The sequence below is a fragment of the Folsomia candida genome, unplaced genomic scaffold (assembly GCF_002217175.1).
Source record: "Folsomia candida strain VU population unplaced genomic scaffold, ASM221717v1 Fcan01_Sc004, whole genome shotgun sequence".
In the NCBI taxonomy this organism is placed as follows: Eukaryota; Metazoa; Arthropoda; class Collembola; order Entomobryomorpha; family Isotomidae; genus Folsomia; species Folsomia candida.
The window spans coordinates 5,355,690-5,490,373 of record NW_019091196.1 but is presented as its reverse complement, the minus strand read 5'-3'; the positions used below and the strand labels follow the sequence as shown (position 1 = coordinate 5,490,373).

General features: G+C 36.6%; 18 protein-coding genes and 3 long non-coding RNA genes across 33 annotated transcripts; 13 read left to right on the top strand and 8 right to left on the bottom strand.

Moving 5' to 3' along the window:
* The first annotated feature begins 2,133 nt into the window (after positions 1-2,133).
* On the top strand, positions 2,134-3,863 carry LOC118435287. The gene is made up of 3 exons (XM_035851066.1): positions 2,134-2,385; positions 2,452-2,874; positions 3,314-3,863. Exons 1-3 carry the CDS (start codon positions 2,167-2,169, stop codon positions 3,755-3,757), a joined length of 1,086 nt encoding a protein of 361 aa, XP_035706959.1. The 5' UTR covers positions 2,134-2,166; the 3' UTR covers positions 3,758-3,863.
* Positions 3,864-16,731: 12,868 nt separating this feature from the next.
* LOC110848980 (homeobox protein Hox-A1) lies at positions 16,732-27,866 on the top strand. Its single transcript, XM_022096353.2, has 5 exons — positions 16,732-17,038; positions 18,644-19,781; positions 20,322-20,729; positions 25,934-26,160; positions 26,872-27,866. The coding sequence occupies exons 2-5, from the start codon at positions 19,280-19,282 to the stop codon at positions 27,058-27,060; spliced, it is 1,326 nt and encodes a 441-aa protein (XP_021952045.1). The 5' UTR covers positions 16,732-17,038; positions 18,644-19,279; the 3' UTR covers positions 27,061-27,866.
* On the bottom strand, positions 27,844-30,617 carry LOC110848979 (retinol dehydrogenase 11). Its single transcript, XM_035851067.1, has 8 exons — positions 30,446-30,617; positions 30,353-30,379; positions 29,722-29,860; positions 29,553-29,660; positions 29,324-29,497; positions 29,044-29,248; positions 28,675-28,876; positions 27,844-28,600 (listed from the first exon to the last, which is right to left on the bottom strand). Exons 3-8 carry the CDS (start codon positions 29,855-29,857, stop codon positions 28,367-28,369), a joined length of 1,059 nt encoding a protein of 352 aa, XP_035706960.1. The 5' UTR covers positions 29,858-29,860; positions 30,353-30,379; positions 30,446-30,617; the 3' UTR covers positions 27,844-28,366.
* A 945-nt stretch (positions 30,618-31,562) lies between these two features.
* LOC118435488 (myosin heavy chain, cardiac muscle isoform-like) lies at positions 31,563-33,417 on the top strand. The gene is made up of 4 exons (XM_035851646.1): positions 31,563-32,221; positions 32,297-32,629; positions 32,709-32,905; positions 32,983-33,417. Exons 1-4 carry the CDS (start codon positions 31,849-31,851, stop codon positions 33,193-33,195), a joined length of 1,116 nt encoding a protein of 371 aa, XP_035707539.1. The 5' UTR covers positions 31,563-31,848; the 3' UTR covers positions 33,196-33,417.
* A 48-nt stretch (positions 33,418-33,465) lies between these two features.
* On the bottom strand, positions 33,466-34,511 carry LOC118435489. The gene is made up of 4 exons (XM_035851647.1): positions 34,052-34,511; positions 33,833-33,985; positions 33,665-33,766; positions 33,466-33,600 (listed from the first exon to the last, which is right to left on the bottom strand). Exons 1-4 carry the CDS (start codon positions 34,232-34,234, stop codon positions 33,529-33,531), a joined length of 510 nt encoding a protein of 169 aa, XP_035707540.1. The 5' UTR covers positions 34,235-34,511; the 3' UTR covers positions 33,466-33,528.
* An 833-nt stretch (positions 34,512-35,344) lies between these two features.
* LOC110848707 (fatty acid-binding protein, heart) lies at positions 35,345-36,619 on the top strand. Its single transcript, XM_022095985.2, has 5 exons — positions 35,345-35,505; positions 35,590-35,672; positions 35,749-35,921; positions 36,006-36,152; positions 36,482-36,619. Exons 2-5 carry the CDS (start codon positions 35,606-35,608, stop codon positions 36,488-36,490), a joined length of 396 nt encoding a protein of 131 aa, XP_021951677.1. The 5' UTR covers positions 35,345-35,505; positions 35,590-35,605; the 3' UTR covers positions 36,491-36,619.
* Positions 36,620-41,294: 4,675 nt separating this feature from the next.
* Positions 41,295-44,686, top strand: LOC110848977. 2 transcript variants are annotated; one of them, XR_004834783.1, is made up of 6 exons: positions 41,295-41,865; positions 42,073-42,668; positions 42,739-42,891; positions 42,951-44,052; positions 44,123-44,216; positions 44,292-44,686. It is a non-coding gene; the product is annotated as an uncharacterized LOC110848977 (long non-coding RNA). The 2 variants fall into 2 exon arrangements; XR_004834782.1 differs by having other exon boundaries at positions 41,295-42,668.
* A 1,739-nt stretch (positions 44,687-46,425) lies between these two features.
* LOC110849512 (ribosomal L1 domain-containing protein CG13096) lies at positions 46,426-48,143 on the top strand. The gene is made up of 4 exons (XM_022096924.2): positions 46,426-46,598; positions 46,684-47,253; positions 47,377-47,539; positions 47,623-48,143. Exons 1-4 carry the CDS (start codon positions 46,542-46,544, stop codon positions 48,051-48,053), a joined length of 1,221 nt encoding a protein of 406 aa, XP_021952616.1. The 5' UTR covers positions 46,426-46,541; the 3' UTR covers positions 48,054-48,143.
* Positions 48,144-48,151: 8 nt separating this feature from the next.
* On the bottom strand, positions 48,152-50,763 carry LOC110849511 (cytochrome b-c1 complex subunit 2, mitochondrial). Its single transcript, XM_022096923.2, has 8 exons — positions 50,602-50,763; positions 50,269-50,453; positions 50,005-50,196; positions 49,450-49,666; positions 49,177-49,385; positions 48,789-49,011; positions 48,511-48,732; positions 48,152-48,439 (listed from the first exon to the last, which is right to left on the bottom strand). Exons 1-8 carry the CDS (start codon positions 50,647-50,649, stop codon positions 48,359-48,361), a joined length of 1,377 nt encoding a protein of 458 aa, XP_021952615.1. The 5' UTR covers positions 50,650-50,763; the 3' UTR covers positions 48,152-48,358.
* Positions 50,764-50,824: 61 nt separating this feature from the next.
* Positions 50,825-52,735, top strand: LOC110849513. 3 transcript variants are annotated; one of them, XR_002547832.2, is made up of 5 exons: positions 50,825-51,209; positions 51,279-51,494; positions 51,733-52,070; positions 52,403-52,596; positions 52,667-52,735. XR_002547832.2 is itself a non-coding variant. In XM_022096925.2 (3 exons), the coding sequence occupies exons 1-3, from the start codon at positions 51,021-51,023 to the stop codon at positions 52,051-52,053; spliced, it is 726 nt and encodes a 241-aa protein (XP_021952617.1). In that variant the 5' UTR covers positions 50,825-51,020; the 3' UTR covers positions 52,054-52,239. The 3 variants fall into 3 exon arrangements, 1 of the variants encoding a protein (XP_021952617.1); XR_002547831.2 differs by having other exon boundaries at positions 52,403-52,600; positions 52,667-52,686; XM_022096925.2 differs by lacking the exons at positions 52,403-52,596; positions 52,667-52,735 and having other exon boundaries at positions 51,733-52,239.
* A 12-nt stretch (positions 52,736-52,747) lies between these two features.
* Positions 52,748-54,371, bottom strand: LOC110849514 (cysteine dioxygenase type 1). Its single transcript, XM_022096926.2, has 2 exons — positions 53,784-54,371; positions 52,748-53,511 (listed from the first exon to the last, which is right to left on the bottom strand). Exons 1-2 carry the CDS (start codon positions 54,207-54,209, stop codon positions 53,221-53,223), a joined length of 717 nt encoding a protein of 238 aa, XP_021952618.1. The 5' UTR covers positions 54,210-54,371; the 3' UTR covers positions 52,748-53,220.
* On the top strand, positions 54,133-55,326 carry LOC118435172. 2 transcript variants are annotated; one of them, XR_004834554.1, is made up of 3 exons: positions 54,133-54,269; positions 54,362-54,422; positions 54,593-55,326. It is a non-coding gene; the product is annotated as an uncharacterized LOC118435172 (long non-coding RNA). The 2 variants fall into 2 exon arrangements; XR_004834553.1 differs by lacking the exon at positions 54,133-54,269 and having other exon boundaries at positions 54,284-54,422.
* A 12,471-nt stretch (positions 55,327-67,797) lies between these two features.
* LOC110848251 (uridine phosphorylase 1) lies at positions 67,798-75,551 on the bottom strand. The gene is made up of 9 exons (XM_022095421.2): positions 74,550-75,551; positions 74,423-74,479; positions 74,318-74,343; positions 74,197-74,250; positions 73,944-74,070; positions 73,366-73,438; positions 72,817-73,102; positions 69,116-69,309; positions 67,798-68,277 (listed from the first exon to the last, which is right to left on the bottom strand). Exons 1-9 carry the CDS (start codon positions 74,591-74,593, stop codon positions 68,026-68,028), a joined length of 1,113 nt encoding a protein of 370 aa, XP_021951113.1. The 5' UTR covers positions 74,594-75,551; the 3' UTR covers positions 67,798-68,025.
* A 372-nt stretch (positions 75,552-75,923) lies between these two features.
* On the bottom strand, positions 75,924-78,205 carry LOC110848252. 3 transcript variants are annotated; one of them, XM_035851117.1, is made up of 5 exons: positions 77,960-78,205; positions 77,800-77,887; positions 77,618-77,671; positions 76,698-77,139; positions 75,924-76,092 (listed from the first exon to the last, which is right to left on the bottom strand). In XM_035851117.1, the coding sequence occupies exons 2-5, from the start codon at positions 77,801-77,803 to the stop codon at positions 76,032-76,034; spliced, it is 561 nt and encodes a 186-aa protein (XP_035707010.1). In that variant the 5' UTR covers positions 77,804-77,887; positions 77,960-78,205; the 3' UTR covers positions 75,924-76,031. The 3 variants fall into 3 exon arrangements, with proteins under 3 accessions (XP_035707010.1, XP_021951114.1, XP_021951115.1); XM_022095422.2 differs by having other exon boundaries at positions 77,800-78,205; XM_022095423.2 differs by having other exon boundaries at positions 75,924-76,623; positions 77,800-78,200.
* A 5,723-nt stretch (positions 78,206-83,928) lies between these two features.
* Positions 83,929-100,208, top strand: LOC118435267. The gene is made up of 62 exons (XM_035850994.1): positions 83,929-84,499; positions 84,571-84,723; positions 84,780-84,863; positions 84,934-85,118; positions 85,195-85,231; positions 85,300-85,467; positions 85,543-85,731; positions 85,897-86,183; positions 86,243-86,323; positions 86,395-86,458; positions 86,517-86,692; positions 86,754-86,880; positions 86,939-87,138; positions 88,660-88,687; positions 88,764-88,865; positions 88,946-88,981; positions 89,060-89,095; positions 89,262-89,321; positions 89,407-89,507; positions 89,570-89,639; positions 89,699-89,779; positions 89,838-90,059; positions 90,164-90,172; positions 90,294-90,545; positions 90,615-90,692; positions 90,987-91,150; positions 91,226-91,406; positions 91,481-91,521; positions 91,596-91,650; positions 91,711-91,856; positions 91,911-92,091; positions 92,169-92,237; positions 92,302-92,477; positions 92,552-92,603; positions 92,683-92,905; positions 92,980-93,011; positions 93,073-93,212; positions 93,327-93,581; positions 93,648-93,721; positions 93,796-93,905; positions 93,963-94,021; positions 94,084-94,189; positions 94,264-94,361; positions 94,454-94,507; positions 94,587-94,707; positions 94,802-94,947; positions 95,013-95,132; positions 95,208-95,277; positions 95,370-95,474; positions 95,541-95,648; positions 95,710-95,786; positions 95,851-95,974; positions 96,044-96,214; positions 96,360-96,563; positions 96,620-96,772; positions 96,864-97,214; positions 97,278-97,739; positions 97,797-98,387; positions 98,487-98,657; positions 98,725-99,055; positions 99,122-99,304; positions 99,420-100,208. Exons 1-62 carry the CDS (start codon positions 84,406-84,408, stop codon positions 99,727-99,729), a joined length of 8,934 nt encoding a protein of 2,977 aa, XP_035706887.1. The 5' UTR covers positions 83,929-84,405; the 3' UTR covers positions 99,730-100,208.
* LOC110848444 (ATP synthase subunit d, mitochondrial) lies at positions 99,974-101,073 on the bottom strand. Its single transcript, XM_022095667.2, has 3 exons — positions 100,863-101,073; positions 100,595-100,760; positions 99,974-100,421 (listed from the first exon to the last, which is right to left on the bottom strand). The coding sequence occupies exons 1-3, from the start codon at positions 100,982-100,984 to the stop codon at positions 100,188-100,190; spliced, it is 522 nt and encodes a 173-aa protein (XP_021951359.1). The 5' UTR covers positions 100,985-101,073; the 3' UTR covers positions 99,974-100,187.
* A 340-nt stretch (positions 101,074-101,413) lies between these two features.
* On the top strand, positions 101,414-116,862 carry LOC110848386 (epsin-2). Of its 4 annotated transcripts, XM_022095589.2 has the most exons (10): positions 101,414-101,621; positions 101,839-102,161; positions 111,795-112,316; positions 112,400-112,519; positions 112,599-112,808; positions 113,079-113,260; positions 113,372-113,582; positions 113,831-113,927; positions 114,025-114,375; positions 114,658-116,862. In XM_022095589.2, exons 4-10 carry the CDS (start codon positions 112,451-112,453, stop codon positions 115,281-115,283), a joined length of 1,746 nt encoding a protein of 581 aa, XP_021951281.1. In that variant the 5' UTR covers positions 101,414-101,621; positions 101,839-102,161; positions 111,795-112,316; positions 112,400-112,450; the 3' UTR covers positions 115,284-116,862. The 4 variants fall into 4 exon arrangements, with proteins under 4 accessions (XP_021951281.1, XP_035706580.1, XP_021951283.1 ...); XM_035850687.1 differs by having other exon boundaries at positions 111,795-112,519; XM_022095591.2 differs by lacking the exons at positions 101,414-101,621; positions 101,839-102,161 and adding an exon at positions 109,103-109,119.
* On the bottom strand, positions 101,870-104,420 carry LOC118435180. Its single transcript, XR_004834559.1, has 2 exons — positions 103,926-104,420; positions 101,870-102,542 (listed from the first exon to the last, which is right to left on the bottom strand). It is a non-coding gene; the product is annotated as an uncharacterized LOC118435180 (long non-coding RNA).
* Positions 116,863-121,326: 4,464 nt separating the features above from the next.
* On the top strand, positions 121,327-121,833 carry LOC118435266. Its single transcript, XM_035850993.1, has 3 exons — positions 121,327-121,428; positions 121,489-121,640; positions 121,716-121,833. Exons 1-3 carry the CDS (start codon positions 121,393-121,395, stop codon positions 121,831-121,833), a joined length of 306 nt encoding a protein of 101 aa, XP_035706886.1. The 5' UTR covers positions 121,327-121,392.
* A 473-nt stretch (positions 121,834-122,306) lies between these two features.
* Positions 122,307-127,363, top strand: LOC118435356. Its single transcript, XM_035851338.1, has 9 exons — positions 122,307-122,802; positions 123,172-123,625; positions 123,979-124,176; positions 124,671-124,789; positions 124,857-124,991; positions 125,890-126,142; positions 126,217-126,377; positions 126,454-126,558; positions 126,624-127,363. Exons 1-9 carry the CDS (start codon positions 122,341-122,343, stop codon positions 126,795-126,797), a joined length of 2,061 nt encoding a protein of 686 aa, XP_035707231.1. The 5' UTR covers positions 122,307-122,340; the 3' UTR covers positions 126,798-127,363.
* A 731-nt stretch (positions 127,364-128,094) lies between these two features.
* Positions 128,095-134,059, top strand: LOC110848810 (zinc finger and SCAN domain-containing protein 2). 4 transcript variants are annotated; one of them, XM_035851075.1, is made up of 10 exons: positions 128,095-128,265; positions 128,359-128,428; positions 128,583-129,535; positions 129,660-130,022; positions 130,358-130,396; positions 130,502-130,636; positions 130,698-131,069; positions 131,344-131,480; positions 131,554-131,629; positions 131,944-134,059. In XM_035851075.1, exons 3-10 carry the CDS (start codon positions 129,382-129,384, stop codon positions 132,036-132,038), a joined length of 1,371 nt encoding a protein of 456 aa, XP_035706968.1. In that variant the 5' UTR covers positions 128,095-128,265; positions 128,359-128,428; positions 128,583-129,381; the 3' UTR covers positions 132,039-134,059. The 4 variants fall into 4 exon arrangements, with proteins under 4 accessions (XP_035706968.1, XP_021951824.1, XP_035706966.1 ...); XM_022096132.2 differs by having other exon boundaries at positions 129,657-130,022; XM_035851073.1 differs by having other exon boundaries at positions 128,096-128,265; positions 129,615-130,022.
* The last annotated feature ends 625 nt before the right edge of the window (positions 134,060-134,684 follow it).

Sequence of the window (134,684 nt, the reverse complement as noted above, 5' to 3'; positions counted from 1 at the left end):
ATTTTGAAACATAAATAAATATTACATTACATCTCTCTCAGAAATATAACTTCACCGAACAAGAAGATTGGGACCTAGAATTTACTCGTGATATTACGAATTATCACAAACATTCTCTACCGGCGTCAAACTTGTTCTAAACTAAATCGCGAAAATTTCTGTTACATAAATACTTGACAAACAAGACAACGTATCAAATCGTAATAAAGAATATTGTTTCATACGTACTTTATTCTTATTGAATATATTAAATTCCCCAACTTTTCCATCCACCCCCAAAAAATTCCTGTTCCAAAACTCATCTCAACAATTGCTTCCATATACCTGAATAATACTATTACGAATTCTCGCAAAATTCTCACTGGCGTCACGTCATACATACATAAACTACGATATTCTCAAACTACAAAACTTTCTCGACTACCTATTTCACAAAAAAATAACGTATCAAGCTTGTGTAAAAATATAATAAATATTACAAAATCTTCAGCTTTTCCACTCCAACAAATTCCTACTCCAAAAATCATCTTAAAATGTCATCAACCTTAAGTTTATTCCTAATGCTATTACGAATTTTCTTAAAATTCACAACTAGCGTCACCTCATAAAATAAGTAAATTAAATCGCAAAACTTTCTCTGATACATATTTCACAATAAAAACAACGTATCAAAGCTTCTAATAAAACTTGCGCACAATTCCATACCTTACAAATATGAAAATTATTAAATACACGACTTTTCAACCCTAGAACACATCCTCCTCCAAAATCATGCCTCGTTCCCGTTACAAACTAATAATTTCGCCCCTTCTTCCACACCGCCAAGGTCGCCGTTTACCATCCATTATTACCCAAAAAGTGTCTCCGTCTCCCTTATTTAAAAAAAATTGTCTCCCTCAACCAAACCCAGTCAGGCCATGAAGTGTCACGCATGTACATACACGTGAATCGTGCCGTCGCCAATTTCAAAAACGCAATTAAAATAATAATAATTGATTTATTGCATCATAGCCAACAGCCTTTGCACATCATGAATGGTTACATATTGAATATCAAAACGCAATTAAAATAGTGTGCAATCAAAATATGAAAAGTAAAACCCCCAACTTCTCCACCCCCACAAAATTCCTGCTCCAAAAATCATGCCTCTCTTCCTTTCACAAACTAATAATTTCACCCCCTTCTTCCACACCGCCAAGGTCATCCCTTACACCAAAAAGTCTCCCTTATTTTAAAAAAATCGTCTCTCCATCACCTAACCAAACCCAGTCAGGCCACAAAAGTGTCACGTACATGCACTTTGGTACACGTGAATCGTGCCGTCGTCAACCCCTCGCACACACATTTCCTCTCTACTCTCTAAGCTAATAAAGAATCTCATCTCATCTCATGCCATGTTTTTCCTCGATGAGTTTTTTCCTCCTCTTCTTCTTGGTGCGTTTGTTTTGGCGATGATGGATCGGATGGCGTCCCATTGACAACAATTCGGAACATGACTTGGGGGGATTAAAAAATAAAAGTGTGTGTGTAGCATAGTCGGTCGGACGAGGAGGATAAAAGTCCAGGTCAGCCTGAAACCCAGCCCATCGATCAAACCCCTTTGACAAGCAGGGCTCTCTCTGCCTGCCTTTCGTACCGTTCCCGTTTTGGTTTCCGAAATGCGATGCGATGCACCGCAGAATTATTTTTCCGGAATTTGCATGACCCTGCGAGAATCCTTTGGGGAGTCGCCTTTAATTTCTGTGTCAATCTTTGTCCATTATTATTTGGATTGGACACGGATCCTTTCATACAGCAGAGCAGTGATCCGTCTTGTACTGTCACCCTCGAAAACACATCTGTCCTTAGACTACACACACGTTTCGTCCGCCGCCGTGATCAGCAGTTCAGTCAGATTGTTCACTAGTGGGTGACCCATCAATAGCTCGCCCAAATTACGAAAAGCGATGTCCAAATCCCCACAATCCAATAACATAACATGCGATCAATCACGCGGCCAACAATGTGCAAACACTTGGCACCACTTGGCACTTGGCAACCAAGCAAGGAAACAATGCAACAATAACGAGAGAAGAAATTCTCACCAAGTTCACAATAATTCTTGAGGAGAGGATTTATTTGACGGCAAGTGCGAGTAAGTACGAGACCCCAAATTTCTTCCTGAACATGGCAAATACGTCCTCAGTTTTTGAAACTTTTATCAAGTCGATTGCAAAACTGAGGCGGGAAGAGGACCAGAGAAGCGAGGGGGATGATAAGTATGAGTATGGCGCGGTGGAGACGTACCTCACGCAAGATAAGGTCGGCACGATGGACATGTCGCATTACTTTTTCCCACTGTTTTTCGCCTCGGAAAAAGGACCGTTAGGAATTTGGGAGAAGCAGGTGGGGGGTCAATTTTTTTTGCGGATTTTTTTTGCACAGATTTTTGCATAGATTTTTTTTACGTAGATTGGCCTTGGACATATCAAGCGTCGCATTGAGACGGATATCGGGCAGCGGTTTCATGTTCTCGAGTTGGTCAATACGAAGCAAAGTTTGTCCACGTTTATCGCCGCGCCTAAAAAGGAGTGGATGGCGTTGCACGTGTCGCTCCCACATTTGGTGATCGTGATGAAAAACTTTCGGAGGAATTTTTCTTTCGAAGTGCAAGTCTTGGATAATCGCGGGTTTTTGAGGAGATTCGATATGGCGACGTGGTTCAATCCGTCGAGTTTGAAGAAGTGGCCGTTCCTTTGTCAACTACCGTTGAAGTTGGAAATTGGATGGAATGAGATTCATGTGGATTTCAATGATTTGTTGAAGAGGACGTATAATACGAGATACTTTGAAACTGTGAGGATCGTGATTAATGCGAATTGTCGGTTGAGACAGGTAATTGAAGGGATTTGGGGGATTTTGAACTTGTTTCGGTGTCAGAGGTGACGCCAACGTTAAACCGTGTGGTTTCTGAAAATTTTGGTGTCTTGAGCCGGTATCGGGGTCAACTTTGACGTCAACAAGTGACCACGTGGTTTCGGCACGATTTTCAATTTTATAATGATAGTTGGACCCATTTGACCCTTCTACACAAGTTATCTTCGTACAGATTTGACTGATTTTGACCCCGTTTCGATGTCAATTTTGACGCCAACACCTGGCCATGTGTTTTTACCACGATATTCCATTTTCCAGTGATATTTTGACCCATTTTTGACCTTTGACTTATTTTGACCCCGTTTCGGTGTCAACTTTGACGTCAATACACGCTTAAAACTACAGTTTCCTACCAAATACCCTACTAACCAACCATATTTTCCCCTTTTGACCCCAGGTCTTCTTCTGTGCCGATAAAATCATCTCCGGCGAACTACCGATCCCATCGATGCGAATGTTTGACAATATTCGTATCGTGTCACCCACCTTTGGCTCGATCAATCATCCCAACTATACCGAAAGTGGACCAAACTTTTGCCGCGATGGGGCCCTCCTCGACCCCACAATGATCCCCCCGGCCACACGGATTGAGAAAGACTTGCGCCTCATTCACATCCAGCGGTTCAACCAGCTCAACAAACTCCAACTGCGGGAACCTTACCGATCCTACTTCAAGGATTTGTTGGCCAAGTCGCAGAAAGTTTTGGACGATATGGACGGCGGCGTGAGTGACATTGACGCGGCAAGATCGAGACCATCCACGACTTCTTCGTACCAAGACAGAGAATCGGACATCGAGGAGGGCAAATTGTTCCCATTTCCGGCCGGACCGGACCGGTGAGTTTGGTCGAGTTGTTGACCAGAGGCGAAGAATCGACGCAGTAGGGTTGAATATTTTTGTCGCATTGCATGACCCAAAATTGTAAATGTTTGTAAAATCTGGTGAAAAAATCGTGCTATTTCGTGCTATTTTAATAATAAAAATTCAAAATCGAAATTTTGTGGGGAAGGTGATTTTATAAAATTCATATTTTAAGAGGAGTTTAGTTTAACAAAATGTAAACCATATGAAATTGGACTTCATATCATTGTTTTAAATTTAAAGTTAGTTAATAATTGGGTACAATAAGGTTCAATGCAGTTTAGATATTTGGTTTAAGTATGATTTATGAATTAATCTGTGGCGTTAAGTAAAATTGCGTAAACTTTTGTAGGGTTTAGTGTTTCCCTTCAGTTGTTAAGTTTTGTGCAAATGTTTATATTTATACTGTGTAAGTTTTCTATAAAACAATTTTTCAAAAAAATTAAAAATTAAGAGACGCCCTTGATTTGTGTTATAAATTTAGGATACATTTGCACCTTGATTTTCCAAACTTCTGGACACGTTTACAAGTTTTATGGAATTAACAGGATTGAAAATATTTTAATATCACACTTTTGAAAGTATGGACGCCGAGAAATTAAAAATTGTCAAGTTGATATATCTAAAACAGTTTAAAGATGCATTAGGCCCGTAGGGAATACTGGTAATGGATTAGGCCAATGTTCTTACTTACAAATCAAGTTTCTCTATTTCAAAAGTTTACAGCAAATTTCTGATTTCACTTTCGTTATTTTCCCCAAAAATGTGAATACGTTTGCCTTTATTTTTACGCAATTTATCGACTTACGAGTGAATGACTCACTCAGTCCTTGTAATAATTAATGTAATTTTCGTACACATTGTAATTTGTTTTCATATAAAACTTAATAAGGCAATTCACGAAGTTCCGGGTAAATTTGTAAAATCCGTAAACTTTTACAAAATTTTACAAATATTTCGATGGGAAATTAGCTCCCAAATTTTGTAAACTTACTGCGATCAAGGATGTCTCTTAGATATTTTGCAAAAGTTTGTAAAATTATTTTCCCAAATTTACAGATTTTACAAAGTTACCAAAGAAACCACTGTGTGAATTGTCTCAATTTCACTACATTTTTCAAATTTTTATACAAATAATTACACATTCTTAATCCCCCAACAATTGTCCCCTAGAAAAAACCACCAGCACTCGAAATGATATCATGCCAGGAAATAGTGGAACTTTTAATCTCTCTCTCATGCTCATAATAATCTAATGAAAGGGGAAGGAGAATTGAGCCAGGCTGGAAAAAGAGAGCACATTACATGATAAAAGTGCCAGTCTGCTTTTGTTTTGTTTCACTTTTCCTACATCTTCTTATCCTCAATCGATAATGACACTTAATTTTGATGGATTGCTTTCTCCTTCGCCTCGGCCTGCCTGCCACACACCGAGAGCGAGGACGACTGCCAATATTATTTCATTATTACTTCTTCTTCTCAGCTAACCAAACTCTAACCAACTTCATCATTTCATTCCTTCAATTTTGGCAGGGTTTATAAATAAAGTGCTGTTTTTTTTATGGAAAAAAATTTTACAATTTAAAATATTCAAAAACTTAAACACAATCTAATTCGAAATTCATTAATTGCAGATTTTCAGTCTTAAATTTCCGTACAAAGAGAGAAATGATCATCATCATTGCATTCCTTCAATTTCGGCAGGGTTTATAAATAAAGTGAGGTTTCTTCAATCTTCAATCAGTAAATTTTGGATTTTAATTTTCTTTGATTTTTGAAAATTTTGAAGATATTCAAACAGTAAAGAAAATCAGATTCAAAAGAGTAATTAATTCTTTCAAAATCTTCAAAAAAAACAATTAAAATGTTTTTAACAAATTTTGGATCACATTTCAGTAGCAATTTAATTTTATAAGCTGATATTTTCTGATGCCGATGATAAGATAGTGAAGCAATTCAGTTTCGAGTTTATGATTTACGATTTCAAAGTTGTGATACGAATTGGTACAAAATCTGTTTAAATAAATGATCGAGTTAATATCTATGTAAGTCTGCGATAGATTTGTAACCTGCTTTTTAACTTGTCGAAGAATTGTCAAAGTTAGTTGGATTGTGACGCCAAGCAGTTAAAAATGTGAAAACATATTTATGTAAAAAGGTTTAAAGATTTTCTGGAACACGAAGTCAACAAAATTTCAATCGTGCAAAGTTATACTACATTTTCCCAAATCTGAGTGTTCCAATTTTTGGTTCACGATAAATTAAATTTTTCCATAAATATATCAAAAAACCGACTTTAAACCTTCAGAAATTATTCATACGCTACAAAGAATTTCATGGTTCAGGATGTTTTTACGAACCCTGTCTTTTCTTGATCCACGTTTATTACTAAGGTCTAAAACCCACAATGCTGCCTTACATATTTAGCCCGAGTTAGGTTGTTATTAGCAATTAAGGTGAGTGGGTACAACTTTTCTATTTTTGGACAGATTTTTCTTATCTTTGAACTTGACACCTAATTTTGGATATTCTACGTGTGCGCAAAATTTCGAGTCGATTGGATAAGTTTTAATCCATAGGCAGAAATACAGACCGACAGATAATCATGGCGGGTACATAAGGCCTGACTCGGGCTTAAAAAACTCAACCATCTTCTTCTTCTACATAATATTTTTTCTTCTTTACATTTCTGTCGACCAAGTTTTTTCCTCCCCTGTCTTCCTTTCCTTCTTTCTCTATATCGGCAAACTCTTAAACCTGAGTGAAAGTAAAGAGAAAACCAAAACAATTTCCAAACTTGGAAAATAATCAAGTTTCTTATTCTTCTTTCTTTTTCTGTGAGAAGAAAAGAGTCTGAAAAGTTTCACAACTTTAAAATTGAATCAACTAGTCTAGTCAGTCACTCAATTGAGTTTTACTTTTCAATCTCATGAAAAAAAAGTCGTATGAGAAACAAAATTGAGCAACTTTAAGAAAAAATGTGGTGATAAGATTGTCACCGAATGCAAATACCGAGCTGGTAACAACTTGGTATCGAGAATAATAGCAATAATTAAACACAAAGTTTAAATTTATGAATAATTTTTTTCGACTTCCGAATAACTTTGGCAATTTTGAAAATTTAAAAATTTTGATAAAGTACTTTCTGAAAATTTTTAACATTATGTATTTAATTACCATTTAAAATGTATAACACAATTTTTAAAATTTCGACATTATTTACAACTTTGCAACGCACAACATCTTAATTTATTTTCTCCCTTATTACATAACCAAAATCCACCAAATATTCGTGCCACAATCCCATTTCATTCTCCATTCGACCCCACGTGTTTATAGCGTTCCAAATATTTTACAAGGTTCACTTCTCTCCCAGCTCCGACTTCACCTTGAAATTAAATACTTAAATTGGCGAATGAGCAAAATCCCATCACCGAAATATGTACATATGTAAAATATATGTGTATGTCTTAAATATCTCGCCAAAAAACAAGGGAGATAACACCATAAATTGTTTTACTGCGACTTATTGGCTCCATATTTGCTAAAGTCGACGAGACGAAACCATGCTGAGTTGGTTGAAGTGAAGGTTATTATTAAGTGAAAGCGAATATCACACGCGTAATGGTAGGTTATACTTTATGAATGCGATTTAAAGTGGGTTTACATGCTCACTTAGGTTCCAACGTCACACGAGACGAGGCATGTTCATGCATGTGGGGTATACTTTTTGAAAACATATTTTCACTCGGGTGAACCAAATATGCCGTGTGTGTACATATGTATGGACATAAGTATGAGAGAGAAATGGTGAAAGAATAAGGTATGGATTGGGTGGGATTCTTGGCTGATTTCAGGGTTTCAACAGAGAGGACAGACACAATTTTTTTAAGTGAGACAAATTTTATGTGATGTTTTTGTAAATCGTAAATTAAGGATATGATGATTTTTTTCCTATGCACTTTAAAATTGGAAAAATTTGATTAACAAAAATTATGTCTTGTACATGCTGAATGTCGAATATAGAATTTTAAGATTTTGTAAATAAATAAATATCGGATAGATAAAGAAATTGTAGGTAGATATTTAAGGTACTTTAAAAATTCGTCAAATTTATCAAATAGTGACATAAAAAGTTCGAATTCTACTTCTTGTAGAACGAAAGCCTGTAAATTTGCCCGTTTTTTTTAATGAAATTCAATTCCATTTGGACACCCCCAATCTCATTTCGCCCCTCCTTCCTTATCTTATTTCTTAATGGGAGAAAGCTCCCCAAATCTCACACTTTCTCCCATTTCCATCATCCCCTACTTTACAACCCTGTCCTATTTTCTCTCTCTGCCTCTAAAATATTGCCTCCACCGAGCTCCACTCCACTCCACATAAGTAATATTTACTTATGTATCCTGCCCTGTGGATGTCGTGCCAGAAAGAAAGTCGTGGTCGTGGTTTGGTCGTGTGTCTGCAGGTAAAGGTGGGTAGTTTAGCCACACGACCGTCCTGTCCTACTCTACCCGGTTGTGATTTCTCTTCCTGGGAAACAATTCCGTAGTGGAATTGGCTGGGAAAAAGTGGAGCGAGCCATAAATAAATTGTTTCTCAACGTGAGCTCTAGCAAAACCTGGTCGTGATTATTAAATGGTTTTCGTTTGATGGTAGGAGCACTTAACGCCCTTATCAACCCACCCCATCTCGTGCGCTGGGCTCCCCTTCCAGCAGTTAGTTACCACAAATACATGTGTACCCACGTATGTATGGACGAGACAATTGCTGTGTTGCTTTTTTGACTCCGATTTCTCGTGGGGGTGGACGACGTAAAGGATGTGATGCCACCGACAATGGAGGTCTTCCAGCAAATGCGATCCGATTTTGGGCAAATTAGTGTGAATCGATCAGAAATTTAATTAGGGTGAAATTTGCAAAAGACACGATCTCCCAATTGGCACGTTTGGCGAAAATATTTGCATCTGAAGAGGAGAAAACGCGCAATAAATTTGGAAAGTGTAAGATTTGTCAACTTTTAGACGCATTTTCTTCTCTTCGGACGCAAATTTCTTTTTGCAAAGAGTGTCCATTGGGAGATCGCGTCATTTGCAAATTTCATACTAGTTAAATTTGTGATCGATTGGCACTAGTTTAGTCAAAATCTGAGATCTCAATTGTTATTGATTCCCATGTCACGTTTAATGGAAAACGCATACTTTTTGTATGGTCCCCGTATTATTATTGTCGTCCTACGTCCTACCTGCATTGCGTTGCGTGACTAACTTTTGACTTTACTACTCTCTTTTACCTGCGGGTTTTCTGGTCTGGCCTGGTCCGAAATGGGATTGAAGTGCAGATATTATTGCTCAACATGCAGGAAGTAGACAATTCAAGCTCTCTCTCTCTGCCTGGCAGGAATCGGATGATGATGACGGCAATATCATTAATACGTGTCTACTCTACTAACTTAAGTCAACTTTCTCTTCATAAATAAATTCCCAAAAATTTCTTAACCAAATAAATTCCACGTCTTTATCATCATTACAATAAAATATCCAGTGAGCATATTTCCTTATGTATCTATCTATTCTGATAAAGTTGACAACTGTCACAGCCAAAATTCTCCTTCTGACTGACTTTTGTCGTGTGTCAATGAATTTCAAAACCTGAATTGACATCGACTCCTCCAAAACTCGACAAGAATTTAGAATTCTCCTAAAGAATGTATTGTTACATGAGCAACGCTGCGTACATGAAGGATGGGATATATTTTCTTTGAATTTTTATACCGAGGCAATTTACGCATGGACGTCAGGCATCCGTTAGTAACATTATAAAATCCGTAAATTCTGCAAACTTATAAACTTTTTTAAAAATATTTCGAAGGAAAATTAGCCCCAAATTTTTGTAAACTTGCTCTGATCAAGGGCCCCTCTTTATTTTGTAAAAGTTTGTAAAATTATTTTACAAACCACACAAATTTTACCAAGTTACTAATGACTGCGTGAATGCATACATAATTTTACAGATCTTTTTACACAAAATTGACAAACATCGGAATGAATTTAATTTTAGCGTAGTATTTGAGAAAGTTGGAAGTCTACTTGTGTTTTTATAGGTTATGAAATTAAAACGACAATTATTAGGTTGGCTGCGGTTCGTCCGATTAGTTGTAAAAGTACAAGAAAGTTAGCTCCAAAATTTGCTAACTAATAAACTTGCTCCGATCTTCATTTTGTACAAGTTTGTAAAATCATTTTACAAAGTTGCCAAAGCCTGCGTGAATTCTCTTTCAATGCCACGCTTCATGCAGGGTCCCCCTTTGAATCTCAAGTATACGCACGCACATCCTCGAGAATCTCAATGAGGTTGTAATTGTTATGTATCTCTTCTCTCTCTCTCAAGTTTGCTGTTTGCTTTGAAATGCACAATGAAATCAAAGTGGATGGACAATAATATCCAAAAGAAGAGCCTCCAACTTGTCTGGTGTAAGTTAAATTGTCAGTTTTTGGCCTCTCTTGCTACGTCAAGATTGGCCGTGACAGTTGCTCATTGCTGCCATTCCCCTGTCTGTCAATCATATTTTAGTAGAGAGGAGGAGAAGAAGGAGCATATTATAGATAGAAAAGTGGTCACATTCCTCGTGTGTCCTGAAATTACGACATGACTTTATCCATCCCCCCATATTTCGTAGTACATATTTATCTACCTAAGTATGTAGCAGATGCAGGCAGGCAGGGTTGGTGGGTTGGTTAGCTTTTGACCTAATTATTTTATTTTCACAAAGTCAGAAATATATATCGGAGAGAGAGAGATAATCTTGTTAAGAGGGCGAATGGGTAGATGGATAGATAAAAGTGGGTTAATGTCATGTCGATTTAGATACAGTCTCATCTTCCATTTTATTTACCTAGTAGTGGTTGGTATTTATAACCAGGTGAGGTGCAACGTGCAAAATTGTGTGCGATTTTTTGTGTGCAAAAGTATCATTTCGAATTGAATGCATTGTCATATTTGTACGTTATTTGCTGTATTTTCGTACTTAAACACGGTCTGAATGAATCAACGACGAATTGTAAAAAAATAAAAATTAGTTATTTGAATTAATGGTTTAGATAACTTCTCGAGATCCAGAAGTATATTTGTTGTGTCATTTTTGTATTGTAAAGTTTGACACATGTTTATTTTGAATGCAATACACGTCGAATCGTAAAAAATAAAATAAAAATTATAATATAACTGAATATTTTAGATCTACTAGAGAGGTGCAGCAAGAGTGCATTACTGTAATAACTCTAATATTTTTTTCGGCATAATAAGATCATACGACAAACTGATTTAACTAGAAAAAGATACAAATGTACATATTTATAACTGTATCCTTAATTAACTATCCACCCACCCACCCGATAAAATGCGACACATTTCTACATATTTACTGTCTCTTAATAAAACTGCACTAATTAATTAAGTCAATCACTCTCTGTTGACACGTTTCTTTTCTCTCTCCCCCCGAGAAACTTAACCCCTTTGTTTGATCGTCTCATCCCTTAATTAATGCCTCGCCGCTCAACCAAGTGACAAATAACATTGTTTTCCTTGTCATCCTAATTAAAATCGAGTCCATCAGAGAGAAAAGAGTAATATGCGTCATCTCTAATTGACAAGATATCACCTCGGCTTTGCTTAATCGTGGACAGATTATATTGCTCGAGAAACTTGAGCTAAATAAAAGCTGTCAACCCTTCTTCTAGACTGGACAGATCACCTCCTTTATTTCCCACTTTTAGGAAAAATCACACCCCAAAACGAATGAGTGACTCAGAAAATTGTCACCAAAACCAGAGCTTCATTATTTTTGTGGCTTTCAAGAAAAGCAAATATTTGAGGATTGGAATGTGAGGTGCGAGAGACTGTCCATTCAAATTTTTCGTCTGGATGGATGAAAGGTAAATATATATATATACGAATCGTATCCCAGATTATCGAGATTATCCTAAATTTGACCAGTCCAGTCTGTAACTTATGATGAAATGGAATATTTTTCCTGAGAGATAACAAAACAAGAGTCTGCAGGCAGGAATGTAATCGGGGGTGGGACACTTGTCACACGGACGGACGACACAATATGCATATGACTGATTGTACTGGTGGACTGGTGGTGGTGGTGGTGGTGGTGCCATGTCATTAAGACTCACACCTTCTGACCTCATCATGAAGAATCAATACAATACTTATCAGTCAAGGATGACACAATTATGTATGGACGGACAGTGAGAAATATTTCGGGTGTTTCCCCAGGGAATTAATTCGCTACGCATTGTTTTCTTACTTATAGCTCGTCCAGATCTGGTAGAAATGTAATTGATGAGGAAGAGAAAGTGTCTGGATTTTTTTGGGGGACAAATTTTATGAATTGCGGAAAATCCCCTCCCCCCAATAGCCTCCCCCCAATGGCCTCCCAGTAATAACCTCCGACAAATAGCCTCCTGAGGAAATTGGCCTCCCTTACCAATGGCCTCCCCACCAATATCCTCCCAACCAATCTCCTCCCAGGCCAATCGCCTCCCACCCAATATCCTCCCATGATAAATACACACATTGTTTTTAATACTTAACTTAGGGTCGCATTTAATAAAAAGTGGATGACACAACCAAAAGGTAAAATTTATCTAAACATTGCGCAAAATTTGTCCAAAGTTATGTACGTAAAATTTATCAAACGGGTGGGTAAATTTTGCACAACGTTGGCCAATTTTTTGCCTTTTGGTAGTGCCATACTCTATTTTTACTCAACTTTGAGTAGATTTTACTTATTTTTATTTAGAGTGTATAATTTATTTAAGTAAAATATATTAGGACAAATTGGACATTAGGGTAGAGTTGAAGAAAAATAAGGATGGTTATTGGCAAGTTAGGGAAAGCCATTCAGTCCACCATAGGTTTCAACTTTTAGGGTAACTTATTCAGTCATTTAGGCCAATTTAGGGTCACCATTAATATTTACTCCTTAACTTATCCAAATCTTAATTGTGTCATCATAACTATTTAGTCATCAATATGTATTCATCATTTTACCTTACGCATGCAAACGAGTTTAAAAATCTAAAAAAAAATTAAAAGAAAAGAAAAAAATTAATTTAAAAGAGTAGAAATGGCCAGTTTCTTTACTTTATTCTGATCACTAATATGTAAGGCACACGTGCATATATATATATTAGTATTTACCATCATCCAACATTCATTATTTTTACCTGCACGCATGCAAACGACACTGTACGTTTACTCTCGTTTGCACGCGTAGTGATGAATGCTGGATGATAGTGACTAGAAATATATACTTTTACATATTAGTGATGAGAACAAAGAAACTGGAGATTTTAAAACTCGTTTGCATGCGTAAGGTAAATAATGAATATTGGATGATGGTAACTGCAAATATGTAATTTAAATAAGAATTCTCAGACGAAATGATTGACGAATAAATATGTGCTTTTGCATATTGATGAGTAACGCTCTCTCGTTGATGACTATATAGTGATGATGACACAATTAAGATTAGGATAAGTTAAGTATTAAAAACAATGCGTGTATTTATCATGGGAGGATATTGGGTGGGAGGCGATTGGCATGGGAGGAGATTGGTTGGGAGGATATTGGTGGGGAGGCCATTGGTAAGGGAGGCCAATTTCCTCAGGAGGCTATTGGTCGGAGGTTATTACTGGGAGGCAATTGGGGGGAGGCAATTGGGGGGAGGCCATGATCCGTAAGCCAAATTTTATAACTATTTTTGATATTTTTAAAGTACATGCAATTTTAAGTTTAAGGTAGACATGTCAAAAATTCAAGATCAATACAATATATACTTCTCTTAGGTACGAAAGCTGTGTAAGATTATGACTCCAAGCGAAGAGATTATAAATTTAGGATGCATTTCTAGCCTGATTTTTCTTCTATCGTAATATTTGCAAAGCTTTATCAAAGTTGACTGAATGTGCAAACAGATATTAGATTAGAAAAATTTAGATGCCGATCGGATAAAAATTTGAAAGTTCATTGGCTGATAAGAATGATGGCTGATAAGATTTTTATGTATGCAAGAAATAAAATTCCAAAAGGTTGTACGTACGCTGTAGAATCGTAATTTGATTTTTCCTCGTAATCTTTACAAAAATTTAAGTTCTGTAAGATCGAATTGCAAATATTTTATTTACTACAAAATTTGGACGCCGATCAATTTAAAACCTGTAAGTTTATTATTCGTAAAACAATTAAAGGTGAGAAAGCCGTTAACACGCTAAATAATACTCTATTCACAATATATTTCAAATTATATATTTCATAATTTGATTTTACTTCGCAAATTTTTCAAAAACTTGTAAATTTACAAACATCCTGGCACAAATTACGTCAGTATTATGTATACATTTCGTTACGATAACTAACTTTACCCAAGAATTTAGATCTCCTTCCTTAAATAAACATATACTACATATTTAAACAATTTACAATAAATAAGTCCCCACAATACGCAAGCCTCATTGTCCTCTCTCACTTCAAAATCAGATTATAACACAAAAACCACCCCGTAATGTTTACCCACAACAACAAAGTAGACACATTATTTACAGTTAAGAAGAGGTGAATCCTCCAAATCCATTCAATTTGCTCACTCACCCTTCATTCATTTCAATTCATCCGATTCATTGACAATTGCTGTCTCAGTTTCACTCTACTTAAACACTTGGCATTATTAAATAAGTGTTATTGTCATACATCGCTCGTGCTCAAGTGGGATGCTCCATTTCATTTCATTTCATACGGAAAGTTGACAAAGTGAGAGTGACACTTATCTCAAAAACCACAAGTTTTCCCTGACATTTCAGACCTCACACGAATTTCATTTCAGCCAAGGTCTCTTAAATAAAACAAATGAAATGGAAAGTGCATGCATGCATCCAGCCAGACGAGGAGGAAAAATGTATGAAAAGCTGAGTTAACAAATAACCAAGCTGGAATTTTTACATAAATGCTGCATGGATTTTTTAACCCTAAAAACAATTCGAGATTCTTAACGGTATGAAGTTGAGTGTACGTATATTATTATTATCATCGTTATCAGGAGGACAGTCCCGTGGAGATCTGTCACCAGATACTCTGGTCAAAGTCAAAGTCAACCCGATCATTTTAAACAACTCTTTAAGATCAGATTACACAATGGGAAAAAGGGGGGCGTTGTGCATAAAGGGTGTCATTTTCAGGTGGACAAAATTCAAGTAAACTAATTGGTAAAATATTACCAAAATTGGTAACGTAATTGGTAAAATTGTTACCACAATTGGTAGCGTAATTGGTAACGTAATTGGTAAAATTGTTACCAAAATTGGTAACGTAAATGGTAAAATATTACCAAAATTGGTAACGTAATTGGTAAAATTGTTACCAAAATTGGTAACGTAACTGGTAAAATTGTTACCAAAATTGGTAACGTAACTGGTAAAATTGTTAAAGTTACCAAAACCGAATGGAAACTTTCAAGTTCATCTTGACGTTGATTATGACAAAAATTTCGTCAAAAATCAGTCACACATTTACTGCCCGGCCCTTTCCAAAGTACCCCCGTCATTCTCTTCTCTCTCCCCCAACTAATCCTAAATTTTCTACCTTCAGCTTCTGTTCTGTTACACAAATACAGCTTGACTTTAGTTTATTTGAGCTGACCATGCACCCACCTTGATTATTTGTCATCCTGTAAAGTGAAACGGTGTGGAATTAAAGGATTAAACTCGTCAACCCTATCGCATTTCGATATAGACGGATGAATGGGATGGGTTTTCCCTCGATAATAAATAAAAATATCACATGCATGCATCAGTGCAAATTGTGTGTTTTTTATTTTGCGTGCAAAATCAAGCATCTCATCAGGAAAGGATTTTGTTCGGATTACCCACTTATTATCTGGTTGGTAGTTTGACATCACATCATATCATACAATTTTACACGTTAGTTTAGTTTAGTTGTAGGTGTGTGATTATTGCAAACTCGGATGGATCAGAATGTCAGATGAGAGATAATGATGATGGTGTCATTATATTGTTATCACTGGTGAAATAACCCAAGTCTGGTTATCATGAAGTGATGAACAATATCGTCACTACTCATTACCTAAGCAAACCAGCAGTGAGGAGGTACTCTAAATAATGTGGGAGGTAAAATCGTCACCAGGTTGGTAACGATCTGTTGCAAATATTTAGTCCAATTTTCTTAAACACCCTGAAAATGAAGGTACAAGCTTTGAAAATTTTGAAATTTTTGCGCACAAATTTTTTTACAAATTACTAAACAATCTTGTGAAATCTCCTTCAGTTAGCAAGTTTTGAAAAAACCTAATTTCATCCACATAAATATTTCATGTTATAAATTTTTAACACCGACTCTTTAAATCTACATATTTCATAATTGCGTTTTACAAATTTTGATTTTTTTCTCTATATTAAAAAATCTCGAATCTCTTGCATCTTCATTACTTTTCAATCCCATAAAAAACGATCATTTTACAAGCTCTTACTAAAATTTACATCATCAACAGATGAGGCAAAATGAGACAAAAATCCCAATCCTTGAAATTACCCCAGAAAAAAAATAAATTTCATCCCCACATTATTTACAGTGCCCAGCGAAATTAATAACTAAAATCGGGATGTCTCTCCTCTCAACACAGAAAAATTGTGTACTATCACATGTAAAACATGGCAGGACAATGTGTATAACTACCTACTCGAGATCTGCATGTATGTAATCCTGAGTGGGTGAGAGGAGATTACAAGAAAAACAAACATTTCATATACCCTGCTAACATAACATAGATAATCTGGATAACAGAGACCAAAATCTATCTCCTCCTGATTGCAAACCCTGTATAAATACGTACATATAAAAGCTGGATCAAAATACTGCTTTAAATTCAATTCCATATGCGACCAGTGCAAGTTCACAGTGCAGAATTTGTACGAAAAATAAAAAAATTTGCAATCTAAACAAGTTCACAGTGCAGAATTTGGCGAAAATTTCTACCAGTGCAAATTTTCTTATTCATTTTGTGTTTGTTTTGTCGGGGTGAATCACAGTTTTATATATACACGGAGCTCATTAAAATTATGCCTCGTCAGCCAAGCTGCATGATTTTACACGCCAAATAATAAACTGTAAACGGAACAACACGTCCAACTAATATTTGTCGGACAGAGAAGAAATCAATGCGGATTTCCATTCCAGGTAAGTATACATAAGTCAGAAAGCAATTCTCAGCACCCCGACCGAAATGCATAACACGGACGAAATATGTACATACGTACGTGTAGCACAAATAAATGGCATTGTTTTGGTTATACAATGCGAGGAATGAGGGTATCTACGAATATACGTATGTATGTATGAAACACGTTTGAGACCATATTAAGTGAATGAAATGAAATGAAAGAAAGGGGAGATTAGCTTCGAGATTAGCACAATTTTTATGATTTGACTGACCAAGTCCGAGCACTAAACAATTCTGCAGTAAAGTCTTATCTCGTTCATTTCTCTCAAAGTAAAGCAAGTTTATTTAGCACTGCTTTTAAGTTTATTGAGTAGAAAGAGCATGAGTAAAGTAAGCTGTAAGTAATTTTTCGGGCTGTTAAGACGTGGGAATCGGATCAAGGACCGGGCATAAAGCGTGTGAAACATTTTTTAAGGGGTAAAGTCATCTCATCTTTTTCATGTTGGACATGATTATGGGGTCAGAGGTCAAAATTCCTCGAAAATCGGGTCACGTCCTTCAAAATTTTGGAAATTTTGTGACATTGAGAATTGAATAAAGTTGAAAATTTGTGTGAAGTCGAACTTGTAACTTTTTTGAAAACCTTGCAATTTTGCATATTAGAGTTTAGTTTGTACAGATTGCATGCTTCTCTACGATTGATTTCTTGGTGGTGGAGTTGATGAAATCGTAATTTTTAACCTGTCCCGACCACATTAAGAGAAAAACAAATATGCATGCATGTACAAGTCATTAACAGCAGGACGAGACGTATGTATGTAGAATGTGACAGGTGCAAGGAAAAACATTGCTAATCGTAAGTCGTCCTATTCAACCGGAAAGGTCTCACTTTACACGAAAAGAATGCAGAATTTTACATTTCTTAGGTATCAAACACTCTTAGAAAAGAATTGGTCTCCTCTGGGACCATAGTGTGAGACTACCCATTTCTTGTAAATTTTACCACAAAATGGGATCAACTTCTCACCACAGGGTGACAAATATGCATACATATTTCTTAAACTATTATATATTATCGCTACCAAGTCGATGAAGCTCACTACATATTTTGCCACAATTTCGTCACAATTTGGTTCAGGTTACGAAATACAATTTACATCCTTCAGTCTGTAAAAATCACAAAATTGCAGATATTTCCACAAATTTATAAACAGAATCAGGTTTACAAATCTATCCCAAACTTACACAGATAACTCTGCTATAAGAAATTAGTTTTCATGAAATTGACAGTTTTTATGAAATTTAAATTTTTGCCAGGCTGAAAAGTTTCAATTTCATACAAATTTTTGAATCAATTTCTTGCGTACATATTTATCAGAGTGATCCACATGACTTAAAAATATGTAGATGTGTACCCTAATTTTCCCGAATTCTCACCAATCCTCGTCACAATCAACCGAATTGTGTTCCCACATTATTTACAGTGTATCATACAATAATCCTTCCATAACCTGCATAATCCGTTCCATTTATTATTACCACACACCACACCACACAACCATTCCCATCTAAAATGTACATACATGGATCCCAATCTCACTTTTCTTTTGTTCTCTTTGCAGGAATACATCCACGTACATAAGACGTAACAACATTTTCTTCTCTTCTCGAGAGGAGGGTCTCGTGAAGGGGATGGGTCGTCAATTGTGAGAATCGACCCTCCTCCCTCGTCGCAAACAGCACGAAAGCAGAATTGTACCACTTGCGTTGGCGAGGAGGAGTTTCACCTCGCTCGCTAAAAGTTCTGCTGCTGCTTTCTCCAACAAAGTCAAGTCACTAGTCGGACATCAGATTTCACGAGAAAACCAACCCAGCAAAAAAAACGATCGGTCATCGGATACATAAATTAGTTAAAAGTGAATAATATTTAAATAATAATTATCTATTTAAACACTTGTGAACCAGCTTGTGAACACGAAAATTTCCGGATTTTGTGCCATCATAACGAGTGAATTAAAACGTGCGTTTAAAAAATTGACAAGTTTACCCCATAAAATTAAGTGATATTTAAATATTTTTGAGGAAAAAAATCAAAAATTTTCGAAACATCAAGAATCGAATTCTTAACATGAAGAAAGTGAGACGGATTTTACTCTAACGACGAAACTACTTTCCGTGTCCCGTTCTGTACTTCGTCTCAATTTCCCCCTCGAAAAATGAGACGTCTCTTATCTTGACTTATCCTCATCTTTTAATTAATGAGCAACATGATGTACGGCGTGTGTGCCACGAACGTCTCTGCCGGGGGTGGTTCGACCGGTGGTGGTGGTGGGGTCACATCGGTGGATCACCATCATCACGCCGCTTATCACCACCACGCCCAACAATCCGTCTACGACGCTTCGGTGTATCCCGATTGTGCGTTTTACTATCCGACCCCGGTCGCAAATTATGTGTCGTCGACGTCCTCCTCGATTTCCGCGACCACGGCGCCCGTCATCCCCCCGTCACAACAGCAACAACAACCGGAAACCGACTTTCTCCTAGAGCAACAACAGCAGCATCACCAGCACCAACAGCACCAGCAACAACAGCACCTACAAATTAAGGCTGAGCGGGCTGAGCCTTACTGTCCCCCTCCTCCCCCCCTCGTGTACAATCATCACCACCACAACCAGTATGACCAAATGTCTAGTCAAGATAACGGACTGGGAGGGTATAGTTATAACCCTGGGGTGGGAGGAGCCGCTCCGACGACGGGTAAGGTTCGATATTTGTGTGGGTATGAAATTGGGGAGAAAATTCGTGAAATTTTAAATGTCTCAAAATTTTATTTTAAGATAGAGTTTATCTATTTAAATTCAATTTAGGATTTTTCTGTTCAGAAATATAAAAAAATATTTTATACACAATTTTTCCAGTAAATAATGAGACAATTCAAGTAGCCACTTTTTGTCACCTTGTTGTGCCGAATGTAGATACATACATAAAATAAAAAATAGAAGCCAAATTTCAACAGATCGAAATTTGACTTCGTAATTTGTAACTTTGTAAAATCAGTGCGTTTTGTAGAACAAATTTACAAACTTTTACAAAATAAAGTGATACCCTTGATTTAAGCAAGTTTACACAAATTTGTCAGCTAATTTTGCTCAGAAATAGTTGCAAAATTTTGTGAGAGTTTACGGATTTTACAATGTTACCAAGCTCTGCGTGAATTGCTTTAATACCTACTTTGCAGACGCATTTTTTCGAAATTTCGTCACTAAACCCGATTTTTCTGCATTTTTACATACACAGGGTCCACCTACCATCACCACCACCACCCCGCATCGCCAGACTACACGTGCCCTCCACCTCCCGACATGACCTCTGTGGCGGCGTCCTCCTGTCTCATCGCGTCCTTTCAAACGTCCTCGCACCGAGGACAGAACAACTCTTCGCCCGCCACGTCTTACTTCCCCCCCACGACGTCGTCCCCGTCCCCCGCGACGAACGGTGGATCTCACCCCCACCACCAACAGTTCCTCCCCAACGGCTCCCTTCTCAATGTCAACCTCAACATTAGTGGAGTCACCGGACCAGGAGGACCAGGAGGAGGTCAGCAGGGTCAAGGAAACGGGGGAAATAACAGCAATGTCCCCACCTACAAATGGATGCATGTCAAGAGAAATGTTCCTAAGCCTTCGGTCCATCCACCGGCGCCAGGTTGGTAACAAATTTTTGGCAACATTATGCACTATTTTTAAGTTTGCATCAAAATTTCGATACAAATTCGGCATGATTTTCGTCTCATTGTCATAATTTTTGGGTTGCTTCGTATCAAAACAAAACTCCAAAATTTTGGCCCAGTTTTTGCCGAAATTCTGCACTATTTTCATACCGTCATAGTTTGCATAAAAATTTTTGTAAAAATTCGACATGATTTTCATCTCGTGATTTTTTGGGTTGGAAATTTCACATTAAAACTTCAAAATTGTGTCCCAGGTTTTGTCGAAATTCTGCACTATTTTCACACCGTTAAAGTTTTATATCAAAATTTCTCCGTGTAATTTTCACCTAAAGATATTTCTCGTTGTAAATTTTCGCATCTAAAAACTTCAAAATGCTGGCCCAGTTTTTTTCGTCAAATTTTACACCAAAATTTCAAAATTTGTATCAAAATCCTACATAATTTTCATATCACGTCATTATTTCCTCGCAGACAATGCTAACAAGCTGAAACCTGTCCCACTTCTAGGTTAAACAGATCCACACCTTCCCAAATCAAACAGCAGATTAGTTCATGATTGTAAAAATGTCCAGTTCAGGTACATAGATTTGCATGCAATTTTTTTAACCACTTTTTCCCCTCTGGATTCACCGAATAAACAAAACAATAGTGTGGCAGGATCAGGAGGATTAGGGTGGAAGATTAGTCCTCATTTTTATTGTCTCTGTTATTTTCTGCATGTTCTTCTTATCTATTAATATGTCCAGTCCAGTCCCGTCCCGACCCGTCAGGTCGACACGATGGACAAATATTAAGCATTCGTTGTGTTAACATAACGTTGAGATAACTTGACATTTGACATCAGATTGACAACTCTATCCTAAATTTTGCACGATGCACTCCTCTTTGGTGCCAATCTCGCCAAATAAGCAAATTTGCGATTGTGGTGAAATATTTGTGTTGATTTGGTTGGATGTGCAGCAGCTTGCCTGGGTTTAAATGGAATTAGTGTCGAGTCGCGATAATACAAATGGACTATACATAATCCGTTGGAATTTTCAAGTATTTTTGACCCCATACAAATGTCAATTTGGAAATCGGACTCTTTTCTTGTCACACAATGGTCAATGGTGGAATGGGAATCCCTGGTGATTCATAAATATGTAGGAATAATTTATTGGGGTATGCAATTTTAGTAAATTATGTAAACTGGTGTAAAGTCGGGCGGGGTAGGAAACTATGTAAAAAAAATTTTAACAAACAAAATTTAAACATTTAAAATTTCAGTAAAACTTTCTTGGTTATTGCACATACTCTGACGAATGAATGTTCTGACCTGCTAATAATAATTTCACTTATGAACTTGAAAAATTTTAACTTATCGGCGTCCAAATTTTCAAAAGTTTGACAATCTAGTATTTATTTCGCATTTCGGTCAACTCTGCAAACTAAGTTTATAAATTTCAATAGTTTGTAAAGATTACGTAGGGAAATCTAAATACGCATCTCACAAATCTAGTGTCCTCTTAATTTGGGTACAATAATTCCATGAGGTTTACACAGTTTACCTGCATTACAAACATCCTGAGATTATTGTTTGCAATATTTTCTAATCTAGATTTTCGGTATGAAGTACAAAATGAGACGATATTTATCGATTTTCCTTTACCTCGTTGCATGAGAAAAAAAAACATGTACAAATCAATAATTTGCGTCATAATTGCCTAAATATATTTTCCCAAATGCACTTAATCCTGATTGCAATTGATACACGAGGATGCAAAATTTGAGCAACATTTCTGTCACAAAATTTCTACATATTTTTCTCCAAGAATTTAGGTCAAAACTAGTCAGGAATGTCCAACCAGTAGTGTTCTTAATAAAAAAATATGCGAAGGTTACGCCAAGCCAACCAGCAGATTTTATAGCCTTCCTTCAATCCAAAGTGAAAGGGAGGGACTTAATCTTTGACAAATCCCAAATGTGGATGATGAATGACAATCCAAAACCAAAATGCGTGCATATCATTACATTACATGACACCCCAACCATGTCGAGTAGCACATTTTACATACAAATTGTGGGCTGAAAGGAAGACTCGTCGTCGTCTTAACAAATCTTTCTCTCTTGTGCAAATGCACTTGTTGCTCAATAAGAACATTTTTTAAGGATGGATATGTGACTATAAATGGAAATAAGGTTCTTCTACGGGGTGTGCGTTCATAAGTAAATTTAACATTACGTGTAAAATATGTCGCAATTTGTAAACCTACCCTTTTAAAATTTCCGAAGCTCTATATCTCTTGAGTTGATTCAAAATTTCCGAAGACAATATGAAAAATTTTCAGAGCACACTCAAGAATAAGGGCGAAATTGGTTCCGGAAATTTTGACCCAGCTCAAGAGATTGAGAGAGAGATACAGAAATTTAAAAAAACGTAAATTTGCTAATTACCTGTTAAAACGAGACGCCGTTTGTTGATGAATTTTTTTTGATGGTTAAGAGTTAACATAAGATGCTCAAGACAGCGCATTAATAATAAATGATTAAAATAATACTACGAAAAATGAGATTTTGAGCACTTATTTGGTACCACTTATGGACTGTCTGGATGCGAAAAATGTTACAATGAAAAATGAAAATGTTAAGATGAGACGCCGTTTCGAATGAAATTAATTTTCTTTCAAGTTATTGTTATGTTCAGATGTTTTTTAGCATGGGCAAAATTTCAGTAAAATTAAGGTTTCAATAATTTCTTTTATCAATTGTTTTTCCCCAAATTGATTTGAATTTATCTCAATTTCATTCAAAACCTACTATTTTCTTCTTCATACAAAAATAAGATTTTTTTTACAAAAAAATGCCCAAAATACTTAAAGATTCACCATGAAAACTAGCAACTCAATCATTTTGATCATCATGCCGATTTGAATTTTATAACGCTTAATAGTTTTTTCTGTTCTAAATTTTCAAACCCTATTTTCTTCTCCTTCGCACAAAAACAAAATTTATTTTCACAAAAAAAAATCCAAAATTTTACAAAAATATGAAAACTCGTAATAAGATGAGTTAAAATGAGACGCCGTTTGTGATAAAATTAATTTTATTTGTAATACTTATTACGTTTAGATATGATATTTTGCCTTCTTAATTTCCTTAAAAATTAATTAGGCTTCTTTCATATTATTTTCTCAATCCGAATTAATAATTAACAAACTGCAAATTTCAATCATACAGAATTGAGTTTTATAAATTTTAACTTTACAAAACCTATATAAGTAGTATTCTTCATTACTTTACAAAAAATAAGATCTGTTTCCACCAAAAAAATATTCAAAATACTTCAAAAATACGAAAACTACCAACTCAATCATTTCCCTACAGACTAAAAATTCTCTCTCTCACTCCCTTTCTCCAATTACACATACCACTTTACTTTACGTGACCAAAGGAAAAGATGCCTTTTTTATTTTTATTTTCCTTTAGTTCACTTGATTCCGGATTTTTGGTCGGATAAGTTTTGTCCATCGGACCCAACCAACAGCAGACTTGGTTTCATTTCAGCGTTCAGTTTAGCAAGTTTACTTTGAGAAAATATATATTATGTAGTAAGTAAGGAGTGTGTTTTTGTGAAGAGAAAAAAGTGCAGGCCCAGAGAAGAGGAGATGTCGGAGAGAATGATGGATCGGATGTCGGTGGGACAAAAAACAAACCATTTGAATTAGAGAAACCAAATTGAAAAGTTGCCATCCGACCGAGCAAGCAAACCAACAACGCTGGTCGATCCATGCATCGTGACCCCCCAAAAAAAGTTAGGGGCACCGCACATAAAGTATTTTAGCACAAATTTTAACATGTTTATGTAAAATTTAGTGAGGCAATCCACGCAGGCCTTGGTAACATGGTACAAATCACCCATCCAGAGAAAAGTGGATAAGCCTCCTAAAGGAGACCTGAATGTATTATGTTCAATGTCACCCGTCAAATTACCTAAATATTTTTTTGTATAATTAAATCTGCTAATTTTTAATAAACGGCGTCAGACATTTCCAGAATTGTTACGAAATTACGAAGAAACTAAGTTCAAACTTTATTAGTGAGCCAAAGGACACGAATGTCTTAGTAACTTTGTAAAACCCGTAAATTCTGTAACTTATAATCTTAAAAACATACAAATATTTTTAAATAAAATTAGCTTACGAATTTTTGCAAACTTACTCATCGTCAGATCATAGTCTTTTAATTTTGTAAAAATTAGTAAAATTGTTGTACAAAACTTTTACAAACTTTTACGGATTTTACAACGTTTCCAATGAATTGCGTAAGTATCTTCTTCCCCTTCAAAAAATGAAAAAAATATGCAGCTCATGGGAAAAACACGTGCTTCGACCTTTACGTGACCCATGTGATAAATACTACAGAAGAAATGACAAAATTTCTTGACACCTAAATTCGATCACACCCTTTGTGAACAGTCCTCTTACAAAAAATAGCGTGAAAACAATTCAAAACTTGTGATCTGGTTGGTGGTTCCATTTTCATTTTAAAGTAATGATAAATGACGCATCCACATACGTACGTGCGTTGCTTATCAGATAAAATCCCCATGTTTTTGGAAATCTAATTTTCAGCGAATTTCTCACAGGGGCAATTCTTCTTCGTCACTGGGTTCCAGTTAATTAATTAATGAGACGGTTTTTTCTTCAGCTCGTAATCAAATTGTAAAACATTAGGAACCGAATTCGTGATAAAAATTCGAAATTAGTCAACAAAAAAATCCAAGGATTACAAAATGCAAAATTTATAAAAAATATGTATCAAATTCTAAAATCCAAAACACAATTTTAAATTTTCGAAAAACTCGCGTAAATTCAAACCATAGAATAAACCAAAGAGTTTTCAGAACCAATGAATTTTATTCTTTAAAGAATAAAATTCTTTAATTTAAATTTTCTATCAAAAACTTTGCCTGACGAAGTTCACTGTATGTGAAAGAAAGCTCGCAATAAAAATAATTCAAGAAAATGTCCTCAGATGCCGATGAAATTACTTCAATAAAATTCTTGTTTTTACACAAGATTAAAAAATCATGTAAATCAAAACCACAAAATAAATGAAAGGGTTAAAAATTCATATTCATTTTTTAAACAACAAAATTCTTAAGCAACAAATTTACTAATTTTGATATTTTACTTTGCAGTGATCCGAGACTACGGTCACGGTGGGGTCGGATCCCCAGGTGGGGGTGGCGGGGGCGGTGGTGGGGTTAACTGTGGCGTTGGCAGCGTGGGTCCGGGCGCCACGGGTCGCACGAACTTCACGACGAAGCAGTTGACCGAGTTGGAGAAAGAATTTCATTTCAACAAGTACCTCACAAGGGCGAGACGAATCGAAATCGCGTCCAGCCTCCAACTCAATGAGACTCAGGTTAGAAACTTTTTTCGAATTTTTTATTAAAATTGGTACATGTTATAAATGCACTAACAAAAAACAGCGATCTAAACTTCTTACAAAATCTATCATAAATCGTACAATGTGCTCAATTTTCTAGAAACTTTTTTTCGAATTTTTATTATAACAATTTCGTATAATTGCACAAACAAAAATTGGTGCTGTCAAAATTTGTTCAAATCTATGTTTTTGGAAAATTTTAACCCCTAATTTCCAGAAAATTGATCACTTGTTTTCATAAAATAAATGATTGAAATTGAATAATACGTGATCAAAATTCAGCATATGTAGCAGGAAACAGCTATACCACAGCTTAGGATTAGTTAAGTCAGAATTATATTTCTAAATATAAAACGAACATTGTGCAAAATCAAAGAATTTCAAAAACTGAAATTGAATTTATTTGTCTTATTACTATAATATTAAATACGACCAAAAAGAACAGGCGAGTAGGCGACCTACAACGTGTACACTAACAATATTTAAACTCTTCAAATTTTTTAACGGCGTTAACAAATTTCACATTAAAAACGCAACTTTTTTCAACAAGTCTCCTATTTATTCACTAACAAAATTGTCTAATTTTATGAAACACGCAACTCGGATTAAACATTTCTCAAGAATCAAATTTTGAAAAAAACGATTCCCTAAATATCTCTGAAACAATTGTATAAATTTCTTCTCCAGGTCAAAATTTGGTTTCAAAATCGTCGCATGAAGCAGAAAAAGCGATTGAAGGAAGGTCTCATTCCGCAAGAATCGGCTGCCGGCTCGCCCGCAACGCCAGAAACGGGCACCACGTCGGACAACTCTAATTCCAGCTGTCCCCCCGTCGAAACGACCAAACTGGACAATTCACCTCAGTCCTCGTCATAAGAAAAAGTAAAATAATGCAAATTTTCCCCTTTCTCAACTCTAAAACAGAGGGCCCTGCGTAAATAATGCATGATCGATTTGAGGTCAGAGGTCAAACTTCCCCCCAAAATCGATTCTTTACCCCGAAAACTAGACGTAAAAATACACTCTATAAATTAACAAGTTAAAAAATGGGAATAGAAATTTAGAAAAGATTTAACAACCGAAAATGATAAGTACATAATCCGAATTTGGAACTATAAACACACATATTATCCTATTACCGATAAGACACTTATCATCATTCTACATATTACTAAATACTTATCATCATGTATGCATACATAAATTTAGACACGGAGAGATCTAATTAAATGTTAAAATTATATTTACGACCGAGGGGAAAAAGTTTGTCCATTTTTTTAACTCTTATAATTTTACGTGTACCAATCAATAACGAGTTACCAAAATAACTAGTTCCATCCTACTCGAAAAATACAGAGGACGCCGTCACTCGCTAGAATTAATAACTTATCTCCACCCACAGCTTATCAAGGTACTTATCTGTTATGAAATTCGTATTATTTTAACCTTAAAATTATGTAACTAAATTTACTTACGACAAATTCAATTACTTATAATTTTCTTAAATTATGTAGTTTCCCCTCTTTTTACAAATTATATGTATGCTAACAGTAACAATTAGTGGACGGACACTTAATTGCTAATTTAGCTAATTTAATGTAGATTGAGCAGATATTATGCGACATATTTACATAATCGTTTTGTTTTTCCACTTGAATAAACGTTATATTTTCAATGATGTATTCAATTCGTGGCATTTTGGGTATCCTGATTATTCACAAAATTTACTGAATTCCAATTAATAACAATTTTCTTCTAAAATTAGTTTGAATTTGTGAAAAGCATTTGTTTGTGGTAGATTTTAGACGCTAAAATTCGCAGAAAATTGCAGGTCCTAACCTTTACCAACCTAACCAACGCACTTTACTAAACCATACACGAGGTAACATACATAATTGTTCCTCTGAATTTATCTCTTAATAAATACGTAGGTAATTAAGGCAGGTTGCAAATTACGCTAATTTATGTTCTTCGTCTTTCTAAACACAGGAAATTCCTACTTATCTATGCCCGTCTACGTGGATACACATGTACCTAAGTATTTTACTGGGTTGACATTCACTCGTGAAAACAATTACTAAACAAACTACCAATTTTTATGCAGTTGTGTACATTTTTTTCCTCGAAAAACACTTCCTGTTCTTGCCTTCATTCATAAAAAGGAATTAATGCAGCTGACCCACTACTCAATATCGACCAGAATAAAAGGATCTGGGACAATGGTACTTGCTTGCTTGCTTCCTTCAAGTTTGGTCAGATTGCAGGACATTTCCCAGAGTCGGAGTTGGATCAAGGCGTCATCAGCTTGTGGATTTGGCGTCACGAAGGTACAGTTGGACACCATTTTACCCCCGTGACCCTCCAACTCTTCCGAAAATGCAGTATACACGATGGAGTCGGACCCCTTGGAGGGCGGCTGGAATTTAAAATTTTCAGATACAAACTTTCCGTCAGGAATTTTAAAGCTTGTTTTACATATTTATGAATTACCCATCCGACAATTCGTAGCATCAACATGAGGATTCGATAGAGTTGGAAATGTATGAATAAATTCGTCCGTACGACACCCGGGTGGACGGAGTAGCATTCGATTGGCAGTTTTTCGGCGAGAAATCGGTTATTCAAATAGTTCGAGGAGATAACTTGCATCAATTTTGTGTTGCAATAGGCCACGTTGCGATTGTAATATTTCCTAGCCGAGATAAAAATAAACACGGTTATTACTTAATGAAATAAAAAATCAGATTGATTACTATTTCGCTTATTCATAAACGAAGTTATGTACGCTTTGACGTGCAAATCGATTTCAAATTTACGTAGCTAATGTAATCTGATCCATTTACACTATTTTTTTCTTACTTCATTAAAAAGTCATCAAACTCAATATTTCCCAATTTCGACACCATCGAGGTCACATTAACAACTCGACTGCATTTTCCCACTTTCCCGGCTCGAATCAAGGCTGGAATTAAAAGCACCGTGAGAAGAAAGTGGCCCAAATAATTGATCTGGAGCTGCGCCTCGAATCCGTCAATGGTCATTCTATGTGGGCCAAAGTATGCCGCTATGCAGACATATTTACATAAATAATTAATTAATACCTATGCCCACTAAAAGGTCCCTAAAATTTTACACCCACCATTATTGACCAGCACGCTGAGTGATGTTCCCAACTTCAAAAACGCCTTGGCAAACATTCTCACGGACTGGAGCGACTCCAAGTCCAACTGGATACACTCAGCAGTTCCAGTTTTAATCCCAGAGGCCAGAATTTCTTTTATGACACGATTTCCGATCGCTACATCGCGACATCCTGCGATGAAAACTATAATAAATATGCAAATCCACCATAAATAATTATTTCTTACCGATTATAACCCTCATATCCGCCTGGAGTAACTGTTTTACGACTTCAACCCCAATTCCCCTCGCTCCTCCGGTGACGATGGCAGTTTCTCCGGTTCTCTTGGGCAAATCTATACATATTTAAGTTGGTAATTAGTTACTTACTAAATAATAATTTTGAATTGTTATTACCCTTCAATTTTCTATGCGGATCGACTAACTGCTGCCAGAGCCAGCCCAAGCCAATGATGTACATGCGGAGAAAATTGAACGCAGTCCAGAACAAGTCGGACAAAAAGCTTTTGTCGGTGGGTCGTTTTTCTCCCATTTTCTGAAAAAATTGGAAATTTTTTAATAGTAAAATGTATGCGGAAGTATGTAAACGCGTACTTAAATACTGCTCATTCACAAATGGTCACGTACGTCCACCTATTTACTGCGTGCCTGTCTACGTGTTGATAAATTAAATTACAGACTAAATAATTCCCCACTAATTAAACGTGCAGGAGAAAATAATAAGGGGAAAGATTTTCTGATTGACTCGCTAAGCACAGGTGTCATTACGGTAAAAGTTACTCTCATCAGATATCAGCAACTCCTCAACTCTGTTTTTCTCCTTTTAATTGAATGTTGTTCAGTTTCATTCATTCATATGAATACTACTTTTTGTGCACATAAAGGTTATTCAATTATCGAGTATTTTATCGGAAATCGAGAATACTTATTAACATTGGACTCTAATAATGATGTTGCACATAACTCTATTGAATACTGTCAACACGAATTTAATGCTCCAATGTAAATGAAGCTGGGAATAACTTACGTGTATTTAAACTTTGCGTTTTGTAACCTAAAAAGTAAAAAAAAATGATATTTCTAAAAACATCACTTTTAAGTTTTAATTAGATTGCCTTACCACATAATCTGATGTGACTCCATGCATACTTTTCTTAAAAAATTAAGTGTAAATTATGCAATATGTACATATTAAGCATTATTTATTAAATTTTCCTGAGATTATTTTACGTCGATTAGGTTTTTCGACAATTTCAGTCATTTATTAATATTAGAGATGTGTCCTCGTTCCATTATAAATATTTTATAAGAATATCACTTTTTACCCCGAGTCAGGGCTTATAGAACCGTCATGTCCGTCCGTCTGTCTGTCTGTCTGTCCGGCACGATAGAGCCAAAACGGCTAAACCGATTGACTTGAAATTTTTACCATATGCATATTGGACAAAGTTAGGAAACGAGTTCGAAGATGGGCGAAATCGGTCCAGTGGTTGACCGGTGGGGGTCATCGGAGTGGGTGGGGTCTTATGCACCAAAATTTCAAAATTGTTGTAGAGAGCTGAAATTTGGTACAGAGGTTGCTAATGGCTCCTAATAGAAAAAAATAACTTCAGGTTGGAAAAATTTTCATCATGAGTGACCCTATGGGGTGACCCATACCGATTTTTCAAAACCATCATATCGAACTGAAATTTGGTGGAGAGGTTGCTTATGGGTCTTAATGAAAGAATATGATATGATATTGGTAAAATTTTTATCTGGAACGCCCCTATGGGGTGACCCATACCGATTTTTAGAAATTGCTTTAAAAAGATGAAATCCGGCACAATGATACTTAATGACTGCTAATTAAAGAATATGAAGTTAAAAGTGAACAAAGTGCAACCAGACCAAAGTGACCAGAGTGCAATCAGTATGGGGTGACCCATACTGATTTTTAAAAATCGTTATATCGAGCTGAAATTTGATTTGGAGGCTGAATAGCACATACATACAGCTTAGAACTTCAGGTTGTTAAAGAAGCCACTGGTCATGGTGGTCAAGGCACATGATTTGTAACTAATTCAAAAATTTGGTACCAAATAATAGAAACTATCTAACAAACTTTTAACCATCCACAACACGGAAGTTGGTGATATTATGTCGGTCAGTTCGGAAAAGAATTTAGAAGCGGGCTCTGACTTATTGAGTCAGGGACTATGTCCCTGACTCGGGCTATATGGAGTCTGCACTGTAGGTTTTTTTATAAATTTCCAGAATAAATCAAAATTTTGAAACTTTTTCGTCCTCAGAACAGCACCACTCCCGAGTGCCACCTACTGCTGAATGTGAAGAAACAAAGGGGGTAACGTTCAAAAAAGCTGAGAGGTCATTGAACCCGACGAGAAAATTGTCTCATTTTTCCACAACTCCATTTCTCCACTTTAATTTCTCAGCAGATTTTGTGCCCAATTAAACTTAAATTTCCAACAATAATCTAAATTTGTATACAAAGTTTATTTTGCAAGTTTATTTCACCTAAAAATGGAAACTCAACCTGAAAAAACCTGTCAGGAAACGAATCTTGAAGAAGTATTGCAACAAAAAGTGTTACCATCGTCATTGGGCGATATAGCGACGACGATGACCACCACCGTCGTCACTCCCACAACGGCACGACCACCCCCACCTCGTGTGTCTATGGAGCTGAAACGATACCCACCACCACCACCGGTACAATTTCCACCATCCACTGGGGCTGGTTCCTCCATGGGGCTGAGTGAGCTACGAGCCGCCGTCGAAGGGGGTGTGGCTGCCCATCCCGTCAAACTTATCGCCGGTCGACACGCCCTCGTTCGATCAAAACGAGAAGAGACTGATCGTGAAATTTCCGAGAAGAGGGAACAAGTCAAGTTGTGTGAGTTAAATCAATTTCCTTAATAGATGCATATTTAATTAGTTAACTAATTACTTAACCTTTGCGTGCATCTAGTGGAGCGTAAAGTAGCCTTAGCTGAGGGAAGTTTAGGAATCATAACTGCAAAAGTGAGAGCACTCAAGGAAAAATGTTTCCACGCCAAAAACACCCTCGTCGAGAAGGAAAACTATCACCAAGAGTTGGTCAAGGAGTTGGTCCAAGTTCAGTGCAGGACTAAGTTGGCGGAAGACAAGTATAAAGTCCTGGAATCAAAGTATGTCGATTTTCAGGTCGACAAAGTCGTCAGAATCGACCAGATCAACGAAATGGAGGAAAATTCGGAAGATAAGGAACTTAGGGAAGAGCTCGATCAGCTAAAAGAGACGGTGAAGCAGTACAAGGAGTATAGTGAGTTAATGAATATACATATGTACTTTAATTGTGCACATTATATTTAATTAAATGTTGCAATTTTAAAATGGAACAGGGGATGGTTTGGAGCGAGGGGATCCTGACCTCGTCCGACTCCAATCGGGCGATACCCTGGTGGAAATGGAAACGAGAAAGAATGGGATTAGGGACGCCTTCACAAAACGGGAAGCTCGTACGGAAGGCATTTACATGGAGATTGATGAAAAGAACGAGGCCGTTGACAAGTTAAAGCAGGACATTCTCATCAAAGAGGTAGAGCTGTTTAAAATATTAATGTACGTAAATACAAGTTTAATTCCCAATTAAAAATCTTGATTTTAAATTTTCAGAAACAAATCCAAGCCCGACTTCGCAAATTGCAGAGAGAACTGGAAGATAAGGAGTCGACAGAGAATCACCTCAAACAAACGGTGGAATATTTAAGTCGTCAAATTGACCCTGCTGTGGCCAAGGGGGTTGGAGGAAGCGGTGGACTCGGCTCGACGAACAAGAATACAACTTCAGGACAGGCTGGTGGATTTACTTTTTATGTTAAAAAGTAGTTCACAGATGGATAATGCGTACCAATTTTTTACTTGTTTCATCCTCGAATTCACCTTTTGTTCGGAATAGTTTCAAAGTTCCTTAATTTTTTAGTTCCTTTAGTTTCGTATTATATGTAGGTACCAAACTCGATGTCAGTTAATTTTACTATTTACATACTTTTCATATCCAATATTCTCCAATTTTCTGTTCATTTTTAAAATACATTTTATTTTACGAATAAAACTAACTCATTTCACCCACTAATCTTTCATTGTAATACTAAATGGGATCAAAATAAAATAAAATTCATGTAAATGTCACAATCACAATCACAACCACAACCACCACAATTATAGAAATGTACTCCTAAATTCTTCCACCCCCTTGTAAAGCTGATATTTTGCAATGTTTCGAATCCCAATCTGTAAAATGTTAAAATTGAGTATTTAAAGGTAAGAAATATTTTAGATTTTGATTACATCTTACACTAAGCAGGTCGCAAACTATTGGATGGACAATATGCAGTCCGACAGGATGAAAAACAGTGTCGTTTTGTTCACAGATAAAACTTTGTATTTTCACCAGAGCCTAATTTGACATACGTAACAAAATTTCATTCCCAAAAATCAAAATAATTTTCCAAAATTTCCTCACAATTTCTATCCTTGTCTTTTTACAATACTGGATCCCCGTGCAGGTCACATACCAGAGCAGTGACTCCAGCGTCGTCGCCCAACTAAAGCTCTCCGCCTCCTCAAATAAGGCATTAATCCCCTCAATCGTCTCCACATAAATTTTCCGGGTTACCTTTATTGAAAAATTGGTTAATTTTTACACTAATTTTAACAAAAAACTAATTAATTCCACATTTACCGATCCTTTCAACTCAGGCGGAAAATTAGTCACAAATCTTATCCCATTTGGATCTCTGGCGTAGTCACGTTCCACTTCTATGTAAAAGTTTGGATTAGTCCAATCCCCGGAGGAAGAGGAGGATAGCATTTTGTGACGAGATTCAATGTGACCTTTGACATTGACCAGTACAAATCGATTCATAAAGGTTACACATTTACGTCAGGCTAGAAATTGTACATACTTAGCAACGCATATTTAACATAAGAATTACTTCATGTTTTCCGAAATCTAAAATTTCCAATTTCAAAACCGTCCATAAATTTCTAACTTCACATTTATTCTCTTTCCTCTAAATAAATCAGGCAAGGATTTCCACATCTCAAACCTTCATTCGTATCCCAATCTGAATAAAATATGTAAGTAGGACACGCAGATTTTTATTTTATAAACCGTCTGCCCAAACTACCTACAAAAGTTATGTAAGTAAATCCGACCGCATTTCATTTCATCAACTGGCTCGTCAAATTCTGCCAACTTTCTGATCTGATGGTGATGATGACGATGCAAAATAAATGAAATACAAGAACCCCGTTAAATGCCAGATCTCATCTCATCTTGCATTAGAGTCGTGGTGGAATTGAAATTGCAATTTATAAAATTGCAATTATGCTGATGATCTTCAAATATTTAATGTACAATTTACACATTCGCACTGTTATTGACTGTCTAGTTCAAGTTACAGATATGCCTAATTATTAATTATCATCGTGCACATCATTCCGTCCTATTTGCTCTTGCTAATAACGTGCTAAATGAGATGCAAAATTAATTAAATAACGGAGACTTGTCGAGACGGCGTCACCTTGTAAATTGCAAATGTCCACAGATTCTGAGAAGATAAATATTTTTCTCAGACTTCTACATAAATCCAAACCCACTTTTGTCGAGTTAAAATAACATGAAATTTGAAATTAAGTCGGGGAATATTTCTGCACGAAATACACAAATAGGATTAAATTCAAAGCGAAATTTTATGTTCATAGCGTCGTCGTCATATCCATCCATCCATCCATCCATCCATTCGACAGACATCATATTCATCATAGCTTTTATTGCTGTACTGTACATTGCACTGTGTTAGTTAATAACTTTAGATTTATTAGCAATCATCATCTCTCTCTCTCTTTCTCCCCTGCAAGTAAAATTCTGTTCTGATATACATACCAAACTGTACATTTATGTGCCAGCATCATCATTACTTCCACAAGAATACGAGATACATACATACAAATATATCAATTAAGTCGAGACTCCCAGTTTATTTTTGCATAGATCTCGGTCTCTTCTCCTCGTCTTCTCAAAATCCAAGCCAGAAAGAGACTCCTCTCCATTCCATTTTCGACGCCCTTCTTGACCACACCAAGTTCGGACAAGGCTCCACAACATTTTGTTACTTCTTTAAATAACAAACTGTAAGTTTCTCAAGTTTCAAAAATCTTCAAAAAGTTCGAAAATCTAAATAATTAACTTGAGAAATCCTCACTTTTTCCATGCAGAATCGTCGTAATCATCATGTCCATCACCGGCCGATACGAGTTGGATACCAGCGACAACTTTGACAGCTACTTGAAAGCTGCGGGTGAGTAAAGTCTTGCGTAATTAATTACGATTTAATTATTATGCAAATCATTTAATTAACTCCCTTAATTATTCAGGGCTTAACATTGCTAAACGCGCCGCCGCCGCGGCAGCCCGTCCCACCGTGGAAATTTCGGAGGCGGATGGCGTCTACACGATCAAAACTCTGTCCGTTTTCAAGAATACGACCATTACTTTCAAGTTGGGGGAGGAATTTGATGAGGAGACTGCGGACGGGAGGACGGCCAAGGTCAGTACATATATCCGATAAGCGAGACAAAATGATACGCTACGCACATAAACTAGATGTTAATTTCCTTCTTTTTTTGCTTAGACGACCATCACCCTCGAAGGAAATAAGTTGACCCAAACCCAAAAAATTGACCCGGACGAGTCCACCACCGTGCGAGAATTTACCGACGCTGGGATGACGGCGACATTCACGTGCAAAGATGCCGTCGCGACCCGAACGTATAAACGGGTAAGTTTAAATCAATTTAGCGTAGTTAGGATTTTTCAGAAACTGAATTTTTTTGCGGACAGACATTTTCTACGCATTTGTTCCTATTTTAGTAAACACAGGAAGCCTCATTCTGTTCCTCATTCAATTTAGGCAATATTTTTTGTGGTCAAGTCAATGTTGACGATTCGTTATATTAGCTTCAATTAGATTCAATTAGGTAGTTTTTTGTTTGGTTAGTCAGTGTGAATTGGTCCAACTTTTTTGAAAATTTGACTACAATCACGTCCGCTTTTCTTAAATATTGTACAATTTCTGAAAATTTATGTTTGTTTTTGATTAAATTACAGGCTGCCTAACCAACTCCGCTTGGCGTGGTCTGCTGTCACCATTATCAAAAAACATGCATTTTTATCTTCTTCTTGATTCCAATGACAAAATGTTTTTGGTTTTGATGACGAAATAAAATCCTGTGCCCAGCCAATTAATTGACTAAAGTGTATTTACCAATTTTTATTCCGCGATATTCACCATTTTTTTAAAGCATGATATGACTCATATATACACATACATAAGTAGAGCATCGCATAGTTTAAAGTAGCATTTTGCATGGGATTAGTTTATGGGAAAAAGTGGAGTCATGCAATCATTCATCATGTTATAGTAAGATTTTCATACTGATTGATACCGATTTTCATATCATCACATCAAGGAAATGCGGTGTCCATCTGTACACCACGGATTAGGGCTTATCTACGCCGAAGATCCCGTAGGTAATTGGGTCAAAAAGTATACTTACATCTTACATACACTCCAAATAATTTGGAGACAAATCGTCTCCCGCGGAATACATTATGCTCTATTTTTTGGTAATGATTAAGGGATCGTTTTATTAATAAGACGCCAAATAAGCGTGACGGCATTACACAAAAAGATTAACGTTCCTTACAATAAACTCATGAAATTATCTGAATATAATATTTCTAATATGAAAATATTGAATTTTTAAATAACGACGTCAAGTTCGTCAAAAAACTAAAATATTTATCCCAAAATTTTCATATGATGCGACCGTGACACGATAAATGTGTATAACTTGGTCTTTTCATGGTAAACATTAGTTTCTTAATTTTCCAAGTTCTCATCAAATTTGCATGTATTTTACGAATTTTGTGAGAACAGTTAGGTATGCCACCTTTGTAAACTTTGCAACATAATTTTTTTTCCAGCTTTTACTCACAAACGTGAAACACGTCACTGACGATATTTAAGTGTTTACATTTGTGAAATGGCATGACTGGACTGGACTGGATCAATACTTTTGTAACTTTACAAAGTTACAAAGCTTGGCGTGAATTTCTTCACCATATTTCTTAACTATTTTAAACAAAGTGTAATGTGTACGTGTTACATAATTCAGTTTTATTCAAAAATCTGGAAACCATAATTGTTGAGGAGCACGCCAAGCTTCGTAACTTTGTAAAGTTACAAATTTTTACAGAATCTGGACGGAATGTTTAGCATGAGATTCCCACTCGTAATAAAATTACACGTCCCGAAGACAAATTTTCGTCTGGTTTCGTCCGTTTGTAAAATTTTACACAGTTACAAAGCTGACGTGACCTCAGGCAAAGCTAAATCGTCCATATCATGCCTACAAATAAAACTTGGCCAGTGTTAAGACAACATCACTTTCTTTCCCTGTCTTTAAGAACATGTAATCCGAATGTTTTGCACAATGAAACAAAAGCCAATACAAATTCGCTAACTCACATCGATTCGATATAGCTGGGACTGTGTCACGATTCGTTTTTCATAGAACTTCCTGCTATCTTATTTCTTAAGTAGTAAAATGCAAATCCCTACATCAAATTAAAGTCCCCGTTTCTAAAAATCCAGAAATCCTGGTTATCATATAAAGCCACGTGGTATATTAAAGATTTGCATTTTGACAAATCTTAAGATAAGCTTACCAAACGTGTGACCTGAAGTTTCTCGGAAATAATCTGTTTGAAAAAATTTTTGCATGAAATAACCCGTTTATCATTAGCTTATTTGTTGCATGGCTTTGTGGATATGAGATTTCCACTTCATCTGGCATAAAACTTGGCCACAAAGCATGGAGAGACAGCTTTCTTTTCCAGTAATTAAGAACATACAATCGGATGTTTCACAATGAGACAAAAGCCGATCCAAATTCGCTAACTCGTCCTACTTGACATCGATATGGCTGGAACTGTGTCACGACTCGTTTTTCATAAACTTCGGGCTATCTTATTTCTTAAAATCGTGCTAAAATGCAAATTTCTACTTCAAATTATAGTCCTCATTTCTAAACATCCAAAAATCCCTGTTCTCAAGTCACCTGCCATTTTAAAGATTTTTAACAGTCGATTGTGACAAATTGTTCTAAAAATGAAATATTGCTTTATCCGATAAGTTTGCTAAAATTGAAATTTCACAAAATAATCTGTTTGAAAATTTAAATTAAATTAAATTTAACAATCCGTTTATTAGCTTATGCATTGTATTGATTTGTTGCAAATGAGTCATACTTTGACCAGCTCGTATTCTGGTGTACATATGCAGCACAGCCCCACTTTCTTGTCTTATGCACTAATTAAGAACATGCAATCCAATGTTTTACACAATGAGACAAAAGCCGATCCAAATCCGGTTACTCATCATACAATTAATTGATATTGAAATAGCTTCTTAAAACCGTGTTAAAATTTAAATTTCTACCTCAAATTAAAGTCCTGATTTCCCAAAATCCAGAAATCCCGGTGATCATACATAGTCCCATTACATATTAAAGATTTGTATTTTAACGAGCTTACAAATTGTCCTAAAACAGATTTATTCCTTTCTGAGATAAGTTTCCTAAAAGCATGGCATGCAATTTCTCAGGAAACCCGCTTGAAAAATTTTGAGCAAGAAATAGTCCATTTAACTTTATGTATTGCATTGCTTTGCTGCACTTTCTCCAGCTCATATTCTGGCATAAAAATTGGCCACACAGAATGTAGAAACAGCACAAGTTTCTTTTCCAGTAATTAAGAACATGCAATCCAATTTTTTGTACAATGAGACAAAAGCCGATCCGAATTCGATTAATCATCCTACTTGAAATGGCCGAAACTGTGCCACGACATGTTTTTCATACCACTTTTCTTGAACTACCCATTTCTCAAAACTGTGTCAAATTGAGAATTCCAAAGATGAAAGTAAAATTTCAGTATCTAAAACTCCGGGGAGTCCGGTTTACACGTGCTCGTATGGATCTTGATGAGTTGTACTTATAAGTTTCTTAAAAAGACTTTGAATTTCATACAAAAAATGCACATGAAAGCTTTTTAGCATTATATGATCAATATTCCCTCAGCTTATGTATTTCACATGCTTTGCTGCAAGGTAAGTTCGATTTCACGCGATTTCAGGCCCGAGGAACAAACCTTTGTTCCGCGCAATTAATGTGTCGTCCTAATTTTGTTTACTGGACTGGACAAAACAAAGCGATGGTCCGGTTAGGAGAACAATAAAAAAATGTCTATTTTCACCAGGCCAGGTTTTACTTTCTCTTCATGATTCATCTTACACCTGCTTTGGCGTCCGTCTTGTGATCGGTATGACGCCATTCGGTAAGACACGTCGACTTAACCTTCCCCCAGGTATAAACTCCTGAGCTTCTTGCAATTCTGGTCATTCGCGTCCTACACCTTGCGACAAGCGGTCATTCAAAAATCTGAACGACTTAAATCTCAACTTAAAAAATCTTGAACGAAATTTCAATCATGGGGTCGCCCAGCGCACCAATTTTTGTCACGTTTTTCAGTTTTGCCTACTTTTGTGGCGTCATTCCTTTCCGTTATCTGAGAGTGAAAGTTGACGTTGGTCGGACCTATGTCCTCCACACTCATCCAGTTCAAATGGTAATGCACTAACCAAAGTGGTAGCAAAATTGTCGCCCACTCGAGGCTTTAGTATATAACAATTTATTTATATTTGAATTTCTACGGAATATTAACTGTCCACCAACAACCAAATTCAAATAATTTGCCCTTCACTTTAATTAGTTAGCACGCAGGATAAAACTTTAAAATTAAGGACAACCATTTCCTTTTTCTCGATTTTTTTCTTCAAAAATCGTTACAAATCTTCAGGCTCAATTTTAACGCCACTGTAATCACACAAAGAAATGTATGAACCTAAATCCCTCAATTTATTAAATAATTTATTTGTAGACCATCTGCGCTATCGTCCACATCTTGACAATCGTGTTAACGGCATTGCTCTTCATCTTTCGGTTCTTGACAACGCAATACAACATCAAAATCATCTTCTACTACTTCGATGTGATCCAAGAATTTGCTCGCTTTCCGGTCTTTTTGGCGTTCTACTACTCTGTCTGGAGGTTTCCACTGGTGGAAGAATTTGTAGAAGAATTTATTGGAAAATTGCTAACGTACCATGCAATTCATGAGGAAAGGAAATGGGTAAGCACATATAACTACATAAATTTTAATAAAAATGTAGGATTGCAATCAAGTTATTATTTGCTATTACTGCTCGTTCGAAAAAAGAGAAAGCATCTCAGAAGTTATCTAGCCGAGTTTGATTACGTGGCACAAAACATTAGAAATTTTAGAAAAATATGTCTTATGTAGTCTTTATTTTAAGCTAGTTTGTAAAATTTAGGATGTTACCAAAATCAAGGATTTTACAAAGTTATCAAGGACTGTGTGAATTACGTGATTATTTATTTTCCACGACCTTGTCTATCTTGCTAGATTGACATATAAACGAATATTGCATTTTATTCCGCTGTATGTAACTCACAGTTTAATTGATAATGAATGAATTCTCGCAAAATACATATGTATAGCAATTTATTTCTTGGAATTATCGGTATCAATTATACCATATCATATTTATACTTAAGTTATAAAGCATCTTGGCTGAACTCGATCATTCAATATGATTAAACTGTAGTGAATCTGTAAATATTTCGTCGCAACCGATACACAAAATAAAGTACGCTTTGTAAATACATGGGTTCATTCATAAGTAAAATTTACTTAACATAAAGTAAAATAGAGGATGACATAGGAGTTGGATAAATTTTATCCGATTGTTTTGTTTCATCCTCTACTTTAATTCGTAAATTTTACGTATATAAGTATGTATACATACTTATATATATACTTACATGTAAGGCCAGTATACTGGCCTTACGAGATCTTGTAACAGTATTTGCTAAGAACCACAAATGTTGCACCAGAGACACCTTACATTTTGGGAAAAGTCTGTAAGATTTTGGGTACAATAATGCATGAAATATCTTTACAAATTTGGGTTCACGTATCAAATTTTCATAGCAGTTGCATTTTTCAAAGTAGTAAATGTGAAATATGTGCATAGGTATATTCCAGACCATTTTATCAAGACGATTCACTCATGTTTTTGTAAACTGTGCAAGTTTTGAAAAATACTTTGATGAATTTGTAAAATCATCATTACTAAATAGATAACTTGGATCATATCTAATTAACAAGTTTCGAGTTTTCATGTTTCATACAATTTTTATCTGGCGTTAAAATTGCCCAATTTAATTTTTGTAATAATATTATGCAAATCTTTTAAAACAATTTTAAAATCTTTCGTAAAAAATTTGTATGAATATTTCATGTCCTTTACGTCCTTTGCAGATTTTTTCCGGGAGATATTTTCCGAGGTGATTGTTTCCGGTTACGCCTTTGCGTATATATCAAAATGATATGAATTTTTGTACAAACGTATATAACGTGACTAATCTAAAACAGACATAAGTTATGTCTCTATTTTTTGCTCGAAGTATTTAGTCCAACACTGAAATTTATTGCTTAATGTGCTAAAAATATATTATTTCAATGTATTATTGACATTTTCCTGTTTTTTTCAGGAATTCAAGTTTTTCCGGAAGGTCGTCATCGCCATTTTCTGTCTGCTTGCAATCGCCTTTGGAGCTCACGGGACACTCATACAATTGGGACTCCCATATATTTATAAATATGGACCTTCATGTGGTATACCGCTCTATGCTAACTGGGCCAGACGGTACTGGCAAATTGATACTGATGATGAGGATGAAAAATTATTGGATTGTGAAAGAAATACAACATGCCAGTGTGCCGTATCCATAGGGGATTTAGAATTTTACGGGCTACAGTTTTTCCTGAGCATGTCGTACAACTTGACCCAGGCATTCGCCACCACGCTCATAGTGATTGGGGCATTAACTCTGATTGACGCCACGTATGAATTCACATCCAAACTGAGAAAATTGTTGGCGCAAGAGTTCTACAATGTCTTCCAAGGGAACGAAGTCATCAACAATGTTATCAGCCCGCTCGTTTTCTTCTTTTGGATTCTGTCCATGTCATCTCCCGGGAGCTTGGTGGTCGAGGCACGAAAAGATGGTACGAAAAAGCTGGCTACTGCTACCAGATCTTGATGAATGTCATCTTTTTCGGGGTATCAGCCCAAATCTGTGAAAAGGTAATACAAAAAAATCAAAGAAATTTTTGCACCTCGGTCCACGTAAATTTCGAAATTTTATATACGTCAGATGGGGGAATTTAAGGACTTCTTAAACAATGAGAGCGTGGTTGCGGGCCATTCTCGAAAGGTGCGTATGGACCTTATCCAAGAGTTGAATGAGCAACCAGTTGGCGTCCGAGGATTGAGGAAGTTTGTCATTGATAATGGGTTTCTCTCAACGGTATTAAATATTAATAAAAAATAAGAATGTTGAGATTTTGTAATTATTATTTGTCGCAGATGTTGGGGATCCTTATCACCCTATCCGTAATCGTGTTGGATTCATATCTCTATACGTATGAATAACTTAAACGTGCAATGGTATACGTATATGTAGTCAAGACTAGAATTGTTCACAGTTTACATATGTCAACATTTAAAAATACTTAACAAATAATTAACTAAACATTGTGTAACGTTAATAATGCAGGCAAGTTAATTCTCGGGAGCAAAATTTTCGTCTTCAATATTTTACAGTTAAAACGCTGACGTGAAGAATATTGGTAATGCTAAATCAACCACACACTTTCACAAGCCCATATTCACAAAAACTTGGCCAGTATAAAGCATGGATAGATAGCACCACTTTCTTTTCCAGTAATTCAATCCGATTTTTTTACACAATTTGACAAAAGCTAATGCAAATTCATTTGTTCATCGTACTGGAAATGTTCGTCGCGATTTGTTTTTCATACTACTTCGATAGAACTGCCCAATTCTTCAAAACTGACAAATTTCGAATTACTAAATAAAATAAAATTTCAAAAATCCGGAAACTCTGATTTATATGTGTTCATGGTCTTCGTATGCACCTGATTAAATTCAGTTCATTGGAAGATTCCAATATCAATGCGTCCAATTTTTTGGAATCAATTTTTAATGCATAGGTACTCTCTAAAAACAACATTTCCTTGGGATCCTAACTGGTCAGAGGATATGACTCTACCACCATCATAGTAACAAGCATTACGGTTTTATAATGTAGTGGTAAAAACAAATTTACTAATCGGTAGGAAATCGTATTTATAGTTTTTAAGAATTCTAACCATCAATTACATAATTGTTTCTTTGGCAGTTATAGTCTTTCTGCTCATACGCAATCAAATTCTTACACTTTGACTTTACAATGAATATCCTTTCGCTTCAAGGGCAAAATTTAACGATTTAGCAATTTCATTCTTAAAAAACAAACTCTTGTATTACACATTATGTCGTAAAGTCGACTTCATAGTGATTCATTTCTTAACTGGTTTTAAGTACATTCATAAATGAATTATTGTACGAAGAGGATCCCCCGACCTAACTCTAAATCCTTGCGTGAAATAAGAAATTGCAAAGAAACGTAGGTGTTTTACAATATAAACTGACTTTAAATCGTGAATAATTCTTTATGACTTGCATTTACATTTCAGAAATTCAAAATTATTGCACCGATTATTACTTCTCGATATGCAAAAGAAATGGAAACTCGCCATAATAATTATCTCGGCTCTTGTTTCACTCTCAGTAAGTACACACAATTACCATTTAAAACTATGCATTATTCTAAAAAATGGGAAAATTTGTCACTATACTTTTCAGACGTGTGACAAAATCCAGCCCTGCAAAAGTCCTGAAGAATGCAATAATCCTCCCGCAGGGTTCCATGGTGTGACGTCTTGTGCCGTTAGTTCATTTGAAGAATGGAAGTCGAACAATGGGTTTTGCTACTATGGGCCTAAATTGACTAAGCATTTTCTTCAATTGGGAAAAGGTACCTGCTTTGCACAGTTAAAGGCTTGCCTTGGAACGAATAAGTGTTGTCCTGGTTTAAACTGCGAAGGCCCCGACGATAAACCGGTTTGCTTGGGAGATTATGATGAAAATTATATAAAAAAATTACAATTTCCTAAAAAGCCTGTGTAAAGTTTCTTACTCAGTTAATATGTAAATGATAATAAAGTGATGAAATGAATTTATCTATGTATAGAAATTTACTCACAATTTGTCAGACATTTGCAAATTTAAATAGTAAATTACACATTTAAATACAATTTGTTTTAGCACAAAGCTCTGCACATATGGAAAACGAGCTCTACCTATATGAAATATTTTTAAATATGTTAAAACATGTGAAATTTGGAATGAAAGCGTTAATTTTAAGCTATGCATTACGTATATGTATTACTTGGTCAAGATAACATAATTTTCACAAATGACAAAGTCCCTACGTAAATTTGTGACGCAATAAAAACCTAGTACTTGAAAACAACGGGCCTAGAAATTTCATTTCTTACCGTTTCCGGTACTTTGCAAAGTGTGAGTTAATGGCTCTAATAAATTTAGTTATAATTGTTCAATTGATTTTGTAGTCACATTATTGCTCAAAGAATAAATTAATAATCCGCCTTCAAAAACAAACTCCAGTTACATAAATATTTTGTCATTCATTGTTAAATTCATACGCAATTTGTTCCATAACTGACTAAGCACAAGACTGGTAAATAAATTGACCTACTCTTAAATTAAGATACGATTCCCGAGTGGATTGCTTACACTAAAAAACCAAATAAAATGTAAGTATAATATGAACTGACTTTAAATCGCGAATAATTGACGACATTTCAGAAATTTGGGATTATTGTGCCGAGCCAATTACTACTGCTCGATATGCAAAAGAAATGGAAACTCGCTATAATAATTACTTTGGCACTTGTCTCCATCTCAGTTAGTACAATTAATATTTAAATTATGCATTATTTTATAAAACTGTGATAATTTGTGGCCATATTTTCAGACGTGTGACAAAACCCAGCCCTGCAAAAATCCTCCCTAAATGTTTTACGATGCGACTTATTGTGCCGTTAGTTCGTTTGAAGATTGGAAGTCGGACAATGGATTTTGCTACTACGGGCCTAGATTGACTGACCACTTTCAGCGATTGGGAACAGGTACTTGCAAAGGACAGAACAAGGATTGCTATAGTACGGATTGGTGTTGTCCTGATTTAAAATGCCAAAGAAAGGGCGAGAATGGCGTTTGCGAAGGAAATTATGACGAAAGATATATAAAACGTGTACAATTTCCTAGAAAGGATTGCACTTTCGCCTAATAAAAGATATCAAGGAGACACAAGAGGAGGCACGAGGCTTGATTACTATGATATTTTACTTCAAAGATCTCCACCTTTTAAGCTACATTGGACTCTATTAGCTCTTCAGTATAAATTAAAATTCACAAATTCCATACGTCAATTTGTGACGCAGAAAAACCTACCATTCGAAAACGACGGTGCTAGGAACCAAAAACATTTTATTAAATTACATAATGCAGCAAAGAGAACTAATTCACTCGGACATTAAGTTTTAATGATACATAATTTTGTGAACTTTTAAAAATAGACAGTCAGCCTCAATATGTGAATGTAATTATAAGCGTGATCTTGTAAATGTTTAAAAGGGTTATAAAAATCCTAACCCAATAAAAGATTCAATTACAAAATTCAATTGCATTTTCACACGTAAAATCATTATCATCCGGAAACAATGAAGAAGGACTACGTTATCTGTTCAAAAGTGAGGCCCGCCCCGACTACCAAATATTTCAGAGCATCTGTGAATTTTATTTTCGCAATGGGTCGTCCATGGATGTATAGGGTCGTCAGCCTCACGTAGACGCCAAGTCATACTATTTTGCATGCATTTGCACAAGCCTAAATCCTGCCCTGGGTTTGGCACCGGGAACACCGCTGAGCACACTCAACACGTGCATAGCCCACTTTTCTCAATACTTTCCCCGGAATTTAATAAATTTCCTAGTTTTTAAAAATTCCCTAAGCTTCAAACTTTCAAAATGACAGCGGAAACGGAAACGTTGGACAAGGGGCCCAAGTCGTTCGATAAGTTGCAGGTACGTAAAAAACAAAGTCCATTTTTTCATCGAAATTTATTTACCACGTTTTAAATAAATAATTTTAATTAATTTGTAATTACAGACAAAAACTGCTGTCAAAGCTTTGTTAAAATACGTCTCCAAGAAAAAGTCAGACGCCCTATTTCTCGACGCCTCGGCCCGTTTTCTCCTCGACATCACGGCATTCAAGACCCCTACGGGCGCTCATCAATATTATAACATTGTTCTCCCCCACTCCCCTTATCCCTTGGCCACCGAGTCCCTCGACATCCTTCTGATTGTCCGCGACGTGACTGGCGTCGAAGCGGAACATGTCATCGGTCAGGTCAAGGACGAATTGATGAGTTCCTCCGCCACCCGGGACAAACTCAAGGTTCGACAAATCATGACGTTGAAACAGTTGAAGGACGACTACTCGACGTTCGAGGCGAAACGTGCCCTTGCCAAGACGGTCGATGTGGTTATCGTAGAGCACAAATTGTTCAAAATGATGCCCCGCTTGCTCGGGAGAGAGTTCCAGAAGAAGAAAAAGTTCCATTTGGGCATCCCCGGGAGACAGTTTAAAGATAAGGATTTGGGTGAACAGATCTTATTCGCCTTGCAGAAGAGTGTCCTTCATATTAGTTTGAAGGGTCAGACGTCAACGATGGTGGTGAGTCAATAGTTATTAAAACTTAAGCATTTTGTTAAACTTTCTCTGCAAACTTTACTATTGCTTGAGCGGTTTTGTTCTCTTTCTGATTTACAAAAAAGCAATTTTTTACTGCATTTCCAGGTCGGGAACGACAACCTCAAGGCGGACGAGCTCGCTGAAAACGTATCCAAAATTGCATACTGGTTGAAAAAGAAGTTTCCCGGAGGATGGAAAAATATTCAGAAATTGTCCCTTCACACCGGAGAAGGAGGCATGCCGCCGCTTGTCGTCTACTTTTCAACAGGTTCGGCGTCTCTCCATATAATTCACTCAGGAGTTATCCTAATTAACCAACTAGTAACTTAATTTTGATCATTTCTTCCACAGGATCCGCCAACGACGTAAAGAAACCACCCGTTACGAAGGGAGGATCAATTCCAGAGCCGACGGAGGGCGAGTTGTCCACCCAACCGGGATCTCACATTAAGATTCACGCTACCGGAGAGATTGAAGTGCTCGAGAGGAAAAGGGTCAGCGCGGAGGATAAAGAGCTTATCGCCGCCTTGGGGGATAAGCCGAGGAAAGGGAGGAACCAGAATGTTGCGAAGGGAAAGACCCCCGTCAAGAAGGAAGATGTCAAAAAGGTCGAAAAAGTAGAAAATTCAGCAGAAGATGAGGAAGATGACGACGACGACATGGAGGAAGAACAGGAGATTGATGAAGACGAAATGGACGAGGAGGAGGACGCAGCCGCAGAAGAAGACAGTGTCGAAGAAGAAATGAGCGAAGGTGACGAAGAAGATGACGACGATGAGTGAAAAATATTATGTTTAAAGCTTAACAATTTTATAATATTTGCTGATTTCTAAATATATAAAAATAAATAAACGATGTTAATTTTCACATAAGTTTTTTCCCCGGTAGTTTTTACTTTCTTTTCATTCGTATAATTAATTGACTTTACATAATTAATTTACATACATCGTCACCACACCACTTTAATTTAAATTTTGATAGCAATCTGTCTAATAGAACGGTTTCATTTACTACAACATTTTCCAATTTTAGTGAAATTGATTAGATAGAATACTCAACTGTTTTAAAATTGCAATTAAACAAGTAATTATTTCTTCAAGTTGTCAATGTGCGGAACATTTGCAATTTTTCCGAACGATGCCATACTCAATTTTCCTTTAGTGACGAGCTGCAAATAAATGAATTACATAATTATTTTAATAAGTAATTATACAGTTAACTTGTATGCGCAAAACTGACCGTATTCATATCACTGGCAGTCACAGAGTCGATAAGCCCTTCAATCTCTGTGGGTGAAGTGACCGCTCCGGTAAGCAGGGTTTGAAGTCCGATTTCCTCCAAAAATCCGCCATCGCTGTCCGTCGCGCAGGCAATGTCTGTCTTCAACTGAGCCTTGGCTCGAGCTAGGTCAGCGTCTGAGAAGCCGCCCGAGAGTAAAATTTCGGCAGATTTTTTAGTGACCTGAAATAAATGAGGAGCGTGAAATATTTAGTTTTGTGGTAAGCTTGGCTTCATACCGCTTCGACTGTGCACGGCGTGGCAGTAATAAAAACTCCTAAAATGCCTGAATCTGAATAGTTTGAGCTGAACGCGCTCGAACTTGCTTTCAAAGAGACGCCATCCCCACTCGTAGCGGCGCTAAGTTTCCCTCCAGAATTCAAGCCACGTTTCGTCCTTGGACCGGATCCCAGGGCGCGGTGAACGAGGGCGGCGGTGATAAAATTCTTCTGGTTAGTGAATCTACAGATATAGAAGAAAATACAAATTTTAGACACAATTTTTGCACACAATTCTCATACATGAATTTTGCAAAGAAAATGTAAAATTTTTTTGCTAATCTATTTGCTAAAATTTGCACATAATTTTGACGCATTTCATCCACAATTTTGTTTATTCTTCACTTACGACGCGCCCTCAATCGCCAACGCCACATAGGCCAATCCTGACCTGGTCTCTTTGCGGAGTTCCGATCCCCCATAGAACTTCGTGGCAGGAACATTTCTCGGTTTTTCGGACATTTTTAACGCCCCAGCGTAAAGTTTGAGTTCCTCATGATTCATCCCGGTTGCGACAATGCTGGCTTCGAGGTAATTTGACTTGACAAAGTTGTTCAACTGCAAAATACAAAATCGAATTGAAATTTTTTTTAAAATAAAAATGACAATTTTCCTTTTATACCATTTCACTAGAATGATTTCCAATCATCCACTTCGGACTGTACAATGAATATCCGAGCCCTTTACGGTAGGCCGATTTGTGGATGAGTTCCATAATTCGGGCCTCTGGGGGACGGATTTTCCTCTCGAGTCGCAATCGGGGGATGTTGTCGCTAACTTCCCAAGGTTTAAACACTTGGTAGAAGCCGTACTCCTTCACGAACTTTTGAATGTCGTCCCTGCCCCACAGAACAAAGTTAATTAGAGTAATGTGTAATTTCTCTTAAACTACGTAACAATAATAACAATAATACAATTTATAATTGTTAGAAAGTATGTTAGAATTTTTCAATTGTGAAAAGTTGTAAAATATCATCACAAAAATGAAAAAAATAAATAACAAAAAGGTACCGAAATGCCAAAATATTGTAAAAACCAGTCAGAAACATTTAAAATTGGGAGAATTCAGGACAAACTTTGTAAACTTGCATTCAGTTACAAAGTTTACAAACCTTACTGATTGACAAAAAATTAACTTGACCCTCATTTCTTATAATTAATAATAATTAGTAATTACATCTTTGTCCGGCTGGCTTCCACGGTGTAGGCGACGTACTCCCGTCCCGTGGTGCAAGTTAGGTTCGCCCCGTTGGCTTCTAGGGTGCGGATGGCGTTAAATTGGGAAGAGTGCTGGGTCCCTAGACCGGTACAGATTCGCAACATTTGCGTCACCCCTTGAGTCTCGTCCGTTTCGAAACGTGAGCCAGCACTGGACAATTAAATAAACATTTAATAAATTTTAAGTTTCCGATGCATTTCACATGTTCGATTATTAATTTACCGAATGTAAACGGCCAACTTGGCCAAGGGTTTGTTCGTCTCGACCGATGCGACCGTAATGTTATTGACCTTGCTGACCTTCAGAGGTTCGCGAGGGATGTGGTAGGAATTTTGAGGGGAGCCGGATGATGGCGATGGACTCTTGGCGGCGGCCGCCGCTGCAGCAAAGGTGCGGACATTGTTGGCCTGTTAATTAAGAAAGGAATGTTTATAAATTCATAATGTACACAAGATAACTGACACAATTAGCATTAATTATAATTAAAACAAATAAATTGCACAGGCAGAACAGAATTTGAAGTGTAAAATTGACAATTAATTTAAACTTAAATACCGCAAGTTTCCGCAGATAAGGATTGACACTAGGTTGCAAAGCCATCATTTATTTCCTAATTATACGTTCCCAGATTTCGAATCAAATTGAATCCTCGGAAATTTTGAGGTTTTCCAAAAACTCAGTTTTTCTCAACTTGCCAGATGAGAAAATAGTATTTTTTGAGGCAGCGAGCCATCGAAAATCAGTCTCACGTGCAAATCTCAAGCGCCACACGATGCTAAATTGCAGTTTAATTTTGTGTGCAAATTTATTTTTCGACTCGTGTCGAAATAAATTGTTAACTATCCACTAATTATAAATAATTAGTAATTAAATCTTCATAGTTATCTGAACATCTACAGTTTCCAGTATTTTAGTTAATCTGCTGTTAGGTTTTGTAAATCGATAAGAAGATTTCACCAATTCAATCTACGACGATGCCGGTCATGCAATATTTTGGGTTTCGAAACGCCGAATTTGGCCGCCCCCTCTGGGAAATCGTGCTCAACCTCAAAAACTTTGGGCGTGGTCGCTACGTCGTGAATCCTCTCATCGCCGAGAAATATCCAAAGGAGCCCTGTTTTTACAAAATCCTCAGCGTCCACCCCCACTTTCTAGAGTACCCGGTTTGTATACACAGTTAATATAGTGTTATCAATATCATTAACTAATTATTGTCATCTTATCCAATTCAGGAAAACTGTCAAGGGAATATATTTGTCCAGCAAGTCCACCGCGGGGTGCCAAGAGAGGGACCCGTTGACATTGGCGACATTGCAGAATCGCCAAGCTACCAGCTAATCTTGAAAGAAGATGAGGCTGCGTTTCTCAAAAAGTGGGAACAATACAAGGCAAATCCTTTGCCGGTTAATGCCCTGCCAAGAACAGCCCCACTTCCGCCCTTGTGGAGGGTCAGTAATTACTAATTTTACCGTTTTGTAAATTATTTTTTTGTGCAAAGTAGTTTCAAACCAATTTTTTATAAGCCGTCTATTTTCAAGTTGCAAAATTTTCCATGAGAGTCGTGCAACTTCAGTTAATTAATTTCAATTACAAATTGTACCATTTAACACCAAATTTTGAACAGATTTTTCAATTTTAAACTAGTTTTCTGTTCCAAATTTAATTTTCCAACCGTTTTATTTGTAGGAAATTATATCTCGAGAGCGTGGCATTCGTCCCGAAGACGTCCCCCCAATTCCCATGTTGCACGACCCTATCGAACCTGGAGTTGGGGATCCACGCAGGTTAGCGGCGGAGGGCGAGGAGCCCACATTTCGCCTCGGACCTGGCAACTGGAAGGCAAAATTCCCCGAACTTCTCCAACACGTCGTTTGGACGAGGGAGGCGGCTCGGGAAAAATATTGCACAAAAGTTCCCTCATATGATTTCATGTATTTGAAGAGGAGGTTCGCTCCGATCGAGATTTCTGAGGGTTCGGCGTCAAACGAGGGAGCAAAATCTAGTTAAATATTTTCTGATTTCTTGTAAGTTGATGTAGGAATTATGATAACCGCTTATCAATTAGTCAGTTTATTGTTAAATACTTTAATTAGTTGCAGAAAGAAATATTTAAAACTTTTGATAATACATAACTCTACTGGATCCTGAAATGTTTGGATTAAATGTGTTCATTTTTAACTGATTCCCTCTAAATTTTCTCGTTCTGATTCTGAACAAGTTTCCATTTTTTTTTTACAAAACAGCTTGAAAATACTAAAATTGGAGATATAAGTTAGATTATTTTATCGTAATTTTAGTTTAATTGGGTAAAACATTCATGAAAAAAGTCGAGATGAAAATATGCACAAATTTTTAGGATTTTGTGTTTATCAAAAATCGAAGCAGGACAAAACTCAAAAAATTTCACGTCTTACTTACACAAAATCTGGAAATGTATCAAAAACATCTTCCTCTCATTCATCAGCGCAGCATTAATGTTACTATTTAACTGAACAACGACTTTCCTGTTCTCATTGTTCAGTCAATGTCACAAGGTCCATTCCATGCAAAGTGCGTAAGTAATCTAACGTAAAAATTTATGACGCATTACAAAAATATTTACCATTCTTATCTTTTACAGAAAACTTTATGAGAAAGCTTCCACAATCAATGAATGAATGACTATTTACACAATCAATCAATAAGCAACCCACAACAAATATAATTTCCACTAAAACAGGTATTTGTATTTATTATCATCCAGTTCGTGTTAGTTTTAATAGTAAAATGCATACACTTTATTTGTCATGTTCTTATCTTGCCAGCAAAACAAAACAATCAAATCCATTCATTATTCATTGATTTTCATTTAATTAAAGCTTTCATCATCGTCATCATCACAATTATTTGAATGACGACATACATTATGCAAATATTTTTGTGGAGGGAGCGTGTACGTAAGTAATATACATAAACTATTTATTTATTAGTTAGTTGATTAGTTAGTTAGTTAATGGACGTATGAATTAGCTGCAAGATAAGTGTATATATATAAATTAAATATTATTCAGGTTATCGCTTGGGTCATCATCTTCCTTCTCCTTTAAGTTAACTGCGTCGCTACATTTTTAAGAGATTGCTACTTTCTTTTTCGTCTTATGGCGTGACATCAATTGCCCAATAATTGCCCAATAATTAGTCCGCTGATAAGGAAACGACTCCATTCGACGGTTGCGGCGGTGGTGACGATGTATTATTAACTTTCTCCCCGTATTTTGACCAGAACGTGACCTTACACTTGGTCTCGTGACCCGTCCTCTGGTCAAACATGGAGCACGCGGAGAATGGGGGCGAGTAGAGGTGAAGGCTCACCGCGGGCTGGGTGTGGCTCGGATTTTCGACACGATGCAGTCCCAAGGCGTCACTCATGTAACACACGCCATTCAAGGAGAGGTCGCATCGGGACGTTTCCTTCATTGAGTGATTCTTTAAAAACAGAAATTCAAAAATTCAAACCAGGATCTTAATAAATTACTTCAAAATTCCAACCAGGTTTTCAAAAAATTTGTTCAAGATTCAATCAAGCAGGATCTCAAAAAATTACTTCAAAATTCAAACCAGGATCGCAAAAAATTGCTTCAAAATTCAAACAAGGATCTCAAAAAATTGCTTCAAAATTCAAACAAGGATCTCAAAAAATTACTTCAAAAAATTCAAACCAACTTCTCAAAAAAATTGTTCAAAATTCAAAAAATTACCTCATCCTCATCCACTTGTCCTTCTGGTTTTTCAGGCCACTCAAATCGCACCTCGGACAGTCCTCCTTGCAGAATTTTCATGAAGCAGTGAGCATCCGCATGGTCATGGATGGGCGACCCGTGCCCCTCTCCCCAACAGAGCAGCATCAAGTTATACTTTCCATTCCCTTCGTCCACCAAGTTCCGGGTGTAGCGATATTCGTCAAATTTCGCGAATTTTTTCCAGTCTGCAGGATTACTCTTGTACGAGCGGAGAACGGCTTGGACGAGGTCAATGTCGACTTCAGGGGAGGCAAAAATGTCGCGAAGATGGGCGATTAATTCATCCAGGGAGGAAATCGAGGCGGGTGGGAGGTACCCCTTCGTCCCGTAGGAGGGGGCAGGAAAAGAAGGGATTTCACGAGCGGCTGGTGTCAACGTGGCCATGGCACGATTATTGCAGTATGAATTTTTTTTCACGGCACAAATAAGTGAGTTATCGATAAGGTAAAATAGTTCAGGTGCAGGTTATCGATTTATTAATTGTGCTATTTATTTACTTAACTTCTTTTAATTGTCGTGTTTGTGGTAATGTTTAGCGTGAAAGGTCTCGTAAGCTTCTGGTAAAAGTGGCCACTTGTCTCCTTCGTTTTATAACCAGTTAAGTAAAGCCTCATGAAAAGTTGATCTGTATCATGACGAGTATCGGAATCTCGTTTAAGTCGAATGGATCCATCCTTTCCCATGCATAATATTATTCATGGTTCAAGTAGTTTTAGTTGGTGGTTTATAATGCTGATAAATATAATACCCAATTATTATTTCCACAGGGCAAAAGGTGACTTTTCCATTCCCTCATCTTGCAATGTCCTGGTCAACTTGACGTGCCGAGTCAGTAAATAGAACGCCCTGCGGGAAGGATATCGTCACTTTTGTCATCCGTCAAGTTTAATCCAAATCAGCCCCATCCTTTCTGCACGGATCGTAATGTTCTCTCTGTTGTTTCGACATCACGTATCCACTTCAACTTGGCCTTTTCCTACCTCAAAAATCTGCACAGGGTCGTAAAAAAAGATGCTCATGAGGCGAAATCAAAATTACGAAAATGATTTCTATTTTAGTCACGCGGATTCATGAAATTTCACCATTTCCGGGCAAGATATTTCCAAGAAGAAGAAGAAATAAATAAAGGATTGCATACATGCATGATGCATCATGGGAAAATACTGGCACGTACAGGTGGGGACGGAGGTCATCCTAATATTTAATTTTCTTGTTGACATGATGGCATTGCGATGATCAAAGTGGGAAAGCCTTGTTGAAGAATTTATAACAAGTGATATTTTTTCAATTTGGAAATTTCCCCGTGTAAAGTGTCATCTGCTGTGATTTAATAATTGATTGATTGATTGACTAATCAGAGGAATGATAGGAGAGAGAGAGAGAGTTGACACTGGCACGGACGTGGTCAACTTGTCAGTCCAATAATAAAGCACTCGAGGGTTGGTCATTTTACTGCATTTTCGTAATATTCTGGACTTGGTGTAAAATCAGGAAATTAAATCCAAGGATTCACTTCCCAGAGTTTTTCTCTATCTATTTTCATTTTCAGGGATGACGATTAATTATTTGTGTTCTACAAGTTTTTTAAGCAATTTATAGTATCAAAAGGGTAGAATTCTTAGAAATATAGTAAAATAATTTAAAATTTTAAGTCAGCATAAAACTCCTCAAAATTTTGGTTTACATATATTTTAATAATTGTTCCAATAAAATGAATTTTTAAAAAGTGGTTTACACAAAAATGTCAAAATTCTGTAAAAAATCGTATCATTCAAGAAAATACTCAATAATGCCTCACTCAACTTTCATGAAATCCCACGTTTCCTCCGTCTCGAAAACCTTTTGTCTGGATTTGTGCCAAGAATATACTCACATAACAAGAACGACTCAGATTGTATTTCATGTAAACATATGGGATTTCATGAAAACTTTAGTACACAATTTTTTCTAGAATTTTATTACCAGATGATTCATTATGCAATTATTTTTAAAAAGAAAATAAGATCGTTCGACTTTATTTAACGATTTTATTTCATGTGAAGATATGAGATTCCATGAAAAACTTTCTTACAATTTTATTTCTCATCATTTTTTTAAGCTGACGACGAATCTGAGATAAATTCCAATCTTATGACAAAGAAACTCGTCATAGAAAAAATTCCTGCATTGTTCTTCGTTCTTAAATTTTTCGATAAGTGCTTATTCCCACCCACCCGATAATCCTAATACAAACCCAACGAAGCCTGAGATTTTTTGCATAATTGCGATGATGATGATCGCTTTTGACATTCATAGCGTTAAAGAATTATTATTTTTTAATTTACCAAGTTTCACGCCGAAATGAAAATATTTAAATTTTTCGTCATTCTAATTTTAATCAAGGTAGGTCGTCTATCACAACCGTACTTTGTTTTGGAAATTTGTTTCGAAAATGAAGTTTTCGAATTCGAAATGAACCCTTATGTACAAAATCTGATTATTTTTATTTCAGTAAAATTTGAGCATTTTACAAATTCAGCTTTCAAATTTTTTTTTCAAAATTTGACAACATTTTTTCCAAAATATATAACGAAAATCAGATCATCGTTCCCTGATTTCATTTCATGCAACTTCATGAAAACTTTCTTACAATTTTATTCCTCGTCAGCTTATTTTATTTTACTGACGAGGAAAATGAGATCATTTTGTGTATCGTGTTATATAATCGGTTAACATGACACGCCTTCCTTTACTTTTAGTTCTCGACTCTGTTATCTAATTTATTATGGTAAAAAGTACTTAAATGCCGCACTTGAGCACAAATTGATCGCAGTATCTCTGACCATAATCAAATCAACTAATCCAGAATCCATGTATTTTACTTTACACGTTACGTGACAATTAATTACTTAATCTTGCCATTTTGATGAGTGTTATTACGTACGTATGTATGAACATATGTACAAGTCGTATGGATGGATTGATATTATTTTTTTATACATATATTTTTGTGAGGATCTCAACCAGGGTTTGGAAAATCACGTCACGATGTCATTTTATGCTTTTAAACTTAAAGTTTGAGAAATTAGAGATAATTTTTAATGATATACTGATAATTAAATTTGTTTTCAAAATGAAAATCATTATGAACAAAATCTTAAAATTTTTCAGAACTACAAAAAATAAATAAATCTTATATATCTGATACCGATTGAACTATAACCAATAAAATATTTTTTTTTAAATTTTTTAGAGGAGTTTGACGCCGATTATGAGAAATTTTAAGTAATTTAACGCTACGTAGTTGGTTCACAGATTTTGGAAAGGTCTTTGTTCAATTTACTTGTGGAGTGAATTTAAGATTAGTTATGTTATATTTTGGTATGACTTAACCCTTTAACGTGTATGATTGACGACAAGAAAATGCATTAAATCGGGGACACTATAAGTATGCTGTGGTCATGGCGCGGGAGGAGAAATTCAGGAGTTTTTAATAAAACTCGAGAAACTGGAAAATCAAAAATTTAACATTGACTTGTATAGGGAAATATCAAAATTTTTGGGAAGAAAATCTTCAAATTTAGCATTGTGTTGGCATAGGAGAAATCTCTCAAAATTGCAACAAATTTTAGGTCGCGGAGAGAAAATGGTGAAAATCAATGACCTCCTAGAAACGACAATTGTCGTCCTTCCGCGCCATGACCACGATTTTTCAGGACGACTTTTGTCGTACTCCCGAATTAAACCATTTCTTATAAAACGACTATTGTCGTCGCTACAGTTTAAAGGGTTAAATATTTCAAGTTAGATATTTCACATTAATTACAGAATTCACAAGTGACCAAGAACTCATAGGGTGCGAAAATGTCGTCTAAATCACAAAGTGTGAGAGCATCACAGTTCTAACCTTGGAGGATTAATATTTCATATTATAAATATTACTAATATTAACACGTTTCAGTCAATTTTGAATTTATCTGTCTCATACTGAAATTTGTATCGTGTTGACATGGGTTTTCAAATGTGTATTTCATAATCATAATTTTCAACCATTTTAACGTCGTTTACAATAAAAAGGGTTTATTTTATTTCGAAACTTAGGTTTAAGATACATATCTTCTGGTAATACTAAGGAGATACTTTTTTTGAAATTTCCCTAAATTTTTATTCGATTCACTCTAAAATTTGTAACCGAGTAATAATACTATTCATAAACTTGTAAAGATTACGAAGCCATAATTAATTATGCGAAATAAAATAAAATCTTGACATGAGTACCAATCAACCATCATAAAACTCTAAACGGTTATTTATAACCCAGTGAGATCACTACATTATAATGCACACATTCTCCCCACAATAAATCTGGATCGGATCTGGACTTTAGTGGATTTCACTTCACTTATCATCATTTTGCTGCGAATAATAACCTTATCAAAGTCCGGCTACGTGCATGATGACATTTTCTAAAATATTAGTACATATATTGGCACCCAGCAATTTCGCGATTTTTCATCCATTACAGGAAAGTACGTACCTGCTAATCCCAAATGGAATAAAAAAGACTTGCTTACATACACTCGTAATCTCACCACCGACAAATAAGCAAAATTGACCCCAACGACTTTACCAAGCCTCATGTAAGCTTTACCCGTCGTGCAAAATCCAGCAAAACAGCATCATCCAAAATATGTAGCATAAAGAGTGGAATAATTTGAGCTGATTTCGCAATTTTATAATTATTACGATATAAATATCAGGAATCCTGTCAGTATATAAAAACTTATGAACAACTAATAAATATAAAGGTTTTCATCATTTCCAGGGGTCATGTACGCTTTTTGAGGTGTAAAATACCCGTGAGGGTAAAGTAAGACGGATATTTTTACTTGTAAAAATATACATTTAAGGAACAAGTACCCCTGCCGCGACATGCCCAATTATTTCATTTTGTAGGAAATAAAATGTATCAAAATCGCCACAAATTCCAATTTCATCCTTTATCCGATCAAAACCAATTCACACTTTTGTTTTGTCTGCATTTGTGCTAAAGAACATAAAAAACGACTCAGATTTCATTTCATGGACCGTGATGAGATTTCATGAAAACTTTAGTACACAACTTTTCTAGAATTTTATTAGTTATCTTAGATGCAGATCACAAGATGACTGACTCATCTGGTACTTATTTTTAAAAGGAAAACCGGATCGTTCCCTGATTTCGTTTCATGCAAAGATATGAGATTTCATGAAAAACGTTCTTGTAATTTTATCCCATAGCAGTTTTTTACCTGACGATAAATGGGATTAATTCCAATTTTACTATGACGAAGAAACTCGTCATCCAACAACAATCTTTGTTCTTAAATTTCTTGATAAGTACTTATTTATTCGCACCTGGAAGATAATCCTAACCCAAGCCCAACCAAGTTTAATACTTATTGATGATCGTTTTAGAAATTCATAGCGTTCAAAAATTATTAAGGGGTGAAAGCCCTTTATAAGATCGTTATGTCCGTCCGTCCGTCCGTCCGTCCGTCTGTCTGTCTGTCCGTTGCTCCGATAACTTTTGAACGGAATGACATAGAGACTTGAAATTTTGAACGTAAACTCCTAACGTGAAGGGACAGGACGAGTTCGAAGATGAACACTGTGACATCGTCACCTGTGACGATGACGTCGTCATAGTGACGAAAAGTGACGAAAAAGTGTCTCGTGTCAGTTTTGGCATGTGACATATCATTTTTAACTATTTTTCAATGAGGAATTCGAAAATTCATGTCATTTTGCGTTTGGACGTCACCTGTGACGATGACGTCGTCACAGTGACGAAAAGTGTCGAAAAAGTGTCTCGTGTCAGTTTTGGCATGTGACACGTCATTTTTAACTATTTTTCAACGTCGAATTCAATGGTGACCTCCATTTTGACCTCAGAGGTCATGTAAAGGTCATAGGACATATCTATGTCAATTTGACCTGAAATTTAACCCCGAATTCAATGGTGACCTCCATTTTGACCTCAGAGGTCATATAAAGGTCCCAGAAGGGTTATCAACTGTTAAATTTGACACAAATAAGACACAAACGTCGAAAACACGCCAGAAGTGTCAATCTTAACAAATTTTTGAATAATTTGATATATCAAATTTATATTTATTTATTTATTTATTTATTCACATCAAGCTTGATTTAAAAACAAAATCTTGTTACGCTTGACGGTAACATAACTCGTAATAAAATTAGAACAATGTTTGTCATATTCGTATGTGCATACTTATAAAAAATGTAGTAATTGTAATTATGCCAAAGCTAGCGAGTAAATTTTGATATCAAACGTTGTACAATCTGCAATTATAATAGAGTAGAGAGGAATGCAATGTCATAATTTAGAAACGAATTCTTCAATTTTGTTTTGAATACATTAAAATTATGCGATTCTTTTAATTCGGTAGGTAATTTGTTCCATGCAATAGTTGGAGTAAAATGAAGGGTTTTTGAACTCATGCTGTTTTTTGGACAAAAGTTGACTCTCAGTAAGTTAGATGCGCGTGTTGGATAGCTATGAAAGTGGGAATTTTTTTCAAGGAAGGTTTCAAAGAAAGGTACTGGATTTTGTTGTGTCTGAAAGAAAAAACAAAAAGCTTTAAAGTAATCGTTTTCTTTAGGAAGAAGCCATCTGAGGGTTTCTTTCAGCTTTTTACTAATTGGGTCATACTTTTTAACATTTAATACAAATCTAGCTGTTCGGCGAATTGACTTATCTAATGTTTTCAGATTTGCTGAGCATGCTGACCCCCAGATGATTACCATATAGTTAAGTAGTGAAATTAGGCACGCTTGAAATATTAGTTTGAGACTGTCCCGACTCATGACCCTTTTTAGAGGGTATAAAGATGTAGCAACTACATGAAAACGTCTTGATACGTGATTTATATGTTTTATCCAAGAGAGCTTTGAATCAATGATGAGTCCAAGACTTTTCAACTCGTTTTGACTCTTAATAGTAATACCATTTACTTCAAATTCTACAACTCCAACCTTACTCAAATTTGATGTACTACCAATCAGTATTAGTTGAGTTTTCCCCAAGTTTAGCGTCATTCCGTTATTGTCCATCCAGTCAAGTATTGCAATTAAGTCTGATTTAAGCTTACTTATAAGTTGAGGAAGCGTGTGCACAGGTCCTGCGATAATCAGTTGAGTATCATCGGCGAAAATGATACACAGACTGTTTCTTACTACTTTTGGCAGGTCATTTATGTAGATTTTGAAACACCATGGACCCATAATGCTTCCTTGGGGGCATCCACGAATGGTAAAACGCACTTGTGAGAGTTTACCGTCGTCACCCTTCACTGCTTGCATTCGGTAACTCAGATATGATCCAAACCACTTGGGGTCAATCCCATACCATGAGAGTTTTTCGAGCAGGAATTCCCTAATTATGACGTCAAAAGCTTTCGACAGGTCCAAGGCTAGGAGCATGCATATATTATTGTCGTTTATATTGTCATAAATATGTTCCGTCACGGCTACCATCGCTGTCTCACATGAGTGACCAGTCCGAAACCCAAATTGTCCTGGATATAGTAAGTTATTGCTAATTAAATAGTTGGTCAGTTGCTCATGGGCACATTTTTCTATAAGCAAGGATATAATGGGTTGTACTGCAACGGGCCTATAATGGATTGAGGCAGAAGGAGACTTGATTTTCGGAATAGGGGTTATTAAACCAGTTTTCAAATTGGCAGGAAATTGTGACTCCGTGAAAGATTTGTTAATTATTGTCGAAAGAGCTTCAGTAATTATTGGACAGCCTATCGTGTGGTCTAGCATTATCGGTGATATACCTGTGCAGTCGGGAGTTGTCCTTTTTCTGGTTTTAATTTTCTTCCATGTTTGGAACGTCATTTTTGATGTAACCTTGTGAAACCTGAAGGTTGAATTCACATTCAAATCTACAGGCTTCAAAGGCACATTTATGTCTATGTCCTGATTTGAAATACTTGCGTAATGGTCATTTAGTTCGTCAATATTCACACAAAGTTTGGTTGGTGTTTGTCTAAATAACTCCTCTTTAACTTTCCACACCCCCTTCCTTTTTATGTCGGTATCTATCTTTTGTCTACAGTCGTAATCGAATGATTTTTTAAAAATACCATCAGCAATTTTCAGTCTTGTCATTGTCATGTGTGACGGGTTGGTCTTTTGATATGAGTAGATGGAGTTTCGTAATTTCTTGAGACTTTTCGTAAATACAGACATAAATGTAGGGACATTTCTCGAGTGGATCGAGTGGATCTATTTTGTATGGGGGCATATTTGTCAAAGAGTTGGAGATGCTGGGTAAGAAGCACTTGGCAAGCGTCGGTTACAGTTAGGAATTTTAGTCCGTCGAAACGTAATTGCCCAACTTCATTACCTAATGATATCATGTCCATGTTAGTGAAATTTCTAAAACAGATTTTCGTCTTGGGAAGTCGTTGAGGTCGGTATATAGGCTTATTAATGAGTGTTGCATCATGGTCAGAGATTAGAGGTTGGCATGTCATAGCAGAAATGTGTGTGTCATTATCATTGGTCACAATAAGGTCAAGTCGTGCTCCTTGTCGTGTTGGATTCTGTACGAGCTCACGTAGATTGTGTCTATAAAGTAGTTTGTTAAAGTTTTTGATATTCGGTAGTTTTATGTTTTCTAGATGTATGTTGTAGTCCCCACAGATATAGAATTTGCATTTGTACTGTACATGTTCGAATATAATTGAATCAAAACAGTCAATATCATTTTTAGTTAAATTGAACTTGGGGCGATAAAGAACTGATACAATGAATGATTTTCTCATACCCACTTGAAATTTGCACGAGAGTAATTCAATCTTTGATTCATCATTGATTAACGTCTCTGTCTTCAGATATTTATGTGATAGGTACGACTTATGTATAATTGCTACACCGCCTCCTGAGCCTGTTCTGTCTCTCCTTATGATTTCATACCCTGGAATATTCATTATTTTAGTATCTGAGTCAACTTTTGTTTCAGTCATGCAAAAAATATCTATATTATGTTCATGCAAAAAATCAGAGATAAGTAGTATTTTGTTCCGTATAGAGTTTACATTAAGGTGTCCAAATATAATCGATGTCCGATGATTTGAAAGATACATTTATATTTATATCAAGTGAATATATTCACTTTGACGTATGACACACTCCTTTCACCCCTTGGTTACATGCGTTGTAACGGTTTATTTTTTGTTAAGTTTACCAAGTTTTGCGCCGAAACAGAAATATAAGAATTTTGATAATTATCACTGTAATACAGGTCCTAAGGTGAAAATTTGTTTTCGAAAATCAAATTTATCCTTGTGAGAAAATATGAATATTTTTCAGAACAAAATTTGCATAATTTCGAGTCAAAAGCTTTGCAAAATTTTACATTTGTTTCCAAATTATACTCAGGGTGGGATAAAATACACTGGACTGTGACAAATCTGGTTTAACTTTTCCTGTGAAAACTTTCATTGTTTTTATTTCGGCGTAATACTTGACAAAATTTCTAATTTAAAAAATTAAAATATTCTTTTTCAAAAATTTAGAATTATAATTAATCTTGAATTAAGTCTACTTACTGTAAACCTTATTTAATTTTAACTACTTTTTAATAAAAACCAATTTTATGAATTTTTGAACGAATTTTTTTAATTGTTGTGCAATTGAGGTAATGATAATCGTTTTGATTTTATAACAGCGTTGAAATTTTATAAAAATTTGATCAAATTCTACGCCTAAATGAAAATATGGACATTTTTTCCGTAATCAACATTTTAATTCAGGTCCTCTCGTTGTCTTCATGTAAGGGAAGATTTAGGAAATTTGTTTACAAAATGAAAATTATTAACAAAACCTGAATATTTTCCAAATTAAAAGTTTTTCAAAGTCTTTTTAAAAGTATAGTCGATATATTTGGTGTCATGTTTTGCTAAGTTTTCGCAAACTTGAAGAGTTTTTTTAGCATTAATTAATTAAGCAATGATTAAAATACAAATCTTAATTTTACCCAGGTTGACATAATTATTGATATTTGAGAAATTCATATTTTTAAAGAATAATTTAAATTTCCAGTTCTAGGCCAAAATAAAAATACGGGAATTTTGCAGAGTGAAAAATGAGTCAGAGAACAATTTTTGTTTATCCTTTAACCTCCATCAATCTAAATCTCATTTAATGAGGCCAAAAATCCGTAAACGTGACATGACGTCAAATAACGTGCTACCTCAAACTCCGTGGTTTCATCCTCATCAGTCTGGTAAAATCCAGTGATATCTTCTCCCATAAATCAAACCTTTTAAGATAATTATATTCCAAGAATTAAATGACGAAAAAAAATCAAAATCTTGACAGATCCAGTTCATCCGTCAGGGTGCGGAAATTCATTCATAATTTTACTTATTTAACAACGTATTTACTTTAACACGAAAGCATTCATAAAATGAAATTTACTTAAATAACATGACTTTTTTGGATGCGGACCAAATAAATAATTTTTTTCGTTGATTTATTTATACTAATTTTGCATCTTCAAGTTATGTATGTGCATATTTGGCTGTTTGTTTGTTTATTTATTTCCTTAATACGCATCTTTCCGCCTTACTTATCGAGGTCAAACAACGCCACATCAAAAGTACTTATTGCAAAATAAGAGCTTATTTAATAAGAACGTATTTAATACATACGTGTTACTGGACATGTGCGAATCGAAATTTGCATACTTGTTGTTGTTTTAAATTAAGCGAGGAGAAACAACACTGATTGGATGGAATTGTGGGATGTGGTAGGAACAAAAAATATTTGTACGAGCTGACCTGACCTGTTGACCATGAAGTAAAATTCAGGCTTATTCAACTCTTTTGTATGATTGATTTCATGGACCACGTCAACCCTGCAAAATTATGTTTGCCAGCAGCAAACAACAACAACGGAAAAATTCGATCCAGTTTTTTCTGAAATCTTAGTTTTAGGTAATTATATAAGCAATAAGTACAATTTTTCCTCATGGTACCAACAAATTCTCAGAAAGAAGTCAAAAACGCAAGTCTATATTTTCCGTTTAAGACTAATTCATGATTTATTCATAAATAGTTTTCAAAAGTTATTTAAATGTTTTTTATGAAACTTTACGAAATTCGAAATTAGGAAATCACGACAATTCAGGCTGTGGAATTGAACATCTCTTGTCAACTCATTGCATGAAAATAATGAAATCAATCTAATTCTCAAAGTGGTTTAAACTGGAGAAAAACACGTGCGTAATCATTATTCATCCTGGTTATCGAACTGCTACAATTATATCAAGTGCATACATATGTACGTGTTTATCGTGTAGAAGTGGTATTTATTATCATGGATAATGTACCCATTACTGCCCAGCTCAAGTGGTTGGTTATTGCAATTCTGCATAATTCTAAACACCTCTCTGGGCAGAGTTTGTTTGAACATATTTTTACATGCATATTTGGATTAGAAACCCAACGGATAAATTGCATGGGACAGTAATAAACATGGCAAAATCTTCGTCGGTTCCTGAATTTTTAGTAAATATATTGTAGATTTCATGTGGTAAAGGAAAAGTCGAATTAACATGTCTGACCTTGTCTAAGGGTCAAAGGTCACTCAGGCCGATTTAGGCCTTTAGAATAATTTAATTTCAATGTTGGTGACCCCGTGGCGCTGCAGGTGGTGGATGTACGACATCTTCTCCTTCTCCGTATAGTCACAAAATGCACCGTCCAACCGACCCTGACCTGTCGAGGATATAAAAATATATATCAAAATTTTAGAAAATTTTAGAAAAATAGTGTCCCATTCAGATTTTCTGTAATTTTTGTCGTCCGTTAAATCTAACACAATTTTAGTATTCTGTACGATTATAATTATTATTTATCAGTCTGGCAGTAAACAGTGACATTTTAAGTATTCACGAAAAACTATTAAAAATGTAAAATTTTCATTAAAAATTAAAAAAATTATCATCCTCAAATTGCACCGTCCAACCGACCCTGACCTGACGAGAATATAAAAAATAGTATTATTTAATTTTTGATGAAAATTTCGGTTTTCATGTAATTTTTTCATGGATAAGTAAAATGGTAGAGTTTGACGCCATATTGATAAATTGTAATCGTGCAGGATGATGAAGTTGTGTTTAGGTCCAATGTGCGACAAGATGAAATGAATTGTGTGACATAAAATAATAGACTTTTTACCCGACTCATAAATGAAATTAGTCTAATTGATCTTCAATTTATGTAGCAATCTAATGTTTTATTTGCATTCCAAGTTTTCTTCATTGGAATGATTATATTAGAAAAATTGCAGAAAAATCTCAACAAATTTGACATTAATCGACAAAAATTTTTAATATTATTTTTAATTTTAAATAAAGTTAATCTCTTCCTTCCTCTCATTTCCTAAATCCTAGCTTAATTCAAAATCAATTCAACACATTTTTATGCATTTTTTATGCATTTCAATCCAATTAATTACATAGGAAAATATGCGACTCGTGTCAAATTCAAGGAATATGTTTTCTGTTAAAAATCATGATTTTCAGGACGAATCCAAAAATAGCGTGCCAAAGCTTTTATAATTTTGATCGTCACGATTTGTTTGTTTGTTAATCCTTTATTCACGTGTCGACAGAGATCTATTCATTATTTCACGATTATTTTGTTGACCAATAATAGATAAATACTAAATTCAGTTCGGTATCAATTACATTTTTTTACTCATGGAAATAATCAAATGAATTAATGACAGGAGCGTACGTGATCTTTCATAGGATTAATAAACTCCCATTCTTAAACTTTGCTTATTGGCAGGAACGAATCGCAAAACGTGTAAAAAAAATTAAGAAGTAAATAAATCTTTTGAATTAATTTCGCCGTTAGTTTTCGATCTACAAATACTTTTTCTTCATCAAGTTTTCCAGAGCCAGATTTCGACACAATTACGACACAATTCCTAATACAAAATACATTTTGCACATTTTCATGAAATTTTACCTAATTTCGTAATAAAATTTAGTGGAAGTCTGAGCAATTACCTTTCATACCATATGAAGCTATCCTGCACTCAAAAATTTTCCTAATTGACATGAATGAACCGCAAAATATGTAGTAAATCAACGAATATTTTGAATAAAACTTGCCATTAATTTCGTACCTCTTGTTTCCTAAATCACACCTCAATCATGACCCATTTTGCATAATTCCATCAATTTGATTTCCGATTATGTATACAAAAATATGCATCTCGTGTAAAACGAATCTTTTGGTTAGCACTCATGAAAGTTAAATATTTAAATATTAAATAACGTGAGTTAAAATTAGTTAAATATTAAACAGGTCATCAACCTCGTTGAAAATAATTTTGTGCATGCCATTCATTTCGAAAACCCACGAAGAAAAAATATGCAACTCGTGTAAAAATCATACTATTTTTCCTTGCGAGTACTGGTATACATACACAAAATTCTCTGAAAATCCGGTCTAAACAAAACCCCAGATTTCATTCCCCGTCCCAAAAAATGCAAATATTTCCTATCTAATCATGGGGTCAAAGATCACTTATCCTCAGTTCTATTTAGACTTAAAAGCAAAACTTTTTGCGAGCAACTTAACCATTTTCCTTGTCTTGGGGTCAAAGTCACTATGCAACGTAGAACTCAGGTCGATGTTACCCTTCAATTCGAGTAATTCAATTATTGTTCTACTGCTGAAGATCTACAACCTGTCAAAAATTAAGGAAAATCGAACCGACACGAGCATCTTGCCATGTTTACCATGCCATAGAAATCCCACACAAAAATTGTGTAGCTTCGTAGCCGATGACAAAATTTAGTGTGAAATCAACTCCATTACACTTTATCTAGATACTCCAGTTCCGTCTCAAATTTTACAAGCAGCTTTTCATGAAAATAATTACATAATTCTCATCTTTAATATAGTCTATAATTTTATTATCATCATTTCATTTCATATATTTCATCCTTTTTAATTGAACAAAGTTTCATTCGCTTCAATTACGTTTAATTTGTAATTAATCATTAATTTTTAAAATCTAATGACCCGTCCAGCCGTCATTCTACGAGAGGTACGTACGTACGTATTTTTACGTTTCACATTTTTTCATCAAATTTTGTTTGGCCGATGTACACAAATTTTTAGTCGTAGCTTTGCGACTCTTGTTGTACCATGTTCATTCGTCGGGGGCTCTTGACGATGAGGACTTGTTTGTGGGGGCAGTTCATGGCGGTGGGGGAAAGGTCGAGGTGGCGCCGAGCGGCCGCGGCGGCGGCGGCGGTCGCGCTCGTTCCTGTGTTGTCCAAAAGGCCCAAATGCTTCTTGATGTATTGAGCGACCAACTTTTGTGGGCGCATTTGCCACTCGTTCAAGACCTCTTTTTGGGCTAAGACCTGAGGGCAAAAATGCAAAAAGGTTATCATTTAGTAATAATTATGATAATTTTGCACATTTTTTTTTTCAAAATCCAAATTTTTTAAATCAGCAAAAATATAGCTGCGATTTGGAGTGCAAACGCGTTTGCCAGGAAAGCGGGGGAAGAGCTTTTTCAGAAATTTAGTAAGTTTCCGGTAATTTTCGAGAATCTTTGGGAAATTTAGGAACATTTTTCGGAAATTTTTAACGTTTCCGGAAGTTTTTGAGTATTTTTAGGGTGCATTGTACACGGGAATTTTCTGAATTTCTTCCCCCGTTTTCTGGGAATAAAGCAGAAATCCAACCCACGAGTTGAAGTTATAACATAACTCGCCAGAAAATCCAGGTGTAGCTTGAAATAAGGTTCCATTACAAGTTGTAAAATGCAAATTACCGGGATATCGTGGGAATTTGATTAATTGAATTGCAAATTTTGTCACATATTAATTCGACAGTATTCTTTTTATACATTTTTCATAAAGCCTTATTAGGGAATTATGAACAACTGCCAACCTAATTATCAATTTAATAAATAATTATCTCGCAAAAATAAAATTTGGCATTAAAACTGACCCTTAAAAAATAACAACTTTTCTTTTACTTTTCCAACATTAATGACCACATTTTTCGCAATTTTCAAAACGTAAAGCTGCATCTACCCTTCATTTATTTACAACTTGCGCCATATTTGAAGTTATAATATGGGCGCAAGTTACAACCCTTTAACTCAATTAAATTATAATCAATTACTTAATTAAAATCCAGTCATAAAAATTTATTTATTTACAAAAATTAATCTTTAATTCTGCCCCCAACCTGATCTCCGACCATGCGATCGACGATGGAGACGCAGACGACGGCGGCGCGGATGTGGGCGTGATGCGTTAACGCGGCGAAGGCCAAGGACTCCATTTCGATGTTGGTGACCCCGTGGCGCTGCAGGTGGTGGATGTACGACATCTTCTCCTTCTCCGTGTAGTCACAAAATGCACCGTCCAAACGACCCTGGCCTGTCAAAGAAATACAGAATTTCAAAATTTTAGAAAATTTTAGAAAAATGGTATCACATTCATATTTTCTCTGATGTCTGTAACTTTATATTCCTGCACTCAAATTATCTGCGCACAATTTAAATATTCTGTACGATTATAATTTATCCGTCTGGCAGTAAACTCTGACATTTTTTTATGTATTCACGAAAAAACTACAAATGTAAAATTTTCATTAAAAATAAAAAAATTCATAATACCCTAAATGTACCATCCAACCGACCCTGACCTGTCGGGGATCAAAAAATTCAATTTTTTTTAAATCTGAAAATTAAGGTCGCATTTTAATTTTATTCGATTTTCATAATTTTGCAAAGTCTTCAAAAGAACCCTGATACATAATAATGTATCAATATGGCGGTAAACTCCCTTGACCTGTCGAGGATAAAAAAATGCTTATTGGCATTTTGATAAAAAAATATCAAAATTTTATAAAATCTCCAATAAAACTAGTATCACATCGCAAATGTTTATAATGTGTGTGAATCACCACCACCGGATCTAAACGACTTTAATCGTCGACTTTAATCCTCTGTACGTTTATAATTTATCAGTCTGGCAGTAAACTCTGACGTTCACGAAAAAACTATATTAAAAATGTATAATTCTCATTACAAATTTAACAAAATCATGATTCTCAAAATGCATCGTTCAACCGACACTAACCTGTCGAGGATATAAAAAATAGCAAAATTTTATAAAAGCACAAATAAAAGTAGTGTTCATATCCCATTCACATTTTGTCGTACAACGGATCTGAACACAACTAAAATATTCTGCACGATTATAATTTATAAATATGGCGACAAACTCTACCATTTTACTTGTCCAAGAAAAAATTACATGAAAATTGTGAAATTTTCATCAAAAATAAAAATTCATAAACGTCATAAAGAATACCACATGGTTTCCAAAATAACTGATTTAAAATCTGTCCCTGTTGTTTCATTTAATTATGAAATTCAGTTCTTCTTACTTTTATATTAAACAATAATTAGTTTAATAACTAGATAGATTTTTAATAATTAGATGTTGATATCCGAAAACGGAACTAAAAAATTACTTCATTTGAAAGTTATCGTGCCATAACATAAAGACCAGGAGACAAACAAATCGCTTGCAAGAAGTACGCTTCAATTCGTTAATATTTAAATATTTAATTCTAATCAATCTGAATTCTGTAATTTTTTTCAATTTCTGTCAATAAAATGGAAATAATGCGAGTCTATCTTCTTGAATTATCACTTTTATAAAACATTTTTTCCGATGTCTGTACTTTTTCAGAGCCCATGATCGCATCTGAATATAATTTATTTACTTGATAAGATTTTGATTTATCATTATTATGGCGGTGAACTCTAACATTTTACTTATTCACAAAAAAACTATTTGACAAATATAAAATTTGTATCAAAAATTAATAGATTCATAAACCTCTTAAGGAATAATTTAAAACTTGCATACTTTCAAAAACAACTGATTGCAAATCTTTTCTTGGTTTTTGTTTTATTATGAAATTTAGCCCCATATAAAATACCACACTTTACCCGACTCATGAATGAAATTAGTCTAATTGTTCTCCAATTTGTGTAGCAATCTAATATTTCATTTGCATTCCATGTTTTCTTTTGTAGAATGAGTGTGCCAGAAAAGTCACGAAAAATTGCAAAAAATTTGACATTAATAGACAAAAATTATTTAAAAGTTAATCTCTTCATTCTCTCATTTCCTAAATCCCAGCTCAATTCAAAATCAATTAACACATTTGTATGCATTTCAATCCAATTAATTACGTAGGATAATATGCGACTCGTGTTAAATTCAAGGAATATGTTTTCTGTTAAAGTTCACGTATCTAAAAATTGCGTGCCAAAGCTTTTATGATTTTGCTTTTCACGATTATTTCAATTCTTTCCATATACCTATTTTGTTTACAAATAATACATACATAAACACTAAATTCAGTTCAGTATCAATTACATTTTTTTACTCATGAAAATAATCTAATTAAAATTGTAATTAATGAAAAGATCATCCAGAAATCTTTTATAGCATTACTCACCTCTCATTCTTAAACTTTTCTTATTGACATGAACGAATCGCAACATAAGTAAAAAAAAAATAATAATATTTTGAATTAATTTCGCCGTTAGTTTTCTATTTAGTTTTTCTTAATCAAATTTTCCAGAGTTCCACAGATTTCGACACAATTACTTACGTGGAAAAATTAGTGTATAAAAAATAACTAATTTTTTATACAATCTGTGATTTATTTCTAAATTTACACCAATTTGTGCAAATTAATCGCAAATGTCGTAAAAAATGTATTATTAGTCAGTATATATTTGAAATTAAATTCTCTATTAATTTAATGAAATTTATTTTATATTAAAAGTCAATCTTAGACATTTGCATGAGATTCGACCCGATTACATAGAAAAAAAATTGGTGGAAGATGCACCGCCGATCTTTTAATGCTATTTAATTTATCGGCATTCAAAATTGTCGTTCATTGGCGTAAATTTACCACAAAAATCTTTTTTAAATGTAGTAACTAGTAAATATTGCGTAAAAATGGCGTACACAACTTTCCATCTTTCGTACACTTCAAAAATAGATTTCATTCAAAATTTTCCTCATTGGCGTGAAATAGACACAAAATTGTAAAAACAATTACCAGATATTTTAAATTAATTATTTTAAATTAATTTCATTCATCGTATTTCCTTCCTAATAAAAAAACAAATTTAGCACATTTTCATGAAGTACCTAATTTCGTAGTAAAATTTAGTGGAAGTCTGAGCAATTACCTTTCATATCATGTGAAGCTATTCTGCACTCAAAAATTTTCCTAATTGATATGAATGAAGCGCAAAAATATGTAATAAATCAACGAATATTTTGAGTCAAAATTGCCATTAATTTCGCACCTCTTATTTCCTAAATCACACCTCAATCAAGACCAATTTAGCATAATTCCATGAATTTCGATTTCCAATATTGTATACAAAAATATGCAACTCGTGTAAAAACCATACTATTTTGTCCTTGAGTATTTTTAATACACAAAATTCTCTGAAAATTCGGTCTAAACAAAACCCCAGAACTTCGGGAATTTCATTTCACGTCCCAAAAAATTCGAATATTTTCCTATCTAATTTACCTTCATGAAGGTCATAAAATATGCAACTCGTGTAAAATCCAGACTCATTTTTTCCTAAATATATGGAATTCTCTGTAAATCCGGCCCAATAAATCCCCCAAATTCAGAAATTTCATTTCAAATTTTCCGAATTTTTTTCATATCTAATTTATCTTCATAAAAGTCATAAAATATGCAACTCGTGTAAAATCCACCCTATTCTTTCCCTGAGTGCACAAACTTGTTTGAAAATCCGGCCAAACAAATCCCCAAAATTCTGGAATTTCACTTCACATATCCTAAATTGTCTTTCCAAATTAATTTACCTTCATAAAAGTCATCCGTGCACATAGTTTTTCCCAAGTGGAAGGTGTACGGTTCGTCCATTTCGGTGGCGATGGAGACGAGTTCGGCGCAAAGGTCGGCGTCCAATTTGGACGTCCGGCGGATCTTCCTGCCCAACGCGGAGACCTCGTGGAACGGCTCGAGGTCAGGGTTGATGGCCTCCTCGGTGATGATCACGTTGCCACCGTCGACCCCCACGCCGCCGCACGTTCCGATCCGGAAGAACACGGGGTCCTTCACGTGAGCGTGGTACATGAGCTTGATGATCTGAATTTAGAATTAGTTGTGAGGTTGAAATCTTATGCGAAATTTTGGTTGAAATTTTAGTCTAAAATTTCATTCGAAATTATATCCCTAAATTTTACTCTAAATTTTATTAGAAATTTATTCGGCATTTTATCTCGAAATTTGATCTCCATATTTTATTAGGAACTTTATTCGACATTCAATCGCGAAATTTTGTTCGAAAATTGTATTTGAAATTCTATTCGGGATTTTATCTTGAATTTTATCTAGAAATTTTATCATACCTCGTGCAGAAGGATTGACACTGAGGGGATTCCCATTCCATGACTTATCGACAACACCGGCCCGGTTTTGTACCTGCACGTCGAAATTAAATAAGTGTGCCGTTATACTTGACACGTTAGTAACTTGCGCCAATGTTATAATCTAACTGTGGCGCAAGTTAGGAAACAGGATGGTAAAGACACAACTTTTACTAAAATTTTCATGAACTTTAAATATATATGTTCCTAATTTTTGTTCATTCGTTAAAAACGCAGACAATTTTTTAATAATTTTGACCGGTTGACCACTCATTGCATTCATTCAAAAACACCCGAATCTTTGGATTAATAACATGAGTATTTTCAAATTTTTACATACTTTCAATAGAGAAGATCAGGCTACGCATACAAGAAATCTTTTTTCCAATTTTAATACTAGAAATTGTATATTTTTAAATAACGGCAGCAATATTTTACTAAAATTTACCTTCCTTCATTCAAAATATTGTAACAGGAACATCAGGTTACAATATGTATATGAAACTTAAGGTCCTAAATTCAATTACATGTGCTTTATGCAAATTAGTCGTAAGACTCACATAGAGTATCGATAACTGTGCTGGCTGATATCGAGCAGTTGCGTCCCGGTCGGAATTTTATGACCAATCTCACGCATGATGTAGTATGCAAATTCTTCCATGCGTTTCGGCGTCCCTCCGATGCACACTGCAGAAAAATAAGTAGGTCACATAACCACTCTTATCATTTTAGAAAATACTCTACAATTTATCATCTCTCCTCTTTTGCAAAAGGGTGAAAATAAGTAAACACTTGAATTTCAATTTTTCATACCGAATTTTACATCACCAAACATTTCGACGAGATCGTGCGATTCACTTCCCAGGGCTGTGCAGAATTTTTTTTGCAAATTATTAGACATTAAATCTTTATGCAAATATGCGATAAGAATTACCCAAGTGGTAAAGGATATCCTGGTCCCTGTAAATAAATAAATTTTAAAAGTTTAAAATTTCCATCATTTCAAAATTAAAAATTAAATTAATTCAGAAATACTTACATGAATTTAATGTGCGGATTACGTAATCGAATTGAACCTCCATACTCGCTGAAATGACTACACCAAAAAAATTATTACTTACTAAACCATTTTCAAAAATTTTGCAAAATTTACGACAAAAACTTACTCAATTTCCCCATCTAAATCTTGCGTGTGGTCACTCGTTGCCATTTTCGTGTCAAGTATTTGAAGACAATTTAATTGGTATATGTAGTTAAATAATTCGATAAAAAAATAAGATATGCTGAATAATTTCAATCAATTCAGGCACAATTAAATAGTAACAAATTTAATATGTATTTCGGTATAAATCACAAAAAATAGGCCGACGACAATTCTCAAATAATCAAGAAATCTCTCAGAAAGCACTTCTTCTACCTAAATTCGATCCTACTTTACATATCACGTCAGATTCTCTTCAGATCTTAAATTTCTACACACAACCGACTGAACTGGAGAGACTTAATTTCTCTCCAGGCTTGCTAAATACTTCTCGACAGACTAGATATTTACATGAATAATTTATTATCGACTGTCGCCTCAGCTCACATTTCGTATCAAATTTCTGCCTTGAAATCGTCGTAAAATTTTATGCCTACGAAATGTTGTTAAATATCACGTTATCTGAGTACGATGGATATCCAACCGTATTATCTGACTCATCAGCTTCTTAATCAAGCAACAGAATTTTCCCCACTAAATTATTTACATGATACATAAACCCGTCTCGTAAAATTTTATGCCTATTTTCCAAGAAATGTTGTTAAATATCGAGTTATCTGGATAGTTATCTGACTCGTCAGCTCCCTCACACCAGCAGATTCTTCACAACCACTAAATTATGTACGTATATGATAACCCCCGTCTCATCAAATTCTTCCAGCCTTGATAACTCACTCACTTATCTCTTATCCGAGTAGAAGCGTAATTGATGCAGTGAATCGATTTAATGATTAATTAATTTACTATGCAATTTATTAATTCACTGGGTCACACAGGGTTCACTTCAGTGACGAGAGTGACACATTTTTTCGTGGATGAATGAATCCAAATCTTCTGTGTCGCAATGAATATAGGATTTTTTGGGGAGTTGTTTCTCCAGGAAGTTCCAGGCCACGCTGTTGAATAAAGTCAAGGTCGAGGAACACAATATGTACAAGCAATTCCGTAAAATTGGATGTATTTCGTACATAGAATAGAATAGAATGGTGAGTGGTTGACCGGGCTGTGCAGAATGGATGGGCTTAATTTTGTGCAAAAGAAGAGATGATCTACCCAAGATTACGATAAGATGGACTTATCGATCTTTAAATTTCATAAAAAAATCGATAACGAACATTCCTTACGCAGGGCCCGGAAATATTGATCCGTTTGTGTGGATCCAATTTTCTGCCCGACTTTCTCCGCTCTGGATACTTTCTCGGTCTCGTTTTCCCCACTTTCCCCATAACTTGGGAGTTAGAAATACTCATGATTTGATTCGTAAATAACAAGTACATACTTAACACTTTTCACAATATGTGGGTACTTTATTCCAAAATCAAAACCAACTCTTGCAAAGATACAACATGTAAATGTAATTTAGGTCGCAAGCTTAGGTCACAGCATTCTAATGGGCTTGGTCTCCATTGTCTTCCGAACATTGACACTTTATGATGGTGATGTATGTTCTAAGTTGTGAAATTATACATGGATCAATTCATGATTAGTACTGCTATATTTATAAAAATTACGAACATTGTATCCAAAGCCAAAAGAGATATATTAAGCTGCTTAACTTAAGCATTTAAAAAAATTCCCATTAAAACATTAATAAGTCGTGAGAACGACTTCGACATGGCACATTAAAAGCCAACAAAATTTTCAAATTAAACGCACATTAAAATTTTCACAAATTTGTTAAAATTCCTTGCAAATATTAAGAAATTATTTTCGTTTTCATATTCAGTAAAATGTCTAGGTATTTAGATATGTACATATACTTCCACATCATCCACATCAATTAAATAAATCACGAGCAAAAATATGAATTCACTCTGAGAAGCAGAAAGGTGCTTGCAGATAAAACGACATCATGGTAAGAATAAGAATGGATTAGTGGGGGGCGATAAAGGTTTTGAGGTGAGTTTGTAGGGTGATCATCTTCCTGTCCGCCACCAGTCCATTCGAGGTTTGGTTGGTATCATGGAGATTGATAATAGCTACAAATTATAAGCATAGCTCAAAAAATGCGGAAACGGAAAATAGTTTGAGAATATGTACATATATAACAAACCTCTGGTCGTTGTGCTGATACGCGTGATCGCGGGCGGCGTAAGCGTAGGCGTTCCCATGGGAAGTCGTAGCAGCTTGTGTCCTAAGATGTTGAAGTTGTACTGGGGGGTAGTTAGCCGATGAGGTTTGGTCGCGGGGGGCATTTGTGTGGGTGGTTCCCTGAGCTGGAACAAGGGGATAATAAACCGTGGAGCTTTCCTGGCAGGTCCTCCAGGCTGGATCAACTTCCCCTTCGTCTTGGCGAATGTTGTATGTCGTAAAACGTGTTCCCCTATGATGATGGCCAATTTTCCTCTTTTGTTCTTCAAAACGGTCCTCGGACGCTGAATTTCCGGCCTGCTGAGGCTGATTTGATTTGCGAATTTGCAGAAGTAATCCATCCAATGTATTAGTCAAAACTTTGATTTGAAGGGTTGTTGAATCCACTTCCTTCCACAACTCATCTGAAATTGACATATCAAAATACGATTCATGATTTTTACTCGTCAGACTAACAATGGGAGCGCAAACCATGTTCATCCGAGATTATTTTTTGACCATGTTAGTTTGGAGGAGCAAGTCTCTGGAAACAACATTTGGTTCACCACTTGCGCAGATGCGCAAAATTCAGCAAGTTATGGGCGCCACAAGTTCTCAAAAAGTGGTCGAGAGTGAGTTCGCGCTAGACCTTGCATCAAAAATCATGCGTTTTTGCGAACTTGTGGCGCCCATAACGTGCTGAATTTTGCGCATCTGCGCAAGTGGTGAACCAAATGTTGTTTCTAGAGACTTGCTCTTCCAAACTAACATGGTCAAAAAATAATCTGGGCTGAACATGGTTTGCGCCTCCATTGTAAGTGTTAAGGTTGTAATCTATGCATCTTTGTACAACTTGGTAGTCGAATGTTTAAAATTGTAGAATTAGAGAACTAAAAATCTTACCAACGGTTTTCTCGGATCGCTTTGTCCCAATTGGTGAAAACGAGTTTGAGGATTCTACAAATAAAATACATTTTTTTAAACCATTGCTAATATATTTTCAGGAAAGATTTCCAGCCAATCTTTACAAAATGTATAGACATGAACAAACCAGAGTTACATATAATTTTTTCTGAACTACTTACCCATAATATGTAGTCTCTCTATGTTTAAATTTTCAGGATTTCCGAGGGCCTGCTGGATCAATTTTTCAAGTACTGATGAGGGAGAGCGCTTCAAAATTTCAGTTTGCGTTCAGAAGTAACTCAGATTTATATTAATTCTTTATGGGGTGAATATTACTACCTTGAAGCCATTTTATAAAATTGTATTTTTTGGGAAAATTATCGGGAATTTTCACTTGAGAAGTAGTTCTCAATTTCACAGGGGATAAAATAGCTGTCTGTGGCAGGAGGTGAAAGAGAGACAAATGCTCGAAACTGTTTGACCCTACTGTTCCAATTTGACCGTCGGAGTAGCTTTTAGTCACTAATTTTACGTGATCCGCCCCATTTTTAATTTAATTCTTGGAAGTTGGGTATGTACAAAAATAATTAGATTTAAGGAAGAAGGGTACATAAAAATGCGTGTAACTTGGAGAGTATGGTACCTGAACCTTTTACTACCCATACCTTTTTCTACCCACTATTTATTTATAACACACGTTAATAAGTATACATACATAAGTACGGTAGCATTATATTTACGCATTTCTTTAATATTTTAGTTCGCATCTTTTATCACTATTAAATAGAAATACGCCTCTTTCAGGGAGTAAATTCGGTCATTAGTTCTTAAATTTTGTACAATTAAATTAGACCGCATTAAGCTTATCTTGCACATATGTATGTACGTATTTTAGCAGTAATTACTCAAAGGAAGCATGTATGTATGTTTAAACTTTTTCCGCATTTAAATTGCGAATCAAATTTTTGAATAAACCGAGCAATAAAAAGACTCGGATCGATGGGTGTCCTACGCATGGCGTGGGGGGCTTGCATATTGCAGAATATTCGGAATAAGAAACTTCCGGTTAGATTAAACTTGGTTAAAACCTGGTAATAATTTAGAACCTTAATCCGGAAATTATTGATGCCTGTCGAGACTCGACTCGAGATGAGATCGATTCATGACTTTAATTTTCATGCATGTTTTAAATGAACGAAAGAAAGTTTCAGTAAAGTAGAGAAGAGATTGTATGCATCTTGGTACATGAGCACTAAAAACTATCATTTATTCAGAGTAGTATTTACATAATTGGTTGTAATATGAACTCGCTTTTGAAATGCAGTCATCATGCAAAATTGGCAGACTTCTAATGCAAAAAAAAAATATGATAAAGTGAAAATTTTCACAAATGGTTTGAAATTTAATCTCACATTGAAAATAAAAACGTATCTGGCTTTATTATGGCAAATTATTAAAGCAGCGTTGAAAATTTGAAATGCTTCCAATTTAAAAAATCAGTACATGTCAAAATCTCAATTTATGCATAATTAAAACGACTGAGGAAACTTAAGACTGCGAATATTTGTCCAAGTGCATTGCATTAAAATCTAATATCATAAATATATGTTTATGTACATACATATTTAAATACATTTCATATATGAACACACTCTTAGAAATCTAATATTAAAATAATACCAAGCGTTATTCATATATCATGCTACTAAAGTGGTATTTATAACACATTTTTATGGACCGGTAAATAATTTTAATATCAAACGGTAGCAATTTTCATACTGAGAAATCAATACCAGAATTCTAATAGTGCGTATCCAAACAATACAGCTTAATTCATACATACATATGCCTCCACCACAATTTGGTAACAATTTCGTTACCAAATGTGGTGTAAATATTAAATTAAACAAATTATCGTTATCATTTTTTTACCTTCATGTTCAAGTCACAACATTAAATAAGGAACTAACTCACTATTTACAAAGTAAATATTTTTATAATTCTCAATTCATCACTTCTCCGAAGAAAAGGGACACCAATGTATTTGCTTAATTCACAATGGAGCTCCATAATATACCTATGAGCGTATATGTCATCTTGGCGTTTTAGTGACACCCCATTTTTAAACGAGGTCATCCGTCCAGACGTATAACGATACGTTTTAGCAGCCTATCGTAGTGAACAGGCCAGGTTTTTAATTTTTTAAATAGGTAATTAGTCACAAAGTAATAATAATTCTTCTACTTCCGGAAATTCGTAGGCAAAGTATTATTATTTTACAAAAAACATACGCTTTCTAATTTTGTTTCGGCATTTCAGAAAATTTTGGAATACATTTTGAAAACTAAAAAAAAATCTTACAATGGAGGTCTCCCAGCGTATGCTGTCCGATTTTTAGCAAATTAATGCCAATAAGTCGGAAATTTAATTAATATGCAATTTTAAAAGGACACGAATGGGCACGTTTAGCAGAGATATTTGCATCAAAAGAGGGGAATTGGAAGCGTCGTGCGCGTTTTTCCCTCTTCGGATGTAAATATCTCTGCCAAACATGATCGCGTCTTTTGCAAATTTCATACTAACTAAATTTGTGATCGATTGACAATAATTTGTTGAAAATCGTAGAGCATAAGCTGGGAAACCTCCATTGTAAATCAGTCTATTAAAGATTTTCCTGTTTAGATTTTGAATTTGAAAATTTTCACCTGAATTTCGTCCTGGGAATTAGATTGGAAAGAAATAAGCAAATGTTTCCGAAATAGGATTAAGTTCTTGGACGCTTGCAAAATCACGCCACGCGCCATAATGGTTGGCGTGCCTTGCTGGATTTGTTTAGGGGTCGCCCTCCTCCTCCTCGCCCAGATTCCAGTATCGTCAAATTCCATGTCCTTCTACCGATACCATTACCCAATGCGGCACGACATGTACAAGAGGGAAGGTGAGACTCCTTAATTTGCAATAATGTGGAAAATGTTTAAGGGAAAATTACCAAAATATTTAGTTGTCAATTCACTCAATCATTGGTAACTTTGCAGACTTAGGGGATATTTCAAAGTTTAAAATTTTAATCAGAAAAATAGTGAACACTTTCAAGTATGAAAAACTTGAAGTAATCAAAAAAAATTACAGTACTTTAATAATGTTTAACGCCAAATATAAATTTTGAAGATTTTGAGAAATCAGAAAATTAAAGTATAGGTACAGTCCATGCACGATATTGTAAAAAAGTAATCACGTTTCAAACTTTAACACCAATACAAATATAAATTTTAGAGATTTTGACAAGCTTAAAATTAAAACGTAGATTTATCAGTTTAAAACATGCGAAAATTAAAACGTAGATTTATCAGTTTAAAACATGCGAAAATTAAAACGTAGATTTATCAGTTTAAAACATGCGAAAATTAAAACGTAGATTTATCAGTTTAAAACATGCGAAAATTAAAACCTGAAGGAAAATTTTGCTTAGAATTTTACAATGAGGCAATTCACGCAGTCATTTGTAACTTGTAAACCCGAAAGTTATAAAATAATTTAACAAACTTTTACAATCTAAAAAACGTCCTTGATCTCAGGAAGCTTACAAATATATGTATTGTAGGGTAACAATTCTTTTAAGAAATATTTTTGTAAAATTTTACATGTAAACATGATTTTACAATGTTAACAAAAAATGAAATTTTACACACCCTGAAAAATTTTAAATTCCCACAATATTTGTCCAACTTAAATTCCCAAATTACAATTTTCCAATAAATTCATATTTGTCATACAAGTTTAAGGTTTGTTTGCGAACTTTCCTAAATTACAATTAATTCAAAAGTTCTACACTTACATTAAAAAATATTTATCCCCAAAAACAACAAGATAAGATACCCTGCTTATCCACCCTTCTTATCCAACCCATTCATTTATTTCCAGGCACCCCCACCAGTGACGACGCGACCCTGCCAATTCTCGAATCTGCCGCACGTCTCTTGCCCCTCGACCAGTTCTCGGATGATCCCTACCTGCTCCAAAAGGTCGACAGGGTCAACTCCCTCACCGCTTATCACACCCCTTACAAAGTCGACGGGAAGGAGAGTGACGTCGTTTACGAGCGCAATTCCAACGACAAGGACAAAGACGTCATCGTCCTGCTCCCCTCCGAGGACCACGTCTCTCTCAAAACCCACGCCAACAAACAGACGTACGTTGTCCTCAGGAAAAATCCAAAATCCTTGTCGCCAACGTATTACGCTGCCTACGCGTATGTCAGGTGAGCCGGTAATTTCATAAATCGGGGGCGAAACTATTACAATAAATTAAGCGTAAAAAAGCATAATCGATCGTGACTCGTGACCAAAATCAACACATTTTTCATCCAGCTTCGATGAGAAACTAAAAAAAACTTAAACTTGAGAACCCCTCCTTCAAAAAGTGTCAAAATCTGGAGTGTATATTTTTACAAAATTGGGAACGATCTGCTATGCAAATTGGTCGTGCAGAATTTGAAAATAAATTCCCAGAGGTGAGAAATGATTAAAAATCTGTGGATTTCGACAATTTTTGCAACAAATTTATCTTCTGGAGATCTCTTCATGCATATTTAACTTGTAAAATCTGTAACAATTTTTTGCTGCATTTTCTTTTGTAATTTTTGAATTCGCAATTAAAATCAAAATTGTCAATTCTACTTACAATTTTAATTGAGTAATTGAATTTGATTGAGCTTTAGTCAATCGAATAGTTACTTTATTCAGTGTAAAATAATTCATAAATAATAATCATGTCACACTAAACCATGGATTAAATCATTACTGTATATTGCATACAATTTACAAAATACTGGTGACTGTAAAAAGTGCTGTTTACTTTTGTGTGATTTCAACGTTAAGATTAATATAATTTTAAAATTTCGAATATATTGATTTAGTTCAGGTTGCAAATTACAATGAACTCAATTCATTTCATAATCAAAATTGTAAACAGCTTAAATTTTTAAAATCACTAAAAAATCTCGAAATTTAGTCTTCGCTAGACTGAAGTTAACCACATATTCCAAGATTATTTTTTATCGCTGGTAAACACGAAAGTGGAATAAATCTAAAATCCTTAATTGTGTAAATTATGTTTATGTTTTGTTATATTGTGTGATTTCAACGCCAAAATTTATTTATTTAAAAAATACATACATAATATATAACACAAGGTTATTTAGAAATTTGAAAAATGAAAAACGAATTTGAAAATATGAAAAAAAATTTAATTCGCAGAAAACAAATTTACACGACTAATTTATATCACTTCGTCAGCTTTCGTGATTTTATTTCGTAATTTTATTTCGTGATTTTATTTCGTAATTTTATTTCGTGATTTTATTTTGCTGTTTATCAGTGATGAATAATTAACCTAACTTGGAATTAGAAGACTCAACTCCATAAGGATGCTTAAGCCACGTTGAGAGCCAATAGCAGACGACGGCGAGGTTTTTGCACTTTTTCACCATAACCAGTTTTTTCAGCTTCTTAAACTATCACAGATATACATTTGTTTCGATTTTGGCGTCCAACATGTACAATTTACTGCATTTTCGACAAAGTTGGACTCCGAGAATTAAAAAATTACTCTGCATCTTCTATATGAATGTATGTTCAATGGGAATGTCTGGTTAGCTGAAATTAAACTAAAATCACAGAGTATGATATAACAAAATAAAATTGACTAAAATTGAAATTAGAATTTTTTGCTGATTTTAATGAGTAAAATTACATTTCCGTTTTTGACCCGTGATACGTTTAGCGATATTTCAAACTTTTAAAATATTTAAATTCAAACGTTGAAATCACACAGAAGTGAAGTACACTTTGTAATTTTTGAAAATTTTATGCACTTGACATGGTTTAGGTTTTGTATGACTTTATTATTATTTATCAATTATTTGCACTGAATAAATTACTATTTTATTGGACTGATAACTCAATTAAAGTTGTAGCCAGAATTGAGAATGATTTTAATATTGTAAATAACAAGAAAAATGCAAAGAAAATCCAACAAAAAATTATTTATGAAATTATGAAATACAGATATGAATACAGATTATGAAAAATTTTATGAATTACATATGTAACAAGATTTCCCAAAGTTTGTAATAATTACGTATTTTATTTATGTGTAACTGATAGGCACGAAAGGTGGAAAAGGAAATAATAATTGTATGATTTCAACGCCAGGATTAATTTATTTTAAAAATATGTACATAAAAACCTAAAACTAGGTTTTTTAGCCTTTAGTACAAAAGTGAAAAGTCATGTGATTATATTTACCATTCACATTAAAAAAAACTAAATTTTGAAATTTTATTATTTTAAAGTTTAGTATTATTATTATATTTTATCCAAGTTAAATTTTATCTCGAAAAACTGTTTTGGATATTATTTCTCCCAAATGCTTCACACCAAAACAAAAAGTAAATATTAATAAAATTAACTCTGCACATAATTTTTTTCGCCAGAAACGCCACAACTTTCGACTCTGACACCATCGATGTCGCCGGGTCTAAAAAGTTTATCGAATGGGACATTTGGGAAGATCGCACCATCAAGCGCGCCGTCCGATGGACATCCTGCGCCTCGTCTGTCCTGGTGGCTTGCGGATTCAATGCGGCCGCTTTTTCGCAGTACGGTCAAGGCTTATCCGCCGACCCGGTTGTCGCCCCACCAAAACCAGGCTCATCAGCAGGACCTCCTCCACCCACGGTCAATAAAACCAAACCCGCCGTCGCGAAGGATGACTCCGAGTATGAGATGGACAACTGCGACTATTTTGACGACCTTAATATCGACATGGTTCACGGTCGCGCGGTTGGCGATGCGGCTGGAACTTTGGGTGGTAGCTCGGGTGAGAAATTTTGACCCAAATTTACTATTTTTTTGTTGAAAAATCTGCAATTGTGTACATTTTTTTTATAGCAAACATCGCCTGTGCTATGGTGGGCTGGATGTTCAGCGGTACTTGTGGTGGTGGCAAGGCGAAAAAGACCATTTACATTAAAAAGGTCGTGCCGACGCATCCTATCAATGGTGGAATGCCGCCAGGACCTCCCGGCTCAACGGGACCGCCAGGTAGTGGATTAACCTTATCGAATTGATGACCTTTCCTTGACCTTCTATTCTTATAGGCCCTCCTGCCGTTTATCTGCCACTCGGGACGCCAAATTTGCCTCCAATGCCTCCATTTATGGACGGGATCACGCCAACTTCCGGTATAATAAATTTGTAACTATTAAACGAGTTGTACAACATTGTTAACCTTTTTTACTCTCCAAAAAATAGGGATTTTCTACCCGGACAACCACCAAATTCCTCCCGTTGATGGAACAATGGTGCCTTTCGGTCCGAAGAAACCTTACTTGTTTCAGGCCACAGATGGAAATACTTTTGGAGGAAAACTCCCCAAAGATAAGGGAACTACGGGGTCCTACGCGCCGCCAAATAGTTCGCCAATTCATGGAATTATGGTGAGATTAATGTCGAGTTTATTTGAAAGAAATATTCTTTGTGACCCGAAACAATTATTTTTTTGCATTTATATAGCTTCCTGTAGCGCCAGGGTCTGGAATTTTCATTCCAGGTAAGGTTTTCTCATTCAGGAATTGATATTTTGAAAAGAGTTTATAATTTTTTCATAAAAATTATTAGACGGAATGGCGTACCCTTCTCAATTCTCTGCCGGATCGACACCCGTTCATGCTTATTCCATCCCTGGATTTCCAGGACATCCAGACATTTGGGTTCCAGACTCGGACATGACGAACCCACTGCGTCGTGGCGATCAAAACACACCCGTGCAAGGAAATGTCGTCCCAGGTTGATTTTTAGTCGATATCGAAAAAAATTCTATATATTTTTTGCACAATTTTTCTAAACGATTTTCCCCCGCAGATCCTCCCAACGTTGCACAACAACCGCCCAAACCGGGTCAACTTCTCTTAAACAAGATGCCCATTCTATTCGTACCGAACAGTTTGAACCCAGCGAAATCCGTATTTACGGACGATCCACACCAACTGTCCCCCATTTCTGGTCTCTTAATCCCTGCTCCACCTGGAAATCCAGAAGTCTTTATTCCAGGTAATGAACCTTGATCAGTTCATAAAAAATCAGTTTTTAACTAGTAAAAAAATGACATTTCACATTTTTACGAGATACATATGTCATTTAACCTGATTAATTAACAAAAATTTAAGCCATTACCTTCTGGTTCACTAAAATTTCGATTTGCTTTGTATATCACAGACCGCGACGAACAAGTCCAAGGCCTTAAACCACCCCCGCAAGGAATGATGACGCCAAATCCACCCTCCCCCAAACCCGCCGAGCATGGCCTTCTCTTCCCCGGACTTACCGGGACTGACCCCCTCTTCATTCCAGACGAGGCCGGTGGGTTGTACAAGTTTAACCCTACCGACCCTTCAAGACCACCCAGCGATGGTGTTTTAACCCCCGCAAATCCACAAACGATCAACGACTACTTTCCCAATCAGCAACAACCTCCGAAACCTGCGGTCATTCCGGGAGTTATGGTAAGAAGGACACAGTTTAAGTGTGACGATCTATTTATATATTCTTTTTCTTTGTGCAGACGCCGGTCAATAATCCCAAAAAGAAGGACCCAATTCCAGGAAATTTGATCATTAATAAACCTCAGGCTCCATTTCCATTCGTAATAATATAAAATTTTTGATAATTTCTATGGATCCATTTTGTGAAAATACTTATATAAAATTTGTCCAGATTCCGAATGGTGTTGGGACAAGCGGAGTTCTAAAACCGGACGATGGTCGACCCCCAGTGATGGGTAGCTGACAAACTTAGTTTTAAGTGGATTAAATTTTAATTACCATTTAATTAATTAGGAATTTGGACGCCCGGCTTTCCCGGTGGGCCGGACGAGTTTGTCCCGTACGATGAACCCACGGGAGGAATAAATCCCCCCATGAAGGGACCCTTCTCCCCCGATAATAATCCAGCAGCCAGCGTTCCAGCGCAAACTGGACCACCTGTCCGACCCGGAGGCCCACCTACGATCAGCGTAGAAATTGACCTATGACCTTCTACATAAATTTGAACTTTATCCTGTATTTTTCTTACAGGGCGGACCACGTCCTCCCGCAAACATGGCGCCAGTACCAGACCAACCTGCGGGAGGAGGAGGAGGGGGACCTGGCGCTGGTGGTGGTGGCCCTGGTGGTCCACCTGGTGGCGGAGGGGGAAAATTTGGTAAGATAAGTACTTATCAGTACTTCTAAGGTGCTAATTTATTCGGTCTTATCCACAGTTCCGGACAATCCTCCTGGAGGAAATCCATCTCCTATGAATCCAGTGTCTCCCCCTGTTGTTGGGCAGCCTATTCCGTTCAACCCTTCGGGACCATTTCCCCCTGGGAAATTCCCCAGAGGAACGGCTGAGATTCCATCACTCCCACCACAACATGGCAAAGTTGTCCCGCCCTTGAGTCCCGGTGGACCAGCGACTTTTGTAAGTTGCAAAATAATTTCTAGTGAAGACTAAGGATGGAGCTTGTCCGTGTCAAGCGAATATATGTCATATTTGTCATATTTGTCATAAATGTCATATTTGTCAATTTGTCCGTCCAATTTGTCACGATTTCAATATGTCCGACATTTATGACAAATATGACGGACAAATTGGACAAATTGGACAAATATGACACTTTGTCTCAATATTCCCCATTTATGATAGAATTTGTAATTGAGTCTTTTGGAATGCCTCATTGTCAAGAAACTAAACGTTCGTATATAAATTGATTTAATTAGATTAATTAAGCTAGGAAACATTTTAAAATCCTACCATGGAGTTTGTAGAGTAAGATATTGCGGGTTTTAAGGCAGGAGTTGTCTAATCTTCAAATAAAGGTACAACAGCAAAAGTAAACGAGCCAAGTGCACTTAAACAATTGATTTAATTAATTTGCCTATGATACTACTTATCAATTGTTACCAACTTTACCAATTACCATTTTATCATGCTGGATATAAGTAACTGTTTACATCAGCAGCCAAATGTTTGAATCTAAAAGTTCCTTATGTGGACTCAATAGGAGAGACTCTCTACATGCCCCTCTTAGATCTTGATGCCCTTTGTATATTTGATGCTCCTAATCTAGGATGGTCACATTATTTGCGTCCGCCACACTCCCTCAAAGTGATAAAAGCTACAGAAGTCGCTAGCTTAAAATACCCACCAAGAATCCAATTTTGCTGGGATGTTAAAAAAACGTATATTTTTTTTATTTTAGATACCTGTGTGATCCAATGCAGGAGATATCTCAACTTTTTTGAAATTATCGAAATTTTGGGGCATTCCACGGAATTATTTGAAAAATTCCAAATTTTGAAAAAGTTGACATACACTGGATATGATCACACAAGTATCTGGGATCACAAAAATGTAAATTTTATCAACATCCGAGCAAAATTGGATTTTTGTTGGATATTTGTAGTTGGTAACTCCTGTAGTTTTCACCACTTTTTGACGGGGTGTGGCGGGAGAAAATGTGGGCGTGGCAGTGGCATCAATCCACTTTCGGGTTATCATACATTTGCCTTGGGCTACCACATATGCAGATGGCATCGAGATTTTAGAGGGTCTCTTCTCCTCAGCATTTCAATTTTGATTTGGGAATTTTGTGTAAACAAAGTCAAATTAAATGCTCCAGGCCAGTATAAGAATCTCACATTGCTGGAGTCGAGCAACAAAATGAAATTAGTATATTTTGCTGAAAATAAATGTCGATTGCGCTGACAAATGTTCATTTGATAAATTCAATTTGTCCAAGATTTAAATGTCGGACAAATTGGACATTTACGACATTTTGAATTTGTCATATGTGTCATATTTGTCATATTTGTCACAAATTTTAAATGTCTGACAAATTGGACATATATGACATGTCAATATGTCAATTTGTCAATGACATGTCATGACGGCACATCCCTAGTGAAGACTCAATAAAATGAATTTATTTTTATTTTGTAGGTTCCAGATCCTGCCGAAACTTCTCCAGGTTCTAAATTGTTCTAAATTGCATAAAAGATAATTAAATAAATCTCTAAAAATTGTTCTTATGAAACGTTCCACAGGTTCTTTCACTCCAAGTAACCCGCCTGGATCACAGCCAAAACCGGGTTTTATTGGTCCCCCGTCCCCACCACGTGAAGGGGAACCTACCAAATTCACACCGGGTGAGAAATTATTAATTAATTAAGTTGGAAATTTTTATATATTTCTTTTGCAAATTTTTACAACGATATTTCCAAACTAGATAATCCCGCCGACGCTCCAAAAGCAGACACACCTGGTAAATTCCGTAATTATTTGTACTAAAAACATGAGAAGATTGTAAAACATTTATTTATTTTTCGTTACCTCTTTTTAGGTACACTTTCTCTCCCTGGACAGCCACCAGATCGAGGTTAATTTTCTTGTAAAATTCTGACCCTGCGTTTATCCGGGCTTTTGTAACTTATGCCATAGTTAAACTACCTATATCATTGGCACATTACTTACTAATTACTAATTACTAATTACTTTCATTCTTATCACATTATTTAAATTCCTTATCCTTGTTTCTTCTCTAGGCGTTCTTCATCCTCCCCCGTACGAAGGCGCACCCTGTCCATTCACCCCATTCTCACCAAGTACGACGACAAAAATTTATCTCCACAATTTTAAAAATATCATTGAAAAATATTTGAAATTCATGTCTTTTTGTTTATTTAACAGCATCATTCGTTCCGGATAAAAATCCATCCACCGTAGAAGGCTCTACACCACCGGGTCCTATTCCGAATGGCGATCCACGACAAGAAGTTCCCTTCTATCCAGTAATTTTTCAAAATTTTCAAAATTTCAATAATCTGCTCTTATCGTCTTTTTTTCTTATTAGGACAATCCACTCCAAGTCCCACCAGGGGTTGCGCCACAGAGAGGCAATTTACGAAGACACGGCTCACCGGGTAATAAGCTTGAGAAGAAATTCCAAAATTTTGAAGAATTTACACAAATAAATATTTAGATACGCCGGGAATCTTAAAGGCACCCGCAGGACCGGGAGCTACGCCACTCTTTGTTCCAGATCCGATTAACTCGAAACCTTGTAAGCGTTAAATTCACTGAGTTTTCCCCACATTTGCATAATTAAATAAAATATTCAGGTGAGCTCGTCCCTGATCAAAACCCAATGAATCCCTCTTCCGGTTCCGCCGTCCTGCCGTACAATCCATCGGATCCTATCGCGTTCAAGCCGGACGATAAGAGCACCGTTCCCCCAGGAGAGAATAAGGGAAAACTACGCATGCCTGGTGTTAATCCGCCTGAACAACATGGCACAATCAAAAATCCACCAGACGCATTTTCTCCGGTCCTCTTCACACCGGGTACGATTAATTAATTCAGCAGTTAAAGATCGCATTTTGACATATTTTTTAATTGGTTTAATCTTAAATTAATCTTAAATTTTAATTCAATCAATTTCTTGCAGATAAACCAGGTGACGACGTGCATGAATTAGAATTCGACGACTTTCCCTCAATCGAAATTATGTCGATGCATGTCGATACGTTTCTGTCAAATTTTTTAAAATTGCATCATAACTTCAATGTGTTTTTTAGCGATCTTCACGCCTTCTACGCCCCCCGGATCACCACCCGTCCCTGGATTCAAAGAAGACCCTAAAACCCCACCTTACCCGGGTGGACCTCCTTCACCGGTAAAATTTTACCCATCCGACCCCGCTCAATTGACACAAGTTCCCACGCCAGGGACGCTCTCGGCCCCATCGGACCCCGCATTTCGACCAATCAATGGCTTACTACGACCCGACTACCCGCCACCAGCCTACTCATTTTTGCCGTTCAATGAAGGCATGCAAAAATAAATTGAATAAGCGAAAATGAAATTTAAATCTTTTTTTTTAATTTTCTGTTGAACAGGTACCTTCACACCGGACGACACTCGAGTACCCGCCCCTGGTGGGGTCGAACCGCCCGCGGTACCTGGAGAAAATCCGAGTAAGTTGACGACATAAAATTTACAGAGTTATACAAATGTGTATTTAATACTCGTAAAAAAGTTGAAAATATTTATGAAATGTTTACCAAGAACGCCAAAATATTTTCTAAATAGTAATATTAAATTTTTGAATATAAGAGATCTCTCAGTATCTTCCCTAAGCGTGTATTAAACTTTCCGTCGTAAATTTTAAAAAAATCCTTGAAAAACTCTTTTGAAATAATTTAGGAGCAAATTGAAAGCCGGGTTTCAAAATTATCCGAGTTTAAAATTCCAATATTATTTAAAATTAGAATTCTACCCGACAAATCCATCCAGTTTGAATCCTGGTCCGACTCCGGGCACTTTATCGACCGGTCCAGCCCAGCCCGAACAACATGGGACTTTACAACCCTCCCCTTCACCACCGAGCGGACCTCGACCCTTCACACCTGACCCGCAGGGGTCATTCTACCCGGTAAAATAATACAAGAACCATCAACTACCCGTACAAAAATATATAATTATATCGGCATAATTATTATCGATTTAGGATTCCAACCCGGCCAACGTTATCTCCACCTCGATCCAACCGTCAGGTCCAAATCCGACAGATCCGATCAAAATCCGACCCACAGTTCCCGGAAATCCTATCCCACCGGGCGGTGGGACCCTAAAAGCGCCCGGAAAAGCGGATCAACACGGTTCCGTTGTACCCCCAAACTTACCCGGAGGTAATTATAATTAATTTCATAAACTAACGCCAAAATTTGAACAGACTATTGAAATGTTGCTATTTATTTGAAAGGTCCATATACTTTCAGTCCGGACCCACCCTGCAGTAAACCGGTAATTACATAATTAATTAACTTACAATTTGGTACACAAACTTTAATGGTACTGAAATTAATTAAATTATGTAGGCGAATTTCTTACCGGAAAATAACCCAGGGGCTCCTGTCCCTGGAACGTATAGCGGTAGGAATCATGCTTATCTAAAATCCGACTTATCTTAAATTTTCTACGGTTTCGTTTCAGATAATCCGCCCTCTTTCAAGCCTTCCAATCCTGCCGGACTTCCACCCATGCCGGCGAGAGGTTCTATCCAGCCGACAAATCCACCAGGATCGCCGCCTATGACTGGGTCACTGTCTCCAGGAATGCCTGGGGGACCTTTGAACTGGGTAAAAGAAGATAACCACTTATCCTATCTTTAGTTATTAATTAGATTTTTTCAGACGCCCGACTCTGCCGCGACGTTCCACCCTGACGATAAGGCTTATCCTCCTGTTCCTGGGACGTGTCCCTTGCCCAAAACCCCAGAAGAATCTGTTCCATTCTATCCCACAACTCCGTCCTCAATGCCACCTGGAACGCCAAAAGGGCTCTTGGTCTTTCCAGGCAATCCGGATAAGCGAGGTAATCTAAATATTCTGTATCTAAATATATCAGTGTATTTTTAATTAATTAATTAATTAAAAATCTGATTGATTTAGGAACAATGGAACCCAACCCACAACGGACCGCTCAACCATCCTGGACCTTTAAACCTGACCGACCTGACAGTACGCTAAAAGCTAAAATTGTTGCAAATTTATTGTTAATGATAACTCCTTAACTTTTTTGCAGCCACTTTTATCCCTGCGATAAATCCATCCACTCAAATACCCGGGTCATCCAGCCCACCATCCACACCGGGCGCTCCATTTCCTTTCTTTCCTCAAAATCAGGCCCAAATGCCGCCAGGGGGACCGTTCAAGGGAAATATGAATCAACCCGGACAGCCCTCAAAGACGGGGACGCTGGTAATTTGCATAATAATTTAAGTCTCAAAATTACGCAAAAAACAATTCCTAATTTGCATAATTTTATTATTAAGCAACCCCCAACAGGACCTGGAGAACCGTACATGTTTCAAGAACAGCCAGCTTGTGAGTAATATATTTCGATAATAAATTATTATGCACATTTTGCGTGCCAATAATTTGCAAATTTTATTTTTGCATACAGCCCTCTTCTACAAGGACTCCGATCCCTTTAATCCCGTCTCTGGAACGGCAGACCGACCTCCCAACGACCCTACGGGCTCACTCCCAATTCCATTCGACCCCTCGATCCCAGCCCAATTTTCGCAAGCTATTCCAATCGATACGGCAGGAATTTTGAAATCGCCGGGTTTTACGGACACCCATGGACACATGGACCCTGCTAAGGGTCCTGGGCAGAAGCCAAAGTATGTTCAAAATTGATTTTTTACATTCTGGCTCGGGTTAAGATTGCATATTTTACGTCTTTAATTTTCTCCAGATTCTATCCAGATCCGCCTGGATCGAAGCCGGGTATGAGTGAATTTACATATTTTCAAAATTTTCCAGACACTACAATTTGATAAAATTGCAGCCAGTTTTTTCCCTGATCGCTCCCCTTACGCTCCGGTCGAGGGGGTCCTTTCTCCCGGACCAACTCCCTCCGACCCACAAACATTTCGACCAGGAGACGCCAGCAAACTCAACCCGTCTGGGGAAGACCATGGACAAATTGTAATTAATTACATTTTGGCCACATTATTTCCTACCTTGCGCCATAGTTAAGCTATAACATTGGCGCAAGTTGGTATAATCTTGATATGAACTTTTACTTCTAATTATTCTTAGGTTCCCAAAGTTCCACCAGGTTCTCCTCCCGAATCTGGGACACTATCCCCACCTACCTCTCCTGGGGCACCGTACACTTGGACTACTGACCCCGAAGGGTCAACGCCTGCTTGGTTTTACGAAGATTCTAAACCCACCCATCCAATTCGAGGGTTATACATTCCGCCTCCTCCAGGCTCAGGCCCTGAAGCGTCGTCGGCCTTCAAACCCACCAATCCAAGAGATGGACCAACTCGGGATGAACATGGTCAAATGGTAAATAAACGTGACAGGTCAAAGAGAGGTCATGAGGTCAAATTATATTGATTTTCTTTTTACTAGAAAAGAGACAATCCACCGAATTCTCCGCCGGAAGTAGGAACCCTTAAACCCCCAGTGGCGCCCGGATTGCATCCGTAATTAGTATTTCTAAAACTTCAGGCGGAAAAAGTGACATTGAATGTTGAAGGCGGTGACCTTGTGTCCTTAGGTTTGTGCCTGACGCAAAAACCGGAATTCCTGCCATGTTTTATCCCGATATCAGCGATGGGAACCCAATCGAAGGAGAATACACGCCAGGAGCGCAAGCAAATACGCCAGGTCTGTGAAACACTGTATGCAATTACTAAAAATATTTTTAAATGTATTTATTTTCAGGAACTTTCAAGCCAAAACATCCACCTGTCACGGCACAACTTCCAGCGCCGGGACAAATGGTAACAAATTCGCAAAATTTTCACTATTGAAATAATTTGCAACTTTCTTTAATTATTTTCAGTGTCCCACCGGGCCGAATCAGCACCAAGTTCACGGCGTCTTAAAAGCAGCACCCTTTCCCAACATGCCAATGATGTTCAATCCTGACGACAAGAACGGCATTCCCGGTAAAAATTTGTACTTCTAATTTGCAAAATTTAACCGTGTGCATATTTAAATACTTACTATTTCCTTATCTTAGAATACGAAGTGTCCCTCGTCCCACAAGGAGAACAACTTCCGTCGCAAATCCAAATTTCGCAAACTACCACAGTCAGCATTCGCGGATCGTATTTCAAAGTAAGTAATTATGCATATTATATTTAGCAATTAGGTTGTTAGTTGATTCAGGCATTGATGATGCTTTATTTATTATTATTATATATTTCTAGTCCACCATCACCACCAAGATTTTCATCACCTACACCGGAACCACGGGAATTTTTGTATGTATAATTAACACAAAATGTTCGTGTGTCAAGGTTCTAGTCATTTATTTCTCATACTTATGTAAAAAAAAATTAGGTCATCAACGGTGTCCCGCCCGGCGATCCGAACATGAAAGCCCTTTGCTGCACCTTTGTCCCTAAACAGTCTGGCGATGGGGATGCCATTCTGACGCCGGATAGTTCTGCGGCAAAACAAGGTGCACTTTGAGGAATTTCTAATATTCGATTTTTCACAAATTTTGAACGTACAATATTTTTAATTGTGCATTTGTTTCGAATAATAAAATTTAGGTTGTCTCCCTCCATCCCAAATTCCTCCTGATTCCCACGGCGTCTTTTATCCTGCGGGTTCTACAGTTACTGGAGTTCCTGGAAACATAAGTCCGAATCCGAACAACCCAGCAGAATATATTTTCCGCCCAGGCTCTCTCCCACAGGTGCATAGAAAGAAAATCTAAAGAATTTTACTAAAATTTTTGGAAATTTTCATTCTAAATATTAGGAGGGAACTTGGAAATCGGAAACGAAATCGGGCTGCTTCATGTTTAACGAAAAAGCTCAACTTATGCCGTTCGACATGGCGTGGATTAAAAAGAGGGAAGAGGACTATAACAAACCACAGGTTTTTTTGGAGGAATTTCTAATCTTTCTAAACTTCTGAAAATATTTAGAATTTCTATAAGAAGTTGTGTTTTAGGCGGCCATGCGAGCCTTCAATTTCCAAGGGTCTGCCAATCCGCAAAAGTGGGACGTTTTTATCCCCATTGGTAATTTACGGAGTCATTTTCCAAAATTTTGTATTTACACAAAACTTTGCAACTTTTTTTCGAAACATATGATTTTTATTGTATTTTTGCAGAGGGAACAATGGGCAAATTCCAAGTGGCCAATTCACAAACTGTAATTCACGGATATTTAAAACCCAACCCAGAAGGCCCCGTCGAACAAGGAGCTTTTACACCAGGTGAGTGGAAAAACTGCGTAAAAACTTGCACGACATTTTCTTAAATTTACACAAAATTTTCTTTAGACGACCCCATAATTCTGCAGGGTATCGCCTCTACGTCCGGCGGTACGGTGATGGGTAGTTTCGAGCAGGATGAGTCTCCCGTATCGACGGGAATCGTTCCCAACAACGGTATACACGCCTTCGCTTATTTTGTAAAAATTTCGATACTTTATACTTTTCAAAATTGTAGGAATTTCTGGAAGTATCCATTTCGCCGGCGACTTTCAAATGACGTTCAATCTGCCCGGACGAAAGGGAAATCTCACAGTAAGCTTTCGTTTAGAAATGTATTTCAAAATTTCTTAGTTTATTTATGACCCTTGACCTTCAGCCCGGAAAACGATCCGTCCCCGGATTTTTTGTCTACTGTTTCGGCTTAATTCAAAACGTACAAGACACCAAGGCGCACGAAACTGTGTCAAATCCCGTCCAACCAGGGAGAAATTTATTAAAAGGTGCACATGCAATAATTAAGGTGGCCCGATTTTTTTTAAATTTCACGTTATTGCTTAATTGACCTGCAGGTCGCAGCTTTGGCCAACCCAGTCCTATATCGATCGGACGCTCTTTTGGCCGACCCAACAAACCTGTCCAAGACCCCTCCCTTGCCCCAATATCGGGTCGTTCAATGGGAAAAGTTGACCCCTCTCGTGTCACGTCGGAAAATATGCCGGCATGCGACGCTCTGAATCAAGGTAGCTTACATACAAAGACAATATTACATTTTCAGAAATTATAATTTGCGAAATTTTCTTCCCAAAATAATTAAATTATTCTCCAGTCTTACATAGTTTTTATGCAAAAGTATTTTTAATTTCTTCTCCTTCCTGCTTTTTCCAGATTTTGGTGGCTTTTTGCAACATCAAGGAGGCCCCGGTGCTCAGCAAGTGTTATTCGAAAAGACAACCGAGACAAAGACGGAAACTCACGAAGAAACCAAGGAGGAAACGGAACAAATCATCACTTCATCATCCCCACCCCCAATGTCGATGGGGATGCAAGTCGCGCAAAATCAGATGGCCGCCATGCAGCAAATGGGCGGATGTGAGGTTCAATTTATTTAAAATTACTAAGAATGTGTTTACTAATCCTATTTCTAGTTCCGGGCGGTATGATGGGTCCACCTGGACCTTACGGGGGAATGATGGGTCCTTACGGTGGTGGTCCCATGATGATGATGCCCCCACAAGGGATGTACGGCGCCATGATGCCCGGACCCGGGGGAGGGATGATGCCCAGCTTTGGAATGGGTGGTATGATGCCACAAATTATGATGCCGCAGATGATGCCACAATTTGGAGGCCAAGGTATGTTAATGAAATTGTACGTAATGATAACCGGCAGGATATGGTATGTCGCCTGGACAAGGCATGATGCCTCCTGGACCGGGAATGATTCCCCCTGGATATGTCATGGTACCTGACCCTCCGGGACAAGGCCAAATGCCTCCCGGGTTCGGTATGCCGCCCGGACAGGGCATGATGCCACCCGGGCAAGGAGGAATGATGCCTCCTGGGTTCGGTATGCCTCCCGGGCAGGGAATGATGCCTCCCGGGATGATGCCCCCCGGGATGATGGGTCCTCCTGGGTTCGGTATGCCTCCCGGGCCAGGAATGATGCCTGGAGGGGGCATGATTCCACCCGGATATGTCATGGTACCTGACCCCCCTGGTTTTGGCGTGCCACCTGCAGAAGGTATGATGCCACGAACCGCGCTGATCCCCCAAATTTTGGAGTAATGCCATACCCCAATTTTAGGAGGAGTGACGAGCAAGATCTCGCACAAGTCTTCGTCGTCACACGACTCCACGGAAGAATCGCGCACACTCGTCCAATCCGCTAGTGAGCAGCAACCGGGAGGAGAACATCTCCCATCCATTGGTCGGTCAATGCCGGGGCCATCCTCGGTTGGACTTGTCGCGATGCCGGAAGACCTTCAAAAGCAGCTTATCGCTCTCGGAGGTCGTCCAATGACACAGGAAGAAGTCAGCAAACACTTAACACCAGATATGATTGCACAAGTTCAGGCTCAATTCCAACAACAACCACCACAAATTGGTCGTTCCATGGGTCGTCCGAGGGGTCCACCTCAACAATCTGAAGAGGCTGGTCAATTTATTCCTGCGGGACCAGACGAGGTCAAGTCAACAGCGGCCGGACAAGTGGACGGAGTCGCGTATACGAGCACGACTGGGTGTAATATTTTCGTGGCGAGTTCTGGTAGGAGAAAAAAATGCATTCCAAAATTTCCAGGTTTAAATAAGTTTGTTTTTTCAGGAACTTTCGGAACATTTCATCTCACCACTGCAACATCCACGTTAAAACAAGCCACGGGAAAATTCCTTAACGGAGCAGACTTGAACACTGCCTCCATAAAATCGCCACATTCGCCAGAACTCGTCGACGCCTTAAAAGCGTCTCCCACCGCGAGTGGCGTTTTTGTCCCGTCGGGCGGGTCTGGAGAACACGGCGCTATTCAAGTTACCGTTTCCCTCGTGGGATCCGATATCGTGATCACGTTGCTAATCCCAGGCGTTCATGGACATCTCCGCGTCGGGGAGGATGCTGATCCTAACCTCGGCGAACCAGCCGTCACCATGATGATTGGTGGTTCAAGTGATGACTCGCCACAAAATGACGGTGTTCATGGAACGTATTACAAAATTTCGCCAAGCGACGTCTTCCTCGCAGACTTTCCGGGAACAAAGGGAACGTTTTATTATACAGCTTCGGGGTCGTCGGGGTCATCGAGAGGTCTCTTTTTCCCGAGGGTGGTGACCACATCGTCAGAAATGTTTTGGTCGCAGGGTAACGATCTCGAAAGTGTACTTCCAGTCGGGAAAGATTTCATTTTGGTGGGAAAATTTGGTGAGATTTTGTTCTTAATTAAATGATGGCATGTAAATCGTTACGTAAAATTATGAATATCAAACATTTTTCTGCTTATCGAATCTTCTTATTTTCTAGTTCTGGACGAAACGATTGGAGAAAGTGCCCCCGCTGGAAATGGAGGCATCCAAGGGAGTCTCATAGCAGGAAAACATGCCAAATCTTACATCTTCCGACCAGAAGTTCTCGGTCAGTCCGGCTACATTTCAAAGGCCTTTGCTGGGTCAAAGGGCAAGGTGTTGGGCGAAGGTGATAAAATGACCTTTTATGCATATATCAAGGTCAATTATTTCTAACCGCTTATTTTCTATGTCAGACAAGGACGCCAACTTTGTGCCCGACTCGTCCGTCGACATTTACGACCATCCCGGATGGAAGACGCAGTTTGAAATCATCGTCCCCAACGTGACGCTAAAATACGACGATGAAATATTTTACGGCATGGGCAACTGTCCTCATCGGAGTAATCTTGGACCGAATACGTTAGCCGGACTTGTTCGTGAGGATGAAATAATAGATTTTTACATGGGCCTCCTCCGCACTTATTGTCTCTCCGAGAGGAGGAAATACGTCAAAACTTTGATACGCGAGGGTTATCTTCAAGTCAAAAATAAACTCATCGTGGTTCCAGAGAGTTGCAAGTTTCTGTACGTTTATGATTCAGGCGGTACGCTTACCTTTGGCCTTATCAATCAATTTATAAATATTTTTAGCAAGCTGCCAAAACTGACGCAGAAGGAGACGGAAAAACTGTCGTCCGCTTTTGAACTGACCGTGTTTACCTTGACGTACGCTGACGCGGTGAAGATTGGAGTCAACGAGGCTTCCGTCCTGACCTCGGATGGTGCTCGGATCTCTCGCTCGGTCAAGTATCTGCTGGACATGTCACTTCTCAAGTAAAAATTTACATAAATCTGTATAAACTTTGTAAAAATGCAACTTTTTCAGTACCTCTGAATTTTGCACAACACTTTTTTCAACTATTTGAAGCCCGAATTTATTATTTTTCAGCCTGAAAATGTCTCGCGAATTGGCTCATCGTCACTCTGTCCGACTCTCGCGAAACCTAATTACCTCGTTGACCACGGTATTGACCAAGTTGCGCCAAGACATCGACTCGATCAAGACCTGCGACGGGTGCACCCTCGACCGCGACATTATCCACAACGATTCCATGCAATTAATGGGACTGACTCAATTTGTTATCCACGGTTTGTCCTCTGTCTCCGCTAATGACGCCATCCGCCCGGCATTCGAATCCTTCTACACCGCTCACAAAGACCTCATCCACCGAAAAGTGGTCCAACTCAATGAGGATTAATTAGAATTAGGTTAATTAATTAGTCTATAAAACTCGCTGGGACGTAAAACAGGCCGTTAAATGGGATCCCAGCATTTAATATCGGAACTTATTTAGTATTTAGTTAAATTATCGTTATTTATTTATCTATTTATTTATTATTTATTGTGTAATACCACTCGTTTGTGTTCACGAAATTGTTAAATCTACGAAAAAAGTGAGAATTAATTTGCGAATAAAATAATGATACAATTTGCAGAATTAATTTACATACTGTGGTACCTATTTATTTTTATTCAATTAAACAGAGCGATGATGAACAGGTAATTGGTGTTGACTTTTAAATCATCAATAATTTGGGTATATTTATTTATCTACTACGTGATTCAAGATGACTGAAGAGGAAGATTGGAGACTACTGCTCGTTCTGTGTTGTTTATTGATGATGGCGACGACATAACGTGGCGAATTTATTTTTTCTAATGGGCGGCCACTTGATCTTTTGGTGGCTTGTAGCCGGGTTGTTCCTCAGGCGTGTGGGGCCAGAAGGTCGGCTTGTTAATAAAGTCGAGCGAGTGTTCGGGGAAAGCGTCCTTGAAGTCTTCCAACGTCATCTCTTCGAAGGGAAGGACATCGTCCCACTTTGCAATTCCGGCCTGATTAACTTTAATTCGCTCGTTGGAACCAGCAATGAAGGCCTGGATTTCTTTCGCCTGAAATGAAATAGGAGACAATTAGTTAAAGTAGATGCACTTTTAAGAAGCAAAAATTTGGCGAAATTCATAATACATAATTGCGAAAAACTGGGCGTCGGGCGAAATAGACGAAAAACATGCTCATCATGCATTATTGGACTTATCTATTATTATTAATCTTAATATCGTACCGCTTGCTGTTCTTGTGTCGCAATCTCGGCGCTGTACTTATCCGAGGGGTATGGCACCTTAAAAGCATCGTACTGTTTCTGGAACGAATCTACCAGTGCGGGCGACACTTTCGCCTTGTACGCCGCCCAGTCGATTTTCGGTGCAGATTCTGGGTTGGACAGCACTCTATAGAAAGGACAAGAAGTTAAATTAATTAGTTAATTAGTCGGCTGTGGTTTAGTATAACAATTAGTCTGCATTATTAAAATTACTAATTATCTTCCTTACCTTCGCAAATACCCATCGCTCCTCCCTTTCAACGCATTGAAGAAAACTCTCTGATTCTCTGGAACCTTTTCCGCTATCGCCGCCCAGTTAATGGAGCTCGAAGCGATCCGTTTTGCTGCCATTTTTCTTTTTTAAATTTCCAAACAGAAAAATTGCAACTTTTTCGCAAAATCGGCTCTCGGGCAGTGTTCGATTTGCTGTTGGATGAGATTTAGGAATGGAGCCGACCAGTGAGATCGTACAAAATGACGTTATGCCCAAAACTCAAAATTTCAAAAGGCATATAAACATGTCAAACTTTCCAAGTTTTTCAATTTCAAAATTTTATTTATCCTGCATACATAAAAAAATCATCCGCACCCACCAAGTATATAAAAAATCGGTGCATGCTTCTCCCCGAAAATCGGGTGTGCGCCGTCTATCGTGACTTCCGGAAGGCGACGTTTCGCAGATGTCGTACAGGTTCTCAGGCTGAGAATATAGCTGAGACTCTCAGCTATATTCTCAGCTGCATCATCATCAACATCAACATTTCTATTTCACGACTAAAATTTGGTTCGTCATTCATTCTTATTCGGCCAACCAACTAAGAACTTCCTTCACTTTTTGCCAACTCCTCACTTCTTGTGGACGGAGGAAAAAACTGCAAAAACGGTACAAGATAAGGTACTCTGTTTCGTAAGGAAGTAAAGTAAGCGATCAGCAGTGTCGTAAAGAAATTTGAAGTTTCTTCTTGTTGGGTGTGTGTTTGGGGGAAAGGTGAGGAATTTGAAAAGTTTTTATGATTCGCGAATTATAATGCAAAATATAAGTTGCTCTACTTGGTTTTCAAATTGGCGTTGAAGTTAGGAAATTTCGTAGTGAAATTAAAATTGGGCAATAATCAAATAACTTCGCTAAATTCTTGCTTACAATGCAATTTCTAAGAGATTATCAAACAGCTATTAATTCGGTTTTATTTTTTGTTTGTTTACAGGTTCAAGAATTTTGAAAGAATTTACAAGTTTCAAATTTCAAAGAGAATTTATTCCAAAGAAGTTCAACCATTAAAATATTTGACAATTAATCCTTCAGTGATTGTTCGTCGTCATTATCCTCGCCGTCGTCCCCAGTTGTCAGTGTCATTCACGAATTGTCTTTATAATCACTCATTGTTTAATTTAGCAACAGTGTTCTTCTGTTCTTCATTCTTCAGCTGAGAATCAACTCTTCGTGTATCATTTAAATGACCTTAAAAATTGCAAGTTTACTACTCGTCCTCATCTCCCAGCATTAAATATCGGATCACATTTTGTAAAAGTAAGTCCCCTCACTCATCATAATTATTTGCACGGACAAATGTTCCAAAGTCAACTTTCTGATAAACGTGTCAATTTTATTTCTTGTCGTCACACGTTGTCCTCGTCACTCGTCGTCCAGTCCACCACTTGACAGTCAGACAACACTTGTAAAATGTCACTTCTCCTGAGTGTTTTTCGTAGTAAGTAATGTCGTCGCATTTATTGCATGACGAGCTGATAACAAAATCCTACCTACTTCCAACCAGCTTGTCATTATTGCTGTCGCATTCCGCATAATTTATTGACACAAGTACGACGACGACGACGACTACTCCGATTCCGAATTCTGCCCTAACCTTGATACTCCTCAGTCCGTCCCTCCAACCAAGCAACAGCTAAACTAAACAAAACAAACACACAATTATATTGTCCAACTTCAAAGCGCGAGGTAGTCAATGGCATCGTCATTAATTATTGTCACAACATGAATTAGATTGATTGGACGTATATTATACATAGTTTTTAGAGGCCCTTTGTTGACCAACGAGATACATACATACATAGAAGAAAGCACATTAAAGGGAAATTATTTTACTGAGGGGGGATTGGACTTTTCTATTTAGTGCAATAATAATTCGCCATGCCGTGACTCTTGCCATTTCCTGTCATCGATTCGGACTACCGAACTGGCATGAATGGGTCGGGCGTAAAGGACGTGGCTTCGTTTTGCATAGTTCTCAACTGGCATTATTTGTTATAATGTCAAGTTTAAGATGCCAATCAATCACCTTATCTTGAGGTCATCAGAATCTGACCCCTAGAACCCGCATCCTTTACGCCCGGCCCCTTTTCCACCCTAATAAGAAATTAGAGGTAGGTAGGTACTTATAAGCAGACTAAAAATATGACCATGTGGTATGACATGAAATGAATGACGGGTAAAGAAAGAGAGGGACTTTCTCGTAGGTGGAAATTTCAGGAAAAAACTAAACATAAATCGGGCATTACCTACACAAAAATATTCGGATTAAGGTTTTCCCATTGTATAATTTTTGAGCACTTAATTACTCATTTTTCCCAATTCAGATTAAATTAAGTAAAAAAATTTTCCTGCGCCATACCCGATTTTTGCGTAGATTATTTACATTACACTTTTTTCTTACTACGTGATGCGGTTAAGATTTTGGAAATTTGCCTGACGCTGTAAAACTAGTATTGCGCCATATGATGATTTCATGTACCTAATTCTTGTTAAATTCTGATTCATCCCCACCATCATTAAATTAAGTGCGAAATATAGTTAGTTCTCATCATCATGTTGTTATGCTATACATTTTTTTGCAAAATAGTTATGTTAGAACTAGAGGTGAGCTGGATATCCATTTTTTTGGATAATCCATGCCCTGATCCGATCCAACTGGATTTGGATGAATTGGATCTGATATTTTTTGGGCCAAATGGATTTGGATGGATTGGATCTGAAATTTTTTGGGCCAAATGGATTTGGATGGATTGGATCTGAAATTTTTTGGGTCAAATGGATTTGGATGGATTGGATCTGAATTTTTTTGGGCCAAATGGATTTGGATGGATTGGATCCGAAATTTTTTGGGTGAAATGGATTTGGACGGATTGGATCTCAAAAAATGACGATCCAGCTCACCTCTAGTTAGAACTTTCCTTAATTTTTTTAATGGACTTGTTCTTCTCTGGAGTCAGGTCTGGTTGATGACTCATTTGTTGCTTGCGGGTTCATATTTCTTATTTTTGGTTTAGTACGTACCTAAATAGCATGTGGTCCATCCATACTAATTTTGACTTGTTTTGACCCTATGATTTAACAAATAGGAGGACAGAACTCCTCAAAAATTAGCCGAACATTCTTTATGCACCACCCTAATTTATTTATTATTAGTTATTATGAAACATGAACCAATTTCACCCTCCTCACAACAAGAAAGTAACAATTCCAACAAATATGCAGGCCAGCCACATTAAGTTAAATATTTGATATTTATACATGCATCCAGCTCTGCAGATGTGTACTCGAATTGCAGTATTGCACTTTCCTATCGTATGAAAACTTGCGTCACTCACATGTTTTTATCACCAATTTACTCGTCAAGTCAATCAGCAGCAAGTAATATTTAAGTGTTGATTTAGCTAGTAGCTTCACACACACTCCGGTAAATGAGAAATTTAGTGCAGTGCAGCAGTTAAATACAGTACAAAAGCACCAGGAAAACATGTACAATTTACGTCATCAAATGGGATCATGTGAGTTAAATAATTGATTGTCATCTGTCTCTTTTTGCGCTGCGCTGCACCTCATTTCAGATAAAAAAGCATCACTTTGATCCAATTTTCTTTTAGTCTGGAGCATTAAATTAATTCGCCCTCTGAATTTACTTAGAAAATTTGGGTTTTTTGAAAAATCTATTGAAATTACTCACTCAGAAAAAATTGATGATGTCATTTTAATGAATTTATTTATGACAGCTGGACTGGAAATTTGCATGATAAAGCTCTGGCTTGATTTCTCTGGTTTGCAACACGTGTACGTGTACCAGAATTAACTGAATGAGCAATATGTATGCCAAACCGGAAGTAATTACTTAATTAGTCTCATTACTAATTGTCTTAATGCCAAACTAGATTAATTATGATAATAATTTCGCATCATCATCAAATATTTACCTGATGTAACAAAAAATATAAGATCACAGGGTTACAATTGCACATATAGAAGGCTAAAAGTACGCCAAACAAAAGTAGTCGATAAAAAACCTGCCGTCGTACATGCCAAAATTTGTAGATTGCATTTCCGCTATCATCAATGAAATCTTAATCTTTAACGCATTTTTTAACTTACTTACAAAGCTGCAGCACGTAACTTTTCAAGCTTTTAGTTTGTGTGGAGGTCTTCAACTCTACATTTATTTCGTCCCATTAAATTATAGTTATTTCGCCTCCTAACAAATTTGCACACATTATTTATTTAGCACTTGTTGCAAAATCCAATCCATCATAATAAAATCTTCCAGCAAACAGTCTGCTGACCTTCTCTGCACACGGGCAAAGACCATTCATAAATGATGCAAATAATACACAATTTTTGGCGAAACGAAAAGTAGAAACAAATTTCAAATTTTGGGAAACTTACTAATTTAAATTTCGTAACCAATAATTGTTACCGTTCGGTAGAAAATAAAGTCGTAACATTTCATCAATCCATATGTGTAAATAATGCGAATAATACGAAATTTTCGTCAAAAAATAGCAAATATTTTAAGTCTTGTGAAATTGATTTAGTAGGTAATTTAAATTTTATTTATTACCGTTCCAAAATTCCAATTCCACAAAATTCCACCTATTTTTCCTTGACCTACTATATGACCGACCCCTCTCAAAATTACCAAACCACCTCCGTTCTCCGCCATCCTTTGTGTTTATTTATTCATGAAATTCAGCAGCACAGCACAAACTATATCCTGTCTCAAGTTTATGTTTAGTTATAACTTAAACGCAACAGTTTAAGTGGATATGCAAGCAAAATGAAAAGTGAATGATCTTCATGTTTTAAACATAATCCTGGTTCACCTTCCTTTCCTGCTGTTTAAAAAGCGCCGTCCAGAAAAGTTGTGCAAAAAAGGTCACACGGTATTTATTGCAAAATTTTCGCAAAATCCATATGTATGCCCCTCGCAAAATTATAAAGGTTCCGTCTGTCACAGCACCATCAAAAATTTACTTTACTCTAGTTTTCATCTTGCATTTCCAATTTGCTCCTCAACTTTTTTTATTCCACTTTACATGAAAAAAGTCTGGTCTTGACGGGTGTTCTCGGAGATGAAACGAATTTCGGATCAACATCATGCATACTTTCATCATGCGAATCGATTCTCCTTTTTGTTCCACCACTGGATTTAAATTAAAGGGTGCTTTTTGGATTTCGCTAAGTAAATAGCATGATCCAATTTGCTCGGTCAGGCTTAAATGGAAATGAGGCACGGAATTGGATCTGTGCAGAAATTTTGCAAATAATCTCCCTGCACAGGCAGGGGGAGAAATATTTTGTCCATAAATCCACCCTGGATTTTGTGGACGTGCTTCATAGAAATTTTATCAAGTAATCTCTCTTTCACGCAAAAAGAAATCGGTGGAAATTTTGCACACAGTTTTTTTTGCGATTTACAGTTAAGACATTTTTGTAGATTTGATTTTGATTTTCATCTCAACCCGAAAATTGCAATCTTCTGACGAATACAAATACAATGGAATTTACTTTTACTCGATTTATTTATTAGCCAATTGAGCACAATAGTAGTTAAAAAGTTAATTGTTTTCATTTCATTCGTCTCTTCCTCTTATAAAGGAGTCGTCTCCGGCTGGTACGATGCTACGTGGGGGCCCTGCATAAAGGATGGGTCGATTTAACGGGGTAGATCGTCTCCTTCTTTCCTATGCTAAAATTTGGCAAAATTTTGCGAAATTTGGCATTGGCAAAATTTCCCTAAATCCATCCCATCATTTATGCACCGCCCCGCATTATTTTCTCGTCTCGTTCATCCTTCTCTGATGTTCCTCGTGTCTTTACACCACATCATTCTTGATTAGTTTTGCAACGTTAAAAGCCGCCCACAGAAAAAATTCCCACATTTATGATGATACTGATAAAAACCAGGCCAAATGTAACACAAAATCATTTCCCATATTTCGCAGGAGAAGATGAGACAGAGTGAGAAAAGTAGTTGGCGGTGGGTATCCACCACCATCGTGCGTTAGGATCGTATGCGCGATCCATTTTCTCACTCTGTTTCTCTCTCTCTGTACTCATTAGTGGCCAGAGTTTGTTATGGCTCTTGCTGTATAAGCCCCTCCCTCAGAAACTTTGACCCCAAAAAAGTCATGGTAGCGGTCATTTCGCAGCGGACAACAAAAGCGGAAAATGTGGCACTTCTGACGAAGAAAAATCTGGCATCAGGTTGTCAGCCGCAAAATGACCGCTAAGGTCACTTTTTTAACGATTTATATGTAGGTCGAAAAACCGCCAATTTTCGAATTTTGAAAGTCTTGATGCATCAAAATGTTCATACTCATGAGGGGAGTCAAATGTCAAATGCAAGTTGGTATCTACTTCTTTCTGTACCGAGTGTACATTGACCTTCTCATTTTTCCCAATTTTCTTCCCCAATTTTTGAAGGGGGTGTGGTTGAATATAATTCAAAAAAGCTATGCTATATTAATCCCCCCACCCAAAACTGAATTTGTAATTTTTTATGTGCAATTTGGTGAAATCGATGCGAAAAAGACTTGCACTTTTGGCTCATTTTGTACCTACTGCTGGACCACATGTAAATAAGGAGGGGCCGTTCAAATATTATCGTAATTTATTCCGTTATGGCGTAAATATCAGAATTTATCATCTGTTAGTTAGCTATACTTGAAGTGAGTTATACTTGAAGTGAGTTAGTTATGTGCTGTGCGAATGGAGCTAAACTCACGAGAAACCCTAGTCTCAGCACAAGGTACTTCAGGAGGCCGTAGGTTTAAGCTCCACCCGCACAGTACATAACTCGTTCACTTTATGTATAGTTAGTCCAGCCCAGCTTGTAAATAAAATGGGTGATTTTTTATAAATAAATCACGTAATTTGAATGGCCCCCTTGTAAATAAATTCAAGAGGCTGTTGCACCCTTTGTAGTTTTAATACACGGTTTGTGAACAATAGTTCACTCCTCCCTCTGTTCTCACTCACTTATTACTTGCATGAATATGAATCCATGTATGTAAATGTTTTAATACGTACCCGCATTAAAATTGTCTGCGCAGAGATTGCTTCTTTGTTGTTTCGTAATAATTATTTATTAGCACTTTCGTTAAGTCATGAACTCTGAATCATGAATGTGTGAGCATAATATTTGCATCATGTATGCGCCATATGTTTTTGACGAGGTGCTTTCTCTCGTAATATGTACGAGTGCAGTTAATTACTCAAGTTGCGGATTTCGCAAACTGGGTAAAGTTTCGTAAAAGTATGGTATGTAACAAACTGCTCTGCTAGACTATGAAGAGACACATGATTTGATCCGTGTGTGTAAACATGCACGCTTTTGTCAAATTATGACGTGTTATTCGTGAAGTTTGTAAGCTTGTCGAAATGATTCGTTTGTATAACCTGATTTTGTTTCTTCGTAAAGTTTACAAACTCGTCGAACGAAACAATCCGTTTGTAAAAGATTACGGAGTTTATGATACAAAATTCGCATAGTTTTCTGGCTAATTTGAAATCTCTAAAATTTCACAAGCTATGTGAGTACGCCCACAGTTTACAAAAATCCGAGTTAATTAATTCAAGCGCTGTATTTTAAATAGTCATGCGGTTAACAAAGACGAGCTAATTGAGATGAGAACTAAAATACGGACGAGTTCATAATTAAACTCTTCATTAGCAGCAATTTGTTACCCATCATGATCACAAGAGTATGCTTTGTTTTTCCAGAACTATCCATGCTTAAACTAAAGTCAAGTACGATCCAGACTTTTGTTTTTAAATGCGATCATTATACTTTTGCACTTATTTATTTATAGTAAAATTTATCGTTTTAATATTGAGCCCTCCAGTGTATTGAACTTTGTATACTCGTGTCGTTCGATGTCAATAATTGCTTTGTTGTTTGTTGGGGGAGAGAAAAGATGAGATAATTACTGTTCAAAATTTGCTTGCATGCATACTTATCTAAATAATGATAACAAACGAGTCAGGATAATGTAATAATAATGGCGATTACATATGCAGCGCACAATTGATAAATAAATGTACGTTCAAGATTGTACAGTTTTCCCAGCCAAGTTGGCTGAAACTTGTAATTTGGCAGTTTGATTTTATTGTACACGAAATCAAAAATAATTTAACTTCGTTTTTGGATACATTTACAAAATTCAGTAATTTAATAATTGATCAAATTCAAAATTGGGTAAGAAATTGGTTCCTTTTAAATGTTTTTATTTTTTGGTCAGTTTAACCTTACATGCAAAATTGAGGTGATGTGAATTTAAGGAAACTTATAATTTTTCTGTTTGATTTATTGTACATGAAATCAGAAATAATTTAATTTCGTTTTTGTGGATACATTTTTATAATGCAGTGCTAATTTATTTAATAACTTAATATTTGGTCAAATTCAAAATTAATTGGGTAAGAAACTGATTCCCAAAATATTTTTTGTTCAACTTTAACGACACTTACAAAATTGATGGGATATGCATTTTCGAAAACTTGTATAATTAGATTGTCAACTGTTGCCCTTGTGTATTAACTTTGGTAATTAATTTAATTCATTAATTCATTAATTAACTAAAACTAACTGATAACATACTGTTAAAACTTAATGGGATAACACGTTCCATTACGTTTTTATTGCTTTCTTTCCTACAACGTAAGCTTTTTAATTGCACAAAAACTAACTAAATACAAATAAATGCCGGTAAAATTGGTCATATTTCACGTGCCAGTGATTTAAGTGCTAACTTGACTTGTACATTTTTCTTTAAAACTCACAAGCATAGAGAAAGAGAATCATCCCATTTTCTGTAATACACAAAATCCAATTATTATCAGTGAAAAATTATCGTAACAAATTTAAATTCACACTAAAAACTTGAAGAAGATGTGCAAAGTGCGTAATAAATAAATAACTAAATAGTGATCAAACATGTTTAGAATTAGTTAGTAGCATAGAGCGGATATTTATTCGGATGTGGTCCACAATTCTGAAAAAATTAAAATCATTAAAATTTTGAAATACTTTTTCACAGTTGACAGTGTTTAAATATTTCTATTTTTTTGAAGATTTTACATGTATACTAAATTGTATTGTTTTTTTTGCAGAATTGACAATTGAAAATACAAAAAAATTAACATCAACTTTAAAATAATAATTTAGCGAAACATGTCAGAAAATTAATATTTTTTTTTACTCTATTTCGTAATATTTTTCCTAAATATTAAATGCATTTTTAAATATTGGATGCATTTTTCCGTAATTTCAGACTACATTGTATTGTTCTTAACAAAATTGGAATTATGAACATCAAATTCAACATAATAATTTAGTGAAAAATGCCAGGAAATTCATAATTTTAGTGCTCTTTTTTAGAAATATTTCGGAAATATTTTTTTCGCAAATATTAAATGCATATTTCTGCAAATTTTCCTCGCAAAATAAATAATTATCCGTCCTATAGTTTCAAGTAAGCAACTTCATCTCGCTTTTGGGGTGCAGGGCTAATAATAAATGGGTCAGTAAGCCGAATAATAGTGGTTCTTAACATGGGCCGAATATTTACAACAATGCTATATCACTTGACTGCATGAATGAAACTACTTCTCTTCGAGGGCCTATTGTTGATTGAGCCAACTTTTCTTGTTAAATTCATCCACACACACCTGGCTCACTGATTGTTGTTGTTATTCGCGAAACCCTTCTTTTTTCGCAAGCTCGACTAACCAGTAATAACGACTAACGAAACTGAATTGTAAATACTGAGCTGAATTTGCACGTAATAATATTCATGCCAAGTGTAATTCAAAATTATTGGCAACAACCAACTGCAATTCAAAATCAATCGTTATTTAGTAATCTATTTAATAATTTTATTTGGAATCGAAATCAAAATTTCATGTAAATTTAGGATTAAACTCAATTATTTGATTAACCGTCAAGTGGAGAAAGTTTGATTTATTTTAGTTGTGTGTCTGCACATATCGGATTTTTCGGTGATTTTAGTGTCTCCGATCCCACTATGCAAATTCTGTGTTTGCGAAATTAACCTGAAAATTGCTCTGCAATTTAAAATCAATCGTTATTTAGTAATGTATGTATTCCGTTTAATAATTGATTTGAGATCGAAGTTTCATTAAGTTTTGCATGAAATTCAGAATTGACTCTTAGTTTTAATTAACCGTCAAGTGGAGAAAGTTTGATTTATTTTAATTGTGTTTCTGTACATATTCGAATTTTCCAGTGATTTCGGTGTCTCCGATCTGACCGTGCAAATTCTGTGTTGCAAAAACACTAACGTGTAAATTCTGACAGACAAGAAGCTTTGATATACATACATATTTTTCATGTTATTCTGCGCCTCTGATTCATAACCCTTGTTTGTTCTACACATGACGATTCACAGATTATTTTTCTGATAAGGACAAATTATCAAGAATCGATTAAACATGATATTATTATCGTCCGGTCCAACTTTGTAATGAGTCACACACTACTCAAAATGATAAATAACGTTGGAATGAAAATGGGTTTTTAGTTATTAGTTTAGTCCACATTTTCCCGTCTTGTCGAGATTTATTCCCAATTTTTCTCTCCGTCCGCCGGAAAATAATGTGCTATTTGGCGTCATTCTAAACCCCACACGTTACAAATTCTTCCCCATCTGTTGCATTTTTCATCAGGGTGACTTCCTGTCGAAAAATTGCTCAATTCAATTCATTTCATGAAGAAGCGAATTGAATTCCATGCAAATTGAATATCAAAAAGGTGCCTAATTTCAGACTTATTGTGACTGAATTACGTCGAAAATGATACCCATTTACATACGTCACTTATCTAACATATACTTTTCTTCTATCGATTTCCAGGTTTCATATGGATCAAGGAAACCTCGTGTATCTCTCCGCCTGGTGTAGATGACATTATATTCGTCCCATTAATAATTGATTGACTCGCTCTTCTTCTTCTCGTTCCTCGGATTTGGAGTGAATTAGATAATAAATTCAATTAGGATCGACCGACCCAGCAAGCAGCTCCTTCACCCTGATTTGCAATCTAAGGAGGAATACATACATACATACCCTGTCAAATAATAAATTCTCACCGTGTGGAGCAAAACCTAACCAAATCCGTGGGTTGGATTGGATCATAACAACAAAAAGTGGAGGAGTGTCACCTCACAATCATTCATTTCGTCCTCTAGTTCGGCTGGACTAAATCATTTTCAGAGTGAGATAAGAACCACTACCACCTCCACCACAACTAATTTACTAATACGTGTTACATACACTGCCTGGAAAGTCAGACCAAGAAGAAGAAGCAAGTCAAGGACAAGGGTCAAGAAGAAGATATAATATAATACAGAAAATTAGTAGGAGAAGAATCTTATCGTGAGTGGATTGGATGAGTGGAAAATTTTACGAGTCATTGATTCCCTAAATTTTGTTGTTGTGTTCTCTTTTACTTTTTTTAGACGGGGGTTTTTAACGTGTTTAAATAAGTACACACCGGAAATTTAGTCAAGATGCAAGTAAGCGTGGCCGGGTTGAGGAGGAATATAAAAAATATAGCGCACAACTATACAGAACCGCAGGTGAGGAAAAATTACATAAAAAAGTTGATTGTTTGTGGTGGGGATTGGTTTAAAAGTGTGTATTGTTTTTGTATTGTAGAAAAAGGTGCGCGAGGCGACAAGTAATGATCCATGGGGTCCGTCGAGCACCCTCATGTCGGAAATTGCCGACCTCACGTACAACATAGAAGCCTTTGCACAGATCATGGAAATGTTGTGGAAGCGGTTGAACGATCATGGCAAGAATTGGCGGCATGTTTACAAGTCACTCGTACTACTGGAGTACCTCATTAAGACGGGGTCGGAGCGGGTAATTAGCTAACTAATTGACTTATCTAAGGATAAGATTTTGCAAGGTTGCGAAACTTTGCGAAAATAAGTCCCTTATTTTTGTAATGTGACGTAATCTCGCAAGATTTTGGCCAAAAAGTGATTAATTAATTTAATCTTCTCTGCGATTCATTACATGAGCGAATTATGTGCTAACTTCTGATTTTACCAAAATCTTTGTAAAATTATTCTGCGTAATTTTCCTAGACAGATATTCTTATGATAATTTACTTAATTTATATATTTCCAGGTTGCCCAACAATGTAAGGAGAATATCTTTGCTATACAAACGCTGAAGGATTTCCAATACTTCGAGGACAACAAGGACCAAGGGATGAACGTTCGTGAGAAGGCGAAGCAGCTCGTCACCCTCCTCACGTCCGAGGAACGACTGAGGAATGAGCGTGCCCGAGCGTTGAAGGCGAGAGAAAGGTATAAAAACACGATATTTTGACCTTTGATCCTGTTCCCTGCGTAAAAATCAGACAAAATTAGTTCATCCTGAAATTTGACTCTATAAAAATGTATCCAATTTCTTTCCAGATTTGCGCAAACCGTGTCTGGCTTTGGTTCTTCTGACTCGAACGAGACGACGCCCACCAGTCCCGTATTTGGTTCTGGTTTCGGTGGTGGTCACGGCTCAAATGATGCAATGAACGGGGGTAGCGGCCATGGCAGATCCTCCTCCTCGCATCGCGTCAACCCAGAGCTGGAACAAGCCCGGCCACAAACTGTGGGCGAGGAAGAACTCCAAGTAAAAAAATATATGTTAAAACAAAAGAATAATCACAGTTCCGTCCCAGACTTTGGGGACGCTGCGTTTACTCTTCCTTCATAAATTTTCATTTTTTATCATAAATTTCCTAATTTTGGAAAAGCAAATATAATTACAATTTGACATCGACAAGAATTTTTTGTTTAATTACTTATGAAGGAAGATTTCAAAATTATGATAAACTTCAAGTTCAACCAATAAAAATGGAAATATTTCTCCAACTTCAGCTCCAACTCGCCCTCGCCATGTCGAAAGAGGAAGCAGACCAAGAGGAAAAACGGCGACGCTCGGATGACCTCAAACTCCAAATGGCATTGTCCCAAAGTGAGCAAATTTTATTAAATTTTAAATTTTAAAATAAATAACGCGTCATTTTATTGCAATTTATTAAAATTTGCAACTTTCTTCCTCTTTCCAAAAGGTGAAGACGAGTCGAAAAGTGATTATTTCCGAGGTGCGGGTGGATCTAAAAGTAACGACAGTAAGAATTCATCTGCTCTCGTCGATCTATTGGATGTCGACCTTGGTGGCGCTGCGGGTCTGGAGGCGCAGGGTGCTGTGGGTGGAATAGTAGGGCCGGATCCTTGGGCGCCAAAACATCAGTCATCCGCTCTGTTGATGTCGTCTTCAAGTAATAGTAATCATCACCATAATAATCTTGGGGGAGGAGGAGCAGATCCTTGGAGTGGGGCGAGTAGCACGTTGACATCACCGCAGGATCCGTGGTATCCTAATTCTGCTTCGGGAGGAGCAGTTGGAGGTATTTCGGGGGGTAAGGACTTTATTTTTGGGAGATTTAGAGAATAAGTGGGCGAAATGGGGTGACAATTGTCGTGAAAAACAGTCACAAGCTTGAAACATTTTTTGGATATAATTTTACTTGAAAACTTCGCAGAATTCAAGCCAAAAATTACTAGAATCCATTGCTTTCTTTAAAATGACCGAAAAAACTAGGCTCCGTCTTCAGTTTAATTTTTTGGATATAATTTTACTCAAAAATCTCAAAAATTCAAACTAAAAACTTACTAAAATCCATTACTTTCTTCCAAACTAGATCCCTGGTCCACCTCAACTCCATCGAACCATCATCCCCCCGCCGATCCATGGTCACCCGGCTCCTCCTCCGCCATGGTTGTAGCCTCACCCGTCGTCGAAGACGAATTTGACATCCTCTCCAAGCGGACCGAACTTTCGTCCCCCTTCAACCTCGACCCCCTCGGACCCACCCTCCTCACACCAATGAACACCTCCCGCTCCGCCAACTCCACTCCGGATAACTTTTCATCCCGAAATAACAAAAAAGATCCGCTCGATTTCCTCGGCGAGAACAGTGGCCTCGTCAACTTGGACAATTTAGTCCCCCCGGCGAAACCTCACTCGTCCTCGGCGGCGACCTCCTCCTCCATGGCGAACGCCTTCCAGCAAGCAAATCCCTTCGCGCCTCCGCCCGCTACCAGTTTGCTGTCCTCCTCCTCCATGCTAAATAACGGTCCGGCACAACCCGTCAATCCGTTCCACCTCCAAAACGCGATCGCCAAACCGAGCATTAATGAAATCCGGGAGAAACAACAGCAAGTTAATGTCGGAGGAAATAATGGTTTCGGATTGTCGTCCTCAGTGTCTCGACCTCCTGCAAATAATCCGTGGTCACCCGTTAAAGAAAATCCCTTCCTTGGTTGACGATAGTGGATTAGTTTTCGTTCTTTTTCGCCTGGATTAAGTTGTACATTTAATTAATTAATTTAAATTTAGTTAGTTAGTTTTCCACACTGACTTTTTTCTTAGTCTTCTTTTTGATTTCCTTTTTCCGACTTTTGATCACGATTGCGTAAAAAAATTGAGAGAGACAGATTTACATTTTATATACGAAGGAAGTAAGATTTGATGTCGGTTTACATAATTACGAAAAGTGTCGCATCCGCACTTTAAATATATATTTAATTAAATTCTTTATGCGGGTTGGACGCTTTAAAGGAAAAAACAAACCTCGGAATCTTCTATTCAAATTTTGATGAAACTATAAATCTGCCAAAAATTAGGGGTTGTTATTTATAATGACGAATTAACTATTAACTTTAATCTATGAAAAGCTATTAATTAGAATTACCAAAATGATGCACGCAAGCTATTTGTAGCTCCACTGATTTCTATTTTGACGACGACAAATTTTCAAAATTTCATCTTTTTTTTCAGAAGTGTTTTAATTAAATTATTCACTGCAAACCTTATTCAAACCAAACCTACCAATGAGAAGATGATACACAGTTAATTATAGTGAGAAGATAAATATTTTAGAAAGTTAGTTTAGTTATTAGCGCCTTAACCTTAAGTTTAGTTAGTTAGCTAATTATTATTATGATGTAACCATTTCAACCATATATATAGCTAGCTTATCATGATGATTACACATTATCTTTAATTTAAATGTTACATGATAACCCTAAATACAACTACTACTAAAAAATATTAATTAATTAGATTACACCATCACGACTCTGCAGACTCGAATTTATGTAAATCATCGATAGTTAATTAATTATTATTATGTATTCAACACTATAGTTAACGAGATAATCAATCTAATTAAATAATTAAGTAATGATAGTATTTTGCATGATACATAATTAATTATACCAATTAAAATTAACACACCTTATATAACAGTCATGTTAACTATGTAAACGAAAAATCCGTATTATGATGATAACATTACAACGTTTCTGCTGCAACTAATTAATTAATTAATTGTTCTAAAATAATTATATCGTCCTAGTAGTTTAGTTTGGCTTTAAATCATTGTAAAATTTTGAAAAAATATACGCCAGCCAGCCAGCTAGAGATTTTATATGTTGGGTTGTAGAGAGGGCAGTACTACTAAATTAATTAATTATCTCTGATAACTGTCCAATTAATTTTAGTTTGATAATTTCTACTCAAAAAGTTTCCTACTAAAAATTAACTAATTATACATACATAAATTCGGGTATATCTTTACTTTTCTATTTAATAAGTTATCAAGCAAAACGCCTATATTACAATTAAGTATCTGCTCTGCTTCCCTGCCTAAAAAAGCACATTAATTAATTAATTAACTAACTTTAAGTCAGTTAATTTAATTATTATTGTAAAGCTAGCCTGTTTTAATTCCGTTTTTTATATTAAAGTCATCGTCATAAAATTATTGTATGTAATATATTTGTAATTTAGGTATATCGTAATTTAAAATTTAAGAAAATATACTGGAGAAAGTTGAAAAAAATGTGCGAGTTTGGCGTCGAGTTAATTTATTCGGACGAAATTATTATTCAATTTTCAATGAAAAAGATGAACTTTTCCCAAATGTACATAATTAGCATGAAAAACAAATTCCGAAATTTTTTCTAAAAATATGACACAAAACCATAAAAAATGCATAATTTCATATAATGACAAAAGCATATAAATACTTCAGCTTTGTAGAACAAAATCTACACATTATAAAAAGCTATACAAAAACGGTGTGAGTTTGGCGTCGATTTGATTTATTTTAGCAAAATTATTATTCATTTTCCAATGAAAAAGGTGAGATTTTCCCAATATGCATAAGTTGCATGTACAAAAAAGTTTTGGAAAACTTGTCTCATCAAAAATATGATTACGTCATTTTCATACAAAAAATATAAAAATTGAACTTTAGTCAAATTCTACACATTACAAAAAAGTTGTAAAAAAATGTGTGACTTTAGCGCCGATTTCATACATTTTTGAAAATGTGGTAATTTAATTGAATAAAAAGATAATGTTTTTGCATAAAAGAAATTGGAATTTTATTAACGCAAACACATCTTCAATAATTTCCAGGGTTTCGGAAATCTGAAATTTCGGAAATTGTCGAATTAATAATTTAATTGCGGGATGAATCAATTCGTTTCCTCCGCGTAGCCGTTAGTGATTGACGAATCCTGATTTAATTACAATTAAATACAAGTAGCGAAAATAAATTGTGAATGAATTTTGCACTCTTATTCTTCCTCGCACAATAAGAAGTTAATTATCTTTTTAAATAAAAAACCTCGCACTCTCAAAACGTTCGAAAACGTTTTGCCAAAACATCATTGCGACGAACCATCCATGGCGTTTATTTCGCCACCATGTCGACAAATTTCTACCCCCACCATTCTCCTCCTCCTTTTCCTCGTGACCCTGCAGCAGGTCCATCACGTGTCTCCCCAACTGTACACGTATCTTGAAGACATCGCCCAAATCTGGGACCTCCAACTTAAAAACGTGGATCCGAAGAATAAGGACCTGCTCAAGAATCCCAACGATGTGGAATTCAACTGTGACAAAGTCAGATATGTCACGTGTCTCGCTTTCCTAAGCCCAGGGTAAGTTTTAAGAAATCCAAAAGAGAAATTTTTCATAGAATGTGATTTTGAACAAACTAGTGTCAATCGATCACAAATTTGAGTAATATGCTATTTTCAAAAGACGCGATCTCCCAATGGTCACGTTTGACAGAGATATTTGCATCCGAAGAGGAGAAAACGCGTCCTAAATTCGAAAAATTTTACTCTTTCAAAATTTCCCGAGCATTTTCTCCTCTTCGGATGCAAATATCTCTGTCAAACGTGACCATTGGGAGATCGCGTCTTTTGCAAATTTCATACTAATTCAATTTATGATCGATTGACACTAATTTGCTCAAAATCGAAGATCATTCGCTGGGAGACTTCCATTCTAAGAATTTACTTTTTTTAATCTCAGCCTCCCCACCGACACTATCGGCGTGGTTGCGGGGGTTAATAATGGCAACGAGCTGTTAGAACCGTGGGACTTTTTCCGGAATGATTTTAGGGGGAATTTTAACCCCCACTACTTTTGCTCCAACGTTCCCAATCCGCGCCTTAAGGATACTCAGGATACAAGTAAGTTGGTTGCCTCAATACATTATTTTTCAGTGGCCGCGCAAGCTGTGCGGTGACATCTGGGGGAATTAACGTTGCAGGATGGGGGGAAGGTGGGGTTTATATAATATGGGCAGACGATGGGGACATCGAATAACCGTGGGGACATTGTCTCCACGCTTCCGTGGCCACTGCTATTTTTCTAACTCCCTTCTTCCCAGGCTTTGAATTCCTACCAACTAAAAAAAGATGAAAATCTGCATCGAGAACATTCCTCACTCATTCGAAAATATGGACTGTGTAAAGAAATTAAGTTTTAATCGCTGTCAAAATACTGAATTTTACAAAAAATCACGAAAACAATGCATTTTGACAGCTGTAAAAAGTTAATTTCTTCACAAAACTTGCATCTTGCTTCTATCGTTGTTTTCTCCACGTAGATTTTCGTCTTTTTGTCGCTGCAAAATAGCCCTGAAAGTCCAAACCCTGGCAAGAACGGGGACTCAAAAATACTGTATTTCTTGACAAAAATATTTTGCTGGATGTAGTTTTTTTGCACTAAAATTTATAACACAAAATCCTAATTTTACAGTGAGCAATACAAAATTTACTATTTTCCTTGCTTTCCAGATCAGCAGCCCATCATGCCACTTAAGGTATCGAAGGATGCTGGTTATCGCACGCCCCACGCCATGTTCTGGTTGCAGGAACCCACTTCTTGGCATTGGTTTCCAAGATGGACCACTGCCGGCCGGATAAGAGGCCAACTCTACGAACTGGCTAAACGTAACCCGGAAACAGGGTTCATTTTTCACGTGAATGTGACCGGGATTCAAAGCAGGGGAAGATTCCTCAAAGGTAGATAATTTTTCCTTAACCAATTTACAAATTCAGCCCGAATTTCTTCCACAGGCTGGTTTCACCTTAAAATTACGCTCCAAATCGATCACAACGTCCGCCCCGAGGAGGCCAAAAACACCGTTACACCAGAAGCCTCCCACATCGAGAAAATTCGGAGAAGTGTCGTCGTTGACAAGTTAATGGTGACAGCGCGGGGGAGAACGCTCATGCGAGGGAAACCACGTCACCCGGATAAAAGTATTCCTTTAAATTGTAGAAATTCGTGCTTCACACGAAACCTTCTGAATCTGAAACATAAGTCCACTTCGATATCATGTTTTTGAGGACTCGCCAATCCCGGGTATTTTTGGATTCGACTCCGGTCGAGTCGTCCGAATTCGAGTGAATCCGATTCCGGCTTTGTCTATAAGAGTCTTATGCATGAATCCGAGCCCAATTCGACTCCGAGATTCGAATCCGACTCTGACTCCCTGTTTTTGACGGTTAACCCGCCTCGACTCTAGGTCTGAATTCGGCATTTTCTGATTCGGCTCCGGCTCCGGAAAGTGAATCCGACTTCGCTCTTAGATTCATGCGGAGCACTAATCGAAATAAACCATATGATAAATATGTAACAATCAATTTGCGTATACAAAAGGCGTTAGGACATGGTTTTGACGAATTCGCGGGTGAATATCTCTGGCGGGGAGTTGAATTTTGAACTGATTTTTGGTCAGTTGTAAGATAATACTCTCAAAAAGATATATTTAAAATTTTAGGCCGATAGCTTTATAAATGCCCCCTCCAGTGCCCCCAGAGTTGGAAGGAGCCAAAAAAACACTTTCCAAACTGAATTACTCATATAGCATGATAACCTAAGAGGTCAGAGGTGAATGATTGTTAATATTACAACCCTAGATAATCATTGCATGTAATAATAAAAGAATCTACATGAATTACATAATGTTGGGCCTCCATCGTCGCTGATACTTTTTCATGAAAATTGATAAATTGGACCGTGCACAGGAAAATTGACCTGCTGACCTTGAACGCGGACCCACTCGGTCAAATGAAGATTGAGGGCAAAGCTCTAAGTGTCCCAAATAATATTAAATTAAACAGTGAAGATTTTGTGTAAACAGTTTTGGAGAACGACCCTAGCTAATCAGCTGTCGCGGAATCCTAAAAAACTCGTGAACTTATTTGGAAAATTAATGGTCAAATTTTTTAGAAAATAAATTTTACTAATCTTTTTGTGTCCCCTACTGCAGAACTATTTTATCTACAAGGTACAAGTGACAAAATAATAAAATTATTGCGTTTTGGTTAGTTAAATTATTTCTGAAGTTCGACATCGAAAACGACGGGAACTTTTCCAAAAATTTTATAAGGTCTGATGAAAACTCAGTCCGTGGGGTATAACCACTTATCAAAATTTTGTCAAAAGTACTTCAAGTGCAATATACTATATGTACCTTGGATAAAAACCACGTTAGGGATTTTTAGCATCAAAGTCGTAAAATGTGGGGGCCTTAAAAGTGGAAGAGTTGCGTGAAAGAGAGCATTCCATTAAGACAAGTATGAAATTAGACTGCAAAACGGACTTAAAAGATACGCATAAGGCAAACGTGGTTTTATATAGTGAAAAGCATGCTAAGTCCCTTAAAAATAGTCGCAAAGACGATTTTTGCATCAGGACCTAAGAAAAAAATATTTAGTTCAACGCCATTTTATAAGAACACTGGTTTGGAAAACTAAAAAAGGACACCTCTCCAAATTTGACCTTGCCTCATTTCGCAGAGTACACAAAATCGGAAGCCAGATATGCTTACCTATAGTTTGAGACATGGGCTTTCAGATAAAACAAGTTAGAAATCTCTACGACTAAAAACCATCCCGCAATTAAAGTATGAATTCGTCAAAACCATGTCCTAACGCCTTTTGTATACATAGGGAAAGAATACGTGAGACGCGCTTGGGTCGGTGGGATTGGTCAGTTTGTCCAGGATTTTCCAAGCTGTGCGGAAGAAGGGTATAATCCAGAATACGTGACCCAACAGTTCATGCCGTGTGCAGCAGTGCAGTACGCGGAGGCTACGGTGAGTCCATTTCCACTTCCGGTCGGGATTTATCCTTAAATATATTGACCTTTTCCCCAGTACGGAAATAATTTCTACTATACGAGGACAAGAAACGGAACCAAAACGAAGTACGGTCAAACCCACCTGAATTCGGAAGATTTGACCGAAATTCATCTCAATTTCAAATTGGATAACTCCTTCTGTAATCGATACTATGATCTAGACTTTGTGTAAGTTATATAAAAAATTCGATAAGCACTTATCATCTCAGGGAAATATTGAACGCAATATGTATGTAATTCCAGCGCTAACGGGATCGTTCTCCGACCCGACAAATGGAACTATCCAGTTTACCCGGACTATCCAAGATCTTCTCACATAGTTTATAGTAAGTTTTTGACACATTTGACCTTTGCCCTCTGACTAAGGATGGAGCTTATCCGTGTCAAGGCGATATACATACTATCCTCGCACTCAGCCCTTGCACCTCATTTGCATATTTTAACGCATTCGCGAGAGCCATAGAGTTTATTCAACATGGAAAGCTCGTATCGCCGAAAATGGGCTATTGAGATTTATGCAAATGAGGTGCAAAGCCTAAGTACGGGGATAGTATGTCGTAAATTTGTCATCTATGTCATATTTGTCAATTTGACCATCCAATTTGTCACAATTCCAATGTGACAAACCTTTATGACAAATTTAACGGTCAAATTAGACATTTATGACAAATATGACGGACAATTAGACATTATGACAATTTGAACTTGTCAAATTTGTAATATTCTTCACAAATTTTAAATCTGACATTTCTGACATGTCAATTGGTCAACGACATCCCTACCTGTGACCTCAATTTTCTCATGTCTTCCCCCCTCAGCCGTCCAACGCTCCGTCTCCACCCGGTTTGTCTTCACCTCCTCGCACGCCATGCACGGACCGACCTACTACGAAAACGCGGACCCTGTCCCACGTGGCGTGAAAAATGTCAAGTGCTCCGCTCCCCTGCAAGGCGAATGGATCATGAACAACTCGACCGACTTCACTTGGCCCGGGACCAAAACCAAGCACCGCGCCTCCATCACTTCCGGCGCAGATTTGGTCCTTAACCATAACGCCACGGCGGATTCCACCTTCGGCGGCGCGATCAAATACATCATCGACGTGCCCACGAAGGAAGAACTCTACAGCCTGCACCCACCCTGGTACAACGACTCTGGCATACCTTACACCATTGAGAAGGACGAAATCCGTAAGAAATTTGGGGGTCGCCGGACCTGGACGTTTCAAGACCCTCCTTACAGCAGGGACGACTGGATGAAGTCGGCCTGGCAGGCGTGGGACGACTATTACGAGTACCCCCGCACGGCAGAAGCCAACTACCAACCGCAGGTAATAAAATCGGAAATTTTCGGAAAAAATCGAAAATTGTAAACCCGATTTTAAATTTTAGCAGGTCATATTTACAAATTTCTTAAAATTTGGTGTACAACCGGTTAAAAACAGTTTAAAATCGGCTTTTACGAAAATTTCAAAAAGTCAAAAAAATCGTTAAACGCTTTTACGAAAGTATGCCAAAATCGGAATATCTAATAGAAAACCAGGGTATTTTCAAAATTTTCAAAATCCGGTTTTGGATGCCCAGCACTTCCATAAAATTTGGTTTTTATACACAATGGAAAACTGGTTTTACCAAAATTTCAAAAATCTAAAACCCATATGCCATAATCAAAGCCAAAATTTTTCAAAATTTTCTCGCAGGCCCACTTTCACTCCGCGGTTCAACGCGTCCTCAACGAATTCGATTGGGAGACGTGGCGCGCCCATGCGGGCGACCGGTTGCCTGGGGCGCCCGCTTGGGTGAAGGGGGAGCGTTGCATCCTCTACGGAAAGACACCGGGTTCCCTGTTCTTCGAAGCGTATGCGCATTACTACTACGATGCGACCTGTACCGGCGTGGATGCCGAGCACTTGGGCCTGAACGATGTCGTGCTGGACACGAGCAAGCTCGCGGAACGGAGACACCCGCCAATCGGATTTATGGACGATCAGATCGGCGCCACGTTTCCGATAGCGACTTGGTTCCGCGACGAAATCCTCCCGATCAATGGGCGGTGCAGGGATTCCCTCTGGAATACGGATGGCATTGGGCGCACGCATTATGGTCCGCCGAAATGTGACGCTTTCATGGCTCAGTACGGCTACGTAAACTTGGGTAAGTGAGGGTCACATTTTGCAGTCTTTTTTCGGGTGCGAGTCCCGACGTGCAAGAAATAACGGCACGAAAGTGGTTTCCTGCACCTATTTCGACCTGCAAGAAATGCACGGCGTAGGAAACTATTATGGATTTACGAAGTCAACGGGCTAGATTTGATTTTAATTTTAGCCTGCCTCCAAAATGTTAATCAAGTGGGCACGTGATTTTTTTTGGCGCGTAGAAAATCTGTCCCGCTAACTTATTTCTTGCGTTGCAGTGCCAGAAATGTAGCATAGCAAACCCGCAAAAGAACGAAACACTGAAAATATCCTTATTTGGCGAGGTTTTAACCGCAATAAATTAATTTGCAGATCCTGCCTTGGGAAGGATCGTCAAAACGGTGGAACACCAGAGGAAACACGACTCCCGGATCACGTTCGCTAAAAGACTGCAAGAAAACAGCAATAGGAACACGTTCATTTGCGACGTGATGGAGAAAATGCGTAACTTCTCGTGCCCCCTCCTTCCCCCGAGACCATTCACAATCCTAACAACGTTTGCCCCCGGATGTGAGACCATTTAATTTTATGGGTCCGATATGTGCTGGAAACGTGGAAACGCGTTTGTCGGGAAAGCGGGAGGCGAAGAAAACCGAGAAAATAATCTAATAAACCGAATAATCTAATAGTAATTCCCCCAAAAAATATGTGACCACAATCCTGACCTCTCGTGGGGGAATGTCCGATTGACCCCAAAAGTTTATAGGATCCTCCCCCTAGGGTCGTATACGACCCTAGGGCATCATACATATATGTATGATGCCGCAAAACGATCTCGATTATCTCGATGCGTTCTCCCGTTATCCTGCGGACAGACAGACGGACAAGTCTTCCTATAAAGTAGCTGAAGCTACTTAAAAAACAAAAATTAGGGTCCTTTTTTTGTGGGGTGTGGGAATTTTCCGGTATTTTCTTCGCCCCGTTTTCCAAAAAAAAACTCAAACCCTCACATAATTCATCCTGTTGCCGTAATTAATTATTTATTCCTTAATTAATCTTGACAGCGATTGACGACATAAAACTAAAAGAACTTGAAACTCGCAACAATGCTCTTTTCAAGAAGTCGAATGCGTACAAAAGGGGAATGTTGGCGGCAGAAGATCCGTTCACGCTTTTCATTTTTGTGAGTCTCTTAAAGGTGGACTTCCGGTGTATGTGTGCTAATTTTTTTATGCAAATTGTGACGACAGGACTCGAGACTGATTCACGGGATTTTTATGACGATCCTTGTCATGTTCGTGACGCCGGTGAGCTTCTTCATGACGCGGTACTTCAAAGAGACCTTCATGAATAATCGGATCTTCCTTCATCACGTCTGGTACTTTGTGAGTGACAAGTTTAAAAAAATTTAGGACTCGATGACTTGTCATCAAAATCTACAAAGTTTTAGTTGTTTCTCCGCTGTGGGAACGTATTTTAAAATTCTGGACGACAAATTTTGTAGTGATTGAGTTGATTGATGGAATGGTGGTGAGCTTTTTTAGCCAGGTTTGACAAGTTCCAATTTTTCTGAAGGTTTCTAAAACTTGAGATCTCCTCCTTCAAAGAGTGTCAAAATCTGGAGGGTACTGTCCAGAATTTAAAAATAATTTCCTAGATCCGAGAAATTATCACAAAACTGTGCTGATTTTGAGGATTTTGGGCATTGGTCATCGAGTCCTTTGTTGTGATCAATGACTAATAGTCATTGACTATCCCCCTACAAAGGTCAAATGTCAAGGTCAAAAATAGTAAAAAAAATAACTGCAAGGAATTTCGTCATAAAGCATTTCATTATTAAATGTTTCGTTGCATTTTCTATTGCATTTTTCTTTTCAAAATTCAAGATTTTTTCAGATATTTAAAACTGCATCATTTTTTTCCGATCTTATAGAATCATTTAAGTATTCGATATTTTAAAATATTTAAATTCTAACGTTAAAATCACACAAAAATAACTAGTTGATTGATGGAGTTTTTTCAGCCATTTTCGATGAGTTCCAATTTTTCTGAAGGCTTCGTGAGGTTTCCTCCTTCAAAAACTGGCCAAATCTGGAGTGTACATTTTAAAAAATTAGCAACGACCTGCTTTACAAATTTGTCGTCCTGAATTTTTAAATAAATTCCCAGACCCGAGAAATTAATGAATAAAAATGTGTGGATTTTTACAATATTTCCGATAAGTCATTGAGTCCCAGGTTAAATTTACTCGTCTTTTACCGTAAATAAATAAATAATTTACAGGTCCACCTTTCCCTCTCCTTCATCACCGTACTTCTCTTCATTGTCGGATTGACGCGACAAATTGGGAGCAAGGCGATTTTCGGGGTCAGTTTGAGCCACGCAGCCACCGCGCATCGCATCATGGGTTGGATTTCTGTCGTAATTTCGGGTCTTCTCTTCCTCCTGGGTGGAATTCGACCGCTGAACAGACAGTTTCGGGGAGTCATAATTATTCTGCATGGCGTCATGGGGTTTCTCTTTTATTGGATGGGTCGTAAGTCAATGGGAAAACGAAGGTCAGGTCACAGGTCACCAGTTTGTAACGTTTTGTGACCTCTAAATACGTAGTGGCTTGCATGCTGACGTCGAATGCGATTCCCGGCTCACCCGCGGCCTATCAAGATTTTGCGGTCCTACATTTCTTCGGGCCTAATCTGACGAAGGAGGCCGTCTTCATGATTGTCGTGGGCTGGATCGTCTTCGACCTTGTCATGCACGTCATGATGACGGTACAATTTATCCCAAAAATTATCGAGTTACCGGTCATTTGACGCTTATCTTATCGTCGTCTTATCTACCTTTCAGATTCTGCAGTGTCGCAGTGACGCGGTAATGAAGCTGACTCAGCGTCGTATCATCCTCTTCTCACCGATGCCCGTTTTGGACGAGAGGGAACGATTCGATGCGCCCGTGAGTGCAATATGCAAAAATATGCAAATTATTTAAATCCGTATCAAAACTGGGTTAAATCGTAGGGTCGTTTCGCTCGGATTTATATGCTGACCACGTACATCGCCGTGGCGTTGAGCTGCACCGTCGGGATTTGTTCTTTAATGTTGAACTATTCTCCTCGGAAGAAGGGGCTCGGATTCATGTCCTGCACGCATGAAGGGAATGATAACGACGTCCGAGAGGAGTACACGTGTTAACTTATATTGTCACTCGAAAACCAAGCCGACGCCACGCCACCAAATTTGTCACAGGGGAAAACGAAGTGTTAGAATCTACTAGGAAACCTATAAAATCTTGACGTTAACTAAATATTAGAATTAAACGCCGGGTTTAGACTTCACGTTAGCATCACGTTCTCCTCCCAATCCGATTTTTTGATTGGCTAATCAAAAACATCACTAAGACAATTAAAAATTTCGACAAATCAAAAAATCGGATTGGGAGGAGAACGTGATGCTAACGTGAAGTCTAAACCTGGGGTAATTGATCAGGGAACAATTTAAGTGACAAACTAATACTTGTGGTCTCCTCGTAATCGTTATAGTTCTTCCAAAAAAATACAAAATTTGTGAAAATGTACATATAAAAAATCATGTTTACATACTCATCCTCAGTATACTTTACTGCCTTCACATAAAATTTGAATTTTATAATTTGTAAATTTCATAGAGTTTTCAAAATACAGATGAAATGTAACTGCGTCAAGTCGGAGTTGAAATAATTATCTAGTCTCGAAATCTTTGTACGTATTAAAAAAAATAAGTTTTTCAAGTAATTTAATAAATAAGGTTTTAAATCATATTTCCAACCTATGCAGACCATCTTTACGTGAAACGTGGAATTTGTAATGGTTCAAAGTTTATGCTTTTTTTAAATTTGCAAAGTATTTTTTAACATGCTGGTTAGGTATATTACAAACTATGACAAATCAAAATTACAATCACGTAAATTTGATTAAAATGCGCATTGATCTGCATTTTACACATTGTGCAAATTTTAGAAAAGCATCCCTTTCCTTAAAGGGAATGTTTGTATATAAAATAATTCCACGCATAAAAAATGCATCAAAAATGCATAAAAAATACATTAAAAATCTCCCCACTTCTACACACCCCAAGTCAAAAGTACACAAATACACCATTCCTTCATACCTAATTTCACGCATTCAAACCAAACATACATAAACCTGCATAATAAATAAATCCTAGCTAGATTTCAAACATACTACTAGCCAACTAATTACACACATATATATCCCGTAAGCCACGCCCGACCCATTCTATGCAAATGATGAACCCAAACAAACCATATTCCACTTACACGTATACATTTCCCCTCTCCTCTACATGAATATATAGCAGCATCGCATCGCACATTCCATTCCAATAATAATATCTACATCCCTCTCCTTACCCGACCAGATTTACATTCTAGTTTTACAACAAGGTGCATATATAATACACCACGAATTGAATATATTGCATCCATCCTCCGAGACTCGAAGCCAGCTCTCTCCCACCCGTTTTTCTAGGGATTTCTTCTCATATACATATTCAATTCTATATGCATATTTTGCCCTGTGGGGATATTATACCAACTTCAACTTGCGCCATGTACCATACATACCATACATTTTCACACATCTATAACTCTGCATACGCATATGTAAGTACGAGCACATTCATATATTCATAACGAAAACCATGTAGAAATCTCCCCGTTAAAAAATGAATGTTTTATTTACTTACTTACGAGAAGAACGAAGCAACACAAAAAAAAGTGAATCTCTCTTCAAATTCAACATCCACCTAGGAGAGGGGGCTCAACGGTAAGGATGGGGGTCCTTTAAGGGGGGAAAATTGGTCAAAATTGGTCAAAATTTTGGGAAAAAAGGTCAAAATATGACCGAAACTATGTCACCCCCTTTACGCACATCCCCCCACAAAATCTCATCTCATATTTAATTTATTATTTACCAACAGCACAGCATTACCACCACCACCAGAAACCAAGCAACCCTTTCCTTACCTCTTCCTATAGGAGATTCACTCACTCAAGGGGGCTGAACTGTAATTACGAGGGGAAATTGGTGTCTGTTTTTTATAGTGAGGTTATCATTGGTTCGATAAGAAAGGAAAGGGTGGTGCGATAAGGGGAATAAATAAATACGCACTTTTTTCCGGACGTAATTAACGTATCGTCCCCTCCTTTATATCGCTCGTTTACTCGCTCGATCTGTCTAAAATAAGTCTGTGTGTTTTTTTTGCAAAATAAATATGCACTTCTCGACTGGTGAGTGAGTGAGTGAGGGACGGGAAAAAGTTAATCGAGACATTACATTAATTAGTAATTAATTGGTGTTTTGGTTTTGTCGATTAAGTTAAAGTTAGAATTTGGTTATTTGATTTGACAGCCAGGGGTATTTATGAATGGTATTGATTTATCGTGTCTGTCTTCTGCATAATTAAATGCGTTCCAATTTAAAGTGTGAAATAATAGATGAAATTTTTAATTGCTAATTAATGCAAATAAATTAAAAGTGACGGAGTGATTTTCGTAAAATTTTTAACTTTTACAACCGCCCGAGAAAACCAAAATATGGATCAAACCTTGTTCTTCTTCTGCCTCTTGTTCCTTGTCGAGAAGAAGAGGAGGTTTTTTGTAGAATTTCGCTAAATTTCTAAAAAAAAGAACAGAGTTAAGGACACTTCCTAGTGAATTGTTTACAATTGTTAATTGTTGCTACTATTTATTATCATCCTTATTAATTAATTCATCATCATGACGTCTATCGAAGATCCCGAAGAAAGCACCCTCCTGGCGATGGAACTTCGTCAACAAACTTTAGAAAAGGAAATGGCCGTGTTGAAAGATACCGTCTGGCGACTCACGGGACGAGTCTTCGTGTTGGAATCGTTCCTCTCGGAAAAATTTGGTAAACATTTTCCTATAAAAATGAGCTTTTAGAAGAGTTTTTCCACTTTCTTTACGCATTCAATAAATTAAATCTTTAGACGAATTGGTGGTCGATTTTGGTCTCAAACTATCCCTCACAGCAGGAGGTCACGCCAACTTTTTGGCGCAAGCGATGTCCGCTGAAGCCTCGGTGGTGTCGTCGTCCAAATCGAATAATAATAATCATCATCACGACATCGTCCACTTGGGAGATGGCGATGGGAGTGAAGAAATGTCGATCGGAGGTGGCGATAATGATGATGATGATCGTCCCCCTCCTTCCGTCGGGGCGAACATCACGGTCACGGAGGGTCAACAGCAACATCTACATAATGGTCACGGAGGGGACAGTAAGGGTCACGGGAGTAATCACGTCCAACACGGAGGAGGTCATCACAACAGGGTTGGAAATTCGACATCTGTTTCGTTAGGGATGTCAAGTCCGATGGGATTGATGGCGCCGAGGGGTGGGTGTAAAATATAACGTGGTTTTTCACGAGTTTACAAGTTTTCATTGTTCTTTTTGTCCCAATGTTAGACTTCTTCTTGGTCTGTGTCTGCTAATTTGTGCACACTATTGCTTCGCATTGTTCTTTCTTTATTAGCATTCTGCACCATTGGTGCAAAATTATGTCAAAAAATTATGCTTCGACGGTTCGTTTGTCCTTAAAATATCGCTTCCTGCACCTCGCTTATCCCTAATTTTCACCTCTAATTGTCTTGTCCGTGTTATCTGTCCTCAAATTTTTCACTGGTTTATTAAATAGTCTCCCTTAAATTGCACATTTTTTATGAAACACAGAAAATAGACAGTCTCATTCCAGATTTTTGTACAAAAGAGGTAATCCATTTTGCCTTTTTTATTCGTATCTTTTCTCAACCACTCACGATTTATCAGAATTTTATACATTGTTTATTCTCTTCTAACTTAAATTTTTGCGTACAGATGTGAACGACGAAAGAACATCGCACACCGATGATAACGACAACAACTATCATAACCAATCAGATTTCAATGTCGAAGAATTTGTCGTCTTTCCTCACGTCCCGGAATTCATTTTGGGACAAGAAGTTCAAAATGGTAAGAAATAAATAGTACACAAATTAGGATTGATTTTACATTTTTTTGCATAAATTTGCAGGGTCTTCCGCCCTCATGTCCGTCCCCTCGTCTGAAGACTCCAACGCGGACTCTGACTGTGGCGAAATTCCACACCATCGACTCCACCACCATCACAATCAGCACCACTCTCACGATTTGGGGTCCTCTCCCCCCTCCACGTCTTCGAACCTTCTCACCAACCCGCATTACAACAGGTTGGGCAGTGGGGGAAGTGGTGGGGGAAGTGGCATGCGGCGAAATCCACGCTATAAATGCATCCCCTGCGCGAAAATGTTCACTTCAGAGTGGCACTTGAAAGCGCATCTCGTAAAACATTCTCAACCCCCAAATCTCATCATGTCTGGAATGAACACGGCGAATAATTCGGGATCAGAACAAGGATCTCCGTCAGGTATGTAGTACAAAATAAGGAAATTGAGATAAATCGAGTTCTGTGGACCACAGAGTTTTAAAATTTGACATTTCTGTGAAAATAAGTATTGTATATCTTGAATGTCGAATATGAAATTTAAGGATTTATTAAATTTTTATAATTGGTTTTAGATTGTTTTTTTCTACGGATATTTTGTAAAAATGTATCACTGAAAAAACTCTGGATCTGATTCAGTCTCTAAATTACATTTCTTTTACTAACATATTTATTATTCTTTTTCTTTTGTTCACAGGTCAGGATTCCGCCTCGAACAACAACGACCCCTCAAATGTCAAACCGTTCGCTTGCGCCTATTGTGGCAAAAGGTTTAAAAAGAGGCAAGAGTTGACCGTGCACTTGAGGATACACACGGGCGAAAAACCATACAAGGTTAATTAAATAAATTTTCCTTACAATTTATAATTTTATTTTAAAATTTATCAATTAATTTTTAATTAAATAGTGTCCCGTCTGTGACCGTGGATTCTCTCAAAGTTCATCAATGAAGACACATCTCAGAATTCACACAGGAGAAAAACGTAAATTATTAGTTATTAATTATTACATTGGGAAAATTACTCGTATATTTATAAACTTTGCGAAATTTTCTTAAATTTGCATAAGTTTACAAAGATTTCAAATATTTATCGCTGTTTCCACAAGTTTACAAAGATTTCGAAATCAAAATCTGGTTGGAAATCTATCCTTAAAGAGCACGCCTCTAAATTGTTATAAAATACACAATTTTACAAAATTTACTCCAACAATTTATAAAAATCCGAGTGATTTGCCTCAATTTGCCATAATTTATATCAAAACTCCATCTAATTCTCGTTTCTTTTTTAAATTGCAGCCTTTAAATGTCGCTTTTGCAAGAGCAGCTTTACCGTGATGCACAATTATAAGAAACATCTCCAAACGACGCATCAGATCGATGACGTTTCGTAATACGAGACGAATACCTTCTTTCATCCCCCCATCCGCCCCCACTTGTTTGACAATCCAACCAAAAATCCAGTGCAGTATTTCCCAACATAGATAAATTATTGTTAACGAGATTTCGCCATTTCAGACTCTCATTTTACTAAATAGTAATTAACTAAATACATGTCTTAATTCAGTGTACAAATATTTACCGGTAGAAATTGTGCAGCAGATTTAAATACTAATTACTACACTAATTAATTAATTAAGCATGGTGCGTATTAAATTAATACATATGTGTTTCAAATTTGTAAATCTAGTGTGAAAATCAGCAAATTGGCAAAGTGATCCAATTACTTAATTACTTGTGTATTCAGCAATATTGTATAAATAATTATTCCAGAGAAGAGAGCAATTTAATGTTCAAAAAATTCATTAATTAGAATTATTACTTGTAAAGTTTGAAAAATTCACACACATAATTTAAAAATTTAACTAAATGTTCAAAATTGATTAATTCAGATGACAAATTTTAATTGTTAATTAAGAGGATAAAAACATGTAAAGAAAACTTGTATTGTTAAATCGTAGTTCAAATTAAGTTAGACAAAAAAACTTGTAACGTACGTGGAGACAGTTAAGTATTCTAATTAGTTATCAGTTCAATGTTTGCAAATTTGCAAAACATTTGCAAGTTACAAATCCACCCAAAAACTTGCGAAGCTCTTGTAAAATAATTTTTCCCAGTTTACAAATACCCGAGTGAAATTTGTGTCGTCATATTCTCCTCCCCGTGTCCGTACCGCACTTATCTTAATTCTGTAATTTATAAGGTATTTATTTAGTATGACCACAAAATCAGTAATATTTCCTCCCCTGTTAATTGTAATTGTTAACTATTGTGCCATGCCATTATTTTTTACCTGGATACTTATCAACGTTACCATATTATGCCCTTGACCTTGACATGATAACTGTCCACTTTATCTTATCTTATCAAGATGAAGTACATATGTACATGTAAACTACAATCTATCCGTGCCTGTCTGACGCTATGTATATTTCCTTCCGATTCTTCGTCTTCAAATTTACAAATTCTCCTCCTCGTAACGTTTACCAAGTTTACAAAAATAATCGTTACACTTAATCATGGACAAAATTATGACAATTTTCAGCAAATTTTCAAAATCAAGCCTTCACAATGACCGGTTCTTCTCAACAAAATCTACTCCAAAAGCAGGACAGTGCAATTAACTTTATAATGATGGATGACAAATTACTTATCGATGATAACAGCTTATCCATGTTGCTTTAATGTTAGAGGGGTATTTATCATGACGAGAGATCTCCAAGTATTAATTGTATTCGTAACATAATTTACCATAAGTTTTTTTTTACAAGTAATCATGAATTAGAGATTTAATTAAAGGTGTATTTATCATGCTTTACCATTTACCAACTTGCGCCCATGTTATACTTTAACTATGGCGCAAGTTAGGAATGAGAAAAGTATAATTGTTGATTAACTAACTAGCTACAATTATTTAACGAGATTATTTATTACTTATTTATTCATCGACTGTCAGAAAATCTTCCCGTCAAATTAAACCAAAATGCAAACTGAAGAATATACAAATTTCGGTAAATCAGTGTAATGCTGTACATAGAAATTAATTAGTAATTTATAAATTAGTTGATTAATTAACAAGTTAAAAATATAGTTTTTGCAATATTTATTTCGTGTCTAGTTTTTTTACGTGTTTTTTATTATTTATTTATTAATTAATTACTTAACTTAATTATGACTCAGGTTTTCATGAAAAACTTTGTAAACTGTGCAAATTTAGCTGGCAAAATTACGAGTTAATTAATTAATTAAAGTAGCAGATACCTAAGCAGATTATGGAACAGACCACGAGTTTCTTAATAACCTTACAAAGTTTACAAATATTGACGTGGTGTCGAATAATTTATTTAAAATGCCAAACCACACATACAACACATTAGGTTACAAAGAATTTCAGAAATTTAAATGTTTTCTTTTTCTTCGAGGAAAATTGTAAAATAAGTTGTAAACCAAATATTAATTTCTTAATTGTGAAATTTGTCTGCACACCAAAGAAATAAATACTAAATTAATTATGTGTTAATCACATTTGTATCAAAATTTGCAATTTTTTTGAAAAACAGTGCAAACCTAGCAATACTTGAATACCTTTGAAATGCGACGATTGTGATCTAGGCCGTCATGTTACTTTCATTATGTATCTATAAAAATCACTATCGACTTTTAAATCTATTCATGAGAAAAAAAAATCCATTGTTAACTTTTTCATACATAACGTATCAAATTTTGCACATAATTTTGCCAAAATTTAGACAAAAGCTTGCTAAACAAATTTGTACTCAAATTAAAGCTGAGCAATGAGTTTAAAGGAAAATGTGACGAAAAATTGCGAAACATTTTGAAAAATATTTATTTTTACGTTTTTTCATAATATTTGGAGCAGTTCAAAATTTCAGAAAACATGTCACTCTCAGGCGTATGAATTTTTTTCCCATCTCCAGCCAGCTAAATATTTTACTTCTAACGTACACTGCCATCCTTATGAATCTTTAATTTCTAAAATTCCAAGCTTGATTATCTCATAAATAATCATTATCGCAAAT

What these genes read in the sequence shown, in the direction of transcription:
- LOC118435287 (XM_035851066.1), top strand. Translation starts at nt 2,167, where the DNA reads ATGGCAAATACGTCCTCAGTTTTTGAAACTTTTATCAAGTCGATTGCA. An exon ending in TAGGAATTTGGGAGAAGCAG is followed by an intron (nt 2,386 to 2,451) that starts GTGGGGGGTCAA and finishes TTTTTTACGTAG; the next exon opens with ATTGGCCTTGGACATATCAA. An exon ending in CGAATTGTCGGTTGAGACAG is followed by an intron (nt 2,875 to 3,313) that starts GTAATTGAAGGG and finishes TTTTGACCCCAG; the next exon opens with GTCTTCTTCTGTGCCGATAA.
- LOC110848980 (XM_022096353.2), top strand. Translation starts at nt 19,280, where the DNA reads ATGAGCAACATGATGTACGGCGTGTGTGCCACGAACGTCTCTGCCGGG. An exon ending in GGTCCATCCACCGGCGCCAG is followed by an intron (nt 20,730 to 25,933) that starts GTTGGTAACAAA and finishes TTTACTTTGCAG; the next exon opens with TGATCCGAGACTACGGTCAC. An exon ending in TCCAACTCAATGAGACTCAG is followed by an intron (nt 26,161 to 26,871) that starts GTTAGAAACTTT and finishes TTTCTTCTCCAG; the next exon opens with GTCAAAATTTGGTTTCAAAA.
- LOC110848979 (XM_035851067.1), bottom strand. Translation starts at nt 29,857, where the DNA reads ATGGGAGAAAAACGACCCACCGACAAAAGCTTTTTGTCCGACTTGTTC. An exon ending in TCCGCATAGAAAATTGAAGG is followed by an intron (nt 29,661 to 29,721) that starts GTAATAACAATT and finishes AAATATGTATAG; the next exon opens with ATTTGCCCAAGAGAACCGGA. An exon ending in GGATATGAGGGTTATAATCG is followed by an intron (nt 29,498 to 29,552) that starts GTAAGAAATAAT and finishes TTTTCATCGCAG; the next exon opens with GATGTCGCGATGTAGCGATC.
- LOC118435488 (XM_035851646.1), top strand. Translation starts at nt 31,849, where the DNA reads ATGGAAACTCAACCTGAAAAAACCTGTCAGGAAACGAATCTTGAAGAA. An exon ending in GAGGGAACAAGTCAAGTTGT is followed by an intron (nt 32,222 to 32,296) that starts GTGAGTTAAATC and finishes GCGTGCATCTAG; the next exon opens with TGGAGCGTAAAGTAGCCTTA. An exon ending in AGGACATTCTCATCAAAGAG is followed by an intron (nt 32,906 to 32,982) that starts GTAGAGCTGTTT and finishes TTAAATTTTCAG; the next exon opens with AAACAAATCCAAGCCCGACT.
- LOC118435489 (XM_035851647.1), bottom strand. Translation starts at nt 34,234, where the DNA reads ATGAATCGATTTGTACTGGTCAATGTCAAAGGTCACATTGAATCTCGT. An exon ending in AAAAGACAAGGATAGAAATT is followed by an intron (nt 33,767 to 33,832) that starts GTGAGGAAATTT and finishes ATGTCAAATTAG; the next exon opens with GCTCTGGTGAAAATACAAAG. An exon ending in TAGTTTGCGACCTGCTTAGT is followed by an intron (nt 33,601 to 33,664) that starts GTAAGATGTAAT and finishes AACATTTTACAG; the next exon opens with ATTGGGATTCGAAACATTGC.
- LOC110848707 (XM_022095985.2), top strand. Translation starts at nt 35,606, where the DNA reads ATGTCCATCACCGGCCGATACGAGTTGGATACCAGCGACAACTTTGAC. An exon ending in CAGCTACTTGAAAGCTGCGG is followed by an intron (nt 35,673 to 35,748) that starts GTGAGTAAAGTC and finishes TTAATTATTCAG; the next exon opens with GGCTTAACATTGCTAAACGC. An exon ending in CGGACGGGAGGACGGCCAAG is followed by an intron (nt 35,922 to 36,005) that starts GTCAGTACATAT and finishes TTTTTTGCTTAG; the next exon opens with ACGACCATCACCCTCGAAGG.
- LOC110849512 (XM_022096924.2), top strand. Translation starts at nt 46,542, where the DNA reads ATGACAGCGGAAACGGAAACGTTGGACAAGGGGCCCAAGTCGTTCGAT. An exon ending in GTCAGACGTCAACGATGGTG is followed by an intron (nt 47,254 to 47,376) that starts GTGAGTCAATAG and finishes CTGCATTTCCAG; the next exon opens with GTCGGGAACGACAACCTCAA. An exon ending in TGTCGTCTACTTTTCAACAG is followed by an intron (nt 47,540 to 47,622) that starts GTTCGGCGTCTC and finishes TTTCTTCCACAG; the next exon opens with GATCCGCCAACGACGTAAAG.
- LOC110849511 (XM_022096923.2), bottom strand. Translation starts at nt 50,649, where the DNA reads ATGATGGCTTTGCAACCTAGTGTCAATCCTTATCTGCGGAAACTTGCG. An exon ending in CTTATCTGCGGAAACTTGCG is followed by an intron (nt 50,454 to 50,601) that starts GTATTTAAGTTT and finishes CTTAATTAACAG; the next exon opens with GCCAACAATGTCCGCACCTT. An exon ending in TTGGCGATTGAGGGCGCGTC is followed by an intron (nt 49,012 to 49,176) that starts GTAAGTGAAGAA and finishes CTATATCTGTAG; the next exon opens with ATTCACTAACCAGAAGAATT.
- LOC110849513 (XM_022096925.2), top strand. Translation starts at nt 51,021, where the DNA reads ATGCCGGTCATGCAATATTTTGGGTTTCGAAACGCCGAATTTGGCCGC. An exon ending in CCCACTTTCTAGAGTACCCG is followed by an intron (nt 51,210 to 51,278) that starts GTTTGTATACAC and finishes TATCCAATTCAG; the next exon opens with GAAAACTGTCAAGGGAATAT. An exon ending in CACTTCCGCCCTTGTGGAGG is followed by an intron (nt 51,495 to 51,732) that starts GTCAGTAATTAC and finishes TTTTATTTGTAG; the next exon opens with GAAATTATATCTCGAGAGCG.
- LOC110849514 (XM_022096926.2), bottom strand. Translation starts at nt 54,209, where the DNA reads ATGGCCACGTTGACACCAGCCGCTCGTGAAATCCCTTCTTTTCCTGCC. An exon ending in GACAAGTGGATGAGGATGAG is followed by an intron (nt 53,512 to 53,783) that starts GTAATTTTTTGA and finishes CTGTTTTTAAAG; the next exon opens with AATCACTCAATGAAGGAAAC.
- LOC110848251 (XM_022095421.2), bottom strand. Translation starts at nt 74,593, where the DNA reads ATGGCAACGAGTGACCACACGCAAGATTTAGATGGGGAAATTGA. An exon ending in AATCCGCACATTAAATTCAT is followed by an intron (nt 74,344 to 74,422) that starts GTAAGTATTTCT and finishes ATTTATTTACAG; the next exon opens with GGACCAGGATATCCTTTACC. An exon ending in TGTCAATCCTTCTGCACGAG is followed by an intron (nt 73,103 to 73,365) that starts GTATGATAAAAT and finishes TTCTAAATTCAG; the next exon opens with ATCATCAAGCTCATGTACCA.
- LOC110848252 (XM_022095422.2), bottom strand. An exon ending in GCGATCCGAGAAAACCGTTG is followed by an intron (nt 77,140 to 77,617) that starts GTAAGATTTTTA and finishes TGTCAATTTCAG; the next exon opens with ATGAGTTGTGGAAGGAAGTG. An exon ending in TATCAGCACAACGACCAGAG is followed by an intron (nt 76,093 to 76,697) that starts GTTTGTTATATA and finishes TTCACAACTTAG; the next exon opens with AACATACATCACCATCATAA.
- LOC118435267 (XM_035850994.1), top strand. Translation starts at nt 84,406, where the DNA reads ATGGACAACTGCGACTATTTTGACGACCTTAATATCGACATGGTTCAC. An exon ending in GGGATGAACATGGTCAAATG is followed by an intron (nt 93,582 to 93,647) that starts GTAAATAAACGT and finishes TCTTTTTACTAG; the next exon opens with AAAAGAGACAATCCACCGAA. An exon ending in CATTTTGGTGGGAAAATTTG is followed by an intron (nt 98,388 to 98,486) that starts GTGAGATTTTGT and finishes CTTATTTTCTAG; the next exon opens with TTCTGGACGAAACGATTGGA.
- LOC110848444 (XM_022095667.2), bottom strand. Translation starts at nt 100,984, where the DNA reads ATGGCAGCAAAACGGATCGCTTCGAGCTCCATTAACTGGGCGGCGATA. An exon ending in AGCGATGGGTATTTGCGAAG is followed by an intron (nt 100,761 to 100,862) that starts GTAAGGAAGATA and finishes TCCTTTCTATAG; the next exon opens with AGTGCTGTCCAACCCAGAAT. An exon ending in CGACACAAGAACAGCAAGCG is followed by an intron (nt 100,422 to 100,594) that starts GTACGATATTAA and finishes ATTTCATTTCAG; the next exon opens with GCGAAAGAAATCCAGGCCTT.
- LOC110848386 (XM_022095589.2), top strand. Translation starts at nt 112,451, where the DNA reads ATGCAAGTAAGCGTGGCCGGGTTGAGGAGGAATATAAAAAATATAGCG. An exon ending in ACAACTATACAGAACCGCAG is followed by an intron (nt 112,520 to 112,598) that starts GTGAGGAAAAAT and finishes TTTGTATTGTAG; the next exon opens with AAAAAGGTGCGCGAGGCGAC. An exon ending in TTAAGACGGGGTCGGAGCGG is followed by an intron (nt 112,809 to 113,078) that starts GTAATTAGCTAA and finishes ATATATTTCCAG; the next exon opens with GTTGCCCAACAATGTAAGGA.
- LOC118435266 (XM_035850993.1), top strand. Translation starts at nt 121,393, where the DNA reads ATGCCGTGTGCAGCAGTGCAGTACGCGGAGGCTACG. An exon ending in TGCAGTACGCGGAGGCTACG is followed by an intron (nt 121,429 to 121,488) that starts GTGAGTCCATTT and finishes CCTTTTCCCCAG; the next exon opens with TACGGAAATAATTTCTACTA. An exon ending in TACTATGATCTAGACTTTGT is followed by an intron (nt 121,641 to 121,715) that starts GTAAGTTATATA and finishes ATGTAATTCCAG; the next exon opens with CGCTAACGGGATCGTTCTCC.
- LOC118435356 (XM_035851338.1), top strand. Translation starts at nt 122,341, where the DNA reads ATGCACGGACCGACCTACTACGAAAACGCGGACCCTGTCCCACGTGGC. An exon ending in AACAACGTTTGCCCCCGGAT is followed by an intron (nt 124,177 to 124,670) that starts GTGAGACCATTT and finishes TAATCTTGACAG; the next exon opens with CGATTGACGACATAAAACTA. An exon ending in TTCATCACGTCTGGTACTTT is followed by an intron (nt 124,992 to 125,889) that starts GTGAGTGACAAG and finishes AATAATTTACAG; the next exon opens with GTCCACCTTTCCCTCTCCTT.
- LOC110848810 (XM_035851073.1), top strand. Translation starts at nt 129,382, where the DNA reads ATGACGTCTATCGAAGATCCCGAAGAAAGCACCCTCCTGGCGATGGAA. An exon ending in CAGATTTTTGTACAAAAGAG is followed by an intron (nt 130,397 to 130,501) that starts GTAATCCATTTT and finishes TTTTGCGTACAG; the next exon opens with ATGTGAACGACGAAAGAACA. An exon ending in AGAACAAGGATCTCCGTCAG is followed by an intron (nt 131,070 to 131,343) that starts GTATGTAGTACA and finishes TTTTGTTCACAG; the next exon opens with GTCAGGATTCCGCCTCGAAC.